Raw genomic sequence first — 144,179 nt, 5'->3', positions numbered from 1 at the left:
AGCAGGCGCTGTTGTCTTCTGAGGAGACGGGCTGTGCTAAGCTGCTAGCTGACATGACTTCAGTTTCAGCTGCGACAATGTTGTTTTTGCCTTTGTCATCTTCGGTAAATTTCGATTTAGATTTTTTGGAAGTATTGCCAGTGAAAAAATCCGATATTCTCTTCTGCTTGCTGTCTTCCATCGTTGTTGTTTGATTGCAAAGAAGCTGCTTCCGGGTGAGGGAGGAGTCTCCTCAACAAACAAGTTCAATTTCTTTTAAAATACATTTTTCCACGTATCCCCACATCTCTGTGTAAATCAATTCCACACATACCTTTTAAGATTTTTATTTTATCGTTTTTTTGTTTGTTTGGTTTTTTTAAATTAAGTTTTCAGTCAACGCTAATGTAAGGTGCTACAGCTTTCAGCTGCCACCCGGGAGGGGCTGCAGCCCCGGCAGGACCCCACTTCCCGTGCTAGTGTTCCAATTGATCTGATTTAAAGAACCTGAACCAAATGTTCTGGATTAGATGCTCATGTGAAGGATTCTGCTTCTGGTTTGTGTGTTTTGCAGATGCAAACAAGGGTTTAAATGACTATAGCTTGATATTAACTGACTAGTAATCCTAACAGCATGATGTTTCTGCAGTTTAAGATCAAATAATTAACAAGAAAAACCCTGTCTTATAATTATTCAGTTGATGGATGTTTAAGGCTTCTATGTTTGCTTCACATTGAGACTTTGATATATGTCATTAAAGCCAGTTTTCAAGCTTCACTACGAAGATTTGAACTTGATTCACTATCAGAACGTGACAACTAATGCTACCCGATCAGTCGACTGATGATTTTCATTTGTCGTTCCAGCCCTGGAAAAATCCCACGGATTTTTGAAAGAGCAGATGGAGTTCTGAACACCAATGAAAATGTGATAAAAGTGGACGTATTCGGTTATCAAATGCTTCATTTCAGGGTTACAACTGATGAATCCAGATTTGGAGTGGGCTGCAGTGCACTCTGGGTAATGTAGGGCACTGAGTTTCAAAAGACAAACAACACCACATGAAACCAAATCCCCACCGGGGAGCCAGTTAGAGAAACAAAGTTACCAATGTGAAAATGTGGTGGAATAACCTTCAAACAGCAGCAACGAGTTCTTCAACGCGACCAATTATCTGGCCGCAATCAGGACACAAACACAAATCTAACAACTCTTTCCTCTTCGTTCCTTTAGTTTTATCACTTTTCTTTCTCTCGAGGAGGAAATGCGGCTTTGCAGCGTCTGGATTCCCCCGTGGTTCTGGACGTTTCCTCCACTCTCTTCACTTTATTCCACTGCTGACTGGCAGAGCAGACCTCTTCCTGTTGGCCCGGCGTTGTTTTGTTGTTTTACTTGTTTCTTGTTGTGTTTTCTCTGATGGAAGGAGCGCCGGAGTTCCTCCTGTCGAGCAGCGATACGTCATGGCTCCGTGAGCGTCTTTCAACAGCTAATCAAACTCCCACATAGTTACAGCTGAAAATCCTGACACCTTCCCACAACGCGTATCCACGGTGCCCTTCTACACACACACACACACACACACACACACACACACACACCCTCCTCGCAACACTTTCCACGCTTAATCTCGCAAATCAATGTCAATTACATCCTGATTATGTTTAGTGCGCCGAACCATTTGTCTTGATTTGGGAGCCGTGTAAGTGTGGAAATCAGCAATCCGTGGACGTGCTGGTGGATGTTGGGGGCGCGGGCGGGGGCGTCGCGGTGCCACAGTACAGTATTGTAACTTTAAAGGTCATGTTTGACTGTTTCTGCATCATTAGATATGAAGAGTAGTCCTGATTTACCGGGAAACACAGAAAGGTCAAGCGTGACCGCTGCCGCCGCCCCCCCTTCACCCCCCCTCCCTGCTCAGGTTTGGTTCTGTGTCACACCGCCAAGACAAAATGGCAGCAGCCACGAGGCCGCGGTACACACACACACACACACGCGCGCGCTCAGCAGGTAGCACACTTCACCGCTCCTTCGCTTTGCCATTTCACGTGGCGTCCGACTCCTCCCGGTCCGGCAGCTCCAGAAAAATAAAAAATAAAAAGCTCCCATCTTTCCCCCTGCCGCCGTATTAACTGAGCCCACAGCTCCAAAGTTTTTGCTAAGTGCACATTAAATGATGCCAAGCATGAAGCTAATGAATGTAATCTCAGGTAATACAGCCTGTAATCCGGCACGGCCCGCCACCGCGGTCACACCGGATGATCACAAATGGGGCATTAGCGGCACCGCTCTGTTTTCGTATCATCATTTGTCTGCCATGGTGTGATTTTAGACACAATTATTGAAAGTATAATTGTGCCTGGAGACAGAAGTGTTGAAAGAAGTTGATTCTCAGTGAGTTTGTCTCCTGCACCTGTGATTGAAGCGTTTTACAGTCTCTGCATGGATGAATTAGCAAAGAAGTAGCTGCTGAATGGAATGTGGATGCTTTATATATATACATTTACATAGTGTGGCTTTAAATTAATATTGTTCCAAGCAAAAACTAAGCAGGTGCCCACAAGAAGTACAGTAGAAGTTTTCTGTTTTCTGAATTTGAAGGCTTTTGTTTAGCCATGTGTAGCATGTAGCATGGCTAGTGTGTGAGCCCAGAGTTTGAGTCCAGTGTCAGACCTGAGTGAGGGGCTTACGCCGGGAACGCACTGGACGCGGAAGCGTAGCGGAGGCGCCGCGCGCGCCGCGCGCGTCTCAGCGCCGGCGCTTGGCTGTTCGCACTGGAGGCGCCTGCGCTCTCCGCGCAGGTCACACATCGGCTGCACTCGGCTCGCTCCGTCAGATCTCGGTTTTCACGTTTGTTCCCTGTTCCCTCCGTCTCGCTCTGCCAGTATGGATGTGTGTGTTTTGGTGACCTGTGGAGAGACTTTTTCTCCTCCTGTCCTCTTTTTTTCTGCATCACGTGAATGTCTGTCGCTGTGTGTGTGTGTGTGTGTGTGTGTGTGTGTGTGTGTGTGTGTGTGTGTGTGTGTGTGTGTGTGTGTGTGTGTGTGTGTGTGTGTGGGTGGGTGGGTGCGTACATGCGTATGTCTGTTTGTGTGTCCATCTGTCTTGTGATTAGACCCAAGTGACAAATTATAGACGGACGAGCAACACCGTCTGTAACTAATCGTTATTTAATTTGTTATATTTTGAAAATTGACCGGATTCTCTTACCTTTTCTGTTTCCGACTTCCTGTCTTGTCCGATCTGCTTGATCCAGCTTGACACATGGCGCTCCCGGCGCTCGCGGCTCGCGTGAAAAATAGAACGAAGCGGAGCGGGCGCGCTGCAGAGCTTCCGCGTCCAGTGCGTTACGGCCTGAACGCACTGGACGCGGAAGCGCCGCGCACTGCGCGTCTGATCGCCTCCCATGTTAACCTATCTGACCGGCCGCACCAAACGCGCAGTGGAGCGCCGCGGCTCGCGCTCTGCAGCGCGCCCGCTCCGCTTCGTTCTATTTTTCACGCGAGCCGCGAGCACCGGGAGCGCCATGTGTCAAGCTGGATCAAGCAGATCGGACCAGACAGGAAGTCGGAAACAGAAAAGGCAAGAGAATCCGGTCAATTTTCAAAATATAACAAATTAAATGACGATTAGTTACGGGCGGTGTTGCTCGTCTGTCTATAATTTGTCACTTGGGTCTAATCACAAGACAGATGGACACACAAACAGACATACGCATGTACGCACCCACACACACACACACACACACACACACACACACACACACACACACACACACACACACACAGCGACAGACATTCACGTGATGCAGAAAAAAAGAGGACAGGAGGAGAAAAAGTCTCTCCACAGGTCACCAAAACACACACATCCATACTGGCAGAGCGAGACGGAGGGAACAGGGAACAAACGTGAAAACCGAGAGCTGACGGAGCGAGCCGAGTGCAGCCGATGTGTGACCTGCGCGGAGAGCGCAGGCGCCTCCAGTGCGAACAGCCAAGCGCCGGCGCTGAGACGCGCGCGGCGCGCGCGTCCAGTGCGTTCCCGGCGTTATTCCCCAAAACCTCACAGCTGTAATCTGGATCAATACAGAAGATGGATGATTGGAAGTCAATAGGCGGGTCGGTATGCAGAACTCAGCCACTCTGTTCAATGAAACAGGTAGGAAAAAAAAAAAAAGAGTGTTGAAGTGGATTTTAATGAAAAGATATCTGCACTTACTTCAGTCCCATGGCAACTGAGCACATTTGGAAAGCAGCTGAAAGTGGAGCGGGCAATAAAAACTGTTCAAGCAAGGCATTAAGTATTTTTCAACCGGCTCTTGATGGAAGCTCTTTGGCTTTAATCACCATATTAGTCAAAGTAAATACAATCCAATAACCATTCCACTCGCCATTTTAAGTCCTAACAATATTTAGTTTGACATAAAAATGTCTTATGAGGTGTCTTTCTGTTTACAGATGACTGCTGGAGAAAGGTGGAGCGCGGTGGGAGGAGTGGGGGTCAAGCGATGGGCGGCAAATACGATGGACGTGTGATTGATGATGAAAACATTTGATCCAAATCGCCGAATTTCAAGTGTGTAATTCTCAGCACTTTCAGAAATTTATGCAAATCATCCAATTTTGGGAAACAACTCTGGAATAATAGATACAAAATGCCAAACCTGCACAGTTTTTGGCACCATTCAGGAGATTTATTTCTTACTTTTTTTTTTCTTTTTTTAAAGAATTTCTGGCAACAAAAAAGCCTCTGGATGTTTTGTGTAATCTGTGGAAGCTTCTGTCCAATTTACAAACAATTGAATGAATAAACAGAAGTTTGAATTGCAGCATAGCTTTCTTTTTAAAACAATCAGAAAAAAAACTCCTGGTTTTCTACTTCAGAGTCATCTTTATACACACATATATAGATATATTAAACTCAAAATAACCTCAAATAAAAACCAGAATGAGAGAGAGAACATCAGTTTCACTTTAATATCAGAGACTTTTCTCTGGCGTATTTGCTGGTAAATCAACGTTAGCGTGATATTAAATTTTCAGTCATGCAATTCAAGGTTAAGCCACCAGATGGTGTATGGAGTCACTGGAAGAAGCAAAACAACACCTGGCCGCAACAAAGTGGAGCTTTTTCAACATCAACTTTTATTACTAAAAGAGTCCAAATGTCAGCTTTCAATATTGTAGCTCTTTGAGTTCATGATTGAAAATTGAATTTGAGCTTTTTTTGCTTCCAGACGAGTATTCATGCTCGGGATTCATGCTCTTAAATGGCTGTTTTCTTTCATTCTTTTCTTTGTTCTTATTTTACGGCATAAAAAGTATCTTTAAAAGAGATAATTGACCTGCTGTACCGTTAAAATCATAGCTTTCTAAGGTTTTTAAAAACTCGATGGAACCAATAAAGCCCCAAAAAACAGGAATGGGAACAAATCATCAAATCAGCAAAGCGTGTTTGAAAACAGATGGATGTTTTCAGTGTTACTTTTTATTCATGAGTTTGATCATATTATCCTTTAAAATGACAATAAAGTCACGATAAGTGTGACGTAATTCTAATTCAAGCTGGAAAATGTATCTGCGCTCGAGTTTGGGTTCATTTGTTTCTACACGGTTGCGCTTGATGCGTTTCAAAGTGCGACTGCAGGCGTGCTCCTGAAAACCGTGACACGGCCATCCAAACAGTCAAACCTCCGTCCACAAAAAAACGTGATATTTCAGCCTCTTTAGCAGGCATGACGAAGAGGGGGAGAGCGAGCCAGAGGGCAAAGAACAGCGCAAATATTTACTTCTCCATTCAGTGGAGAAGGCTTGGATAATTAGAATGACATTTAGCACGGACAGCGGTTTCCGGCAGGGCTGTCCGGCGTCGGCGTCGAGCTTTTGTTTGGCAGCACATCATTAAATATCAACATGGCATCAATCTAGGGGCTGCGGCCGTGAACTCCGGGCCAAGCGCGCTCGTCAGCCGCACCGGGAGGAGGAGCTCCGGCTTTTCCCTCGGCTCTCAAATGAGGAGAGAAGCCGCGCTTTCCACTAATATGCAACTGACCCCGCTGACAAGCGCTTCTTCGGCGGCCGCAGGAATCCGGGAGGTCGCATTAGCGGGCTGGTTAGAACCCCGTGTCAAATGTCTGGAGCCGCACGACGAGACGCCGCCGATCTGGGCTTTAATAAGTGACACCGGACCACTCGTAATGTATGGGCAGCCATTAGCCGAGAGGGGGAAGCGGGGAACGTCCGCCATCCCATCGGTACGTCCCTCCTTTCATTCCTCCCCACACTTGAATTAATGACACGGCCACCCAGGAAAGGAGGCGATCCGCTGCTCTCTTCATGTTATTCAAACAAGCTCTAACCCCGCGAGGTGGGGGGGGGGGGGGGGGGGGGGGGGGGGAGGTCAAACGTGGCGCTGCAATAACGCCGATACATGCAGGAAGGCGGGTTTTAACATAAAGGGGCCGTGTATGTTCCCGCATTAATGCAGATGGGCGTATTGATCTCGGATGCTGACTCCGGAATGAAGCCGGTCTGAGCAAAGCTCATTAGGCCGTGCGCATCCCTCCGGCCGCCGCCAGGAACAGAAGCCCACGGAGAGAGAAAAAGAAAAAAAAAAAGGAAAAGACAAAAGCAGAGAACTCCAGTCACGTACATGTATGTCTCAAAACTATGGAAATCCTGATGTAAAAGCCGAGCCGAGCCGACACCTCCAGCCCCTCCGGAGGCCCCTCCGCTGGAGAGGTGGATTAAAATGAGAGAAGCGGGTCGACGGCGATTCGGATGAAGGCTGACCGCTGGATCCACATTTACACTTTACCCCCCTTTAGAGTCTGGGAGGTGTTAAAGAATGAAACGCTCAAACTAACGTCATCCAGATAGACTCAGGCTATCAATACATACACCAATGCCACTTTTTTTTCAAAGTATTAACATTTTTACCAATATGAGCTCTTATTAAATACCATCAATCCCAATTCAGATATGAGAAGTGAAGCATTGATCCGCTTTCCAGTCTACAGTACAGCCAAGACGCTGTAGCATCGCAAATTGGAGGGCTTCAATTTGGGTTACAGAGTCTGCTTCTTCGAGTAACTGCACCTGTTCCAGGAATCTCCTGTTGTGAAGCTGGAAATGTTCAACACGGTGCGATCCTGTCACTCTTCTTTTAATTCGGCGATTAAAGTGGCAAAAACCTCCAAATACATGAAGTCTTTAAATAACGTTTGAGGCATCCGTGGAAGTGACGGGAGTAACGAGTGTCCCATAAAGAGTGAAAGCAGCTGTAAAACCAGCGCATGGCGGCGGCGGCGGCGGCGGCGGATTTTCACTCTCATTACGGGGGAGATTTGTGCGCCGCCGACTCCGCCGCCCGGTTTGAAAAGAGCACATCAATGGACGCTGTTGTCATGGTTTCCCTTTGTTCCAGGAGTCGCTCTGGATCGCCGCAAAGTTGCGTCTGCGAGCGACGGCTGCCGTCCGGCAGAGGATCCGCCGCTGGACTCCAACCTTTTAGACACGGGGACGGCGGGAAAACACGGCGCGTTTGAAGTTCTGTCCGGCTGCTACCGAATCTCACCCGGCCTCCTTTTATTCCCCTGTTGCCATGGAAACACGTTTCTTTAATTGTGTAAAGTGTCTCAATTCACCCCGGTGGCTCGTACATCGGCGAGCGAGTGAACAGAGCCGGCGTTCAGCAAATTCAATGTCAGCTTTGTTTTTTTTTTTTTTTTTTTTTATATCAAGGCAATTATTTCATTTCAGGCTTCAAAAGCAAAACGCCAAAACGGCGAAGGAGCGGATTAGCCGGGTTTGAAGTGACGGCGCCCGGGTTTCAGTCCCGCCGCGCCGACGACAACCAGACAAAACGCCAAACTCTCGCTGCGTTGTTGGTCCATTTACACAACGGTTACTGAAAACACAACTATTTCAGGGTTTGACCTGTTTTCCATGATTATTTGCTTTTATCTCTTCTGTCTGTTCAGGTTGTTTATGATCCGTTTTGACCTCTAGCGTCTCATTCTGTTGGTTTCTGCCTTGTTCTAAATGTTATATGACAGATAAATGGTATTTTATGTTCATTTCTGACTGAATCCACAGCAAGAGTCCGTTCAATTTGTCAGTGAAAAGCTTGTCTATAAATTAAAGGTACATTACATACATTCACATCTCTGCAGTCACGCGAGAGTTTCTGATTCACTGTGGGTGTAATTTTCAAGGAATGCAAAAACAAACCTTTACAGGACGGTAATTATTACTTATTGAATATCGTATCTAAAAATTGCCATAAAAAATTGAATCTTAGCGAACTTGACGGATTTCGAGCCCAGCTATTCATAATTTTTGGTTCAAACTGTGTGAATTGTGAAGAATGAGTCAGAAAAATGAAAACCTGGGAGGAAACGAAGAGCTGGAGGATCTGAAAAGTGACCCGAGAGAGAAGAGCGGGATCCAAACAGCAGACATATTGTTTTGGGCGGTGAAGAGGCAGCGTGATGGAGTCCAGCCTCCTCCAGCGGCTCGCCGTGTCAGGCAACATTTTACATTCTGGACAGTGACATTTAAAATAATTTCATCTCAAACACTCAGACTGAGTTTAGTGCTTCCATGAAAGATTCATTGGCTGAAAGTTTTGGTCCTGTCATCTTTAGAATTCAGGCTGGAAGTCTGTCACAGCGGAGAGAAAACAACAGGAGCGGCTGACAGTGTGGAGAATGATGGAAACTTTGTGTGCTGATGGCTGGCGGTGGCAGGAGGGACTGGAAACTATCTGCTGAAACTATCTGAGCCCGGCAGCCATTTATCAGGTGCACTGTAATGAACAAAAGCACTACCTCCCAACTTTTTGTCCGTCGTTCAATACCATATCTGTCCTCTGTCGCTATCTAGTTAGTGCTGCTCTGAGGGATCGCCCGGCCTGACATTTGGGACTTGTCAGACAGCGTGATGGATGATTGAGGGGGCTGCGGTAACACGTCCACCTAAATGCTCTCTCTGTTGAGGGATTCTGGGCTTTTTTCGCTCCGGAACAGACTCGTTTATACGCGGCGGCCGGCTTTTCCCAGCAAGCTGCCAGTTTCCCGGCACTCCTGCAGAGTCCACATCCTGCCCTGTTTTCATGGAGGATTGAAGTTTGTTTACAAGCAGGAGAGACGGTGGAGGATGCTTCAGCTTCGTCAAATATAGACCTCTGTATTAACCCTCAGCCCTGGCTTTGATAGGATTTTTATTGAATTGTTTTGAATATTTTAACTCTTTAAAGTAGGGATGAACTGATACCACTTTTTAAAATTGTAAGTAGAAGCACAAGTAGTTACATCTAAATGTTTACTGATACCAAGACTCTTATCAGATACACACAGGATGAACAAAATCAGATATGAGATTCGAGTCTTTGGATCCATCATCCATCCATCCATTACTACTGGATGGATTTTGGAGAGGAAAGAGAGGTAGAACATGTAAATGCTTCACAGTAAGACCTTTTTTCACTGAGGCTTGGATGGGAGCCTTCATCATCGTCGTCATCATACTTTCCAATGAACCACAAAGACACAGCAAAACGATCGAGCAGTCTTTATGTCGTCCATCATCATTCCGTCTGCAGTGCAGTAGTGAAGTTGGTGATAAACACACACACACACACACACACACACACACACACACACACACACACACACACACTGGCAGGGCCACATGTGAGCTGGTGTAATAGCAAAGCAGGTCCAGTGAGAAGAGCTTTACCGTGCATGGATGATGGGCTCAGTTCTCCCTTTTACATCCACAAAGCCAATTCCCCATCCTCCATATCTCTGAGCCACACACACACACACACACACACACACACATACACACACACACACACACACACATGCACAGAGCTCTCTCTGCTTCCCTAGCTTTCCCTCTCTGATTGCAATTAGTGAATTATGCACTTGGACTTTGGCCAGCTATGCAGGATTAAATTATTCATAAATGTTAATAGGCACTGCCTCTCTCTCTCTCTCTCTCTCTCTCTCCCCTCTCTCTCTCTCTCTCTCCCCCTCTCTCTCTCTCTCTCTCCCTCTCTCTCCCTCCCTCCCTCTCTCTCTCCTCCGCTCCTCCTCCTGGGCCCTGGCTCATATAGCCCATGCCGGAGAGATAATATTGACCTTTTCATTGAGGCATGTTATTAGGAGCTGCTCTCTATTAAAACAAATGATGACATTGTCTGTAAAGCACAATACAATAAGTCATTTCAAAAGGATTACTTTAGCTTCCGCCCGGCGAGAGCACGAGTAAACTCAATACAGCTCTGGAAAGTCAAACTGAAATGAACAATGATGAATGGAGTAAACAGAGGCCGGGAGTCGAAAAAAACAGAGAGGAAATACAGTCCAGCGTTTAGCAGCACGCAGGCAACGTGATGCAGGCTTGTTGTTGACGATATTCAACACTTAGAGCTGCAACAGATCCACAGTCATTCATTACTGTCAATGAAAATCAGGGTTTTTTTTAATCTCCAATTTTGTTTCAAAGGTGCAACACCAGGCACTTTGCAAACAGCCGAATGTTTTCGGTAAATTAATTGTTGCGTCTGGGTGCAGGGTAATTACTTCAAACAAGCCCGGGCTCCTCTCCTCACACCGGTAACAGTCTGCCGGTTCAAGTCAGGACTGCGTTTCTCATCCGGGGTCCCTGCAGGACACCTCTGACAGGAAAAACGTCTCCACGCGCCGCTGAACCTGTAAAATGACCCGTTTGTCCACCCGTGTCCTCATTAACCTGCTTCCAGCTGACATTATCATCCCGCCGCCCTCCTTCAGGAGGGCCAGGGGAATTTCACTGATACAGTAATCCACATCTTTACTTCTGACGTCCAATGTCACGCCTTCAACTGATCAAAACTACAGAATGTTAAAGATATATTTAAACCAAATTTCAATTTCAATTCAATTTCAATTCAATTTTCAATTTATTTATTTATTTAATAGGGACAGTGCATATTAATGAACAACATGTGTAAATATGCCGGAATGTAGCCATGGGCTAATTTCCATCCGTAGTCCCTAGACGGGTGAATGTGACAATTGTCACGTAAACAAAGAAAACGACAGGGAATCAGTAACAGGGCAGAATACAGGGGTCACAATACACCACAATAAACAATCATAGAGGTAGACAAAAAACAAGAACACCACACAAAAACAATTCACAACCACACACCCGGACGAGAGGACCTGAACAAAGATTGCCAAACCAGTAAATTCATCAAACTTACATTAAATAAAATTATAGTTACAATAATGACAGTGGAGAGTCTCTGATAGGAGGGAACAGATCCAACCCTTTTCAAAGGGGTCCGACATTCAGAGCTTTTTGTTCCGCCACATGAGTCTTTGGATTTCTTGTTGGCAGAGGGTTGGACAGGGCGTCTGTCAGTGTATTCAGAGCAAATGAACAAAAGGGGGAAAAAAAACAATATTAATGTCAACTTCAAGCAATTCATGCATTAGAATTTGGCAAGAAATTTTCATTTGGCAAGAATTTGACAAGAACCATGTTGTGAAGGTTCGATAGTTTGGTAATACGTTCCTCAACTAGTGGGTTTTGTCCATCATAAGTGGTTCAAGGAAAGAAAATACCGTAGCTGAAATTGCACCAGAGTCCTGGTCAAACTGCTGCACATGGTGCCGACGAAGCTCCAGCTCACAGCACCTCAGAGCCAGAAGTTAGCTGATATCAGTTTCTTCACATCTCATTTCACTGCCATATGAAGGACTAACCCATCCAGAACATTCTCTTTCTTCTTCTGTCCAGCGGAATGAAAACATTCCGTTGGTTTCATATTTACATTCTGCCCCACATTGTGACGGTTTAGTGAGGTTTCAGTGGTATTATGAAAATCACCCAGACCTTTCTCCTCTCTTCGCCGCTGCTTTGTCAAACACGGAGCGAACCGGCCGAGCCGCCGCTGTTCATTATGTATGTTGAAAGACTAAACATCTTCACAGCTCAGTCCATCTGAAGGCCTGTCAATCACTCTTAAGTCCAACATCCAATAACAGAGGGCGGCGGGAGGCAGGGCCAGACTGACGGATGAAAAGCGAGAGGCAAGATTAAAGCAGGATTCCCTGTCTAGCTGTCCATCCTCCTGCCTTCCTCAAATCCTCTGTCCAGGAGCAGCTTATGGTCTGAAATGGTTGGCCCTCGCCGCCGTTGTGTTGTTTCATTTCTCAGAAACGCTGCCCTGCAGCTCTTTGAGTGGAAGCGTTGATGTTAGCTGACAGAATGAAAGGACGCAGGTGGTGTGTTCGAGGAGCAACGCCGCCCTAAAAACATCACAGGCAGTGGGGTCGGATCCGTGTTTCCTGGGTTTACGAGTCCGGGAGATTCTACCTCAGTGGAAATGGACGACTGGCAAACAAGTGACGCAAACACAGTCATGGGATCACTGGAGGAGACGACCGACTGTTCAGGATGGAGGATGCAGAGTATTAATGTTTTTATAGACTTTTATGAAAAAAATAATTACTGTGTAATAACATCTGAAGGAAAGAAAAAATATATACACATACATCTTGACTATTTTAGCCTCTTTAGCTATTTAGCTGTTTGTTGCTGCTGTATGTTTCCCAGTGGTCAAGACAGCTATTTTCACTTTTGGTGTCTTTTTTTTCTTCCTTTCTTAATTACATTTGTCCCCTTTTTCTTTTTTTTTTGCCTTTTATATTTTTAATAATTTTTCTTTCCTTTTACCCCTCTTCCCTTTTTTCTCCATTTTTTTTTCTTTTCATCTTTGTTTTCTTTTCTTCAAAGCTGTAACTAACTTTGCTGTTTTATTTAATTTAGCCATTTTTAACCTGGGGATATAAAATTAAATTTTAGGAATCATTGTGAAATACAACTCTAATAAATGAACAAAATGAAAACAGATGTTTATTTTCATTACATTTTCTGGAAACTTGATGGAGTCAGTTTGAGCCGCTGCAGAGGAGCTGAAGAGCCACATAATGGACCCAGAACCGCGGGTTTAACACCGCGGGTTTAGTTCAAATCATACTTATTTCGACGAATCCATTAGGAGACGGCGAATTCACAGATATAAAACACACATGCTGCTAATGTTGTGGTGATGGAGGAGCGAATCTGTCTGGGGTTCACTCAGCAGACAGCGTGAACCTCAGGCTGGTTCAGATCTGGACCGTAAAGAATGTCTTGATTAGGCACCGAAACCCCAATCAAACACTAAACCCGCTTGATTGGGTTTCTGATTTTGACAGAAACGCGTCTCCCGAGGTCATCTCTCCGGTAAAATACAGCTTCAGATTGCCTTTCTGACTTGACGGGTGCTTCCACTCGCCGTAATCATCCCAGCTGTTCCTGCCCTCTGATGTGGACTTTGTGTTCTCTATTATTTTGTTACCAATTTTCTCTCCTGGCTCTATTGGAATTACTGAAGCCACTAAAAGCTGACTTTTGCTCCACTCTTTCAATCAGAGAAGTAACAGCTCCAAAGTGTTGCCGGTCAGTGTGAGTCATGTTCAACAGAGACGTCTCTCCTCGTAATGCGGTTTATCTGAAAGGTGACTTTTCATTCAGGTTTGGTGGCGACGCTTCGCGTCTCATGCCGACACATCTGGAAACCCCCAATCCTGACACTTTCTATCTCATATTTTCTTTCTTTTCTGTCAAGTTTACCTTCAGATAACGTTATCTGCTTTCTCCTGTCAGATCTGAAAAAGTGGGTGAAAAAGATCAGTTGTGACGGGAGGCGAGGACAGGTCCTTGTTTTCATCCACATGACGCACGCTTCTCCTGTCAGCGAGTGTGTCTTTAACCCCCATTGTCTCTGCATGTCTTTATGTTCCATTTGTCTTCCATTCAAGCCAAACACTACTCTGTCAAACAATGCCAATCATCCTTGAACCATTTGCTGTTAGTAGCACTGACTGACTCCTCAGCCGTCACAAAAGACCTCACGTATACAATAGCCGGTACAAAATGTAACACGGTCGGCTCCGTCGGCTTGGAATTATTCCAGCAGCTTTGAGTTTTGACATTTAAAGAGAGAGGGGGGTGAGAAAAATCACAGAGCGAGCTGCTATTGTGCGAGTATCCTTGCAGTGAAGTAGCCAAACTTTAACATAGTGCCTTTATTATGAATGTGCGGCGAGAGACCGCGGGCCCAGGCTGACATTTTGATGGAGATGTCGTGCATGTGATAACATGCAAATTCAAATGATGCTGCCGAGGCTGCGGCGCAGCTCATATAATGTGTTTCTCTCTCTCTCTCTCTCTCTCTCTCTCTCTCTCTTCGGGGCAATGATGCATGATGCTATCTATTACACTGCTATGCGTATTTGCATTCCTGGTTGGTCGCCAGTGTTTTTAATAATGTCACAACAGATGATGTTCTGATAGGGTGGAGGGGGGGAGGGTGGAGACGGGGGGGGGGGAGCAGCAACACCATCAGAATTTCACTGAACACTTGAAATGAGAACTGCTGCCATCAGAAGGGGACAGTAGGAGGTGGGAGGGGGGCAGGGGTGTGAAGGAGCTTTCACACCAGGATAGTCTGATTCGGTTGGGAAAAAAATGTTTTCACAGCGTCGTTTGGTTTGGTTTACACCGCGACAACATCTCACCATTACAACAGTTGCTTGTTTGGGGATTATTTTCAGTCACTGTGACTCCGACAGAGCTGGACCAGATCACGACTGGAAGAATACAGCAAAACCAGGAACTAAGAGACGAATTCAGATGAAAAACTGATGTTTCTTTAACTCTCTCATCCTGATGCTTCCACTGTCTGATCTCTCTTCTCCAGACCTGCAGCCTTCATTCATCAGGTGGTGTGTTGTGGTGGATTCTGGGAATCGTAGTTTCTAAATTTGTGGAAACTTTGTGACTTGGCAGCTTGAAACTGACAGCTGTGATGCTGAATCACAAGATTCAATATGTCCTACTTTGGCTTGGGAGAGGTGGACTCAAGATGCCAGATGCCACCATCGTTGACTGATAAACTGATTTCCAAACGGAAGAACCAAAATAAATTGAGAGGGCTAAAAAAAATGTCCATGAGTTCAAGTAAGTATCATCTAAAAGAGACACTGCGACTATGAAGCGCTGAAGCAATTCAGTTCAATTTACACAGCACCAAATCCAACACTTTTATTTCAAGGTACTTTTACAGTGAAAACCCAACAAGCACAGGAGAACAGCCACGCAGAAACACAGAAAGATCAACAAAAGAACACAGCCGACGTCCTGTAGAAAGCACAGGCACCAGGTGACGACAATCACACACTCAGGCACGGGTGAAAGACATCAGGAGGGAATCAGCGAAGGAGGGGACGTCAAGGAGTCTGGAACTAGACAGTTAGGCCAATTTTACATAGCCAGGTATTTACAAAAAACAATATTTCCCCCTCTATGTTTTCAAAAGTATCTTCATTTACACAAACTGTGAGCCTCCTGAGCCATAAAGTCATGCTGACCAATCAGAGTCCTGGAGGTTTGGACGTAGTTTTGTCTCTCACACTTCAATAATGACCCTGCATTGTGAGGCCTGTTTAACGGCACTCCGTCACTTGACTCACGGTGTCCAGTGCTTGTGATTTGACACCAGCTTCACTGGCTTGCCAGCTGCTGCATGGCTGGAATGTGCTGCAGCAGGTATTTGATTAAACAGCACCTGTATGGTATTTTCTCAGCAAAGAAACTGAAAATATGAAGCACATTCGAACACCTAGCTGTTCTCGCGCCATCTGTTTTTTTCAGATCCAGGTCATGTTCTGTCCCCCTGCTGTACTAATTTGTTGCATATTCTTAGATTCTCGTCATCAAATCCTTGCTGTTTTGTCATGTTAATTTGGAATAAATAGCGTATTGTTATGCACTTCCATTTTCTCATTGAAATGTTATTTGCCTTGAACATGGTACATCTGTAAGAGCTGCACCTGTTTCACACTCCGATGAAGCTTTGAAATAAATTCAAGGATTCCTATTTAAGCTGTGAAAACCTTGGGCTCAGAGTCACACAGAAAAAAAAACACACACACACACACACACACACACACTCACAGCAAAGCCCTGTTTCACACACTTCTATTGAGGACTAAACGCCAAGACACAGTAATCACGGAGGTAGATTAGCATAACGATACAAAGCAATGGGCCACAGCTTGGCTGCCAGTCAATATGAAACCATGACCTCCTATAATTACAACAGGCAGGAGGGTTTCTACGCCGTGTGTTTGTGCGAGAGTGCATCTGTGTGTGCGCCCTTCACACGGAGGCATAAATGAAATGTGAAATAACACGGCGTTATCGTGCTCTGAGAATGTGATGAGTTTGTTTGATGACCGCGGCCTGACTAAACATCACAGGAGTGAAGGAGGCCTGGCTGCCGGAGAGCCGATTGACCGCGCAATTAAATGAGTCAACGGGCTGAATGCAGGGATTCTGTCACCTCGTGTAAATGTATATGGACGTAAAATAATGTCTCGGCTTATTTGCACATGGGGTTCATTTTTTAATGGTCAGTCTTGAGATTTTTCACATGATTCTTGACAATGCATACACACCGACGACGAAAGCTGTAATGTGTTTACATAAATTGAAGCCCGGTTTCTCGTCAACACTTACACACAAAAAGAGGCGCAGAAAGTGGGATTGAATCAACAACCTCTGGATTAGGATAATCAAATGAGCCCCAGCTGTTTTTACTGATAACTGATGAATTAGCAGGGTTTTGAGAAACATTTCATTGGAATATATGTTCATTTATCCAGTAGAGTTAAAGTCATCACATCAAATTAAAATAATCTTAAATATGGTTGTTGACACTGAAGGACTTGAATCTCTTTGCGACCTTCCACCTTTGAGTATCAAAGAGAAAATGTGGCTTTAATGCCTTTGGTTCCTCTGTTATATCGCAGCCCGTGCTTCTTGTTCGTCTCTCCAGTGCTGACGTTACCCTGCCAGTGGGTGGACTCCCTTTGTTGTGCATTCAAGGATAATAGCAGATTATTAACAATAGAAACCAATTAAAGCCTGACATGATGGCCAGAATTTTCCAAAATGGTGTGTGCTTGCCTCACTCGATGTTCTTGACGTCATCTGGATTCCTGAGTCGGTCGGATTAGAGGTGAGGGGTGATGCAGTACAACCCCTTCCATCAGTGTAATTGCTCCGGGCACAGGAAGCTATTTTCAGTCAGCGGGAAGAAGAAAGAGAGAAAAAAAAAAAAAAAAAATCAGGTAGGTGTCTTTGTTGGTGGTCCAAATCCAGTGTGGCCCCTCAGACCAGCTGAAGGCCCTTTGAAGCCTCCGGCCACAGAGAGTGACGCCGTCACCGCCTTTGATCACCGGTCCACAGAGTCACCATGTTGATGTCAATCACTGTGTGTGTGTGCGAGTGTGTGTGTTGGAGTGTATGCTTCATTCATGAAAGCGTTGATCTTCATTGGCCAGTGCTGGTGAAGTTATAAAAAAATCTTCAAATCACTGACCAGTAAAATAATAACTATCTTGTTAATTTATCTAGTTTAAACACTTACTGTTTGACTGCTACGTCTGTAACTTGCCATGGTTACAGTCGTTTTCATGAAAAAAAAAAGCAGCAAAGTCACTGAAACTAAAGCAATTATACCTGTGTTGCTAATTTCATAAAAATAATGAGGTGCCAGCACTTTAGCGCTGCACCACCGCTTTAACGTGTTATTACCAGCAGTGATAATGATATAGCTGGAGAGTTTGGCCCAGTTTACCCAAGTGAAAATTCTAAACTTTCATTGCATTATGGCTCAGAGACATTGCAAGTTTCTGAAAACATCCCTTTAAAAAACACTTCAGATTCCGGTGTTTTTGAAATGCGCTCGTCTCTACCTCTGTCTGAACAACTGTAACTTCTCACATGTACAATTTCACAGGGTTTGCGCTGTTCACTCTTTAGCTCGTCTCCAACAAAGACAACATTTCCAGCTATTTAGAACACCATCATCTGCATACATGGAGACACATTTCTACCGCAGATACTGAGTGAACCGATACCATGAAGATGGAAAGCTAAAAGGAGATTATTGTCGTTGTCATTGTTGCCAAAGATCTTCTCAATATTAAGGAGTCAGTGTTGAGAGCCACAGTCTGGCTCTTTGAACACTCGGCCACTGAGACCACAGAGTTCAGGAAGAGACTGCTGACACACCATTTACTCAAGATTTGCTCAGCAGACAAAACACGGATCTTGTTCGAGTTCTTTTGGTAATGCATTGCTGATCAACTGAAGGGGAAAAGAGGGGAAAAGTCTGGTGAGCTGTAGCTCTGGAAGAAACTTTATTTCTCCATATATTTGAAGGTACTGATGGATTATGAGGCTCCTGGTGGTTTGAAGGAAGATGATGGAAGGATTCTCCAGAGTCTCCTTCTTGATTGTAAAAGTGCAAAGAGGTGGCAAGTTGAGTCAATTGGGATGAGCCATGACGCTGAAGGAGTTACAGTTCATTGGATGTCACAATCTGCCCCGCTGCTCTCCTGCTGGTGTGGAAAATTGTCGTCTTCCTACCAGGATTCCTCTCTGTCACCACCTCGCCACAGCTCATCAGCCTCCATCATTCCCACCTGTTGCTACCAGCTGTGGCTCATCGCCAAGTCGGTTCATCACCATCCCGGTTCACACAGTTTGGGCCACATTGTTCTTCATTCTTATCCAGGATTTTAAAGCATTCTGTTTTCAGTCATTCACCCGTAACATTAAACAGGTGTTAAGTGGCCAAGCCTTAAATGTGCTTTTACTCAAGCCACTTCCCGGGGTGGTCCTATAGCAGCCTCGCCCATAGCATCACCCAAAACAACATTAATTCCAAGTGTGAGCAGGCATTTTGCCCATTGACGTGTCTGTGACCCTGCCTGATTCCTTCCCCATCATTCTCTTCACTTCCTGTCAGTGGCGATGCTCCTCAATAACCACTTCCTGGACCTTGTTCGCCGCCTCTCAGAGCTGCTGACTCCAGAGGCTGTGTGCAGTCCCTCCTCATCTTCACCCTGGAAAGAAGTCTTTTCTTCAGCTGGGACCCTTCCCTTTGTGGACCACCTCTCCTGTCTGGCCCTCCATCGTACCATTGAACATCAAGAACAGTTGGCTGAAGGAACAAGCTTCACCAAGTTTCCAGGATTATGTTGACCTACAATGAAGGTGATCACCAATCCAGTGTGTGTTACTCCGGGGTCTTAATACCCATCCTCTCTTCCAGGAATAGCTCGTATCTTGGACTTTTGAGGTTCTTGATGTTATTTATTCTAAGATAATGCTACAGGTAGTGCTGTGTTCCAGAAAGCAGGGTTCCTTTGAAGACATATTGTCCTCATCAGCTCACACTTTCAGTCGTTTGATGTGTGACTGTTGGCAATAGCTTGGCAAAACTGTCGGGGCATCAGAATGGATGTATTGATCAATTAGACATTAGATTTGTAATTGGAAACTCTTAAATTCCAGTCGTCCAAAATTCATGAAGCACAAGGTTCTTAGCCATGAGGTTAACACCAGATTGAAAACTTCATTAGATGTACTCAGGGTGACGTTCTGAGAGAAGTGGAGACAGAGTAGATACTATAATGACACTTTAGAAATAATCTCCTGATTGTTTACAATAAACATACACCTTATTAAAATCATGTTGTGAGTAAAATAAATGTAAATATCATTGCACTGTAGGACAAATGACCATTTGGTGTCTCTGAAAGAAGGCCAACAATAGCATTAATAGTTTTCAATTTCCAATCGAAATAGCTCTAAATCAGACTCATTGTTTTAACTGTCCATCAACCACACATAGTTTAATGGCTTTCAACAAAATACAGTTCAAATAAAAAATTGACATGGAAATAATGAGAGAGAGGAGGTTGTACAGTGGTGAGTTATCAACATTAATACTTCATGAAAAAGCAGGAGTCCAGCAGAGGAAATGAGATGTTTATTTGTTCTGAATGAAAAACTTCATCTGTTCCTCAAAAAAAGAAAACCTTCATAAACTCCATTGGCCAACATTTTTCTGTCATTGAGAAAGGAAGCATTCACATCATTATTATCATTATTATAAGTATCATCTTCATCATCATCATCATCATCATCACCGTCATTATCATGATCACCAATTTTACCTCCATCATCAATATCACCTTTATCCTCTTCATCCTCCCGTCTCCATCATTACAATTATGAACCTTCATCACCGTTGTCATTATCATCATGTGTGTCAAAGACAAAAAATATCACATGAACTGCTCGTCATCAGGAGGCTTTTAAATACCAACCTCATTGAATTTGAATCTATGATAAAACCTCAGAAATAAATATCTGTATGAAAACACGCAGTTTAGAAGCCACAGGAATGAATTCGATCATGATCAAAACCTTTCAATCCCTCTTCTAACCCTCAGTCCCTCCATCTACCATCATCATCATCATCATCATCATCATCATCATCATCCCACTACTGTCCCTCCTCAGAAATTACCCCTGCTGGTTGAGGACATGTGGCTCAGCCAGTTAGGCTAAATCCAAATCAATTCCTCTCCAATGGCCACAGAAAAGCACCAAATCGAGTTTATGCTCTGCTAATACAATCAGCCTGTGGGTGGGGAGAGGATGACTGTGCCATCATGTCTTCCCTAATTTCATTTCTCCAGGCAGGCAGGCAGGCGGACGGGCAGGCCGGCAGACGGGCAGGCCCTCTCCGTGGGGCCGGCGCTGGAGAGGAGCCCACTGCCACCGGGCACGGCTGGATGAGATCAGCTCCAAATACCGGGGTTGTCAAAGGTTTCGCTGGAGGAAAGGCTGTGCCAGAGCGCCACACTGGAGGACACTGAGAGCAAGAAATGAGCTGAGACCGAGGAAAAACAGGGCCGAACACTGCTGTGCCAACATGGAGCTGATGTGATGTGCTCCCAAACCCACAGTCACATCCAGGCTGAAGATTTCTCTTTATTATTATTAAGTATATATCGAAAAAAGAATGTAATCAGTAGCTCTTATTACTTTTGTCCCTTTCATTCTGTCTTGAACTATCTTTGAATCCTTTAACGCACCTTGCAGTTTCATGAAAATCGTCCCTCGTGATAAACTAACGTTACAAATTGAATGTGGACGGAAGCAAAACGCCTCGCTGTGACATTTCAGGCATTGCAGGAGAAACCTTTTATCCCCTGATCACCTGATGTGGCCCAAAAAGACATGAAACGGTACTGGTGGAGCCGCAGCGCCGGCAGGACGTCTCCCCGTCCTCCTCTCTGCAGGAACATGTTCCCTCTTAGCGTGTGGACGGCGGCAGAAAGCAGATGTCGGTAAAGTGGTCCCTCGGCCCGCCGGGCCGATGAACACTAATGGAAGCGGTTACCTCTCCAGGAAAATGGACCTCTCGGTGATGGGACTGGCACGGTCCATTTGAGCGAGCGAAGGAGGGAACCGGTGGATCGCCCCGACTCGGGGAGGTGAGTATTTACCCCCTTCGGCCCGATCGCGTGGAGCCGAAGCAGCAGGAGAGAAGTTAACATGTTATTCATGAGGACTCACAATGAGACTTTTCAACAGTTGTCGTTTTCACTTTGAACAATTCGGTTTTAAAAAAAGTGCTGGTCCAGCTGAGCCCCACTAATTTTAAGGGGTATAACTTTTTTTTCTGTCTTAAAAATAGGTGAGCCAGAATTTCATACATTAATGTAACAAAACAAATTGAACCATTTACACTAAAAGTGAAACGTAAACATTTTGCATTCATGCATCTATTTTGTAAACAGCAGGAGAAAGAAATGGTGGCACACTCAAGCTAAAGAGGAAGGCAGAAACGCAGTGGATCAAGAGAGTTAAGCAGAATATAGATTCAGTAAAACAATAAAATCTGATCTGAATTCATGTTCAAGTTTGAAACTTCAAGCTGAAGAAGCAGCAGGGACGGTGTGTGAACCCCGGAGAAGTTTACACCTGCTACGTAACCTGAGTAAATTGTCCAATAAGAAGCACATTAATCTTTTCTTCTGTAAAAACATTGTATTTGCAAGATTAATAGACGCTGGTTTGAAAACCAGAACGTGCTCCTGGACTGGATCGACGGTTCTGCTCAGGAACTCTGAAGAACTAAAAGAACAAACATCTCCGTCCTGCTTTGCAGCATGCGTGTGTAACTGTCTTGTTTTTCTCCGCCTCTGGCTGTTTTTATTTCCCTTTCTTTATGTCCACAGCTTGGTTTGTCAGCGCCACACGGAGAGCGGCGGCGGGCGGAGAGCGGCGGGCCCAGTGGAGTGGAGCTGACCAATGTGGTGTGGAAAGAGCTGCAGTCAACGCTGTGGAGTCAATGAGCCCCGAGCCGCCGGGAAGCCCTGCAGAGGAGAACTCCACCAGGACACCAGCAGCCTCCATCAGCAGCCGCTGATGGAGGCTGTGCCTCCCCACTTCCACCCCCACTCCAGCTCATCACATTGCTTCCATCCTTCAGTTTCTACATTTTATTTTAAATAATTTTAATATTTATTGTTTTTCACACTCTTGGATCAATCAAGAAAAAAAAAACACATTGGTTTGAAAATTACTATTACTAATTAATTCCTGCAGAAGAGAACAGTTCAGAGAGAAGAGGAACTTCTGCTGATTCTAATTTCAGCTCCGAAAAGGGCAAATAAAAAAAAAGAAAAGAAAAGACAAAATGTTGCTCCAAACAGCTTGTGTGAAACGTTCTCCTAAAGTGTTGTGGAGCCAATTAAAACATTTCCAGTCCTAAAGATCATTTTATACCACGAGTCCAAAAAATCTCTGCTTTTCTTACACTTGTCGCGTAAACAGACAGAATGACACCAAAGTTTTGCGTTTACAGTTGGAAAAAGTTGTTAAAAAAGGGTTTAAAGAGTTTCTCTGATTTTGTTGTTCACTATAAATAATTCACCTTTGAGTCCTCGCTGGCCCTTCTCAGGGTTTGCATGGTGTCCCTGTGCGTGAGTTTTCTCAAAGTTTGAATTCATCTGTCTTTTCTGTCTTGGATCCTGTCTTCACTGTTGGCTATGATCTCTTTTGATGTATTTATGATAAATTAATCTTTTAATCCCATTGATTTGCTGAAGCTCTTAAAAACCCAACCACACCGTCCCTTTAAGTTGATTTGAATATTTCCGCCTCCATCTGAAGATGATGAGGAATGATTGAAGAGCTGCAGAACAGCCAATAAATCACCAGGAAGAAAACAGTGTTTCCAATATCAAGAGTGAAACTCGAGACTCGAGTGTATATCACATCTAAGAATTTGCATAATACGCCAAGCGATGTTTCCATTTTTCCGGAACACAGAACGGCCGGCGGAGCGTGCGGGAAGCGGCGATTCGTTCTCCTCTCCGCTGGAGACGAGGAGGCGATCGGACATGGCGGCTGATGGGAGAGGAAGACGGAAAGGCGGCGCCGGAGATGATGTGAGTCACGCTGGTTGATCCACGCGTCCCTGCAGGCGAGCGGAGAACCGCGGGGATTTACCCGGCGCCTCTTCCCTCGCGAACACACACTCGCCGTGTCTGAGGGGTCTCACGCAGCGGCGGAGGAAAACAACACACACACAAGAAAGAAGGACGAGGCAGCTCAGGTCCGTCCTCCAGGACGGAGCAGCGGCGGCTGAGCGGTGTATTGATCCGGTCGGTTATAGCAACGCACCGATACCGGTATCAGGTCTGATTCTGCACAGATTCAACGTCATCAGAAGACTAATTTAACTGATTAGTGCGTAACTCTGAGCGGTGCTACATGCTACATGCTAAAGAGTTTCAGGGCTCAGACACCAGCGATGCTACATGCTAAACATGGTGAAAGTATACGCTAACACGCAGCGAGTTCGAGGATCAGTGCGGCTCATAGCCTGAATTTACGCATCGTTTGTGCATAAAGTATGAATTATGCACAAACGTATTGTATTGTATTATTCTTTACTAGCATCTGTCCTCAGTGTCAGCTAAAAGTCGATACAGATCAGTGCTTCTGTATTGATAATGATAAATTATTTTCAGATGTATGAATCAACGACTCCTCATGTCCATCACCAGGAGAACTGCCTCGCTCGCTCTTAGTTTCTGATGATTGATTCAAACATGGATCTGAATCATTTGTGGAAGGAGGCGCATTACAGTGGAGCTCCAGGTGAAGCGGCTCCCCTCTCCTCCCTCCTCTGAGGATCTGCTCGCCTCGTGCCATTCAGGATGCATCAGGGAATCGCTCCCTTCCTTCAGTAACCTCCTCGCACCCTCCTCCGATCGTCCTCTGCTCGTGAAAGGAAAAGACCGTCCTCTAACAGCTGTGGGACTTCGCATCGAGTTCTGTCTTCCCTCCCTCTCCGCAGATCAATCCATCTGCCCTCCGTCTGTAGAACAAAGGTGCCGCATCAGAAAGACAGATAAAACAAACAGAAGAAATGCGCTACCTCCGGAGCGCGGCGTCACGCACGTCGGTAAAGCCCTGATAAAATCACAGAAGGAATTCCTCTCCCTTGAAGACCCGGAGAAACGCTCCCCTCCTCTCAATCTGTCAGCCTGAGAACACAGATTTCTGTTGTCATCTACAGGAATCATCATTCTTGACCTAGAATGTCATTAATATTGATCAATTTGTAACCAAACCCAATGAAACAGACTTTAATCAGCAGGTCAGTCGTTACTTCATCCACATTTAAGTCAACTGACATGACAGACAGTTTGATGTCATCTAGAATATCGACACTGCATGATTATAATTCTGTGTATATCTATGAATGCAGTCAAAGATTCTCTGTCTGTACTTGAACATTCATGTCTTCAGTCAAATGGAAACCAGATAATAAAACCTGTGTTGTGGCTGATCTGACCAGAGAGACTCCCGTTTGAACGAATCGGTGGATCTTCAGTGAAAGCGGCGGCGGCGGCGGGGAAACTCCACAGATCGCCGCTGTAATTGAGACTGATGAGCAGGAGCCGGGCCAAACATTTAGTCTGCGGCGAGCTGCAGTCGCTCTCCCTCCTCTGGCTTCTGGGAACTTATTGCATTCAGGATGTCACATTCCATTCCAAAGAGCCGCGCTCAAATAAAGTGAAGCAGAAGATTTGCATCCAGCACAAACCGCTTGTGTTTGACAAGTCCTCATTTTCATTTACGAGTTGGGATGGAGTGTGTGACGGCGGCATCATTTCTACCCTCCGTACGAGTGTTTAACGCTTCACTTCAGGCTTCTTCCTGGACGGCCTCGCTGCTCTCGGGTGGACTTCAGAACTCAATGCAACAGAAACATGACGGCAAATTGGAATTTCATGAACCTGAGGAGACGCCGCTGATGAAACAAGAGTTCAAAACTCTTTTGTTCCCTAATGAGAAGACGAACCCGTGTTGCCTGGACCGAGCCGCAGGTCAGAGGTCACGAGCATCACGTGGGACGATTAATGCAGCCGAGAGAATTAATTGAGTCTCTCTTTCTGTTGACGCCTCCTTAAAAAGTGATGCAAACGGGCGCTGGTTCGCTTCGGCGCGGTGAGGAAGACACCGGTTAATTGTGAAGTCGTCTCGTTTGCCGGAGCCCCGCTGCTAAAGGTCTCCCAGACTCACCTTCCTCCCCGTCAAACACCTCCACCGGTAATTATCAGCTAATTACACACATCCACACGTGCACGTGGAGAATCTGGTCGTCTCTGAGATTTGTTCGGATCCCTGTGCCTTCTTTGTAATTACAGTTGTTAAATGTAATTTTTTAATTCAAATATTGTAAAAAATATTTTACTTTTTTTCCCCTTTGATTTAAAGCACAATGGAGCAGCGTTGAGATCCATTATACTCTAATTTTTTTCCTGAGTTTAACACTTAACTCTCCTGTTGTAATCTTAAAGAACTATGTATCCGATACTGTTCTACACCAAAGAGCACCTTTAAAGACAATACTGGAAAACTGGAATCATTAAAAGGATAAAACCCGGTCTCTCTCGGCACTTCCTGCCTCAGTTCATCTTCTCTTCTCTCTCCTGGCTCAATGTGGATTAGCACATTTTAACACCCGTCAACCTCACTCCAGTGACACGTTCAGTCACAACCAACAGCAGGCCGGATAAAAACACAGCTCACTTCAAACTAATAGGACTAAATCCTTATTGTTCCCACTGAAAATGCGTATTAGAGCTTTCACACGTCCGGGCTGTGACACGTCCTCCCCTCGCTCAGAGAAACCTGACAGTATTTTGAACCTTGACTAATTAGAGCGAGCGCAGCTGTCGGCGTTTCACACGCCGGCTTCTGTTGTTTCCCATCCAGCCGTGTCCTCGCCGCCGCTTCCTGTTTTCTCCGTTCAGGGTTCGGCCGAGACAATAGATGCTTTGATTCTTCTTCTCTTGCTTGAAAAGTTTCTCTCCTGCGTCAGGCGGTTGGATTCCTCTCCCAGCTTCCTGGTTTTCCTAAATGCTGCCGGCGTCCGAGCCAACCTCGCCGTTCGGCGCCGTTCCTCCAGCAGCATGGAGCCGCTCCAGACGCTTAATGCAAATGACGGATGTCGTGCTCTGCTGAGAGAAATACCACCAATGTTTAGCTCAACACGGCGAGGTGTCGCGCCAAGATCACTCTCAAGGTCGATGCACGGCGCCGTCGAGAGCCCGTCGCCCATATGGAGAGAGAGGAGCGCCGGAGACTTCCTGGCCGGTGCCTCCAGCTCTGCTGGGCGTGAGCGGCGGTGGCATCCGGTCCCATCAACAGGTGACGGATCAGCAGCTCAGCTGCAGCGCCGAGGCTGCAGAAAGAGGGAAAAACACCGGATTGTCCTGTTTGGTTGGAGTTTTATGACATCGTTTCAGTGTTTTCGTTTCAGAGACGTTCACACAGCAGCGGATGCTGTTGTTGATACCTCATGAATACAATAATGATCTAGGCTCTGTTCCACAACAACGGAAATGCCAAACCCTCGTTGCATCTTGGGTATCTCTTCACACGACAACGGTGGTCGATGTCGCTGAAAATGCAACTTTCTGATGAGACACTTTTACCGTTCAACCGCATGATTCTTCTGCCAACATGTCGCTTCCTGTTACTGTTTATTCTAACCTGAAAATATGAATAAAACGCTTTTTTGATATTCTAATTTCAGTTGAAAGAAAACATAATAAAATATGGTCTTTGTGAAGCTGTTTCAGAGTTCCTTCTTCTTCTTCTTCTTCTTCTCCTTCTTCTTCTTCTTCTGCCTGAATGATCCTGAGAAGTCGTCAGATGGCGATGTGAACTGATGTGATGGCGCCCCGCTCCTTTCAAGCAACACTTCCGTAACCTCGCGATGGCCACGTGTTATTTTTAGAGCTCTGACGGATGATAATGAGCATGTAAATGTTTGGTTTCCTTCCAGCGCCGCGCCCCCACCCCCACCCCCACCACACACTGATTTTTCTCTGGTTAAATCGTCCCAATTAGCCAACAAACCCAGACGGCGTCCCGTGGGAACGCGCTCCCTGCAGGAGGGCCACATTAAATGAATCGGTGCGGCAAAGCTTGTTTTCCCTCACCAAAAAAAAAAAAAGGAAAAAAAAAAAAGACGTTTCTTCTTCTTTTCAGGCTCTTTGATTCCAAACCAAATGGATTTCTGACAGATACATGTTTAATGAAAGCGCCACGCACACCTTGGTGACTCCGCACGAGGGTTTAAATTTCCAACATTTCCGCTCGTCTGAAGTCCAAGCCCTCGTTTAATAAGGACGTCCTCACAAAGCTCACAATCACACGCCATTAAAGTCGCCGCACCGAGCCGGAAACCCGTCTCCTCGCCGCTAAGTACTGTTTTAATATCTTACTTTATGTGCCGGAGTTTTAATAATTTGAGCTTTTGTTCCACTTGACTGTGAGTGAATGTCATCAGAGTCAACCTCCAGAGACTCCCACATCAAATCCTCCTGTCGGCGTTCGGCGCTTCCTCCCGGTTCCCTCCAACATTTAATGTTTCGTTTTAATGTCTTTCATCGCAGCGCTGTTTTCTATTAAAGCGTGTCACATGGAGTGTAGGGAAAGTTCAATCAGCGGGAACCGCAGCCTCTTCCCTCTCTGTCAGCCCCGAGCCGAGCCCCGTCTCCAGGTTCATTTCATCAAACGGGAGCGCCGACATTTCCCACAATGCCGCCTGCACGCGCCCATCCTCCACCGCAGTTCCCTCTCTCAGGATTTTCTGAGCTGTTCGTCGCTTTTCAGTACATTTGGTTGAAAAATGGGTCTTAAACACAAGATTCTCCCTTATTTTCTGTGATATGTGAATCCATTATAAAGAAGTGGTATCCATTCCTCATTTTTTTTTCCCGCTAAAATGTAAATAATTGAGAATTTATCGCTCCAAAATGTTCCCATCTGATCTGAGTGCGGTGGAGAAACATCCAGAGATCCTGTATTTATTTCTGGAGATGAGATTGCTCTCTGACAGCGGAGATATGAGCTGTCAAAGCTTCTTTTCAAAGGCGTCTTCATGTGGAATAAGATTGATGAGAACGTGAGCAAACAGCTGGAAATGTAAACCTTTTCTCCCACCGTGCAATCAACGGCTAAACACGCAGCGCGCTATATTAAAGCTCGTATCCTCCGTGTCGTGTAAAATACAGGCTGTGGTGTCAATCATTAACAAAGATTAAAGGAGAAGAATATAGTATAGGAGGAAAGAAACGCCTACACTCCTGCGCTCTATTTATGCTATCGGGTTTATTGTTGGACTCGCAATGAGAAGTAGAAATGAAGGCAAACTTTGAAAACGATGACCCTGACTGAAGTTTTCTTTTGTAAGAAGAGATTTATGAGGTGATTTTATAACCGTAACTTGCCTGCAGTAAAGTGTTCAGTGAGAAAGTCCTGTTCGAGCTCCACAGCTGTTCATTTCATCATGTCCGTTGTCTTATAACTGCTTATTTAGAAACAAAATTTCTCTGATCAATTTCTTCTAATTCATCTTGTCTGATCTTGTCGTGCTTTAGGAATAAACTCACTGGCTGATTTATGAGGTACACCTGGTGAATATCAGGTTTGACGTCCTTCTTATAACTGTTGGTCTTGCAGATTGAAGAAGGAAACATTCTGAAACATCGAGACCAGGCAGGACAGATTCAAGGTGTTTAAACCAAATTCTACACAAATGGAGGCTCTTCAGACCTTCTCTGGTCCAGCTCTGGTGGTTCTGTTTGAACTCCAGCCTCGGTTTCCTGCAGGGACTCTGTTCTTCATCAGCTCGTCTTCATCATGTCTCCATGCAGAAACATCAGACTCATGATGAGGGATGTGTTCTGACGGGTCGTTAGCAGGTCTGCCTCATGGTGAGAGTCTGAGTCCGCTGGAGCCGACCGTCGCTTTAACCGGAGGTAAACAGAAAGACACACGAAGAACAGGGGATCTTTGCACAATTCCTAATCCAGTTACTGGTGTTGGGAGGGTTTCTTTTAAAATGTAATCCCCTACAGATTACTGATTACATGTCCTAATGTGTATTATCCCTCATATCATGTAAAATATCTGTAAATTTGTATCTTATTTACTAATGCGAAATTTAAAAAAATGTATCAAAGACAATCATTTTACTCATGAAATATTTATTAGTGAAATATTACCAAAATGAATTTAAAGCTTCATCAAATTAGGCTCCATGAGAGCACGAAGCCGCAGCGCAGCATTGAAACCAGACAGGTCACAAAATTACAAACGAGTCAAAGAAAACTGCAGAAATTAAACACAAAGAACCGTCAATGGAACGAATGGGCACTGTCCATGGTCCTGAACTACAAATGATAAATGGAACATTTTGCATCATCATTGAAACTTGTGCTTTTGTAAATATCTTGTTCTAAAACATTTTTCCATCAAAAATAATTATTGTTCTGTGAATGTAGGCCTATAGAGTAAACCCTCTAATAAGGGGACATCCTAAAATTCCAGTGGTAGTACACGTAATCCTGCCAGTTATGCAGAAAGCCTCAACACTCGTGGAAACACCTCTGAAGTCTGTCCTCATATCTTTATAATGATGAAATCTGTCGATTCAGATCTCCACTGGTGTTTTTATTTTTATTTAGGAGTTTTAACTGTTTTATGAGTTTTTAGCAATTTCCGCTGTTCAGATTAGACATTTTTAAAGAGAATGTGGCATACATATTAAAAAAGTCGCTTTATTCTGCAGTTTTTCTGAAGTGATTTCCATCCATCTGATCATAGCTCCAGCTTTTCCCACATTCCTCACACAGAAGATCACACAGATAAACGGGAGCCTCCATCAGAGAGCAAAACCTGTTGATTTTGAAATTGAAAATCGAGTCACACCATCAAGCTAAGTAACCTTTAAAACGACAGAATCTCCCTTTGATCAATCTCTTTCCCTAATATTCCCTTTGCAGCTTCATTAGCACGCTGCATTCTTCATTTAATTTCTCACAAAAGCCCACAGAGAATACACGACAACCCCTCTGAGCTCTAATAAAGGAGCCCGAGCATGTGCCTGAAATAAACTTATTAACCAGTGCCAATTAGGCCAACATTTTGTTTTGGATTCTATCGCCGAGGAGACCTTGTTAAGGCATCGCCAAACGAAGGAGGAAACAGAAGGCCGCTGGTACGTGGCGGGCGGCAATCACGGCTCCAAGAGTTAAGCAAGTGTGAACTCAGCTTCCACCAAAATATTTACTGGCTCTTTATTACATCTTTACTGTTGCTATGGTAAAGGGACCCCTGAACGCCAGCCATAAACAGACTCCACTCCTTCATTATCGTGTACATTCAAGTGTTTAGTAGCACCTAGTGGAACACGGAGACAACTGCAGCCGCCTGCCAGTCCGCAGATCTCACCTGATTCCCTCCGGAGATATGAGCCCAGGCTGAGAACGTCTCAGGCTTCCAGAGGAGCCGCTTCATGCTCTCAGGTTCTAAAGGAGGTCCAGACGATCAGGAAAAAGAACCTCCTTTATAGACGCCGCTTACGCACAAAGCCCGGGCCTGAAAGATGCGTACGCAACTTCTTACGCATAGGTTATGATTTATAGTAATGAATCTGATCTTGGTGAAGCAGATGGTGAAAGACAGTGAGACTTTAGGCCAAATAATGAATTTGCAGCACAAGTGATGAGATGTGGAACAATCAGTCTGATTGCTGAGTAAGCGTATCAATACTGCAGGTGAGAGTCGAGTTCAACGTTGCAAATCACTTCAGTGGGATATCAGGATGGAGAGAGGACTCAGAGATCAGAACTGAGTTGGATTAACAGACATTTGAAGTTGGCCGCCGTCAAGCCGACAGCGGCGGGTTTAAAGTGACGTTCTTGCAGCCCGTGGGTGTTTTTATAGTCTTCGGTTCTGCAGACTCTGGTCAGAGTTAAGGCCGCAGAGTCAATCAGTTAAAATGAGAAGTAACTGTTTATCCGAGTTGAATCACGGACTTGAAATGTTTAATTGCGGCATTAAATGCGGCGGCACTCGCCCGAAGCTTCAACAGCTTTAATGAATCTGTGTGTTTGGAACGGGTCGGACAGAAGGCCGCCTGACAATGTGTGATTCCTTTTTCAAATTAATGGTATCAGTCTTCCAAAAGTCCGAGCCCTGGTGTGAAATAACCCTGTCAGCTGACCTATTTTAAACCGAATCTAAAGCCTACAGCATACGGTTTTAATGAGGACAGTGCCGGCAAAGTTTCACTCTTAACTAATGGTCAGACGTATGCGGGGAACGGCTGTTTTCGAGCCGGCTGCTGTGGAAACGGCAGGAAAATCACATCTTTGTTTGTCCCGCGCTTGCAGGCGTGCAGATATGAGGCTGAAGCACACCGCCGCTCGTCTGATGCTCCACAGATAGAAAATAAAGCGCCGGGATCCTCCGCCTTGTATATGGCTATGGATCCAATTAGAAGAGCGCCGCAGTTAGATGGAGAGAAATATTAAAATATGATAATATCAGCCACGTCTGCCTGTGTGGCTGCTGCTGTGTCTTTTTTCCCTTCCTCACGGCCTCAGTAACACCTCGCTGCAGAAAGGTACATATCCTGGCTCTAAGACACAGGAAATTAAACTTGTTTTCGTTCCCCTGATAGTTCCTGCCAGGAGATTAGATCACCATGGTGAACTCACCTCACGCACTGATGTAAACCCCTCCGGTGTCAGACTGTCCCTCAGAGGCCACCGTAGGGGCCCCTCAGCCGCATGTCTTTCCTGCCAATAATCACCCCATTAAAATGAATGATTCTGCCCAGACCGCGTACTGTACATAATCGTCAATTAGCCGGTGGCGTCGAGATGGCACCTCGGCTAACCTCGGAGAGTCTGCCGCCGCCTCATTACAGCGAGTGTGACTCACTCACGATCACAGCCGGTCTCCGGGCAATAATGGGAATTGAAACATCAGCTTCACGTTCGCCGGAGTCACACACAGCGCCGCCAAATGAACTGTGCGCCGCATCCCCGCGACGCTTGATCATCTAAATGAGACCGGGCTTTGTTAGAGTCGGTTTGTTTTTTAATGACGCAATTAGAAAATTATGAAGATGGAACAAAGGGGCAGGAGGTTAGCAGACAGACAGACAGACAGACAGACGGGCAGGAGCGGGATGTCTGCATTAAAACCTTTCACTCCCTCTGAACTCCGTTCACTCCACTTTCCCCTGAAACGCTCTTTGATTTGTGTGGAAATGAAATCTGATGGAGGGAGTTTGTCCTTGTCACCACATTTAGCTGCTTTTAAGTACCTGTGTTCGACAGAAAGGGGGGGTGGGGGGGGGGGGGGGGGGCGTCTTTCTCTCTGCGCTCGACTGGCCTTTGTTTTTTTTTTAAGATCTTATTTATGCACTTGTTTTTTTTCTGAAAGAAGTGTGTGTTTCGGATGGGGTGCGACGGCTCAAACGTTATCAAATGTTGTCGGTCAGTGCGGATTATGACTTGTCACATCTTGAAGAATGCTCCTCCTGCGTGTGTGCTCACAGTTTAATGTCCAGGAGACGACAGACGGATGGATGGACGCCTCAAAAACACACTTGCTCTAAATTATCTACACTTTAATCCCTTTTTAATTTCTCTAAAAATCTGAGCTTCTGTGGGCAGAGTAGATTCAGTCCTGTGTAACAAACCAAAAAACATCTGAAAGTTCACATTAAAACAGAAACTCCACAGAGAAAGCAACATTTTGTGGTTAGCATGTGGCGAGGGGTCAATCTCCAGTTTCCTCCCACTCAGTCCAAAATCAAGCATGGCAGGGATTCAGTCCTGCAACCGTGAACCGGATAGAGCCGTGCAAAACATCAATGGACAATGCCGAGGACGATGGCTGTATTCCAAATATTGTTATTCACAAGACAATGTTTAAAAGAGAAAAGCTGCAAATGGCTCCAGTTTGGTCCATCAGTCCATCTCCTGTAGTTTTTGTCCAACTTCAAGTCTCAGCTGATTATCGACACTGGACTTCCCGTCAGGTCAGCGTCAGAAGGAACACCGTGGAATCCTTGATGAATTAAAAGGATAAAGGAAACCAGTCAGAAATCAGGTGATCTCAGATCTCTGAGCTTTTACTGTCTGTAACTATTAAACATTTAAAGGTGCATTAAGGAGTTTTACAACCTTAAAAATACTTATTTTCCACCAATAAATATGCTACACATTTTTAATGATGTGTACAATGTGCCCTGACACATTCATTACAAGTACCTCTAACAGCGCGAAATTGTCACTTGAAAGTTGCAGTGCCGGTCCAGCACCAGCATTTTTTTGGGGAGAATTTGAAAGGAATGACGTAATGCGCGCTCCGGCTGGCCTGATTTAGTTAAGTTTCGTTTTGTCTGCCATTACTCCGCCAGATGCTTAGTGAGCAACAACTGAGCAGGATCTTCCAGAAAGTAAGAAAAGACTGGCTTCTAGCACTGCCACAGCTCCGCACAGACTCCACCAGGTAGAAGAAACTTAAATCTTACTTGACCGCTACTAAACGAGCGAGGAAGGAGTTCCTCTCTTCCGTGCACGCGAGCCACAGGGACGAGTTTTTCATTAAGCTGCATTACGCCTGCAGGGGGCGCTGTTTCGCATAAAACGTGCAAACTCCTTAATGCACCTTTAAAGTTCAGCTAATTGCTGCAGCGGAGGAACTTTATTGGAAACATTAAAATCCCCGATGAGAGGATTCCATTTTACAGTTACATGCAGGTAAGCAGAAAAACACATGTTGCTTTTCTGAGAGTGTGCAGCAGCAGCAGCAGCAGCAGATCTCCATCCAGCCTCAGGTCTTCAGTTGGACCTGAAAGAACAAAGAACTAGACTCTCCTCTTCAAATGTCTTTTTTTTCTGATTGCTGAGTTGAATTTACTGTTTTCTTGTCCTGACTTAGTCTCAGGTCAGCACTGTGGGTCCAGAAGGGTGACATTTGACCCCCACCTGCTCTATGAACGCTACACTGTTTCAGCAAACTCCTCCCAGAAAAAACATGATTTAAAATCAGCGAGTTGGTTGATTGATTGATGGGTGAGTTGGTTAGTTGGTTCATTGGCTGAATGATGAGTAGGATGAGTTGGATCATATCTTTCATCAAGGTGGATCAGTTGATAGGTTGGTGGTTGTTTGAGTTGGTTAACTGACAGGTAGTGGTTGGGCGAGTGGGCGGCTGGCCAGCTGCCTGACTGGTTGGTTGGTTAGTTGGTCCGTACATTTGTAGCAAAGCTTGTTCGATGTCTAATAAATTATGACATTAAAAGGTTTTTGTGATCACAGTCAGATGTGATAATAAATGAGTGCAGAGTAAAATTTGTACTCAATTACAACAACAGTTACACCACAGCACTCAAAAGTAACTCTTCCTAAAAATACTTAATTATGGTCAAAACTTGTATTTCTTAAAATTACTCAAGGAATTCATTTCTTTTTCACCACTTTGTCAAAGGCGCTGAATTAATTGTAGCCTTAAAATACATTGATCAGAGAATCGGAGTCTATTAAAAGATTCAGCTCAGTGATAACACATGGTTACAAAGCCAGATTATGTTGTGAGTTGGTGGCATGAATAAACGAGTATCTTTAAAAAGATCTAATAAATACGTATTAAAATTGTCAAACAATACTCATTGATGGATGCATGCATTTATGAACATCTTTGAAATAAAAACACATTGGTTTAAAAAAAAAACTCCTTATTAGTTTATTATAAAGAGGTTTTTTAGAATAAATTCTGAGAAAAAAACAAAAATTAACCCACTGGCGCCCTGGACAGCAGGAAAGAAGAGAAATGTCCTTCAGCTGAAGCCGCTCAGCTGTTTTCTCTCCTCCACCTGAAGGAAAGGCGACGCGAGGAATGAAGGAAATCAAGTGAAATGGAAGATGAAGGCAGAGAGTTAATAGTCTCCTTTATAGCATAACTGGGTTATTTTATATGGGTTGGAAAAGTCACTCTCCACACTTCCACCCCCCTTCTTCCTTAAAAAAAAAAAAAAAAAAACCTTCACATGAATTATTCCAATAGTTGGTGGGAGGCTGAGCCATTTGCATATAGATAAAAGTCAGTTTAATATTGTAAATTACCTTTTTATATGGCAATCTGGAAGATTTGGTTTTAATCTCTCAATAAATGTCTGGCTGTGTGTTTTCTGTGCTACCTGGAGAGTGTGAGTGGGTGAGGTGTGTGTGTGTGTGTGTGTGTGTGTGTGTGTGTGTGTGTGTGTGGAGGAGGTATTGCAGAGGGAGTGAGTGGGGAATTAAAAGGTTTCCGTCCGCTGTGCAGCCTCGTCTTTAATTAATAGATTATGTACACATGCACACTCCTGTCCGTCTCTCTCAGCTCCCCATTACACCACTGACCTCTGTTTCTGCTCCCAGCACACACTCTCTCTCTCACACACACACACACACACGGGTTTGTGGGGTTGATGAATGAGCTTGGAGAAAGACGGATGAAGCGTCTCGATGAAACGCTGCCGTCGCTCACAGGTTCACGGTTCCTGTTTCCACATCTTATATTCACACCGTGGTTTCAGATCTCCCACACGCTCGCTTTAACCGTCCTGCGAGGCGCTACACTGAGCCGTGTGGATTTTCGAAACGCGACTCCACGCAAAGGGAGGCGGCATCGGCTGTGACGTAGAGAACAGCATCATCCAGGTACAGCTTTACCTCAGGACACCAGGCTTTGTTTTAACAGCTTCACTTCAGGGTTTCGCCTGCAGATATTGACTGGATCTCATTGTGTTTTTGCTCATGATGTCTGTGTTTTCTATATACATACAAGGCTTCTTCTCACAATCTAAAGAGATCTATATTAGGTTGATTGGCTGATTGAGGAGGATGCTGTATAGAGTTACATTAAATTGCCAAGTCACACATTTTGCCCTTGTTTTTTGTCTTGTTTCGAGGATCCAGGCACTTCTAGAGTTACCAACAAAAACCAAGATTTTATTTTCTATAAAGCAAAAGCAGAAGTCAAAAAACCAAAAATCCAAAAGTTCTCAAACAAAGGGCGGATTCCTCTACTGACTCGGGACCAAAATCTACAAGGTGCTGAACTGCAGCAGCAGAGGCCAGAGGCACAGACTGAACCCAGACCAGAGCTCACACAGACACACAACTCCTGGACTGGCATACAGGAGCACCACAGACATGGACTGAGGAGCAGACAGACTGATAAACCAGAACACAGACAGCTCCTTACAAGCCCAGAGCACCAGGTGGCTGCAATCACACAATCAGGCACAGGTGATCAACATCAGGGCCGGGAGCAGCAGCAGTGGGGTTTCCATCCACATATTCTTATTCCAATGTTGGAAAATAAACAATGGAAATGCTAGAAAGGAAAAAAGGCGGGCTGGAAATGTACACACAAAAAAAAAAAAAAATTAGGATTTTATGCTGGGAGGGTGTGGATTTGTCTGCTTATCGCTAAAAAAAGAAAATTTCACCACAATGAGACAAATTTTTTCTGGAGTTAATAAAAGAAGCAAACAGTGTTGTGTTTTTGTGGCAAAGAGACGCTCTCTGATGACATATATTTCATGGCTTCTCCTTCCGCAAAATAGTAAATGGAAATGGGCATAAAGGCACATTTTGTTTTTGGGCATTTTCATTAAATTCACTGAAAATTTTCAAAACATTCAACTGGACATCTGACTAGTCAGATATGAGGAGAGGAGTTACAGAGAACGAAACCAGAGATGCAGTTAGAAACACCACTAACAGACAGGACAAAACATGACTGTGACAGTTTTTTTAAGTGATCAGTTCAGAAAATGACCTTGTGAAATGAAGGCTATTGCTTGTATTCGCCATCGACTGACCTGATAGTGTTGAACTAACAAGTACAAAATGAGAAGTGGAGCAATGCAGTCAGATGTGTTTCAAATGTTACAAAAAAAAAAAAAAATACAACCAGCATGAAGACATAAAGACAAATGCAAACAATGAGAGATCTGTTATGAAGATTATAAAGGAGCAGCTGAGAGTGCTCTGATGTACTCGCTCTGGCAGTCGGGACGTTTGACCAGGAGATTCCCAGAGTGTTACGAACTTCACAGACAGGAAGTGAAACATTATTTTTCCATTTCATTCTCCAGCTCATTCACAGCCGGACACAACTCTTTCACGTGGAAACGGCAAACTTTCATGGCGTTTTGATTGTCTATTGAGCACTGGCGCTCGGAGCCACTGAAAATGTAACGACTCACTGGGTGGAACTTTTCGAAAGCGCCTGGTCTCTGTCCTGAATCGACAGCGGAGGAACCGTGCCTGAACACCACCGCCGTGGACCGTAACAAACATGGCGGCCTCCAATGCATCAGGTTTGGATGAAGCTCATGTCAAAGTGAAACGGATCAAATTTGGATTGATAACCTTCCGCACTGCGCCTTTAAGAGAATCTATGTACGTATCCTGGTTCCCACTGAGCTTCAAATGAGACTTGATTATACTGAGATAAAAATAGAGTCTTGCTGGAATTCTAAATGATGCTCCAAGTCCTTTCTGTTTCTCACACAGCCAGTATCTGAATTTAAATTTCCACCCATCAGAGGTCCAGAGAAGAGCCTCCCACACGGAGCCGAGCGGCGAGCGGCGAGCCTGTGAGGGGGCGGAGGTGGACGGAGCAGGAGGTGCCGCCTGCTTGGGGGCGGACTTGAACGAAGACGAGAACGAACCGTCGTCCCGACGCCGGCCGCCATCATCGCGGCGCCGACCAGAAAGTGCTCCTCAAATTGCTGTGATTTTGTCACACTCACCGGTGGAGATTTCACTGTTCCCACTCACCCCCATCCCCGTGAAGCACAGCGGGAATCAAATTTGTCACTCATCTGTCCTAATGAGAAAATTGCTCTTGATTAGTGAATCGAGAAATCAGTCACTCAGCTGCACTCTTCAAACTTTACACTGAGGGTTGTTTGGTGGATCCACTTTTTGGTCCTTTTCTTGTGTTTTGAGTGTTTCCTCTCCATTTCCGCAGCGTGACGCGTCAAATCCACAGATTTCACAAAAAATCGAGGCTCTTTTCCACTGTGGAGGCTGAAGAATACATCCAATGATGTGACGGAAATCTGTGTATTTTAACATTTTACAGCATTCAAATCTAAGGCTACACTGATATCAGGATTAGAAAAAGATTTCTGTGAGTGCTACGTTACAATGCTACATGCTACACGCTAACTAGTTTTGGGGGCTCACCTGCTAAAAATGGCTAAAGCATGACTGATACACTTATTAAAAATTAAGAGACATTATATTCCCCTCTGTTCTATCCAACTCCACCTTATTCCACTGTGTTCTATTCTTGACAGGGTTTTAGACCTCAGCTTCCTGCTGTCGTCTGACGATCAGGCTGAAAACCCCGATGCGTGAGTTTTACCTCCGTAATGAGCATCTTTTAGCAGGACGTCTTGATGCAGCTGAACTCAGACGGAGATGCGACTCCGACGCTCCCTGTCCGTGCTGCGTGGCGGCGGGGTGGAGGAGGTGGAGGAGGTGGCGGAGGTGGAGGCGGGCGGGGGTGAAAAGTGTCCTGACGATAATGTACTTTGCTGGATGGCAGTTGTACACCTTGATGATCAATGTAAGTCATAAAAAGCTCGGTGAAACAGAGAAGTGATAAATCTCCCGGGTCCTCAGTGAAGCAAGACACATAAAAAGCAGACGGCTGTGGGTTTTCATGGCTATTGCCGGATTCCTCTCCTCACCTCGGGGGCGAAAAATGCAAATAAAATACAGATTATAAAAAAGGATAATGTGTGGGCTTTTGAAGATGAGGAATGAAAATATCAGCGGGCCTCTGTTTGATTTGTATGTCCAGCGGCGACACTTGAGATGAACGAACCATGTCTTAAATTACCATGTAATAAAATTTTTACCTCAGAAGGTGGGGTGTCTCACACAGAAAAATAGCATTGGCAGCTTAATGGTGCCAGAATAGGGAGAAGAGAGAAAAAAAAAAGCCACCATTATATTCCTCCATCTGTGACAAATCCTATTAGTAATGTGGCATGTAAAGATGGAAGAGCGCGCATGTTCTGTCTGGTGGACATCCGCTTCTGTTGATTTGATGATGGAGATCGATGGGAACATAAAAGACAGTCGGCATTAGGTCGAGCTCATTCCTCCGCTGCGAGTTCAGCCGACCGACTTCATCCCAGCCGCCCTGAAACACAAAACCAAAAAAACATGACAGAGAAATCTCTCACTGACTGTCGTGTTTCCGGAATAATAATCTGTGTTTGTCTGCAGTTTTCAATCCGTCTGCTTGGAGAAGGTCTCTGCAGAGGTGTAAAAATGATCTTTTGGATATTGAGTCGATCCAATCAGCAGACTCCTGAGGTGAAACCCCCACCCTCCCCCACCTTCCTCCACTCCATGGTATTTAAAGAGACTGACGGCTGCCTGAGCGCCGGCGTCGGACCAGGAATCAAAACTAATCATAAGAAGCCGGCTCTGTAAATGGCAGGACATGTGATTCTCTCATTTTGGAGGAAGAGGGATTCGTACGCTGGAGGAGGATGAGAACGATGCAGTGTGTGCTCAGTCACAGAAGTGCATTAAACGATGGTTTTAATTGGCTCGAATGTGAGATCTTTGGCGTTAGCTCTAAACTGTTGGTCCGATGACACATTCTCAGACAAGTTCCCGTTTGTTCTGGACCATCTCCGTCTCCGAAGAGCCTTATATAACCCACAAAGTGCTCAATCCTGCACAAATAAAGACTTCAAAATCCTCACCAGTTCCACTTTCTCCACCTTGCTCCCTGAAGGCCGAGGACCCGATCCACTGGAGGCTGGTCTCGATCCGACACAAACAGGCTTTACGTGGACACACATGGAAGCTGATCAGCTAACTTAGGTCTCAAACTAACACACACACTCTCCATTTACAAACTAATATCCTGTGTGCATTCCAGATTAAAGCACAAGGGATTATGGGATGTTATTTCCCGGGACTCTCAAAGTGCATTGTAATTATAGCAGTTGGCGGCTGGTCACACCTCATGATCTATTAATAGCCCGGCGTTTCTGCGCTACGGCAGTTTATTGGGTTGGTCGGCGCTTGTCTCAGGAGTCGCCTGCAGTTTTTAAAAGTTACACAGTGTTCAATGTTTCTGATGTTGTTGGCAAGCTTTATTGCGAGAATTAGATAAAATACATGTAAATGTCTTACTGCTGGATGGACGACAAACCGTTTAGCGTTCGATATTTTGGAATTATTTCACATAAAGTCACGTGAAAGAGACTGACTTCACCCAGCGTGAACTTTACGATGAAAAAGAGAAGATAGATGTTTTCACATAAAGATCTAATGAAGAAACCTGGTTGGGAATGAATTAGCAGCCAGTGGCCTCACCATGCTAATAACTCCCAGCCAAAGCTGAGTGTTTCTATTAAATAGGGCTGCAATAAATCCTCCCTCATTGATTATTCAGTGTGCTGGAACTCTTGATTTACCTGCGCGGAGATGGGAGATCATTGATTATGTAGTTCTTCTCAGGCTGTAGATCATGACACTTACATGTATGCTTCGTGTCTGAATGTGGAGCCATCAGGAGTGAGAGATGAAAAGTTCGGTCCACCTGTTGAGGTTGGACGTGGAGACAGACGAAGGTGGGGTGGAATCGGTCGCCGTCTGGCGCCGGGGATGCGAACGAGGCCATGAGGGGAGTCTGGCTGAGCACAGACGGAAAGACCGCAAAAAGAGGACAAATGCCAAATCAATACTGCCATTATCAGCAGCGTGTACGACTGAATTAGATGTCATCCAGCCGCAGGGTTCGAGAGGAGGCTTGACGTATCTGAGCATTAGCAGCGCCGCATGATGGAAGCAGCGCTGTGTCTCCGTGTGAGATGGCAGCAGTGGATCTGAGAGTCTGGCGACAAACAGACCGCTGTCTTCCTGTTCTGGAGGAAGGAGTTTGAACATGACTTGTGTCAAATGTGCTTTTTGAGTTAGCCGTTAGCTTAAAGTGACCACGTTATTACAATGTAAGGAAAAATTGTCTTCTTTCATGAATGCTGCAAGACTAGATTAAGAACAGACTATGTTGAAACACTTGTCTTTTGCTTCCTTGTCACTCATTGGAGGTAAGTACATCTGTGTGGTTTTGGTGGCGCTGCAGTGAATGAATGAGAATTTTGCAGTTCTCAGACTGTCTGACGTACATTTAAGAACCCTGGGTCACATGAGTTTATAGGTTAAAACGAGTAAATGGTGACGGAGTAACATAAGCAGTACATACAGAAGACCTTTCAAGAAAAACATAATCTGTTATTACATCTATTTAAATTGGTATTTTCTGAGAACATAAAAAGAAAAATGAGTAAAGCTGAAGATTCATGAGGTGCAGACACCCAAACTGAAGCAGTTCTGTTTCCCAACTCTGATCATTTATGAATGAATTATTACTCGGACATTTTCCATTTGATTAAAATGAGATCGCTGAACAGGGTATGAGCTGCTGCACGGAAGGTTTTACATTTGAAGACAGTGAGCATGCTTCCTTTTAGCCCCGAGGAGCTTTTCATCTGCACCTCCTGAAAATGAAATCTCTACATGTTAACACAGAACCACTTTAAAGAAGGGAGCTAAGAAAAAAAAAAAAAACCCTACATTTTCAATGTTTGCTTTAATATTTCAGGATGTCAGACGCAGACAAGAAACCGTTGGCTGGTTGGATTCCTTCTCCGAGGGAAGCGGCAGACGATTTCCTTTTATGAGTGGAAAGTGGAGGGAAAGTAAAATCCCCTCAGCGTCGTGTAGCATGAAGCCCACGAGGCCGAATGTACCGACTGCATTCAGACGTGTTAACATTTGGTGGAATGCCGTTTGAATGTTTGAATGTTTGAATGTCAATTTGAGGAATGCCTTGAGGGAGCGCCGGCACACTGTATCTTCACCACTCCTGTTTGTTTTCACTGAGTACACTTCACCGCGCCGCTCTTCCTTTAACCGAGGCTCCTAAACGGATCCGGAGCAGCCGCTTTGCTGGGATGTAGCTTCAATGGGAGGAATCCATCCCGCCGCTCCTCACCTGCCTGTCTTGATGTGCTGCCGACGGCCGACCTCTAACCTGCCGTCGCCCCATTCTTATCTGGGACTGACTCCAACAACCCGAAAGTGGATGAAAACCAACAGAAGCTTGATTTTTTTCCCTTTAAAACCATCACTCATTGTGCTGCTTTGTTCAAAAGAATATCCCACAAAGGTACGGTCTATTGTGAGGAAGCAGGAGAAGTGGAATATTTGTCGAGTTAAATTTTATGTTCTTATTTTTTGGAAAAACGTCTTGCTGACTTCAGGTAGAGAGTGAAATGTGGAGTGAGTGATTTGGCAGTCATTATTATGTTCGAGAGGAACAAGAAATGTGTCAGGAATAGCTTGAGGACTGTAGTTATCTACTTAAATGCTTCGAAGCATTAGAGTTGGAGGTGAATACAGCGAAGCTAAAAGCGCTGCTGTGTGAAACAAAGACACAGCCGAGGTCTTCAAATCCTGAGGTTGATAAGATACTCAAGCCCACTCCTGCTACGTCCAATTTTTTTCCACTGTGTGTGCAGACGAAGTCAAGTTCTCTGGTTCCCAGGTTTTGGGAATTGAGATAACGCTGTGATTCACATGTCAGTCAAAACTGCAGCAGTTGACAACAGCCGACTGAACCGGACCATAGAGTCAGAACTGCAGGAAGCAGAAGTGTTGCTTCATCAGTTTGGTTTAACAATCTCAGTCAAAGATGCATCAGTCAGGCCTTTCGCCAAGCATTTGTGCAAACACTTGAGAGGTTTTTGAGCGTGACAAAGCAGAGAGGGAAGGTACAGTTATTCCCATGAGGCCCCACAGTTCCAGGGACCGCTCTCATTTCGTCATGTCCTGCGTCTCCCTTTGCCATCTTGGTTAGTGAATCTGAAGGGGTGTCTGAAGGTTCACTAACCCTCACCCATCTCACACTGGCATTTCCTCGGCCCCGTCTGTCTCTTCACACTTCAGCATTTTAAAAAGAAAAAATCATATTAAGGAACTGAAGTGTCAAAATCAAAAGAAATGAAATCCCTGGTCAGAAAAAAAAACTCTGAATGTTTAGGGATCAACGTGTCCCTTATACTTTATTAACTGGGTCCTAGAGCCAATCGTGAGGCAGAATACACCTATCAAATGTCCATCAAATGGCAAATGCAGGCACTCACACTGGTTTGAAAAGTACTCGGAATTTGGATTTTCTACATATCCAAATTTATTTTATTCAGTGTGGCTCCTAGCTCTGTTCTAAGGCAGGGTCCACCTAGACAGACCACCAGTCCAAGGCAGGACAGACAACAATGAGCAAATAAAGCAATGGACAATTTAGGGCCTCCACTTGACCTCGCAGGCATGTTTTTGGACTGTGGGAATACATCCAGGCATACACAGGAAGAACAGGCAAACTCCACATACACGCCTTGATTTGAACCTTTTCCACACCACAAAAGCTGCAACAATAACATTTATGGTCATGGCAGTAACCGAACGAGTAAGAAAATAAAGATGTAAGCTGTGGAGGAATCCTTCTGAATACAAACCGTTTGCACTCCATCACGTTAAAAGTTGTTTGGACAGTGAGGAAACCCATGGGGGAGTCGTTCTCGTGAGACAGAAGCCTTTGTCCGGCTGTCCACGATCCCAGAGATGGAGAGTGGGATCACAGCGTCCTGCCCTGGTGATGCATTGACCAGACAAGCTATTGATTGGCTCTGCCGGTTGGCTCTGATACATCATGTCATCTTTGTCCTGAGAGCAGGATCCAGGACACAAGCACTTCCAGAGAAAGCTTGCAAAATAAAAGTCCACTTGCATCGGTGGTACGCAACGGCGTGTCTGCGCGATGATGGATCAGTTCATCTGCCGGGTCCCAGGGCCTGACTGTGGAGCATCATCTTCATCAAACAGTGCGTGACAGGGCGTCCATCATCACAAAGTCACGCCGACGGGCCCGGTCCCCTGATGGAGCTACGCCTGCTTACATCAACACACGGGCGGCAGCTTTATCATTTCCAGTCATTTATGGCTGGACATAAATTGAAGCTCAGTGGCTGAACACAATCATCAGGGGCTCCAGCCTCCGGGGGTCAACTTTGGTGTATATCTTCCTATTGTGATTGTTAGATTCCACATGCTGAGAGCCACACAGTGACAGGAGGGAAGGAATGACGAGATTAAACCTCACACAGGCTGAAAAGACACTCCTCAGCAAAAACACACCGAATGACTGAAAAGATCTTACTTTGTAGAACAGCTTCCTACACGTAGGACTATTCCTGGTAATTTAGATTACTGCAGTACAATTAATTCTAATCACTGATCATTATATCCAATGTTCTCAGTCGTGAAGACTGCTAGGACTTCCTCTGGTCCAGTTCTGATGGAGACTCCTGGTCCTGTGTGAACTGTAGCTTCAGTTTCCTGCAGGGACCCCTGATGTGGCCTCCATCAGCTGATGGACAAGCTCTCAGACGCTCTTCTGCTCACCAGAGGTTCTTTGAATTCCTGTTGCCTTTCTATCATCTCCGATCAGTCCGTCCATTCTCCTCTGATCTCTTATAGTCCCAGGGCAATGTTGCTCACTGGAAATCCTGGAGATTTTTGATGAAATTCCAGCGGATCAAATATTCAGACCAAAAACCACGAAGGGTCCATCATCTTCCTTCACCCTCCTCATGCTGCTTGACCTTCCTCAGGTCTCCATGCAGCAACATACCGAGTTACTCAAAGACTGGAGAAGATTGGTTGAGCAGATGTATCTCCATGTGGCAGGTGAGTATCTGATTATGAGAATATGTAGGTTTGTGTGTGTGGAACCGTTTTTGTAACTGGGGCAGCTTCTAATATCAGGACTTGAAGACGATCGAAGTGAACGCTGGATCCAAGGAACCCGATGGAGCTCGTCACCGTAACTTGAAAAGCGTGAAGGTCCTTGATGCACTGTGCGATGTTGGATTTCTCCCAAATCTCCAGCTTAACCAGACTGAAGCACTCATTCAGAAAGCTTTTGCTTGTGAGAATGGAGCGAAGGCTGAAGTGATTACTTTTTCCAGCAGAGCCGCGTTCAGACTCTCCTAAAAGCAGTCATCATCGACGCCCGTGCTGTGTGGAGATTTGCTTTCGGAGCCATCGGCGGCGCAAAACGCGGAGAGCGTGGACGGAAAGTGACAACTGAGGCCATTTATGCAATTGATAAAAGGCGTGAGAGCGAGTAGATGGATCAGACAAATTGTCAGGAGAGCGCAGGCCCTTAGAGGCTGATTAGAAAATAGGCAACTACCAGAGGAGAGAAGAGCAAGACATCAGAGGAATAGATTGTGTCAGTTGGCAGGGTGGGAAAAGCATCAAGAAAATGTACTTCTTGTCCTGTGAATTAGTACCATCACAGAGCTCAATCTGGCTTATTAGAGCTTGTTTTCAAGTGGCTCCAAAATGGATTTTGGCTTCCTTCCCACCCTGGGACTGAGGATGCTTTCAGAAGTGAGCGGAGGAGAGAGACAGAGGAGGTGAATGCAAAGCGCTACAGAAGAGATTTTATTAGGCATGCCACAGACGTAATGCAGAATACACCAGAGAGACCACGAGAGAGGGGGGGGGGGAACTCAAAAAGCAGGAACACCAAGTTGCACCTCCCTTGTTAGAAAATACTTCATGCTTTAATTGCGCCTCTTCAGAACCACACCAAATCCTTACAATTGGAGCTGTAGAAAACTGGAATTGGAAAGAAAAAAAATATACATAGCTATCGTTGTCTGAGCAAGTGTTGGGTAGTTAAAAAATAAAACAAAGAGAAGTAACACTTAAAATCTGGGCACTCTTCCCCAAAGTGTTTGAAATGCAGTATTTTTTTTTTTCCTTTTTCTTGTTATGAGTCAAATGAAACACTAAAGGCACAGAAACTTTGGTCCAACTGAGTAGCCCTCTCAAGTAAACTGTCACATGACAATGAAATCACAGTGGACTCATCTTCTAACTGCTTCCACAGCATGCAACACTTTATGCGAGATTCAACCATCACTCTGCATGCTTCAAAAAGTCACGGACAATTACACCTCACTGCTATGGAAACTAACGGAAAGAAAAGAGGACGACGGTGGAGGGAAGGGAAAGGCGAGCCACGTTTATCTTCAGCGTGGAGAAGCTGAGAAAAACTGGAAGGGAGAGGGATCGGGGGAGGAGAACACCTCTGTGGAATCAAAACTTTAAACTGCCTGTCGTTTCAAAAGAGAGAGAGACGGACTGGTACATGTAGCCTCGGGAATACGCTGCTCTCCTGCTGGCAGCTGAAAGGAAAACTCAAGATTCTAAACACCGCAGAACTAAAGAAATCGAAGCTACGCCCGGCTACGTCTCCGTCGCGGCGGATCGGACGTCCGAGAGCAACGTGCCTGGTTGGGAGTGTCCAGCTGTAGAAACAGTTGATATTGTCAAGTAAGGCACGTATGTACTGTTATCTCTTCAACTAAATCACAGAATTAAAACACTGACCTACATCAAACTATCAAACAGGAGGAACAATCCAGCGTGTCGATACTCTGCCTGACAGAAAAATACAAAGGTACGATTATCTGGGAGGATCCCGTATTGTTCTGCTTCAAAAGGACGCAGGTCAGAAGGTTTAAGTCTGAAGGAATGACAGAATTAACCAAACTCCAACAACAAAGCCGACTGGATCTGGGAGACCCCCTCAGTGTCCGTCCTCCCTCAACAGTGACACCATCGCGCTGCCAGGAGTGGGTGGGGGGGCACATTCTTAGATGGTGGACTTGGAGAAGGAGACTCTCAAGTGCTGGTTGGCTCCCATGTTGTAGTTGTGCAGGTCGATCAGGGCCTGGATGGCCTCCTCCACGGTGGACATCTGGATCAGAGCCATCTTACGATCCCTGCAGAAGACACAACAGCTGGTTGAAGAGGAGACAGGAGGCTTTCCTGGAGTCAGGAAACACACCGAGCTGCCAGAACATGACGGACACCTCAGTAGCATGGTCCACGGGATCCAGGGATGGATAAACGCTCAAAGACTGAAGGTCTGACGAAGGTTTGAGGTGGAACTCGTATGCTCCACTGAGCTGAGGCTTCTCAGGACTGAACGCTACGGGTAAGACATGGCTCGATCTGAACCTCGGGTTTGGGCCATGGTTTCGGTTGGTGTTTCCAGTGTAAGTAAAATATGTTCTTGGCACTATAGAACTGTTGATGAGCATTCTGGACTGCTTTTTTTTGTCTGGTGTTACCTTCTTGGTGTTAAATTCTCGTCTGTTAGAAAGCATTAGGCTTACGCTGAAGACCGGAGGTCCAATGCATCACTAAACTTTCAGAAAATGTCTAAACTGGCACACAACCTCATTTATTGACTCTGCATTAACTATTTATGCAACAAAAAAAGCTTGATGGTCACAGATTTGTTGACAACAGAGATACAATGTTAAGAAAATCTGATCAGCTCAGTCACAGCGGTTGCATTTGCACATCAGATTTATTTTCACATATGAATATTGCCTGTATCCAATCTTCAAACTATCTGAATGCATGTGACTTTCACATTTGCTGCCTATTTGCTTTTCTCACAACTTTGAGGGCAAAAGGTTAATTTGCTGCTTAGTGCAGCACCGATTGGCTAGAGAAAGAGCACTGTTATTTTGAAGAACAGATCTTCCCGCTGTAACATATTACATTATTGCAAGTTAAACCACAGCATGTCTGACAGTCCATGCTCTCTTCTTCACGTCTCGCGGGCTAACGGTGGTACGTACTGGAAAAACTTGAAGGCCTTCACCGTGCCGCCAGCGTTGGAGAAAAGCAGCCGCAGGTCGTCCTCCGTCACGTCTTGTCTGTTTCAGTGAAACACAGATGACAGTCGGTCAACTTTCAGTTCTACGTCTCTACGCTCGATCTCTAAATGAGATTTCACGGTCGAAGGAAAGCTGACAGAAATAAAGGACCACAGATCTGCTACGCACGGGATGTTGGAGAGGTGGAGGGTGGCGGAAGGAGGGAAGATGTTCTGGAAGTTCTTGGAGCCGGGCTTCTTGAAGCGGTGCAGCGGCGAGTTGGCGTAGTCCTTGGTCAGGCCCTGGTCGTCCAGGCCGTCGCGAGGCAGCGCCACCGTCTGGTGCTTGGACAGCGTCACCCGGATGATCTTCCCGTACATCTTCTGACCGTTCAGATGGCTCATGGCTGCGAGACGTGATGGAGGAGAAGGTGATGCAGACTTCCCTCATGCAGCCAGACGCCGGGTCAGTGGAGGGAACAGAACGCTGCTTTATGTTCGTGAAACTCACCCAGCTGGGCCTGGTTGGAGTCGGACATCTGAATGAGAGCGCTGTCCTTCTTATTGTACAGGATTTTCACCCTCTGGACATCGCCGTACACCCCTGGGTTTAAAGCCACAGGCGGGCAGAGGAGGAGAGGAGGGTGAGGTGGAGAGAAAGCAGACAGTTAGGAGAGTCTGGAGTGAGCACCGGGAGACAACAAAAGGAAAATTCAAAAGAGACGAGAGAGAGAGAGAGAGAGGAGAGAACACACAAGAATAAAGTTACAGTAGACTTCAGGAGAGAGAGAGAGAGAGAACGAGAGAGGAGAGAGAGAGAGAGAGAGAGAGAGAGAGAGAGAGAGAGGAACCCTCTAAACAGATAAGTTATCAAGCTGTGTCAGGTGGCTACAAATTAAAAATATGCATGCACAAATAATGTATTAATTAACACTTTACTCCGTACTGACATTTAAGGATCAAGAAATAAACAAAAACCAATAAACTGGAGGGCAACACGTTGTACTAATTAGCGACTGGGCGCAAACAAATCAACAAAAGCCCATTATATTATTTTTAATAATATTAATAATAATAATCACAAATGTGTCAGAGATAGAATGGAAATAGAACAAAAACAGGAGAGAAGAAAGAGAGAATGAGAGAGAGAATAAGAGAGAGAGGAGGGAGAGAGAGAGAGAGAGAGAGAGAGAGAGAGAGAGAGCTAACGATAACATACCGAAGAGGGTAAACAGACTTTGGGGCGTAACCATCTTTAGAGGGAGAGAAGAGCAACAAGCAGCGTGAGACAGGTAGAGAGGTAGAAGAGTCGGAGCGGAGCGGAGGTAGAGATGGACAGATCGATCCAGAACGGAGGTAGGTAGGAGGAATGGTTGGTTTTTGTTTCCCCCCGGAGAGTGATGGAGGTGGTGGGTTCATGGAGGACGAGGAGGAGGAGGAGGAGGAGGAGGAAGAGGAGGAGGGGGAGGAAGAGGAGGAGGGGGAGCAGGCGGCAGAAGAGCGGTGGGGGAGGAGAGGAGGAGCGATTGAGAATTCAAAACCGCCCCCCAACAGCGATTGGGAGACGGCACAAATGGAAGGACCAGGGAAAGAAAGAGGTGGGCAGAAGAGATAGGGAGCGAGTTTAGAGTGAGAGCGACAGAGAGAGAGTTAGAGAATGAGAGAGAGAGAGAGAGAGAGAAAGAGGTTAGAGAGCAAGTTTAGAGTTAGAGAGCGAAAGAGAGAGGTTAGAGAGCGAGTTAGTCGGAGAACAAAAGAGCGAGCAAAGCAAGGTTAGAGAGTGATTGAGTTTCAGAGTTAGAGAGGGAGAGCAAGCGAGTTTAGAGTTAGAGAGCAAGCAAGTAGAGTTAGAGAGAGAGAGTTTAGAGTCAGAGAGCGTAGGCGATTTTTGAGTGATAGAAAGAAAGAGTTTCGAGTTAGAGAGAGGGGAGAGAGTGCGGGGCATGAAAAGGGAGGCAAATGCAAATTGGGGAGGAAATAAATAAAAGGTGAGGAGGGGGGAGGGACAAAAAATAAAATATAGGTCAGTACACTGGATAATGCAGGTAGTTTGGTCAGAGATTATGGCTTGGATCAATGTTCTCTTTAGTCAAAAATACAGCAAATAACTGGAGCCAAAATGTCTTTCACCCTAAACAAGCATGGGGTAAAGGCACATTCACGTCAAAATCATAATCAAACCAGCAATATAAAGTCAGAACCATGGGAGGAAAGAAAACCTGGAGGTCTACAGGCTCAGCGAGGGAGGATGGCACTACGAGAGCAGGGACAGTTCAGAGAGCATGCAGTTAGAAGTCATTCGATGTGAAACCAGCCGGGGTTATTAACCTGACCGCCTGTAATCCCAGATTACATGATCAATGTCAATGCACCCAACAACTCGTGTGCAAGAGCTTTAGATTCATGTCTATTTCACCAGCGTTCGACGCTATTCGGCACATTTCCACCTCGATGACACATCCCACAACCGCACAGGTTTTCCACACTGTTCTCCATCTTCAAACGAAATCAGGTCAGAGCTGTGAACACTCGATGTGAGGACATGGAAAGCTTTCCACGTCTGAAAACAAACTCTTTTTCTAATAAAAAAAAGACTGATTATGGCTTTCAGAATAGAGAAAGCTGTGAAATTCTCCCTGAAACACTTCAAACCATTTTACTGGAGAAAGCTGCTGCTCCTGTATATTGCTGGGATCGGGTGTGTTCTTCACTCTAATGTTTTACAAAAAACAAACAAACAAACAAAAAAAGGCCCAAAAGTATCTGACGCATTCTGGGGGTTCTGAAGAAAACCGCTGGGAAGCAGCGATCTAAATAAGCCCGAGCCTTCACAGACTTCTGCAGCTGGTAAAACATTCAGCAGAAGTGAACGATGAGAACATCGTGTTACTTCCGAGTGAAAATACAAACCTTTCCTGGAGCACACACACACACACACACACACACCACACACACACACACACACACACATACACACTACATAGTGGATCCACCTCTGTGGGTCCAGGCAGTTCAGAAGTAACAACCTGTGGATGTGCGACGCCGTGCAGCAGCACTCTGCTGGTTATGACCCCCTTTTAAAGCTGGAAGTGTTCCACACTAGCTGCTGGGTGCATTGACATCTTTTTATTGAAATGGGCTGATTTGACATGGCATGATCCAGCTTTTTTTTTTTTTTAATGTTTCTTTTTTTTCTCTTCTTAACAGTACAATTTCGCATGCAGGAGTTGATGTGAAGGCCACCGCAGTGAAACGTGGCATTCACACAAGTCTGACAGAAGCTGAGCACAGAGAGCTGAGCACAGTATCTTCACAGCGGGGGCTGGGTTGGAGGGTTCAGATACTGTGACTCATTCATTCAGTCAGAGATGAGAGAGAGACAGACACATTAGGTGAGAGCATTTAAGTCACAGTTTAAAAAAAAAAAAAAAAAAAGAGGAGAAAAAAGGAGAGAAGACAGCGAGGCAGATGTTTTGCTTCCGGGACTGAGACGACAGGTTAGGAGACCACAGAATGATTTCATATGAGCTTTTTCATATGAGCTGAGGAGGAGGAGTGAGCAGAGCTTAGAGAGAAAACAGAAGAGAGACAGTTAGCCCAGTTAGATACAGTTCAGACCAGAGGAGGTAAGGAAGGAGGGAGGGAGGGAGTGAGGGAGGGGGCTGTGGGAGAGGACAGAGGGGAGGGCTGTGGCAAAAACAAGCAAACACTCCCCGCCTCCCCAACTCCCTCTGATGAGGTGGAATGGTCCAAAGGAAAAAAAACAAAAAAACAAAACGTGACAGCAGCGGCAGCAGGATGGCCGAACCGCATTCAAGCATCCGACAACCTGATGCTGAAAGTTTTTAAGCAACTTCGACTCATTTTAAAGCCATTTTAGCTGCATTTTGTACAAGATCAACATAATAAGAAGACCTGGAGGAATGAAAATCAACTAACCGTCTGATATCTGCATAGAAGAATTACTCCGACGAGCCAAGAGTGTTAATGAAATCCTGAAAGACTAAAAGCTCCACAGACGCTTCGCGTTTCTTGACAAACTGTCCAAGAATCTAACTGATCTCGTCGATCATTTTCCTAATTTCAACTCTCACTGATTTTTCGGTGTCGACGTTCCTGCAACATTTGTTCTTAACATCTTTGTCATTTTTCCTGTTGTCACAGAATTAATGTTGAATCGAGTGCAGTGAGGCTTCACCCGATTGGCCAGATGTTTCAGTAGAAAAGTGTCTAATCTATTCACTTGTACTCAGCATTAAAAACACACACACAAAAAAAAAAAAAAAAAAGAAAAAAAAAGAAACAGATGCTGAAAATAAATAAATAAATAATACAAAAGACACAAACAGACATTGTTAAGTTGGTGTTGGCTGAGCACATTCTTAACAGATCTACTGAAATGTCCCCGGAAAGGCTTTGTTGACCTGAGCCTGGACCTGTGGACGGATCCTGAACGGCAATAAAATGAAGCACAAAGAAGACGACTGACCAGGATCAGCAACAGAAAAAAGGAGAGCAGATGGATGGAGGCGGTGGGTGGGGGTGGTGGGCGGTCCATCTGACTGCAGGTCGGGGTGGGGGCTACTCACCTCCTCGTTGAGGTTGCTGACCAGCAGGACCCCGCTGGATCCCGCCTGTCCAGCAAGGGCCACCCGCCCCGCAGCGGCAGCGGCAGCCGCCGCCGCGCTCAGGGGGTTCAGGGCTCCTGGGGGGGCAGAGAGACCGTGATGGGATGGAGTGCGGCGCATTAACCCGACCGGCAGGCGACACAGCGGACCAACAGAGAGGAGGAATGGCGGCGGGATGTACCTGGGATCTTACCGAGGAGGGAGTTGGAGTCCTTGCTGAAGGCGGCCACCGTGGGGTCCAGCGCCGGCTGGCCGTCCCCGGCCGGCAGCTCGGGTCTCGTGTAGTCGCGGCTCTTGTCGTTGTTGTATTTGACGTTGAGGTTGACCAGCTTGGAGAAGTCGATTCGCAGCGTGCAGCAGGAGTTGTAGATGTTCTGACCGTCCAGAGCCTGTCGGGGAGGAAGAAAGAGGCTCGGAGCCGCAGACGGAAAACCACGGAGCAGCCAGGAGTGGACTTCCTCTCACCAGCTTGGCCTGATGTGCGTTGGTCGGATCGCTGAACTGCAGCAGCGCCTGGAACTGATTGTTCTTGGTGAATGTGATTATCTTCATGACCGTGCCGAACTTGGAGAAAATCTGTAGGCACCGCAGAGGAAGGAGACGTTAGCGCTCGGTTGAGTGGCGCACAGGAGAGGCGGCGCGGCACTGGCGGCTCCCCACCTGCTGCAGCACGTCCAGAGTGACAGGGTAGAACATGTTGTCGATGATGATCCTCAGCACGGGGCTGGACACCGCCGCCAGCACGTCCTGCACGTCCGAGGAGGGCGACTGGACGGCCGACACGGCCTGCAGCACGGCCTGCGTCCGCTGGGGGACGACAGCCAGAAGTTCAGCTCCGCACAGAGAAACAGCTGCAGGCCTCCAACCTCGGCCCGACGTCAGAGTTCTACTGGCGTCCTGCCGCTTCTTCACAAGCTTTAAGAATTCACACACCTGCAGCACACTCACTCACACAGCTCTCTTTATATTATATGTATCCTTCTGTTGATTCCGCCATTCAGGAAAAATCACCGAGATTTCCGAGGAGAAGAAAAAACTGAAACGTATCATACTTTGGCTCGAGTGTCGGTAATTTTCTCACGATAACCGTGAAGGTCATGGTCGCCACGGCTGCTTACAGAAGACAAAAGCTAAGCGGACTCAAGCGTCAACTTCCACCAGATCTACGGGAAAACTGACCGTGAGAGACGTGACGAGTTCTCCCATCAACTGTCTCACACACACACACTCATCCAGCCTCCACTTCACTCAATGTGACGCAACACACACGCAAGTCTGTTCAGCGGAGACGGGGCTAACGCTGCCCGACTCATTATTATCTGCCATTTTCGGATTGATTGGTTGAAGCCGTTATGCTCCGCCTACTATAGACTTGAGTCCTTCACGTGCAGACGCAACTCACAAGTGTCGGCGGTGTTTATGCATAGTTTAGAGAGATGAATCGTACCAGCGTCTTTTAATGTCAAAGTGCAAAACACACGCAGGCCAGCAGTTGGCAGGGGATCTTCAGGGGACTCACCTGATTGGTGGCGTCGGTTTTGAGTTCTTTGTGATTAGAATACTGGATGAAGACGGGGGCGTTTCGTATATGAGGAGTCACTGTGGTGTAGTAATTAACCATGGTGATGGCTGCCTCCTCCGTTCCCATCTCCAAGAAGGCCTGCAGACAGACGGACAAAAACTCCAACTCATCGTCTACAGAAATATAGAAATCCAGGTGAAAACATAAAAAAAAAAACTTCACACTGAACCGTGGAGGGTTTTCTGTGTGCAATACAATTTCACATTTTCATTTTTCTTGTTTAGCAGCAAACTATAACATGATTTGAAACAAAATGCGGAGAAATCTGTGAAAGTTTCTGAGTGTGGAGAGCGATCTCTGCCTTCTGAACGGTTTGGAGTTCAGAGGAGTGTAATCCACAGAACACACTGAGCGCGGCAGAGATGAAGCCGTGTTCTCACTCGCGGTGGGGCAGCTGCCGATCGATGGCGGCCAGCCGGCACGCCGGCGCCACCGGGGGAACAAAGCAGCTGCACTTGACAGGAATCTGAGGGGACAAATGCCAAGAATCTCCTCCAGCCGCCCTCGGCGGGCAGAGAGACAGAGAGAGAGTGTGGAGCTGTGGGCACGTTTCAGATGCCTTGCTCGATAACGAGGCTGATAACGGCTTCCTGTCCTCGCGACCCGCTCACCTGGTTCTTCCCCTTCAGCGTGAGGATGTTGGTGACTTTGCCGAACGGCAGGCCCAGAGCGATGACTTCGGTCTCGGAGGCCTCGTTGGGAAGCTTCCGGATGTGGATGACGCGGGACGGCGGCGCCTCCTCCACCCGCAGCTTCTTGCTGTCGCTGCCGTTAGAAGCCCCGTCTGAAAACAACACAGCAGGAGATCAACGTGGAGAGGAGGGTGGTGGCGCTCTGTATTTACCACACGGGTGGAATGGAAAAAAAAAAATCCCCAATTTGGACCGAAACAAAGCTTTCATGATTTCCTCTGCACTTTGACCACGTTCACAAGTTTTGAAAAGCAGATCGGCTCAGTGCCTCGCAGAGTTGGGTCACACGACACTGCCCGAGTGAATAAGACCCTCATCAGCAGGTCTCGGCCCCGAGCCCCGGGGAGCCGGCCCAGGTAATGCCTCCTCAAGAAGATTCAGCAGCTCCAGCTTCTGCTTAACAACAAACATGGTGCCGTGGAGACGGATTACTTAATCTGTGTGTGTTGGAGGAAAGTCTGGCCCCCTGATCTCTTTCTCCTCGCCACAGACAGTCCGTGTACTCGGGTACTTTCAAGAGGTTTTGCTGACAGGTAGAAAATAATGCGTCTTCATGATCTCAGCCATCTGCTGCAGGTCAACATGTCTGACCAATCGGGTGAAGCCTTGTGTCCACCGGCTGGATGAGTGTGTGTTTAGATCTGAGGCAGTGTTAAACACACAAACGCGAAGGACGGAAACTGTCTCAGCTCAAACGTTCAGCTCGTTGTTCACCACACTGTAAGTTAGCACACAAAGCATCAAGAATCCGCTGCTTTTCAAAATAAAACACTGAAAACAGATCACAGCTGGCGTTATTACTTCTGTGTCAAAGGGCACAAACAAACCTCAGCTGGACTGAAGCAGGACAGACAAAGAGCAGAAAGTCTCAAGTGTTCCTCATCTCTACAGTGAAGAACATTATGGGATGTTTCCCGCCACGGCGCAGCTGGACTGAACAGCTTCACTTTGTGAATGAGTGGTTTGGATGACGGCCACCTCCTTTTACTGGACGTGTCTCGTCGCAGCTCCTCCAGCATTCCTCGAGAGAGGCGGCGGCGGCGAAGGCCGGGCTGAGCCTCGTCTCTCCGGATCACGAGCTCTCCCTGTGAGGCTGAACACCTACTGAGGAGTGTGACGCTACCCCGACACTGAGCAGCTCCCAGGAGAAAACAGCCTCTCTCTGATTCTCAAACACACCTAATAATGCGCTCGTTCTTTTCTTTTAAACGCCGTCCGCCGCTTCATTTCCCCCCCCACCCGTCCCCGTTCAGGGGCGGTCGGAACGAACTCACCGCTCAGACCGCTCATGCCAGTGTTGGGACTGTTGTACATACTCAGCTCGTCTGATCCTCTCTGCCGGAGAAAGAGAAAGACAGACAGAGAGACAGTCAGACAGGTTCCTTAAAGACAACAGAAAGCAGGGCTCTCTGTAGACAGTTTAAGGGAACAAAGGGAGGGGGAGGTGGACCGGCTGTAGGTTTAATCTTGCTGAATTTAAGATGTCAAGATGTGTCATTTCATCCTGAGCTATACGGGGTCCCAGAAGGCTCGCTGGAGCTGCCGGGCGCCCCGTGCTCTTAAAGCTGACTGATGGGATGACGAGGAGCGCGGCCAGGGACCCATTACCCACACAACTTTATAATAGCTTCATACGCCCCCTCCTTGTTTCTGTCTGACTGAATTTGAACCAATTGTTCTTCTGTCACCGGCATTCTTTATGGTTACCATAAACTCTGTGTTGCAGGCCCCTGCTGCAGCAACATGACACAAATAAATTGAAGGGGTAATAAACTTGTCCGACTCGGGCCAAAATGTGAGCACACGGTGCGCGCCAGATCCAAGGAGCCCACAAACCATTCCTCCCGCAACAGCTGGAGACGCTCTGTGAGTTTCTGAGCCTGACGCTGACATATTGATGAAATAAACGAGGCGGCGGCGGCGGCCAGCAATATCACTGGAGCTGCCGGTTTACGGGACGTCACTTTATCTGGGGTGGAACCAAATCAGAGATCTAAAGACAAGAAACCCTGACAGAAACAGGAGGATCCGCAGGGGGTCGGTGGGTCTGACAGCTGGGATGCCTCTCCTCCTTCAGATCCACTTCCTGAACGGGTTTGGTGTTCTCAGATTAAAATAATCCTCAGGTGTGCAGAATAGACCGATTCTCGAAGATGAAATGTGTCCTGCAGCCTCAGTGACCAGAAGAGCTATTTTTTTGCAATTTCGAAACAAATCAAATCAATCAGGAGGAACAAAACGTGTTTAACTTTTAAAATGAGGCAAAAGCAGCTCATAAAGCTTCATCTAAGGTTTCAATGCAGGCACAAAAACTCTAAGTTGCACATACAATTCAGGATGGTAAACAATTTTCAGCTGCTTCTGTAGCTCATTCTAGCAGTTTTAGCAGATTTTTTTTAATAGATAATTTCGACATTTTACCTGTTCTAACCGTTTTGACTCCCTTGTTACGCAGTCCTGCATGTTTTTCTACCATTTTTTTTGCCTTTTAATGTCAAAAGCGCAAATCATTTTAGTTTTTTTAGGGCTGAACGATATGGGGAAAATATTGAATTGCGATATTTCCCTTCAATATTGCGATTGCGATGTAGAATGCAATATTTAATTGAGTCTATTTTTTTTATTATTTGTTTCATTATTTGTTTCAAAGTTTAAACATTTCCTTCCCATAGGTTAGTTCTATTTGTTTAAACTTGTAACAAAGTGAACTTTATTAGAACACTCATTAAAAAAACAGAACAAAATCTGTAAATTCAAAATGTAAAAGTCACTAAAAAAACAACTTAAAACACGAGGAATGAAGCACCTGCGAAATGGCTTTGGCCTGTTCCAGCACTCTAGCGATCATTTTTTTCTTTTGATCCCATCTTGTTGGGCTCTCTGTAACGAGGTTCTGCTCAGGGATGCTGGTCCCTCTGCGCCTCAGTCAGAGCTGTCTTCTTTTTCCAGCTGTGGGACAAGTGTCCCACCAGCTTCCTGCACATCCTGTTGCCCCTGAGACTCTTTCATCTTTAAGTACATTTTCTTAAATATAAATCTGAATGATCACATTTTTGTCATAGGAGGCTACATCAACATAACCCTCACATTTTGTCCTGACCACACTCACTACGTTAACATGCAGTCAATATTGGGGTTCAGGTCAATATTCCGGTTTCTGAAACATTTGGAATACCCCGTTTACCTGCTGAAACAGACATGATCAGGGATCTCCCCATTCAAACCACGGTGCACAGACGACGCCATGACTGCATTTGCACTTCATGCCACTAGGTGTGCTGTTTGCATGTTCAACCTTATTTTACACAGACACCACAGAGGAAGAAGGCCTGCAGGCTCTCTCTGCATGTTAGAAAAAAAAAAGTAAGCCGACAAGACGTGGTGCGATGCACCTTTTTTCAGTAAGAGAGAAGAACTGAACGATCGTTTCCGCACATTTTATTTACTGAGTAGCAGCTAAACTGGATCACGAGCAGTTCCTGTACTCAAAACACCAGGATTCCTTGCGGATAGGACATGCGCAGAGCAGTATTTCATGTCCCTTTCAACCGGGATATTCCTCTCCCTCTCTCACACACACGCGCACACGGAGCACGGCATTCCTTGCAGAGGACGTGTTGCTGTTCCACATTTTCTTTTTTAAATCCGCTGCCATTGTGCAAAACTAGGTTCGGTGATCACGCTGTTCCAGTCAGCGCACCTTGTTAAACCAGCAGTCTGCACGGCGCCCTCCGATGTAAATTTGCGTCACGTGACTGTCCTATCGCGTACCTTGCGATGCGCAAATCGCGTTTTGTAATATCGCAAATGCAATATATCGTTCAGCCCTAAATTTTTTTCTCAAATGTTTTTGAATTTTCTTGTGGATTTAGCTAGTTTTTCCGTTTCAGACGTGCCTTTTTTCCAAACCCTTCATAGCCGACAGGTAAGAGTCATTTTAACGAAATTCAAGTAAACCACACTGTTTTCCTTCTAATTTTCTGAGTGCGTTGAGGAGCTACTTTTGAGGCGCTGATTTACCTGTTGTGTAAATCACTGAGACACACTTAAGTTCACTACTGAAGAAAAAAAACTTCCTCCACAGAGCCTCAAAAACAAAATTTAAACGGTTTTCATTACATAAAAACACAAGCAGGACTCCTCCGTCCAGAGAAGCTGATTCTGTGAGACTGTTTCAGATGTCATGCCTTACATGTCAGGATATATAAGGATCACTGAAATGCTACAAGTTGTGAAACCAGAAATAAAGAGGAGTTTCGATTGTCTGCAGCACCATTAAGGCTGTCACAGTCATGAAACTGGGGCTGATGAATAATTGACACACGAGTAATTGCCACTGACGGTTTGAGTGCCTTTTTTCCTTCATTTTATGCTCCTGTAATTGTAAAAATGCTGCAAATCTAACAAATGGCATTCTTCAAGTTACTGGTCTCTTCCTTTTTTTTTTTTTTGGTTTGGAAATTCTCACAGCAGAGAAGATCTCCAACAATAGCACACAGGGAAGAAGCACTTCACAGAATAATTCACTCTTAAATCCGGAGTGAGAAAGACAAAAGCTGCGATCTGGAATCAGTTGTCAAACTGTTCAAATGAAAGAAACTTAAATTCTCACAATAATTAATAAATATCCACCAATCCAAATAAATAGAATACACGCATGAAAATCTAATATCCTCAAAATAAGTACAAATTTAATTTTTGCATCCTGGTGCATAATACAGTGAAGCGTCTCTTTCAGTGCCGCTCCAACTCAACATGCAACAATGACTCAACTATGTGGTTGAGTCAACAATGGCTCAGCTGTGTGGACAGTCATTTCACAGGCTGGCCTGCACCCGGTGGCATCCTGGGTTTGGCTCACGGACCATATGTCTGACAGCGCTGAAAACATGGAGGGAAGGCTCGCTCCAGTTAGAGCAGCACAGCTCCCGACGGGGTGCAACTTTCGGTTAAAACATGCTTTTTGCTTTTTCCTGCTCAACATCCACAGGTGAATCAGCTGTTCCTCTCTAAAGCGCCTTTGGATAGAAAAATAAAATGCCGGTGCTACATCAGGATCTGGATCCGAACCAGTTTGGTGGAAAAAGAGCAAAACTGTTGCTTTAATCTGGAAAAATTAGATTATCTCTTCTCAAGCTGCCTGACAGCGAGCATAAGCAGCAAGCATGTGCCTACGGTTTCATAATACAAGAAAAACCAGGGTCCACCTCCGCTGTGATCTGTGTGGAGAACACAGAATAAGAAAGAAGAAACTCACCTTCACTCCAACTGCAACGTCACTGATGCTGAAAAACAAGATGTTCACACAGTCAGAACGGAGGCACTTCAAATCCAACAGCTGTGTGACAGCAGGACCTGTTTCAATCCGAATCTGTCCTTTAACGGGTGAAAGATGCTCACATCCAGCCACAACACACCAAGACTTTAAATTTACCGTCATGTTTTCCCTGCAACGTCTCCAGGTTAAACTTATACAGAACGCTGAAGGCCGAATGTGACGTTATCTGTCATTACGCGGAAAGACCAAACATTTCTAACAAACGGTGACGGTTTTTAACTGTAATGACGATGTGATTACACTGTAGCTGCTTCTCTTGTCTACATCACTCAGGAATATTGGCGGTGGATCACCCGTTCATCGTCACACTCCTCTGGTTAATTTCCACCCTGCAGTCTAATGACGACGCTGCACTGTATGTCTAATCCAGCCTGCAGGATTCTCAACATGCAAAGTGGGATATATGCAAACTAAACATTCAGATTCCAACAAAACAGGCTGCTCCTCACAAGTCCTTCACTGTAGCTTGAACTTTTTTTTTGTAAGATTAGAATACAGAATACCAGATGATGAACCCAGTGAAGCAGAACATCGATCCAGCTGCCTTACTATTGCATTAAGGAGGAATGCACGAATACCAGTATTATGCCAAAAAGTACACATATCACTGCATTAAAGCCATATTATCAGGGTGCACTCGCGAAAATGAAACTGTGCTTTGAATGGCAACATTAAAGGATGAGAAAGATTTACCAAGAATTTTACATCTCTAAACAGACCTGGAGAGCGAAACAGCTGGAGTTACTGGATGCATCAAAAACAAAGAAAAAAAATATCAGCATCAAATGCAAAATGGCCTATTTTGCCTTTAGATGGGAGAGTGTTCAATTTGCTCACATTTTTTGCAAAAAAGTTTTTGGTGGAATGAAGAACTGCAGCACCTGAACGCCTCTGCTGTAGTCTATAGTTAAGCAAACAAATGTGCTGTGATCTGTAACGAAGACTGTGGAGACCACTGCAGTAATCTGTAGTAAACTGAACACCTGTGTTGTAATCTGTCAAACCCATGAGAGCTGAACTCCAACAGGAGATATCGTGAACACCGTTTGACCTGTTGGAGCCGTCTTGGATTAAACACGGCCAAACTCCTGACACATTCCACGTGTGTCACAGCATCAGACTTTATGCAACAACAACGTTTAACTTTAATCTCCACCCGACTGCGCGGCTAAAGCTAGTTAGCTGCTACACAAAGGATCAATGGGACTACACAGCTAGCATTTACTGCTAATAAACTTTCAGCACGCCGCTGTAAAAATACACACGCGGAACGGTGGGTGGGGGGAATCTAAGGGCTCGAGTCTGTATGGAGACACTGAGCATGCAGAGCTTCTTACTGAAAGAAATAAGACAAAACAGACAGCCGTGTGCTAACTTGTAGCACCATGCTAACGGGCAACCGCTCACGCGGAGAAGTCACAAAACGAACATTTCCACACACCTCACCCTCTGCTGCACGTAATGTCAGACATATCAACCGTTTCGAGCATATACGGCGCATATTACCCGTCCATTTCTGTCGCGGTTTCTCCGGTTCTGCTCCTCTTTTCTCTCCAGTTTACACACTGAAACACACGCACGCAGGCAAAATGGAGGCAACGTGAAGACTCGACGACTGCTTCCGGAAAGAGCCGAGCGGTCCGGAATGACCCGAGTGGGTCCCGACGACTGTTTCCGGAATAAGCCGAATGATTCCGAAGGCGCTCTGAGCGGAAAACGTAAATTTTAATTTAGCAGCAGTGGAATGGATTAACAACCTACAGAACGAATCCCTGACATCAGAATGTGCTGGGGAAGTTTTATTTAACTAATCTTCACATTTTGACACAAAACATTAAGAAAAGATACTTTAAAACAAGCTCATCATGTGCTTTGACATAAAGTTATGCACTACAGATCAAGAGAGAAAATACTGCAAAGAAAACAGTAATCTATACAATCAGAGTTGGTCAAGATGTTCATCTTAACATATACAATCACTCACATGGTTTTTAAATGCACATGGACAAACACGAAAACACACACACTCAAGCACACATTGTTTTATAACACACATAAACACTTTTATAACAAATAAACGCAAACATACACACAAACAAACACAAAGCATTCATGAAGATGCAATACGATCAAACATAGGAACACATTTTCAAAACAAAACAAATTTATGATTACTTTATTTCACTTCAATTTAAAAAGAAAAAATTAATAAGGACATCAAGAACTCTGTCACAACATATATGCAGAGCAAAAGTCAATGTCACACAGTCATGCCAGATATTAGGAACTATTCAGGAAAGTCACCGAGGAAGACTTGCAGAAGAGATAAATATGATACATAACCAAAGTGACAGAAAGGCATCAATCTATAAAACAAAAGCCACCATCACAGAATCTCTGTGGGATCAGTCGGGCTCTCTGGGCCAGTGATGGCTCTGCTGCTGTAGAGCGGCAGGTTGGGACTCCACCAACCAATGAGAGGAAGAAGGAAATAAAGCAGGGCATTTTTTGCATAATGATTAATGTTGACAGACATACGTCATGCTCCTGGGCTCCTGACAACGTCACGCCCCGGGTGAAATGAACGCCTAACTGCTTATCTTAAAGGACCTGGGATTTAATTAAAAATGACATTTCCCCAAAGAGCGGCACTTCTGAGGCTGCCATGTTGAAATTAGCTGATGAGGGTCCCTCTGAGGGAGAGGGAAATAAGCAAACTGTCAAATCACTGCCGTTTATCAGCGCCGCTCACTGCTCAGGAAATAACACCGGACTCACATCCTGCACCGCGGATACAAGTCATATTGTTATTAACGGGGGGGGGGGGGGGGGGGGGGGGGATAGACAACAGGCCTGTCAAATGTGATACGAAGACAAACAATGCGGTCGGGTTAAGTGGGCGGTCGCCTCTGAAAGGAGCTCTGACGGAGATTTTCACCAGTTAAAATGTGGTTTTATTTGTGGCACTCATGTGCCGAACCGACAAACATGGCGACCTCCAGGGTGTCAGGACCGCCAGTCCACACTACCAGTTCAGGAGAGGGTGGAGAGCTGCTAAACTGGCAAGGACGAGTGAGCTGTGTCTCTCCATTCTTCTGGGGTTTTGATGAAAATATTTCTTCTCTATTATTTCTTCCTCACTTCCAGGCTGCTGCTCTTTTACGGCCATAAAATACCAAATGCCATGTTCCTTGTTTGGTAACCTCAGGAACTCACATCTGATTGGCCCAAGAACCAGGAAGTAGTGACGGTTTAGTTCCACCCACTGAAGCTGTTCCACTCTGTAAACCTCAGTTTGCAAAGGCAAAACTTGACCACAATATTGTTTATGGAGAAGACAGGTTGTTGAAAGGGAATGCTCCTTCTACACTGGGCGACCCATGGGAACATTTTGAATTATTTTTACTGTAAATTTTATCCTTATTTTGCCATTAGTGAAGAAATCATTTTTCATGGTGCAAACAAAAAATATTAAATTTGGGAGGAAAGTCTTGAAATCACTTCCAAATCAACCACCAGAAGAATGCCATATTTCCCAGACTCGTCGCTAAACCAAAAAGGTGCGTCACAAACAGGAAAAAGAAGAAAAAAAACATTTACAAAGGCATTTACAGTCCAAGTTCAGATGTAACTGTTGATAATCTGGGTCCACCAGCTGCTCCTCTAGAAAACTCTGAGAGTTTGTGCCTCAATTTTTAGTTTCATGCATCACAGTAACAGTTTCTTTTGTCCCTTTTACAAATTTCTCACTCAGAACTCTTTGTGCTTTCTATTTTTACTGTCCATTCTGCTGTGGACAGTTATCTTAGCTTAGCTTATATTAGTTTAACTTAGCTTAGTTTAGCAGGTGGAGGATTTTCTGTGGCTGTAGCAGCTTTCTGTTGCAATACAGTGGCATCTAGTGGTCACTGAAGGTATGTACCAGTGTATTTTGATGTATGTCATATGACCAACTGAATACCAACTAATAAATGTGTGACCCCCCCAACACACACACACACACACACACACACACAGTGCTGCAAGTGGTAATTAGGCCTCTCGTGCCTGAAATTGAAACATTTAAACAGAGAACAGTAATGTCATCAAATGTCATTTCTGTCATGGTTACCGGCAGGAAGATAAAATGTCATCTTGTCTGAGAATGAATATTTCTGCAGGTCAGAGAACCCATTTATTAAAATCACGGCGCCGGCGCCCCTCGGTGCTAAAGACACAGTCTTCTCTGTCATGTTTCACACTGACCCTCCAGCCTGACATTTGGATTCCTTCATTTTGTCCTTTCCAGCTTTCTGTCACAGTGATGTGTGTGTGTGTGTGTGTGTGTGTGTGTGTGTGTGTGTGTGTGTGTGTGTGTGTGTGTGTGTGTGTGTGTGTGTGTGTGTGTGTGTGGACAGGAAGTGAATGTCAGAGACGTCAGGTGACATGAAGGTTTGGAAGAACATGAAAACCAGCTGCAGAAGTTTGAAGGCTTGAAGTTTGTCGGATAAAGAGAAGTTCGACTCCAGATTGTTGGTTTTGAAGCACATTTCTCTTCACGTGTTTGAATCTTCTGTTTGAAAAGGAGAACACATTCATACTGTTTTTCACTTTTCTTTAATTAACTTATATTTGCTGAGATAAATGTTGAAAAAACACAGTTTATTTATCTTTGAATGAAAAACAGCTGCATCGCATCTGTGATGTACTTTAATTTTCTTTTAATAATTAGCCCTTAATTTCTCATTAACTCTTTGTGTGTATGGGACAAGTAAAGGAAGATTCCACACGTATGATTGATTTACTCTTTATTTGAAAAACAATCAGCTTTTTTATGATTTATTCTTGAGAAAATAAGATAAAGAAGTGTAAATAATCCATATATGTCCACCATGAAAGCCAGTGGGATTGTTGCAAGTGTAGATCTCCAGTGTGTAAAATCTCCAGTCTTATGTCTTACAGTGAGAGGGACTAAAAGATGGCTGTTGTCTGAGATCACCTGATCATGATTTCAGAAACTTTCAGACATTTCTAATATGGAAAAGTAACAATCATAAAATTTCAATATTTTAAGTGTTGTTGTGTTATTTTCAAATGTTATTTAGTCTGTGTATTAAATATGCACTTTGTGTCAAAAATTTAATTAAAAACAAAAAGATGAGTTTGAGTGTAAAATTAGTGTAAAATGAGAGAAATGATTTTGCAAGTGGGCCTGGAAACGTTGCCATTTCTAGGCAGGATGGCTGCTGGAGAAAGTTTACTAGTTTACTAACCACTGAACCAGTCCACAGTGAACTGTTTCCCCTCCACACAACAGAAGGTTGAAGCTCGTTATCTGAGACACGCGGAGGCGACGCTCATCAGACGCTCGGCGCCGTGATTCTCACATGTTACACATGGAGACGCCGTTCAGATGTCACTTTAATGAGTGGGCGATTTACATGTAACCTGAGGTTAGACGCCACTGTGGGAGCCTGCTCAGAAGACACACACACACACACACACACACACACACACACACACACACACACACACACGATAAAAGCTTGCTACTCTTTCTTTGGCGGAAAATGACGACTGTAGCTCCTTTTGAACTTTAAACCTGAATCATACATTGAGCAGAAGCGACGTTCTGGAGTCAAACTCAGGGTTTTGTTCCCACGTGAACAAATCCAGTGTCGGAGGTCATGACCTTACATGAGACGTGGTTCACGCTACATCATTTTCCAGTGAAAATGCAAAGCTTTCACTGCATTTTGGGCATCTTTTTACAAGAGAACAGTGCTCGGAGCTGCTGAAAAAACTGGAACATTTTGAATTTGCTCGACATCCGTTGTGTTGCAGATGAGAGAAAATGAGCCTTTCTGTAAACACTTGGGTCAAATTCCTCGTAACATTTTGACTTTTTAACTTTTTTCGTGTGGTCCGTTGGCGCTGTGTTGCTTTTAGATTCATATTTTCCCCAAGGTACTCTGCCAAAGAGATCTATAAATCACCATCTATCTATCTATCTATCTATCTATCTATCTATCTATCTATCTATCTATCTATACATGGCAGTAAAAGTTTACTTGTGACCCAGCATTCTAAACACTTTGTTTTCAATATTTTTGCTATTTCTGTGTAAATGGACATAGTTTTCAGAATGTTGAAGTGAACTTTTTGTGAGATAGAAATTCCAAACTGGTTCGTTTGAGGTCCTAAAATCACAGTTTGCTCGTAGCTTCAAACTCTCACCTCAGGATCTCGACGAGCTTGATTCATCCGAGTCCAGAGAGCAGCGATAAGTGACGAAGACTCAGCGGACTTGGTTCAACCTGAGCCGTCCTGAAACTCATCTGAAAAAGAGCGACAGTTCAGATCAAGCCGTCAAACTGAAATCTGCATCACTGTACTCAGAGTGGCGCTCGTAAAGCATTACACGGCATAATGAACGCATAACGATAATTACTACAATAAGATATAATAAGCGTGAAGTGCAAAAAGTGCAAGGAGCTTAATAGTTTATGGGAAAGCTGTTTAGTTAATGGCACAGTATTAAAGTGAGTGTGATTGTCTGATGTCGCTGCTGATGCTCTCCCTGATGTGTGATGAAAGCTGATATTTGTTGCTAATGCTGTTATAATTTGCTCGTAAGGCATCGCGGTGCACTTCTCCTGCCTCTCTAAAAAAACAAAAAGCCTAATACCCAGCGGAGAGCCCGGTATGTCAGGATCGACTGGCGCCAGTCACTGAGCTTCATTTCAACCGTCTCCGTGCAGCAGATCTCTCCTTCACCGTCCTGCATGCACTTCACTGTGCAGATTTTTCCATCTCTCTTTCATTTTAAGAGTCTTTGTAGGATTGAAATGATTTAAACACAAAGGGACATGAAAACAAATCGTTTTTTGTGACTTTTTCATGTCATGAGACGAGAAAGAATTACAGTATATTAAAAGCAGTTGATCATACAAATGGTGTTCAGCTTACAAGGAGGATCAAGCATTATTTCAACAGAAACAAACAACAAAATAAGCCGGATTATTCAAATGATTGTGTCCTAAATGCAAGTTGCTTGAATGTAAACAGTGGTTTAATCTCAGCGAGCTGATCTCGTGGGTCAGAGTGAGGAATCGAGATGAGGCAGCAGCCTCCGCTCCCGCCGCTTGTTTCCAGCGTTCAGTGATGAATGCGCCTGGCTGTTGAACATGTGTCTGTGCAGAGGGCTGCTGCATTTCATATTCCTGCCGTCTCTGCCTTCTTTTTTTTTTTTTTATTAGCTTGTTTACCAATGGAGCAGAATACCGAGCGGTCGGGGGTACTGAATGAAATGTGAGGGAGGGTGAGTCGGGGTTGCGCAGCGTTCGAATCGAGAGCCATTTTTCAAAATTTGATCCAATTTCCGTAATTCTCAAGCCTCCTGTTTTCAAAGGTCCCTCCACTCTCCTTTCCAGTGTGTGACAGGCACCGAGGCTTACCAGGCAATATAATCGCCCACCCACCGCCCGGCCCACCCGGCTGCACGCTGACGTGGGGCCCATTCGCTGAATATTGGCACAGCTGCAGCACCCGGGGTGCCTTATGATTATGAAGATGAGGGGAAAACAAAGAGCTGCAAGCTGTCTGCTGTCTCCTGGGCTGCTTCGTCTCTTCCAGCTCCCTCCCCGACCTGCAGGTGGATCTCAACCCTTTCACCTGACGCACAATACTTGTTGTTTTTTCAATACCAAATGGTGTATATTTAGTTCATATCCATGTTGTTTTCACCTGATGTTGCGGTAGAAGTTTTGATCTGACCCTGAGGATCATACAAGAGTGTGAAAATAGCAAAGAAAATGTTCAATTTTTCAATTAGAACATCTGTTTGAGAGTGTTTGCATTGTTTCAGTCAGGGCAACAGACGTAAGTCAAAGAGATCGGCCATGCTGCAGTGGAGAATTAGCGTTAGCATTAGCATCGGAGTTACACTGTGGGGCAAATCTTGTGAAAACATGCTGTATCCTGCAGAAGCTAAAGGCCCTGTTCTCACATCTCAGGTGCATTGTTTTTGCATTTTTGTTTTGGTTTTATACAACAATGTTTCAAGTGAAAACCAGGCTGTCTGAAGATTCATTTTCTTCATCGAAATTAATCGTAGAATTTCCATTGTGAATCATGAGTAGTCACGTCTTAAATTGTATGTTCGATATTCTGTTGTTTTGCATTTAAAGGCAGTTTCAAGCCCATAGGATGTTTCAACAATTCATTTAAATTCAGCTAAACTCCATGAATTCTGTGTGGCCTTTGAATTTTGTCAAATAAACGCAATTCGACATGAATAAATACTCACATATCTTTACATCAACACGAATGGATGCAAATGGAGATTTTTTTTGTTTTGTTTTGTTTTGCTGGCGTGGACCATCTCAGGTGCCGTACATCATGTTTCTGTTGAATGGGATGAGCAGCCAAAACAGCAGTCCACTTTCGTGTTGTTCTGTTGGCGTAAACAGGGTCTGATGGTGTGTAACAGGGTCTGATGTTGCGGTCAGACACTCAGACGTGCACTGCAGCGAGAGGCATGAAAGCAGGAGTGCAGATCAGTATAGATAAAGCCCAGCAGGCGTTTTGTGAGTAAGATTGTTGACGACACAAAAGAGATTTCAGAGCACTGAACCCACTGATGCAAGCTTCTGTACACACACACACTCACGCAGCTCTGTGACAGGTGAGCTCCAGGTGTGCTGTTCACGGAGTGTGAGCGTCCCGCTGAGACTCCCCAGGTTGTCCGTGATAGCCTCCAGGACAGAGCGGGCTGCAGCACACAGGCTTTTGCAGGGGCTGTTACAGCAGTCAGGGTAAATTGAATGTGCCTGATGAAGGCACAGGATGTGATGTAACAGTGCAGGCACCCTGGGGTTTCACCGCGTTTCCACCACACAGGATAATGTTGTATAAGGCAGGAGTCTGTGTCTCAGTACTTCCTCTGTTCTGAAGCTCTCTATTTTCTCTACAGTTGAGTTTCAGTTTTATGTGAAGCAACAAATCAAACCGAACTCACATCCAGATAACCCGTCCAGGAGTCTTTTCCGTTTGGAGTTTCTAAAAACTGTAGACGTCCAGATGCTCTTCTGGTTCAGTCAAATCCTTTAAGTCCTTTAAGGTCATTGATTTCTTGTCATTCCACGGCTGTGATTGCTCGTCATCTCTGGACACATTCAGATTGTGGCCTGAAAATGTTCCACCCTTCAGCAGTAGGGGGTAGACGCTGCCAGAGGTCCACCAGCTCCACAGGGCTTCTTGTTTCTCACAATGTTTTATATGCTGTACTGTTAGGAAGAAAAAAAAACAGCCATAAGATAATTGAATCAGCCAATCTGTCTCCATAAAGCTTGTTGATAATTTGTCCAGAGTAATCACAATGTTTCCCTTTTTACTTATAAGGGAACAAAGTAGGACAGAAAGACCCTCGTACCCAGAAGTGAACAACAGCTAGCAACTATGCAGAGAGATAATTCAGAAAGCCGTACAACCTCACTGCCTTATCGTTGATTAAATTAAATTAAATTAAATTAGGCTTGTACCTCCAGTATGATGCTGAGTTTGTGAAAACATGCACGCTGAATGCTGAAGAAACTTTTTTGTACTGAGAGTCTTCTGTTCATATTTGGCCATTTAGGACCCATGCGATTTTAACAACTTTATAGATGTTAGCCACGGTGAGCCATGATGTACAACATGAATGTAAGAAACTTTGGGCACCATGAAGTTATGTGCTATGTGCTGACTGCACAACGAAAACTCAAGATGAATCACAGCCTGCCGTGTAGGTCCACTCAGTATGGAAGACATGCTCTCCCTGTATGCAGATGACGGTGTAGTGTTCCACCATCATCTGCATATAGGAAGAACATTTATTACAGCAGTAAATGGTTGGAAATGTTTCCTCTGTTGGAGAAAACTGCTAAATTCTAAAGAAACACTCAGTAGCCTCCATTATTGTTGTTGTTCTACTCACATGCGATGAATAACTAATAATAAAGTGCACATGAGTAGTCCTCTTATTTAAGTTGCCTCAAGCTCTATTAGAAGATTTTGATTGGATGAAGCACTCTATTTCAGTCTATGGAAACCTGAACAGAGCACAGCACCAACATGTTAAAGAGTTCCTAAAATATTTTAGAAAAAAGTCTGGAAACGCCAGACAAGCCTCATGGTCCGCTTCTTGCACTGAACAAGACACTTGCTGTGAGAATTTATGCACATTTCAGCACAGTTCATGTTTTGAGCACGATTTAAACGTTTGAGTTTGCATCAGATTCCAACTTTTCTTTACCCCTGTGTGGGTTCAATCAATATTTAGAAGTACAACACCAGTTAGTAATGACTGACCCACCAGCAGGAGCCTGCTTTTCATGAGCTCCCTCTCAGACTGACGACTGAAACACATCCAGGACTTTTACAGAATACATGTGCTATTTTAAATAACCAAAGCCGCATCTCCATGTCTCTGTGTTCAACTGGTATCGATATCTGTGCGTCCCTACAAAATGAGTGCCTCTCACTGAGCTCATATGATATTCCTAAAAGGTCCTGGAATGCTGCTTAATGAATAATAATAATGAATCTGGAATCACAGGTGCTTTTTCAAAGTGAAACTTGAAAAAATACAAAATGACTTTTCATTTGCATAATGCTCACAGTGGCTGCGCCAGCACATAAATATCAATAAAAAAACAGGGGGCAACTTAATTTTGCTTCATTACTGCATCCTTTAAATGAGATACTATAATGTAATACTGATGAATTCCAGAGTAAATATAGAGGATTATCAAACAAAGGTCACCATATCCATCATATTAGAGGTGAATGTCACTGAATCTTTCATATGGCTTTTATTATTAGCAGGGCTTATTGACAATCCAATATTTAATCTGCGTCTCACTGACTTAGCTTCGCTCACTCCCACAAAGGAAGTGTGCTGTTTGACTTGACACGCCATCACAGGAAAAGGCCCGATAATGGCATTTTTTTTTTTTTTTTTCCTGTGTGTTTTAGCTTATGATGTGCTCTGAGTGGGGTTTTCATCTCCGGCGCTCTGCCTCGGTGTCGGCACACCTCGACACATTCCTCATTATTTGATTACTTGTTACAGTGATAAAAGGGAGACTTGGCTGTACGGTCAGATAGCCAATATACCGCCTTAATTCAATTTGATCGGGTTACACTCTCCTCCACCCAATCCCAGCGGAACCTGCACTTCTTCAGTGACACACACACACACTCAAACACTCACACACACACACACACACACACACACGTTAATAATCATTAGGCTTATTTCCGCGTCTCTTTTCTGTGCAGGTGTTTCCAGATGTTGACTGAAAAATCATCAATGCGACTGCAAATTAGGGATTTGAATTTCTGAATGTATGGACATTAACCAGAGGTGAAAGGTAAAATTGAATAATGCCAGATAGGATTCCGCACACAGCGAGCAGAGGGGGGTTGGGGGTGGGGGGGGATGTTCATGCATAAACATTTCTCTGGGCGCTGGAAATCATCCTGAGCACCCTCGGTACAATTGGCCCCTCTTTGGACGTAATATATTCTAATAGAGAACACAGTGTGCGGGCGATGGCTCCTCACGCTGCCAGAGAGCTCTCTGCTATTGTTTTTCCATAAAGAAAATTAAGGATACAGAGACAATCTGTTAAGAAGCAAGTGAGCCTGCACAGTATAAGCTTTCTAAATGCAATTTGCATCTCTACCCAAGGGTGATTTTTCTGGGTTTTTTTTTTTTTTCCGTTTGCTTCTCCGGTATTGTGCTGTCAGGGATGCTTGGTCTGGATTTGAAGGAAGCGCGTTTTAAATCCCCGGCACGGCGATGTGAAGCACTCTTGTGGCAAGGTGCCACTAGCACTGTTTGTGTTCCTCTCGCTCGTGCCATTAAGCGCTCTTAGCAAAACAAATCTTTCCTTGTACTTGCGAATGCTCTGGCTTCCATTTGTGGCACGCTGAACACCTGCAGCCCATTACGCCGGCCCGGGTGCAAATCCCAACGCCGAGCGCTGCCCCGGAGCTCGTGGCTCTGACACTAAAAGCTGCATCTCTGATCACGGCGCGCATCGGATGTATCGGAACACGCAGAGTTTAATCAGTAAATGACACGAACAGACAATCAGCGCTCTGGAAGACACCATGAAAGTTGACTTTCTAGTTTCAGTCTTGTTTTTTTGGGAGCAGGTTTGTGTTTTTGCAGTTTTTTTTTTGTTTGTTGTTTTTTTTTTACAGTCAGGAGTCAGCAGCAACCTGTCCAGAGCCACATGTGGCCACAAGAGGCACTTTATGTCCTCGGTATTGATTCTTTGAAACTTTCTGAAAATTGTGTAGAATAATTTTCATCCTATTATTTATTGATTGACTTACTTTCATTATTCTCTTTTCTTATTTATTACCTTATCTCATGATAAAAATTGTAATGCATATTTAGCTTATTTTTGAAAAGACTCTCCTGAAATGGTTGAAAAGTGTTTAAAATTACAAAAGAAAAAAACCTTAATATGTTAAAATTTCTAAACAAAAAAAACGAGGAAAAAAGTATGTTTGGCTTATAAGTAAAACAAAGAAAAAAGCCAAAATGTTTGACGTTTGACATCAAGAGTGGAGCAAAAACAGGTCTGATGATCATGACTCGAAAACAATGGCCAAAGTTGAAAATGGCTAAAATAACCAAACGAGCTGAACGAGGTTAAAACTGTATGTGGTGGCGGGGCGGAGCTTGGATGCACAGGAGGAGGACAGGGAGACTCACAGGGAAGAACCCACAAGAGAAAGAGTTCCCACCGGGCGAAATATTTATTTTGGTATAATCTATTGAAAGCGTCATGGGGCCAAAGAAGGGAATGGGTGAATGTGTGAATATCTCTCTGTGAAGCACGTGTTGCATTTTATTATACAAAGAGCACTTTTATCCATCTATCTTTTGATTGATTGAGTGAAACCTGGTGTTTTTAATTTCACTTGGATGCTAAAGAGAAAAAAGCAGTGTCCTTTTAGAGAGTCGTCATCTTCTTCCAAACATTGCAGGCTGACTCTATAAATACAATAATTAACCTTCGCAGTGATTATAAATGAGAAGGAATCCAACTTTATGGAGGGTTTCTGTGTAAACAAGCTTCTGTTCTGTCTTTAACTGGAGCAACAGTCGGTTTCCAAGGATACCAAATAACTTTAATTACCATAAAAAAAACCTCTCTGGAATTGAATTTGGGTTTTTCATGCCTGTGCTTCCATGTGATTCTGCTTTCCGTACCTTTACAGGCAGCTTTAGAAAGTCTCTTTATTTGCCTGTGTAGGTTTGGAAAGCTTTCTGATGGACTGTAAATGTAAAGCTGAATAAATCTTCACTGACAGCAATGACACTCAGATTATTTACAGCTCAGGCTGTTTATCCGGTCAACAACACACCATTTTTCTCATCGTGACATTTCCTTTATTGATAATTTATGCGAGAGGGGAAAAAGGCATTGTGCTCAGATTAGCAGAGCGAGAAGTTTTCACAATTTACAGCCTAGAAGGGCAGAAAGACTGATACCCGCAGGACAAGGAGCGTCTTCAGAAGGAATAAAATGACTGTTGAAACCACTTTTCTACTCTAATTCACTGTTATTGATGAGATCATGAACTTACAGCGACGAGTTACATCCACTCAATTTCCAGCACCTTAATCAGAATCAGACACAGTAATGGCCTTTTTAACTCAAATTGGGACTGCAGACGGAGCTGCTGGCTCTGGATGTGTTTTCCTGATGCAGCTGGGATAGCTGCAACCGCCAGCAAATGATACCGACGGGGGTGATTGATGAGACAATAATACACAGAAACGTCCAACCACATGCACCAACGGCTTTTTTTCAAACATCAGCCGGGTAGTTCAGACTTTCCGGAAACCAATGGAAACAGTGAATGGACGAGGACACGGCTCGATCGGGATGGTTCATGTGGAAAAGGTATGCAGTCGTACAATCCACAGATCAGGAAATGAAGAAACGAGTGATGCTGTTAATGAAGAGAGAGAAGCTGTGCTCGTGACAAGGTGGAGCAAAACAAATCCTGGAGCAAGAAGGACATGATCCTGTGGAACTGATGGACCGGACTCCAACCATGAAGACAAACAAAACTAATGCAGAGTGTAAAGCAGAACACCCGAGTCTCATTGGGGAAACATTTCCCTCCTCTGGGTAGTAAGGGGTTAAAAGAGAGAGCCCACTGCAGGAGGGACGGTGGAAAGGAAAGGGTGTTTTTGGGTGAATAAAGGGTTTAACGGTGAAGCTGACTCTTCCACAGATTGAGGTAACTTTAACAACTGGACAAAGTTTCATTTGATCTGTCAGGGTTCGATCCTGAATCAGTTTGTAGCCACTTGCTAAGAAGCTAACAGCTATAAATGGTCTTCATCTGACTGGAAACAGGCTCTAACAGAAGTTATTTTTATGGCACAACTTCCCACTTTCAACAACACAACCCGTGCATTTACATGGGAAATTTTTTCCCTCTATAAATATAAATAAAGCCTAATTCTGCTCTAAAATCACCTGAAAACTTTATTTAAAATTAAGTTGAAATCCGAACAGGCCGGCCGGTTTATTCTCCTTGGGAAGAGGAATTATATGCTAAGTAGGTGATTTCATTCTGGTGGTTCTGTTCCGTCATGATGACACAAATTTCCAAGATGGCGGCCCGCAGTCCGCGTTTCGACTCGTATGGAGACGATTTATTTAACGAAAGTTTTACAAGAATTTGATATAATGAAACGAGCAGATCGACGGGCGCTTAACAAGGCGGACATTTTTAAAGTTCTAGGGTCAAAGTTAATCAAGAAAGAAAGACGAGCAAAACATTGTTGACTTTCTGGAGATGTCAGTACGTCACGGGCCGCCCCGTCCAATCAGAACGCTTCACAGACCCTGGCGTGAGAGAGGAGTTAATTTTTCATTTATCTCACGTAAACACGACAACCATGAGTATAATTCTGAATGACTTAATTCAGAAAAAACAAATTCCGAATCAAAAACACCCCATGACGACCCTCAACGAGAAGCACCTGTGATCGATCAGTCCTGGATCCAGATGAGTCGATCGTCCTCGAGTCCGGCGACGCCTGCAGCTCCAGGCTTTTATCAAGCTAGCTCGGTTTGTTTTGCATGAATCTAATGATCCGTTTCAAGGAGTTTTTCTTTTAAATCTCCATGTAAGATTGAGTTAGACGCGTATATAAAAAGCAGCTGAACGTCACGTCGCAGTTCTCACCTGTAATTAAACGGTGAATGTATTTTCCTTTGAGCCGAGTTTTGACTTCTGTGAAAACTCCCGATGAAAGAGAGAAAGGCAGAGGAGTGGCTGCAGTGTGGCGGGATGGCGTGGATGATATTAAAATTGCAACAGTGTTCACAAACACTCAGCACTTGTCCATCCAGCTGTCCACCTACTGTACTCTGTTTTCATTGAAACTCCGGGAGAGACCGGGAGTATTCAGCCTTTTCTACATCTCAGCCTGCCGCTGTGTGCAGGGTAATAAATCATGTCTCCATCTCCTCTTAGAAGGGCCCAGACACTTTAATCATCCTGTATTCTTGTGTGTTTAGCCATAATAATTTGGCTCTATCATGCAAGGACAGTCCTGCCTGTGATTTATGTGTGTGAGTGGGAGAGGCAGCAGAGGAAGCTGAGCCGGAACACAGCCAGGCCGCCGCCGCCGCCACCGCCGCCGCCACCGCCGCCGCTCGGCTCCTGTTTTCCACTTCCTGCCATCGTTCATCCCGGTGTCTGGGTTATATCTGTTCATTTCCTCGTCCGCTTTCCCTCCCGGTCTCTGGCAAAGCAGCCGGCCGTACGCTGCTCTTTATTAAGGCTGGGGGGAAAGCTGAGGAAGACATGAGTTGAACAAATCAGTCCTCGGTGTGTGAGCGCATGACACAGGTAAACACAGCCACACCCGGTCAGACTGACTCACAGTCGCCACACAGTCTCCAAACTCCAACAAGGCTACAAATCACACTCCTATTCAATGCTATGCTCCATATGCCGGTCTGTAGTACACTGCACTATAATATACTGCACTGCTTTATGCTGTGGTGTCATGTTCTGTAGTGTTCTATAGTAAAATGTTCTATACTGTGCTCTATACAGCAGTGCTCCCCAGCAGTTTTGCACCATGTATCAGTTTGAAGCAACATAATTGCAACATAATTTTTCCTCGGATCAGCGGGACAGTGTATTAAAAGGCCCTAATGAAGTACTGTATGAAAAAAAAAATAAACTGTCAGAGTTTAGCGCAGGTTAGAGGAGGCACTGATGGAAGTGAAATGTTTTTCCAAAATAAAACTCAGTTCAAAATGACAGAAATTTAAATGTGCATTCACAAAATAAAACTTTTTAGTCTCTCTTTGCGGCCCGGTATCAAAACATCCATGGACTGATGTTGCAGATCTCTGCCATACAGTGTTCTGAACAGTTGTGTTCTATGTAACGTAATGTTTGACACAATAGATTTATAATGCTGTAGTGTTCTTCATGACAGTGTTTTACACTCCAGTGTTCTATATTGAAGTGTTATATACTGCACTATTCTATATTGTAGTGTTCTATACTGGAGTGTTCTATATTGATGTGTTATATACCATAGTGTTTTATACTGCAGTGTTCTATACTATATTGTTCTATACTATCATGAAGTGAAGATATATTTTATTTATGTTTTTCCAAAGGCCTCAGGAGAGAAGATTGTGAAAGGACTTATTTTATTTTAAGGAATGTTTTACTGATCTCACAATCTGCCATGTGTTCTTGTCGGACAGTTTATTTCATTATATGTTAAACACAAACCGAACCAAACCCTGAATGTGGTGGTTCCTGTACCTGATTCCCGGCGTCCCCTCAGCCTCCTGCTGAGCGTCTCCTGAAGCACGGCGGCGTCCTGCACGGGAGCGCCGCGGCGCTCTGAGGAGGCGTCTGTGCTCCGTCCAGCCAAGTTCAGCCCAGTCAAGTAATAAAGAGTCAGGTGAGACGGGGAAGGCGGCCAATCGGGCTCCTTCCTCCGCCAGCTGATTAGGTGTTGCTGCCTCATTAATCACAAACAACAGCTTTGGCGCCCGGTAATTAATTCATCAATTTTAATCAAATCAAAACAAGATGGTGCTATTGTTTGGAGAGGAGTGAGGCTGCTGCTGGCGATGGCAGAAATTACAGGGCTCTGGGTGTGAGACCTGTCTGGGAAAGCTCTAATTGAGATATTGGCTGCGTTGGACCGAGGCAGATGGGTTGAGAGATCGGAGAGATGACTGGCGCCAGACGGAGCGGGCCGACCGACTCGCCATCAATACACTTCCACTAACAGGGACAGCAAGTTAGGCCTGAGTGCCGCTGCTTACCACCGACTACTAATGTGCTCTAATCCAAGTCCTCTCTCCCCGCTGGCAGCGCGAGACGCGCTCCGGTCCAGGAAATCTCCGCTTCCTGGGTTCATCTAGTGGAAATGACTTGGCGAGCTCCGGCAATACTCCGAGGTTTTCAGCCTGTGCAGAGTCCATACAGGACAACACCGGGGCTAACCCAGTGTGTGTGTGTGTGTGTGTGTGTGTGTTGTATTTAAAAAGTCCGTCTCCTTTTAGTTTTCACGAGTGGGAGTGATACGGTTCCCTCCCCTCTAATATAACCTTTATCTTCTCCTTAAAATTGCACATAAACAGCGCGCTCTCTGAAAAGCTGCGGAAATTTCTCTCAAAATGCAAAACTGTGTTCACAGGCTGCTTTACGGCCGTCCTCTGATGTATTTTTGAGATATGCAAATATGACATTTCTCTGGTGTGATTGCTCTTCAGTCCCTTCCTTCTCTCTCTCTCTAATGTCTCCTCCTCCAGGGAGACGTGAGGATCAGCCGTTCACTCCTGAAACATCCGACACCCTGCAGCTCCTCCACTGTCCTGTTTGTTATTGGCTACTGTCTTTGAAGGCTCTGTAAAAAAAAAAAAAAACACAACCCTTTTAATTCAAAATCAGTGGCTTTGTCCTTTTTTTTTCCTCTGGAAAGGCACCGACTGCCTTTGATTTATGATTTAACCACACAGTGCAGCATGCAAACTGAAACACACTCCTCTGACAGTGTGTCTTCCATATTTTTACACTCTGGTTGCAGTGTGTTGACGGTGTGTGTACACTGTGTTTTGAACTCTCTTAGGAGCCTTTGAAGCTCTCATCAATTGTCTGTAAAGGTTTGAAACAGTAAATTCTGACCTTCACTCAGCTGTTTACAACCAGAAACACACTGTAAACATGTTTACAGTGAGTTAGTTTGCAATCACATTGTAAATACACTGTAATCCAGAAGTGACATGTTTATGCCGACCTGAAGTAAATAAACTGCAGTGTTTGTGTTTTTTCTCTTACTTTCTTTATTGGTTAACTTTGATGCTACAGCTTTAAAAAGGTCCATATCTTCATATTTCCGTCCATCCACCCTTTATAGTCATTTATTTCTGAGGCTCCCATTAAATAAAACGTCTCCGTTCGAGTCAAGCGATTGCTCAGGGCGGCCATCTTGGAATATCTGTGTCGTCTTGAATGAGCAAAAGGAATTAACTTAAATCTGAATAAAGGAGTAATATATTTCCACCTTAAAATCGGAATAAACCAGACACTTTATTTGGAATAACGTTGAATTTGGATGTTTCATGTAGGACTATATTGTTCCGTGTGTGTGTGTTAGCTCGTGAATGTGTGTTTACTCGGGTCATCAGGGGAACCTGATAGTCGTCAATATTGGGACGGAGGCGTTCGTGGTCGGTCGGGTCTCTCCAGCGTTCTGTATGTGGGAATATTTCAGAGCTAACAGAAGTGAAATTGTGTGAACAGTGCACTGTGTGCAGTGTGTTGAGTGTGTTTATAGTGTCTTTTTACAGTGTGTTCACAGTTTGTTCAGTTTGTTCACAGTGTGCTCAGTGTGTGTACAGCGTGTTGAGTGTGTTTATAGTGTGTTTACAGTGTGTTCAGTACCGTCTGCGTCTCCCCTCCTCTGGACGTCTTCCAGAACTGTCATTAATTCCCCGTAAAGCTCTGGAACACGACACACACTGACCTGACAGGAACACAAACAGGGTTCCATAAACAAATGCTCAGTTTACCAGAGTGGCCTTTTACAGGGGGGCTCCGTGCCCTTATTTATTTATTTATTTATTTATTTATTTGTCTTTACAGTTTTGTCCGTTTTGTGAAATGTCAGCCCTCCTCTGCTCGGCGTTCGTCTCGCCGTCTGATTCCTGCGGCAGGCGGAGAGCCGGAGGAGGGCCGGCGGGTTGCCCGCCCGTTTGCTCTTTATGGAGCCGTTCCGGAGAGGTTGGCCTTTTTGGGGGGTTTGAACAATGTTCCGGGAGCACTCTGTCATTTCTCACTCTGTGACTTTTAGGAGCGAATGACGGATGGCCGGCCCGGCCCCGCCCCCCTCCCCCCTCCCCCCTCCCCCCTCCGCCTCTCCTCCATATTAAACCCAGTGGTATCGCTCACTCACAGCGGGCCTGTAATGCACAAATAACCAGCAGCCGTTTCAGAATAAATGCATGGCGGTGGCAGCGGGATGCGGCAGACCTCTGGTTGAACCCCAGACGAAGCCTCCTGTCTGGTATTTAGCGGACGCCTGTGATCTGTCACATGCACACGCATCCCGGCTGCTCTCCATCCGCTCGGCAGCCAGTCGCTCGTCTGCAGCACGGAGATCTCGTTTTGTTGAGGTATCGGGGACGAAACAGGCCTGTTTAATGAAGCCTTGACAGGCTGTCCCATGTCCCATTGAGAACTCTTTTAAAATACCAATTTTTTGTCCAATCTCCACCTCTGAGTCGGGTTCTGCAGGCTTCTTCCTGCTCAAAGGAAGTTTTAAACCCTGTAATTCTCCAGAAACAGGAACAGTTTGGTTCTTTCTCAACAAACTTGGCCTCCATGAATGTTTGCGTGACTTCAGAGGCAGAGAAAATGGAAAACACACAGAGATCCTGGTGAGTCTTCAGCTGAGAAGTACCCATCAGTCAAGCCAAATGTGCAAAAATAAACCAAATTTCCCTCTAAAGATTCACTTTCACAACAGCAGCAGCAGGCTGAGAAGGCATCGGGGGATGCAGGGCTCCATAAATACAACCAGGGAGGGAGTCTTTAACATATCATTTACTGGAGATGAGTGGAAATACATTCTGTATTTGCCTCAGAGCGGCACCGTCTTCCCCTCCGCCGCTGTTTGAGACGCATTCATCCTGGAAACTGCGAGCATCGCTGCAGGCTCGGCCTGGAAGTTCACACGTGACCTTAAACAAAGCCGGAGGAGCGTCTGGCTTCGTGTGTGATCAGAAAATGTTCTCCGGGACGAGGAGGGTCCCGGTGGGCTTGTGCTGCTTCAGAGCTTTTTCTTTCTGAATGAAACATTAAACAGCGGAGAGAGAAAGATATTCACAGGGAAAATCTTTACTTTTGTCAAAGCAGCAGTTTCATTGTGTTTGAGTAAACTGGATCTATTATTCTTCAAGTACAAACTCTTTAAAAACTCACTTCTTTAGCTGCTAACTTCCATAAAAAGTTGTGAATAAATAAAAATATATATGTTCAATAAGTAAGAAGCTGGACTTGGATCTTAAACTGTAACAACCTTTTTTTCAGCCTTTAGAAAGTGTAAAACAAGGCTCTGCAACCAGTATGACCAAAAGAACTGTTTTCCTGATTTTCCACCAAATAAAATTATTCGAGAGAAATAGTCTGAAATATAGAAAAAACATATTTAAAAGAAAGAAACGCAGTTTGAGTTGGAATTCATGAAATGTCATTGCTGCAATTTAGATAGACTTTATCATATTTTTATCTCTTGTAGCCATTTTTGCTAAATGTATTTTTGTTTATGATTTTCACTGGTGAAGTCATTTTAAGCATCTTAGCTATTTTAGCTGTTTCTATTTACTGTTTTTCCTGATTGTGAGAGCAGTTTTGGCTTCCAGAAGAGATTTTTTTTCTCTTTCTGCCTTTATTTCTTCTGTATTTCCTTCATCTTTCAGATCTTGTAGACAGATGCCGTCACAGTGCTGCCGCCGCTCTGTGTTTGTGGCGTTTCTACCTTTGTCTCTTGTTTCGGGCACCCTCCTCCTCAGGTGTTATCGCTGCTCCCTGACGTTGCTCACCTGTGCCTGATTGTGTAATTGCCTGGCTCCAGAGTCTGTGCTGCACTCCTGCTTTGGTTCTTTGGACACTGATTGGTTCTTCCATTTCTGGGTCCTCCTCCCTCTTGGGTCCCATGCATGGTGACGGAGCTTTGGCAGCAAAAGGCCCAAAATTATGGAGCTTATGGCTTTTTGGTATTTTTTCCTTTTCCCTTTTTTTTTTTTTTTTTTTTTGTTCTCTCATTTGTCATTTCCTTTTTGTCTTTTCCTGAAAACAAAACTCATGAGTTTAGTCATTTTAGTTTGTATTTCCTATTGTTGAAATTTGGTCTTTTTTCCTGAATTTTCAGCTATTCTGGCTTTTTCCTTTTTTTTCTTTTTGTGCTTTTGCCTTATTTAATCTATTTTTATCCTGGATTTTAAACCAGCTCTGAAAATCAGCGTGGCATGCAAATAAGATAAAAATGAAAAGAAAATGTTATTTGCTAAGAAAGCCGCTCCGGCTGCAGGTTACACACTCCTGCTCCATGCAGTTGTGAATTTGATGCAGTAAACGAAGGCTTTTGTTTTTTTTAGTTCCTTTGTTTTGTTGTTACTTTAGAGCGAAGTCTTATTCTGCTCATTTTGAAACAGACATGACAACTTTATGAATAAAACAAAACCCCAGTAAGAGTCGGTATTAAAATCCCCTCCTTTAGTGCACATGGTGTTGAAACGTCCTTCACTGTATGTGGGAAATGAAAAGCTGCAGACGACTGCTGGCTTTTACCTGCATCCGGCATGGCAACATCAAGTGCCCCCCTCCCCACCCCCTCTCCCCTCTCCCGCCCCCCGTCTCCTCCAGCCATCAGATGGATCAATGAGTGCAAATGAGATGGACAACAGCAATTTCCTTTTCTCCAGCCTGGATAACGCGTATCAATCACCCAGCAGGCGGCTTCACTTCAGAGCTCGTCACGTTGCATCCTCGGCACGGCCCACCGAGGGCCGCGGCCAATCAGAGCGCCTCCCGTCTGCTGATGGTCACCGGGACAAAACCCCCATCTGATCCACGTCCGGCGCTTTGAAAACCTGCATGTTTTCCCCAAAGCAAAAGCTTGATGTGAACAGCAGAGGCCAGGAAAGACACAGAGAGAGAAGATGTCTCATTCAAAACAGCGAAAGAAGAGGGAATTCTGACTAAAATGGTGCAAGATTTTGTAGAAAAAACTAGATTAGATCAGCAGCAGGTGACTCTGCTTGTACCCAAAGAGATGAGAAAGATGAAAACAAAGTGTTATAACGGACAAATCTAAGACCTAAGGTACTGGTACCGGTATCATTGAATCGTAAAGTAAATCTTTAGCGTGATCAGGCCCAAAGCAGTTGATTTGCACATGAAGAAATCCAGCAGCAGCAGATGAACCTGTTGACTCTGCGCCACTCGCGCGGCTCCATTTGTCTCCACCGTCTCAGAGCCGGTGAACTCGCAGCGACCCTCGCCTCGCTGGCGGAATCACTCCTTCTGTAGCTGCAGGACGTTGTTTCCCATCATATCACAGGAAACATAATTGCCAGTTTCCCCACTTGTAAACAACATCCCAGACATAATTATGTCAGCGAAAGTGGCTTTTTTCAGAAAGCTCTGATAGAGTCATGCAAAAAAAGAAAAAAAAACAAGTTTCAAGACTGAAATTGTTGCCTTGTTTGACATATCTGAAGCAAAACTCATGACCTGTAATAAAAACTATGCCTCCAGATAAAAACCGACTTCAGCAACCACGGAGGAGGTTTCATTCTCCTCCAGCTGAGCACATTTCTGACCATTACAAACTGTTTTAGATTTGATTTCCTACTGTTTTTTTCTCCCTGGGTCTTTTCAAAAACCTCCAACTCCTGGTTGTGAGCCGGGCAGGCCGAGGATCATTACCCCGTCCGTCTACATCTGTCCGAGAGCGCATTATTCCGAAAGGCCTGCTCGCTGCCGATACGGCCATCAGGCCCGGCTTTGAAGGTGACTGACGGCTGAGGTGGATTACATTGATTATCCTGTTACAATGGCAGCTGTCAGCCGATGGAATGTATTAGGCAGCAGGAAGTCAGATCATGAAGTCGACGCGTCGGAGGCAGCAGGAACGGCGGCGGGTGCAGCGGAACGCGCTGGTATCAATGGAGTCGGATCATTTCAGGAAGGTCAGCTCTGCTCCGCAGCGGCGTGTAAATATCTGACTGCAGACAGTAAACGTTCAGACGGATTCAGGCTACGTTCGTTCTATTCAATCATTGCTAAAGCAGGTTTGTGAGAGTTTATTATTAAAATAAGTATGTAACCTGCTGGGGGACGCCCGGGCTCTTTCCCCCATACGATGCATTTAGTTTAAGTTCTGGAAGTACAGGGTTGTCAAACATATGGCCCGTGGGCCAAAACAACATAGCTGAAACCCGAGCTGAGATATCGGAGATGTTGTCATGAAAGCTAGCTCACTCGCATGAGCCTCAAAGCCGTGCTGTCAGGGACAGTTTGTAAAAATATGGACAATGCAACAGCTTTTATTTATTTATTTATTTATTTATTTATTTATTTATTTATTTATTTATTTTTTGGCCATTTCACTGTGTTTTTCACCAGAGATCATTTTTTTGTACAAATTCTTTAGTGAAAACAGATAAAGAACTTAAATTCCAGTCTTTGAGAGCCTGTATGCTGCAGGTTCTAGGTCTCTCCCTGCTTCAGCACTCCTCCGTCTGATGTTGGCGTCTTCATCAAGCTTGAAATGTCCAGTAAGACGTCTTCACCGTAGTCAAAGCTGAGCTAACATTAGCAGCTATAGAACTCGAGAATGAAGGTTCACATGTAGCTCCCCCCGTGATTTTATCCCAATATAACGCCATTAATAAAATATATATTGAATCAACATGAGTCCTTTCACTCATCAACTAAAATGAGTTTGAATTGAAAAATGTTACATTTTGTTTTTTGCATGAAATACTCAGACACAATTGAAAAACTATTGATACCAAAATATGTTTACATGAATTCTTTTAATCCATTCCCTCTTCTACTTATTCGTGAAGCCATCTGTTGAGCCTCATTCTTTCACTGTTGACGGGGTGTCTGGGTTCATTCTGGCTGATCTGTTCAGAAGAGGCTCTTGATGAATCTTCAGTCTTGTGAAGATTTTTTTTTCCCTTTTCTTAAGGGATTTATTCAGAAATAATATTTAACTCTACAGACACTTCGGTGTAATGATCAACCCTATGAGGTTTATTACAAAGAAAAAAAAAAAGAGCCTTCCATGATTTTCCAGTCATTTGATCCATCGGCGGGATAAAAAGTATTGATCGCAGCCTCTTTAAAGACAGAAGTGCCCTCCTTGAAGCCTGGCAGCAGGCAGCGCTCGCCGAAGACCCGGCTAAGCTGTGCCGAGCCGCCGCCCGTCGCTCATTGGTCCGGGAGGAAACCGGGAGCCTCGGAGGGAGACCGAGACTCAAATCCTCGCCCCACCTCATCACTCTGCACCCGCACGCTCTCCCTAAAGCCCCCCTGGTAGAACGGCGGAGGCAATATTTTGTGACAGAATCTCTCAGACTATTAGGCACCCGGAGGCACCTCGGGGAACCGTCCCTCTCTCGCTCCGACTCTCCTCCCCTCAATCCCGCTCTCTCTCTCTCCAGGCAGCCCAGCTGTTATCTCCGGGAGATGAACACTTACATGCCCTCCTCCCTCCCTTCACACACACACACACACACACACACACACACACACCAAATCATTCACCCCCACCTACACTCACACACACACACACACACACACACACACACACACACACTGCTCTCGGCGACAGTAAGCTCCTTTTTATTCAGTAATGTCTCTCTGCAGGAGTGCTGACAGAGGAATCAGAGCGACGTTCAGGAATAATACTGAAGCGTGAAGAAAGAAAACAGAAAAAAAAAAAAGGAAGAAGAAGAAAATCATATTCGGTGATGAGAAGAGCCTCATGCTGCAAAACTGATGAACTGAGACTAATGACAACATGAGGAACGATGGCTCCCTGATGATGGACAGACGTCCTGATTTTTAGACGTGACGAGACATTTTTCTACCTTCAGACCTGAAGCAGTGAACATCATGCAGCCTCCACAGGCTCAGCAGGTGGTGCATGTTGGAGGTTCTCGCTCTGAAATGTATAAAAATCCACTGTATGGACAAAAGAAGGCACCTGATGAATGAGCTCAGCTGTTTCAGTCAGACATGATTCTGACTTTGTGTCAACAGCTGTAGGAAGGCCAACATGACTGAGTCCTTGGACACAAAGAAAAGTCCATAAGGGTTTGTTTTGTTTGATTTTCTAGTTAAGTAACTCAGCAGAATGTCCACAAATTACCCCATAAACAATGCAAAGTGATCAAAGCCTATTTCCATTTTACTTCTACATCTGTATGAAAGAAAGTTAAGTTAAGAAGTTAAGAAAAAAATAAAGTTTATTTTATTGAACCTATTGGGGAAATGGCTCCTCTGCATGTGTTCATCCTATTCATGTGAAGTGGGAATTGAACCCGCAAACCTTCAAACACAAGATCGCCTCTCGAACTACTATACCACCTGTTTAACTCAGTTCAGTTCAGTTTAATTCCTGTTCTGTCAAACACAACAGTTGCCAAAACTTGATTTTCAGCGTTTCAACAACAGAAGAAAACTGATTGATCTGGCTTTTATTTTGAAATCAAGGGATTTGACTGTTGTTGAGAGCAGGTGAGTGATATTGTAAAGACATTTACAGTGGGCATCAGGAGAAAGCTTAACCCATAAATAAAAAGGTATTCTGCTGACGTCTCCATTGTGGCTCGGTTCTGTCAGACAATGATGAATCCCTGCGATCAGCAGAAGAACCACTGCTCAGGCTCCTGTAGTTCAGTGGCAGTTTTCATGTGTTCACAGAGAAATGGTGTTCATCAGCAGCTGGAAGTTTCTCCAACTGAGTGCCAAGACTCTCCTGAAGAGCGTCTGACTTCCAGGCTGGAAATCTGATTTGGAAAACTACTTGAGAAGTAAATGCTGTGTTGCCGAGGCAAAGAGATCCGAGAGAACCTTCTTCAGTCCTTCGATGAGAAGCGCCGCGAACTGAACACATTTTGACCTGTTGTGAAGTTTACAGTTCTGTGTTTGGCAAACTCAGCGATGTTCTCCTCATGTATTGTCAGTGGTTTCATCCATTAATCCACTTCTGATTCAACGATCAAGGTACAAACTTTCGGTGTGTTTTAGGCATCGGTTTACGTGACAACAGTGCTTGGAGTCAATGAAAACGCAACTTTTTGAACACACCACTGCTGCACAGCGCTGATACGTTAACGGGATCAAGATGTTTTGGTAAAATTAAAACTAATTTCAAACAGGTTTTCATCCAGATGGTTTTGGATGAGATCAGATTATTTTCAGACTTATCAGCCAGGTTTAGTTATGTGACAGCTGAACAGACATATTCGACACCAAACCTTCCCTCTGCCATTCCTGTAACCCTAAACCCTACCTCTAACCCTAACCCTTCCATAACCCTCGCCCTAACCCATGAATCGGAAAACCAAGTTTAAGTTGATGAGATGAGATGACACAGACCTATTTATCCCACAATGGGGAAACCCCAGAGTTACCAAAGTGATAGAAAACTGTGACGACCAGCAACGGGACCCAAAAGCAGACTGCCGGGCAGGTGTCGAGTCTGAAGGGTTTATTCTAACAAGTCCAGAGCTGAGGAAACAGAAGGGCAAATCCAAGGCAGAGTCACGAGCAGAAGAAAGGATCGGTAAACCAGGATGTGGGAAAGAACCAAAACAATGATGGCGACACAATACGATACGGGATACATTGACAGTCTGGGAATGACGCAAAAATGACACAAAAAAGACCGGCAGGACAAGTGAAAAGACATGCAGAACAGACAAATAAAATAAAGACCAAATGAGACAGTTCAGGGACACAAACTACCAGGATACAGAACAATTAATGGGACCTGCATTATGAAGTGAAAAAAAAAAAACCAACAACAACACAAGAATACTCAAAAATAAGTCATGTAATTCTGTGGTCACCACATATACTGTATGTTCACAATTTATATATTATATGTAAACACAAACATGCTATATAAATTAAAACATCTCAATTGTAAAGGCAATGTTCATAGGAGTTTTTCAGAAAGCAACACACTTTGCCTCAAAGTTGGAGGTTGAGTGTTTCTCTGGACGACAGACTGTAGTGAGTCTGACAGACACTGGAGACGGAGGTCCTGCAGGACAGACGGGAGTCTGGCGGAGCCCAGAAAGCACATTTTGCAGCCACTGTTTGGCTGCATGTGCTGCAGAAGACGAAGCAGCTCCTCGACAAAAGGCTGGCGTGTCCGATGTGTCACCGCGTAGCTGCGACTCTGTTGTTTTGTGACAGTTCGTCGCTGACGATCGTCGGCACCAAACATGGAGTCATAGCGCCGGGCCAACAGTTTATTCGCTGCTCCATGTGTTCCTCTTTTGTTTACTGCCACTGAATTCATTTCTCTACGCCACGTCATTCTTCCACCGGCCTGTTTTCACCCACACAAATTATTGTTCTTCATTTTTCGACGAGCCGCAGAATGTGATGGATTTCTGGAGTCCGAACAGGATCTGCAGAGCGGTGACGTTAAACCAGAGGGGAGGGACTCTCAGGCTCTCACTCTGAACCAATCAGATGGTTTAAAAACGCTTTGAAATTTCACAGAGGTCATCCATCTTGCTTTTCCTAATTCAGAAGGAACTGAAACCCAAACCAATGCATGCAGTTTATTTCTATTGCGTCGTTCATACATAAGGCAAAAAGAGCTTCCTGAAGATGAAGAAATACAGAGAATTACAATAAAATCACAGAAACAGAACAAGACGAGAGCTTGAAAAATAAATCGATTATTAATTTCAAGGAGCAAATTTCAACACAGTCACAGCTCCGAATGTGAGTTAAAGGGATTAAAAACAGAGCAGTTTTACTTTGTGTGTTTCCCGTATCGGTATTTGGCATCCTGAACTGTGCGGAGGTGGATTATGCTCATTGTTCTGCAAGTAGCTTAAGATTTGAACTCTAAAAACAAAACGGCGATATTGGTGCATCTCCAAATAAATTTGTCTCTAGTTTTATCCTCGTTTTCTTCTCATCCATTAGAATTTCTTCAGAACTCAAAGAAATCCTGAGCGAATCCAAAGTGAACGTGTTTGTCAGAAAGAAAAAAAACCGCCGAATGATTTCATCCGAACTCTTTGTTCTGCCTTGATAAAACCTTTTCCCCTGGTTTTTTTTTTTTCGTTCCTTTTTTCTCCTCTGAGCCGTTCTAACGAGATGCTTGTTATGAGCGCCGAACACGCCGAACACACTTCCAAACAGACTCACACACACCGGAGTCGCTGACCTCCAATCATATCCTCACACCTTCTGGGAGCAGAACTTGATAAACTGATGGAGGAGACGCCCGGATTGCTTTCCTCCCTCTCTCCTCCTCGCCTCCCTTTTTGGCTGCCTGGAGTGTTTATCAGCCCGTTTCCCTTCTTTACGTCTCGCTACGCGAGTTTATTCGCGCCGACGCCGGCTCGGCGTTGCGGGCAGAAAACGACTGTATGCTTTATTAATCGGTGGTCGTTAGCAGACGACGGCTGGATGCTTCCAGGTCATTTTCAGAGTGGGAGGCTAAATGTGCAGCAGCAGTCAATCACTTTTATTGCGCGGCATTATTTTGGGTTCGGCTTTATCGCGCTGTTGTCTTATATTTCCGTCTCTTATTGAATTCTCAGATCTTCCCGCTCGCAGACGCTGGAGATCAGCAGAGATCCGCCGCCCGACTGAAAGGTTAGCCGCCGCCGCGTTCAGAGGGGATTGCTGGAGATTAATTATTTGTAATTACTATTTCCTAATTTGAATCCAGTCGGCTGATGGTGTCGGTGATTCTGGGGTTTTAATTTCAGCCCCGCGCGCCCGCCTGTTATTCAGCCGGCTCGGAGGTGGTCTGATAACCGCTCGGAGAAGCTCCTCTGGGCTTCGGCTCATTTCCACATGCTTTACTCACCAATTGTTCCGCCTCCCCGGCGGCTCTCGCGGCACTCTTTAATTTCTCTGTGTGGAAGTGAGGACGGTTGACACGGCGGCCATTTAAAGAGTAATTATGGCCGTTTTCGCCCTTTTCTCTCTTCTGTCTTTGTGATTTTTGATTGTTTTGGAAAATGACGTCACGCTACAGTTAAAACAAGTAATTATCCTCCAACGCCGAGTAAAAGTCTTTTATTTTTTCAAAGCAATGCTGTCAATGCGCAGCTATCATCATTAAAACACAGACCTTAATATTTTTGGGGAATTTTTTTTAACAGACCTGAAATGAAACTGAGTCTTCTTCATGGAAGAGCCTTGATACATCTCCTCCATGTGAGGACAGAAAGAGGTGGAGTCGTTCAGGTTGGAGGGTTAGCCTCTGCACTCGTCTCTTTACTCCAGGTTTAATTCAGTCGTTCTCTGAGTGAGCCTGTGATGTTCAACCACAGCAGCACAATCCCACCAATCACTGTGTGCATGTCTGGTATTCATTTATCTTACTAATAAAGCAGCTGACTCAATTTATTATCAATGTTAAAGCTTTATTTTTTCTTTTTTGAAGGATGTCAACAATACTTTAATTTGATCTCTGCCACCTCGTCTGACTGGATGTTTCCCCTCTTCACGCCGTCTCCATCCTCTCTGTGAACCACTGATGCTTGGATTGGAACCAACAACCTTTTTTACTCTGTCTGCTTTGAACTTCAGGAGGTTTTCTATGACTAAGAGCCAGTGAGCTGTGTTGTGTGTCCAGCTCATTGGATTTGTGCTAATAGAGTGTCAGTTAGAGCTTTTGCTACCTTACTGGTTCCTCCCCATATTTTAGTAATTAAAGCAAAATTCCAAGTATGAATAAGTTAATTAAAACAATAAAACAATGGATCTCGTCTTACTAATATATGATCTGTATTGGGGTGGAGCCGCCATCGGGAGTCGTTTTCCATTTTCTCAAAATACTCCTAATTGTTGAACTAACATGTTGACACATTCAGTAAGATCTCAAGTTGTCATTTCAGTGGAAGTGTGTCAGTGGGGCAGTGTCTGTGCACATGCACTCGTGTGTGTGTGTGTGTGTGTGTGTGTGTGTGTGTGTGTGTGTGTGTGTGTGTGTGTGTGTGTGTGTGGGAGAAAGTGGGTATGCAGCACAGGCCTTGTGCTTTTTTCCGACGCCCCTGACACTGTTCAGCGAGATGTCAGAGATAGTATGAGCAGAGAGTGTTTGGGAGACGGGAACAGTGTGAGCACACAGTGACATATTGGCTTCTCTTAATAGAGTTTTATTGATTTTTGCATTTTCAAACAAAGGAAAGAACATAAACTTGCACATCGTGTCGTTGCATCATACCGTACAGCCATGAACGGAGGAAGAAACCAACAGTCCTCGTCGTTACTGATACTCCATAAAACAGCCGCTCTACCAGCTCGGTTCTGTCCGGGATTCGTGTTTCTGCATGTGGAACAAACACAAATGGAAACAATCTGGCTTTTTTCAAGATTTATTGCCAGTAGAAATGGTCAAAATGATCAGAAATCCCCCGAATTCCCATGAAACAAGCAAATGTTTCAAAATCAGTTTTGAAGTTTGAGCATTTCAGCAGTTCCACCTTGCCAGCTTGTACTTTAAGTGAATAAAGCACACTTTTTCAGAAATACAAGTCAAATTCAACACACGCCCAGTTTTAGTGCACAGCCAGCCAGTAAAACCCCAAATCTACTTTTGATTTATGGATCAACTTCAACAACAGCGTGGAAGAGAGGACTGGCTCCGCCGCTGTGTAACGGCAGCGACGCGCTGTGCTCAACAGAGTTGGACGAAACATTCAAAGGCAAGATTTACAGTTTATTGTAGGCAATTTCCAACATGATGTTTCACTTTAGTATCATAAAAAGCCATAAATGTGTAATTTGATTTGGCACATTTAAGCTGGATAAACATCCTCCTCACCAGCGAAGGCTGTGTTATCTCCTCAGAGTGAGGAAGCCCCCCCCCCAAAACAAAAAGCAAAACAACAAGCAGCAGTGTGTTTATACGACGCAGGTATCAGAGCCAACGAGCTCTGTGGGACACGCGCTGAATCCGTTATCGCCGTCCTCAAAGAGAACATAATCAAACACAGAGGCGGGATTGTTTCTTTAAATTTGGACTGGAAACAGGAAACAAAATCACACGGCGCTCCCCTGTGAACGCTGCGAAACAGCAACTCCAACGCCGCGCCAGACAACAAGCGGAAACAGGAACTACAGCTCAGTCCGTCTCGATTCCAGGCTGCGGACGACGACTTTAAGAAAGCATTAATATGATTCCACCACCTCCGGCTGCTGCTGAGGGAGAGGGAGAGAGAGAGAGGGAAGGGTGGTGGGGGAGGAGGGGCGGGGGGATGCTCGCGTCTCCTGGAGTGGAGCAGACTCTGGAGGTTTAAATGATTGTCGTGGGGCCGACGTCTGCTGCAGCCATATTAAACAACAGCTTGTCTGCAGAAATAAGCTGCAGGGCTATTGGTTTACTCTCCATCTCCTGACTCCCCCCAGTGCGTGTGTGTGTGTGTGTGTGTGTGTGTGTGTGTGTGTGTGTGTGTGTGTGTGTGTGTGTGTGTGTGTGTGAATGAATAGTGGGTGCACAAAGAAATGCAGAATTTGTGAGTGTATGCATTTATGTGCATGTATGCACAGCACACGCCTGCATGTTTGTGCTGCATGCTTTTGTGTGTGTGTGTGTGTGTGTGAGAGAGAGAGAGAGAGGAGAGAGAGAGAGAGAGAGTGAGTGTGTGTGTGTGCATGTGGTATGAGTTCCGAGTTCTTTCCAAACACACACAGTGACTCCCTGGTGCCTGACTATTGATTTAGAAATGACCGGGTTGCTCCCTCACACCATCTGCTTCACTGACGAAGAACGACAGAGAGACAGAGATAGAGATAGAGAGAGAGAGAGAGAGAGAGAGAGAGAGAGAGAGAGAGAGAGAGAGAGAGAGAGAGAGACAGACAGACAGAGAGAGAGAGAAAGAGAGAGACTCCTTTTCTTCTCACTGCTGCACAACTTTAGTTGAAATTTAGGAAATGCTTGAAAACGAAGAGAACAGGAGGAACGAGGTGTGAACGATGTATCGTCTGCTTCTTTTGGAGCTTCTAAAGCAGAATAACTGCATGACACTGTGAAGTTCATGTCTCTGTGTCTGAATCTCACACAGAATGCAATAAATATACATTTTAATAACACATTTTTATTACAAACTATTCACTGATGGTGGAAATGTGGACCGTCAAAGCCATGAACGGGTTCTCCTTGGACCAGAGAGCAGCAGGTTCTATTTGAACCGGTCCCCAGTAATTCATAAACACTGTAGGAGGAATCAGGAGTATACCCACACTGGCGCAGGAAGAACATGCAAACACCTCATGGAACTGCTCAAAATCAAACAGCAATCCCTGGAAAGCCCTCATCTGAACCCTCCTGACGCCCTACTTTCCATGCGGCTGAGCTGTGACTCTGACCCTGGACGTCCTGCTGCGCTCCGCCGCTCTCTGCGAACCTGAACTGCAGCAGCAGCTCCGTCGACATCTCCTCCGGCGCCGGCCGTGTAAAATAAACGCGTCAGTCGGCGAAGCAGACAGACTGATTTCTGGCTCTCAGCATGTTCTCCACTTTCTTCGGGAGCTCGTGATGACATTCGGTGGCGGCTGTAATTCTTTGGCTGCTTGACAGGTGATTAGTTCACAATTCCACTTCTGCAGAAAAGACGCTGTGAGAAGATTTCCAGCCGTTCTCACCCATCAGGAGTTCATTTTCTCGGTGGGAGCAAATCCTGGGCTATCACACAGTCCTGCAGGTGAAAAGAGGCAAACAGAAGACTTCAGGACTCGGTGTTTCAGCCTCTTTAATCCAAGCTGAAGATACGATGATGAAGATTGATCCTGTTGGATTCAGAGTTCAGATTCTGTTCTTTTATGAGGCTCTTGCATTCATGAGACGTTTCTTACAAAACAAACAGTAGAAGAAATGACGAAACAACCACCATTAAAGAGCTAAAGAATCAGTTTTGCGAATTTGTGATAAAACTACTGAGGATTGTTTATTTTTTTATTTCTTTGACTCAGCAGGTTGTACAGACGTGGTGGGAAAACTGACTTTATGAAGCGTTGATCCATTTTCTAGACTGACCCGTGATGCTGACGCAATAATTCACTATTAAAAAGACCTGACAAATACAGGGCACAGAATCAGTGGAAATGATCGGTTTTATTGACTTCAGGATCAAATCTGGCACAAAGGAGATATTTTCTGTCTTTTGCTCGGTGTGACTTTCACTGTCCCTCTGAACCTGAAACAGAACAGGAATGCTGTGTGGAACAGGTGTGAACATGCTGGCTGCCACAGAGCTTCCTGTCTGAACCGCCATGAAAGGAGTCGTATGAGAAGATCAAGAACTTTTAGTCACGTTCATAACTGAAATTCAGTGCCAGAACGTTTGAGGTCAACACAGCAAACTTCAAGACAAAGCATCACAAAACTCATGTTACAGTTTAGTCTCCTCTGTTCAGCTGGAGTGCTTGTTTATGAACCTACACACAGATGGAACATGCAAACTGCACAGAAAACCCATGAATGTACCAGCCAAGGATAAGTTATCTCATCATTTAGCCGTAAAAATAAATGTTTGCCAAGTATTTACTTGGGTATTTTTGGTGAATGAACAAAATACTGAAAATGCAAAAAAACATACAAATTTAGAATAAAACAAAGAAATGAACAGACACAAGGACATAAGATGGAGCATGAGTTGTAAGACACCCCTTCAAAGAACAAAGATGCTGGCTGAGTGTCCTCTTCACAGCACCACACAAGACGTGTTTTCATCACATTCATAGGAACAACATACAGGAACTTGTTAAACTGAAATTAGATTAAACCATTAAACATTAATCGCAGTTGACAATAAGTATCAATGATCTTCTGTTTCATTAAAATACAAGTTAATAATGAGAATCAGGACTAATTTGGAAATTGGTGGACATGAAGCAAAACTTTATTAATAACTGATGATATAAATATTGAAATGCCATCAAAGATAATTAAAAGAAAACATATTGTTTTAAATATGTTGTGTACAGGGTTTTTTTTTTTGCGATGGGCAAAGTGGGTAAGTGGTCATAACTAAGGGGGGGCACCTGCGCTCCATAGGGGTGCATGTACAGCGTGCACGATCAGCCTAACAGTTAGGTTCACTCTAAGGACTCCTGTGGTTTCTCTCACCCTCTTGTAGGCACAGGGAGGAAAACGTGCTAGAAATTAAATTGAAGAATGGAACATGAGGCACGTCAATACCAGCAACAACTCTGACACCCCCACCCCCCTTGTTTCATTCATCTTTGATCCTTTTTTCTTCTTCCCCATGTTTGATGGACAAGTGTTCACCAGTTTTTCTGCTGATGTGTCCCTGTAGATTTCTGGTAAACCGTCGTCACACATCGTGTTGCACACTGAATTCGCTGTTCTTCCATGAACCCACAAGGGGGCGCAGGACGACGACGATCCACCTGTCAAATAAACATATTTTGTGGTCAGCAAGTCAGCACTCATCACGTACATAGCACCCGACCCACACACACACTCAGTGACTTCCTGTTTAAACTTGGGGTGAAAACCGCTGAACCAGTTGAACTTCTCCCTCAGAGCAGCAGGACACACTCAGGGTGAGTACACTTCTCCTAAAGACGCTTTATTTCAACATCGCCACTCAAACAGATATTCATCTCAGAGCTTTGGTTCTACGGGAAAACATTGAAGACATAACATCAGGACAGTTTTTTGTCGAATCGATTTTCATGTTCAGTTGCCAACACACACACAGACACCACAAACTGACTTCCTGAAGCCATTTTGTTCCTTTCCTTTACGTGCGCTGAGTCTGAAAACGATTCTCATGTCTGTTGAGAGGGAGGGGTTTTTTTTTTTTTTCATGGTAGTCTGTCTTGTACAAATCATCAAGGTTGTTGAGTGAATGAAATTTGAGTGTGAGCTGCAAAAAGCAGGAGTAAAAGTCAAAAGTCCGGGAGTTAAAATTGAACAGTTTTCTAAGTTAAAAAGAAAAAAAACTGAAGATTACTTTCCTGAAACAAGCAGCACTGCACATAAGAGTTACAGACACAGTAAATGCTGCACATGAGCACTCAGGAAATGGGTGGTTTGATCTTTAGGAACACATTTTTTTATTCCTGGTTTGACGATCAACAAGAGTCCCTTACAGAATGTGACAGAACATGAGCTGAGTCTGTTTCTCGTTCTTCTCTCAGAATGACTGAAGATGTTGACTGACAAGGAAGAGGAGGACAGAGAAGACTCTCTGTCGATGAAGAATGACCGGTCTAAAGGTCTTTCTTTAGTCTTCAGTACTGAACCCGGAGCCTCGGACTCACAGTAAGAGAGACTTTCTGGTGAAAACTGAGTCACAGATCAACAGACTTTCAGTTTCTTTCAAACTTTCACACTGACTGTCATGCTAAGCTTTTGAATCCAAGTTGCAGAGCTGATCAGCTGTTAAGCATAAAAGATTAAAACATCACACAGTCTGGAGGAGCCTTTAGACAGTAGTTTCTGTTTGCAGAGATCAGAAGTTCAGACACACAGCGCAGTCTTCATGATCCAGCAGGTTGTCTCTGAAGAGAGTGACCGGTCCAAAGGTTTTCCACTAAACTTCAGTGGTGAACGTGGACCTTCAGACACAGAGTAAGAAACTCTTTGTGTGCTTGTATTTCCTCATAAACCAGAGTAACTGGTGTTGTGCTCTCTGTCAGACTCAGTTCCTGTATTTTGAGGCCGTGTGAGAGTTGAAGCTGGATCTTTGTGTCTCTGCTGTGTGTCGTGTTGCTCAGAGTAAATGTTTCTTGGTGTCCACAGAGAGAAGAAGAGCAGTGATGTCTGTGAGGAGCAGCAGGACCAGGGTTCTTCATCAGGACTGCAGCAGCTTCTAGAAGAACATAAGAAGAGTCTGAGGAGGAGATGTGAACGTGTGACTGAAGGAAGTGATGAAGCAGGAGGAGGAAGCCTCCTCAACAGGATCTACACTGAGCTCCACATCACAGAGGGACTCAGTGAGGAGCTTCAGAGGGAACCTGAGCTGAAGCAGCTGGAGACAGCTTCCAGGAAGGAGAGCCTCCATCACACTGCCATCAGGGTTCAGGACATCTTCAAAGCCTCGGCCCAGCAGCTCAGACACATCCGAGTGGTTGTGACCAGCGGCGTGGCCGGCAGCGGAAAAACCTTCTCGGTGCACAAGTTCAGTCTGGACTGGGCCGAGGGCCTGGAGAACCAGGATGTCAGTGTGCTGGTTGTTCTCTCTTTCAGGGAGCTGAACCTGATCAGAGAGCGGCCGTACAGTCTTCTCACGCTGCTCCATGTTTTCCATCCGGCGCTCCAAAAGGTGACGGCAGAGGAGCTGGCTGTCTGCAAGCTGCTGTTCATCTTTGACGGTCTGGATGAAAGCAGACTTTCTCTGGACTTCAGCAGCAAACGGCGGCTGGTTGACGTCTCCCAGCAGTCTTCAGTCAGCGTGCTGCTCACTAACCTCATCCGGGGGGATCTGCTGTCCTCGGCTCGGGTCTGGATCACTTCCAGACCTGCAGCGGCCAATCAGATCCCTCCATCATGTGTGGACAGACTGACAGAAGTGCGAGGCTTCACTGACGCCCAGAAGGAGGAGTACTTCAGGAGGAGGCTGAGTGATGAGGAGCTGAGCAGCAGAATCATCTCCCACATCCAGACCTCCAGGAGCCTCCACATCATGTGTGGAATCCCAGTCTTCTGCTGGATCACTGCTACAGTTCTGGAGCACATGTTGAGCAGCGAGCAGAGAGGAGAGCTGCCCCAGACCCTGACTGACATGTACTCCCACTTTGTGCTGGTTCAGACACACAGGAAGAAGCTCAAGTACCATGAAGGACCTGAGACGGGTCCACAGGAGCTGACGAAGGCTGACAGGGAGCTTCTTCTGAAGCTGGGCAGGATGGCCTTTGAACATCTGGAGAAAGGAAACATCCTGTTCTACCAAGAAGACCTGGAGCAGTGCGGTCTGGATGTGACTGAGGCCTCGCTGTTCTCTGGAGTTTGTACTCAGATCTTCAAAAGAGAGTCTGTGATCTTCCAGAAAGCCGTCTACAGCTTCGTCCATCTGAGTGTTCAGGAGTTTCTGGCTGCAGTCTTCATGTTCCACTGTTTCACCAACAGGAAGACAGACGAGCTGAAGACCTTCCTCAGAGAGGACCGGAAACAAATGGGAAAGAAGAAAAATACATTTTTTGATAAAGTGTTGAAGTTATTCAGAAAGAATGACGGTGGTGGTGAAGATGATCATGATGATCGTGATGGTGATGATGCTCTCTCATCTCTGGATGAGTTCCTGAAGAAAGTCCTGCAGAAATCCCTCAGAAGTCAGAACGGCCACCTGGACCTGTTTGTCCGCTTCCTTCATGGCCTCTCTCTGAAATCCAACCAGAGACTCTTAGAAGGTCTGCTGGGTCGGACAAAGATCAGTCCAGAAACCATCCAGAGAGTCATCCAGAACCTGAAGGAGATCAACAGTGATGAAATGTCTCCTGACAGAAGCATCAACATCTTCCACTGTCTGATGGAGATGAAGGACCTCTCAGTACATCAGGACATCCAGAAGTTCCTGAAGTCAAAGAACAGATCAGAGAAACTCTCTGAGATCCACTGCTCAGCTCTGGCCTACATGCTGCAGATGTCAGACCAGGTCCTGGAGGAGTTTCACCTGAAGGAGTACAAGACATCAGCGGAGGGACGACGGAGACTGATCCCAGCTGTGAGGAACTGCAGGAAGGCTCGGTGAGTCCACATGTCGTCATGATCAATGTCTCAGTGATGCTTTTAGAAAGTAGTTTCTGTTGTTCCTCTGTGCTTCCGACGTGTAGTTCATTTGGAGTTTGTCCTGCTGGCCTACAGGGTGGTTTAGAGGGTGGCTTTAAGGTGGCTGGGAGGAAAACTGAAAGATCTGAAGCTCTGATGTCAAACAGTCCAACAAAGTGTCCTCTCTCATAACGTCCTGTCCTCTCTGTCTCATTACAGACTTGCAGGCTATGGACTCTCTGATTCTCACTGTGAAGTGATCTCCTCAGCTCTGAAGTCTGACCCCTCCCATCTGAAACATCTGGACCTGAGTTTCAACAAGCTGCAGGAATCATCAGTGAAGATTCTGTGTTCTGGACTGGAGAGTCCAAACTGTAACCTGGAGACTCTGAGGTCAGTTCACTGTCTGAAGTTAGAATCTGTTGAAGTCAAATGACTGAGAGGAGTTTAGGAGGATTCCAGATGTTGGAGGGACAGAGAGTGGACTGAGCTCTGCAGCATGTTAGTGATCAGCATGTTGATGAGAGCTCTTCTCCACCTGGTGGCTTCAGCTGTTTGGACTTTACATTTCTAAACTCTTCCAGTCTGAACCTTCTTCAGCTCTCAATGACTTCAACATCAGACTTTGTCCTCTAATCTCACTTCTTTCTCTCTTTGTTCAGGTTGATTCACTGCAGTTTGTCCGACATCAGTATTTCTCCCCTGGCCTCAGCTCTGAAGTCCAACCCCTCCCTCCTGAAACATCTGAAACTTCTGAACCTGAGTGGGAACCGTCTGCAGGATTCAGGAGTTGAGCAGCTGTCTGGTTTTCTGGAGAGTCCACTCTGCAGTCTGGAGGATCTGAGGTCAGTTCACTGTTTGTTATACTGTTGTAGAAGGAGAAATGTTTGTCAGCAGCTGTGATCTGAGACTCTGATCCTGCAGTGAGAGAGTGGACTGAGCTCTGCAGCATGTTAGTGATCAGCATGTTGATGAGAGCTCTTCTCCTCCTGGTGGCTTCAGCTGTTTGGATTTTACATTTCTAAACTCTTCCAGTCTGAACCGTCTTCAGCTCTCAATGACTTCAACATCAATCTTTGTAATCTAATCTCACTTCTTTCTCTCTTTATTCAGGTTGTTTTACTGCAGTTTGTCAAAGATCAGCTGCTCTTCTCTGGTCTCAGCTCTGAAGTCCAACCCGTCCCTCCTGAAACATCTGAAACATCTGGACCTGAGTGTGAACCAGCTGCAGGATCCAGATGTGCAGCAGCTGGTTGATCTCCAGCAGAGTCCAGACTGCAGCCTGCAGACTCTGAGGTCAGTAGATGGTTGGAGTGAGTCCATGCTGCTTTCAGCAGGTTTGTACTAAACACAGTCAGTGTGAGAACAAAGATCCAGTGTTTGACTCTCAGTGAGGCTGTGAGAGGAGAACGCTGAGCAGCTTCAGGATTGGACAGCAGAGGACACACAGTCAGCCAATCAGAGGAGCCACAGGCTTGTTGTGTTGGTGTGACAGTGGTGGTCCTTCATGAGCTCTGAGCTGCTGACTGCTGCTCTGAACAGGACTGAAGTCCTCGCTGCTTCACAGAGACTCTGATCATCTCCTCTCATCTCTCTGCAGCTGGAAGAACTGAGAGCAGAGAGGAAGCTGTGTGTCCTGAAGATCTACTGAGGAGAGCAGAGCTTCATCCAGAGTGTCGGTGGAGTAGTGTTATTAAGACCTGTGAGAGTCCAGCATCAAGTCAGGGTTCCTCTAGATGTGACACAGAACAATCACTGTGTGGACTGAACCTCCTCATCCTCCTGCTTTTCTCCATCTTCATGTGATTGGATCACTGGACTTTGTTGAGATTTTTTTTTTTTTTTCCTAAATCCAATGTTCAGTTTTGAATGATTTTCATTCATTTTGGACCTTAACAAGTCACCTTCAGAAGACAATGAGACTCTGTAACCTTCAGAGAGTGAACTGGTCTGTGTGGAGTTTCTCAGCTTCTGTAAAGTGGACCAGGAGCTGCTCAACACTCCATCAGGCTGTTCACCACCTTCACCTCCATCAGCTGAGGATTTGTCCACAGCACAGAGAGTGAGCTGCATGAACAGAGACACTTCCTGTTCCAGTCGGCTCTGATCGTGTCTTGAAAGTGAACTTTGACATTGAAATCACATCTATCATCTGTTAAAGAAAAGCTGAGGACTTTTTTTTTTTTTGTTTTGAACAAAGTTAATATGTTTTTCATTTCAACTTGAGAACATGGTATTGCCTTGAGGTACTGAGCAGAAGTGTGACGTCATCAACGTATGAGCAATTTAATGCCTTTTTCCTGATGCAGAAATGAGCAGCCTGATGTCGATATTCCTTCCTCTCTTTCTCCCACCTGAACTCCCTACTTGTTTTCACGCTTCCCTGCTTCCTGTGTCCACGCCTCACTTTCCAGTTTTCCAATTAACCTATCGTGTCTCATCTCCTCCCCCTCCACAGTGTTTTTAGCCTTTCCTGGTCTTTCTCCAGATGTTTGTGCTCTCATGTCTTCATCCCATAATTCCTTGTGTGCATGGTCTTGTCTGTTTTACGACCCCGGTTTCTGATTTCTCACCTAACTTTTCGACTCTGCTCCTGCTCACTCCTCAATTGATAATGCTGATTTGAATTACTAAAATAAAATCTTTATATCCACCTGAACTGTCTGGGTCTGCTTTTGAGTTCTCCACAGAGGTCAATCTGGAGAACATACCAATAGCGTATTTGTTAAAACATTGTAAGAAAAACTTCCAAAGATATTAGCTCTACACATTTTGACAATTACTTTATGTTCAACTCCAGTAGCAGTTTTACAGAAAACCTGAAAAAGTTTCTGTGCTTACTTCAGAAGATCAAATTCATAGGAGAATATGTGATTTCATTTTATGCACCATATTGCTCTGCCTACTTTGAAACAAATGTGTTGTTGGTGTAAAAATAAGGATTTCCAAACTGCAGCAGGCACAAGCCAGGGAGGGAACATTGGTTAGTGAGGACAGCTGTGTGTGGTCTGGATGTACAGCAGCTACTGTCGTAGGTGGGGGGTTTGTGTGTTGGAGGAGGGGTTATTGAGCAAGTCCAGTAGACCACCAATGGTCCGAAGAAAGTCCTGCCCAAGGAAGCACCAGTCTTGAAACTCAGCCACCACACAGCAGAAGACACAGAGAGGCTACTCAGGCCCTTGGTCATTTCCCCGCACTGGTGTGAACTTGGGGCACTACCTGAGGAGGTGACCCGGCTGGCTACATCCTGAAAAAAGCTTGGAGTGGACTCGGAATCTGAGCGCATGTACAAACACACACACACACAAAATCAGTATTCAACCCAAATTGTATAAACTGTAACCATATCTGTGACGGCTGCTGCCCTATTTCTTTAAAGGGGTCATATTATGCAAAATTCACTTTAAAAATGTGTCTTTACAGTCATACTGCCTCCCAGAGCCTCTGTATGATCCCCCAGAAGTGAAAAATTCAGTCACCTCCCTCAATTGTGCACTCCACTTTTCAGAAAATATACACTCAAACACGCGGTTCTGAAATCATCCTCTTCTTGACGTCATGAAGAGGAACGCCACTCCCCCCCCCCCGGAAGAGAATCCAGTCTTGTCCGTTGTTACTGCTAGCAACAGCAGATGCGGAAAGAGCCGACTGAAGCCTATAGCTGTCCTGGTGAACGCCTTTCCACAAAATGTACAATGATTTCAGAATTCAGAATTCAGAATTGTCTTTATTGTCATCGCAACAAGTTACCGAAGTTACAAGTGCAACGAAATTGCATGGGTTTTTAAGACGCCCAGGCAGCCAATTACGGCGCTCCGTCTTGAAAAGGAAACAGAGTTAAAGAAACTCAGACAGAAATTAGGGGAGGGGGGGAGGGGGGGTGGTAAAAAAAGATACATCAGTTCAGATCACGGTTCCGAAGGGAGTCGTGATTAGAAGTGAGAGACCAAAAAAAGCCAACCTGCGCACATACATAGCAAAAAAAAAAACACGAGACAAGTTGCTATCAGACTAACGGATCAGTGGTTGCAGCTATACATCAGCGCAACACGTCATCACCACTAGTCGTCAGCAGAAAGGTGTGGTGGAGACGTTGAAAATGGGGGAGGGGGTGTGTGTGGCATGTATGTGGCATTTCAGTTCATCAGTCCGTGTACGCGTGTGTGTGGTTTGGCCCGCCTCCCCTTTGCGCTCCAACTCAGATGGTAGTTGACGGGACGGCCTTGAATGAAGCAGTCCAAAGTGAACTTGAGTTGCAGCTGAGTGAGAGAGGGAAAATAGACAAAGCAATCAGTCTTGTCTTGAATCTTCAGGGAGATTTGTTTAGTCTTCCAGGGGCGCCAAACACAATCAGAAGTTATCTTGTTTCGGTGTGGAAGGAGCCGTTTGACCTTCCTTTGCTCGGTTTCTCCACATTTCAGACAGAAGCTGGCTTAACCCTCTCGGCGATGGTGACATCCAACTTGCGTCTCAATCGTCCATAACCCAAAATGTCCACCTTTCGAAAGAGTTCGCACAAACGGTCAGTCTCAGCTTTTGCCCGTTGATTTGAAAAGACCGTCCTCCCTTGGACGTCTTTTGTGGTGGCGGTCTTCTTAATCCTCCAGAGGATCAGGTCGCAGCAGCGGCCAATCAGCAGCAGACCGATCATCATAAATCCGAAAATGTAATCATCCACAATGACCTCGACGGACAGGGGTGCCAGGCATGTGACACCCCTCCACTTCTCCCGGGCGTCCATCACATACCCAGCATGCCGAGTCCCGTCCGGACAGGCAGGATCCCCCGCTCCTGTGCTCTTTGTTGAAAGACTCGTATCAATTGCGTAGAGAGACCAGCTGATCAATTCCATAGTTGATATTTGGTTTGTTCGAAAAACCAAGTCAAGTGATTCCTCCAGTAAAACAGACGAGACAGAGAGCAGCAAGCTGAGACGATAGGGAGGGAGAAGCAAAATAGGGAGCGATAGAAAAAGCGTCCGCCTCCTCCGAGAGCCAGCAAGAAGTTCCAAAGCGTGTTACCTTTTGTGACTGTTGATCCTTGTTTGATGAACTTGTTTCAGGTTGTGACCAGGGGTGAAAGTAAGATAAGATTCTTGCAGGAACTGTGCAACTCAAAAAAATGTTTTAGTTTGCGCGCAAAGCGTGCGAGCATCGTACAAAACAGATATTGATAAAGCCTGCTTTTTTGACATCCTTGAAAGCATAATGTCTTCTTTTTAACTGTTTTAATTTTATTTTGAATGTGTAAATATAATACATATTGTGACGGCGGCCTCTTCATGATGGAGGCAACAGTTGACGAGGACTGTTGACCTGCTGCTCAACCAAGGCTTTTGTTATTGTAACAACAAATATATACATGGAGCATGCTGCTCACACCAAATAATGTCTGCACAGAGGCCAGGTCACTCTCACACCGACACTCACTGTTGGTCCAACATAACGTAAATGAAACTTAACATAAAAAGACCGGAAAAACTGCATCAACACATAGAAAAACAATAACTTAACACACCTATATATATATATATATATATATATATATATATATATATATATATATATATATATATATATATATATATATATATAAATACATGTTGTTTTTAGTTAAAAATTTTTTCTTTGCATTTTTGACCTGTCCTGGTTGTATCTTGAGACGGGGACGGGGACGGGGGGGAGTGTCCTTACATCACCTAGGCAACCAGCCATCCAATGAAAAGAACACATTGAGTTTACCTCACTTCCACGTGTGCTTGTTTGCGGAAGGAGTGATGCTGCTCCATGACAGAGAGACGGAGAATATTTTACGATGCGTGAATCCTACTTATTACTTGTGGATTTATATTTTTTTTATTTTGCAAAAATGACTACCCTGTTGTCTGCAAAAAACACACAACAGTGGACATTGGATTAACGTTACGCTACGGCGAGAGACTGCTGCTACAAGCTGCAACCTGTCACGGTAAGCGAGTGCTCCACTGCTCGTTAGGCGCATTAACCTTGTTCAACACGTCACAGAAGATGTAGTCTGGAGATGAGTTTTATGTATTCATCAATTTTACACTTATTTCGGTAAAATTTGCTTGGAAAAAAAAGGGCTCGCTTTGTATGCATGAGGGAAAGTTGCTTTTCAGAGGCGTTCCGGGGCGTTCCTGTAGAAGAGGCCAGTATATTTCTTACCGGCACGGCGTTCCTGTGTGTTCCGGCTTACTTTCACCTATGGTTGTGACTGTCACCCAGCTGCTTCTGCTGCTGCGTGCGCTCATATTAGCATGAGTGAAACGGTAGCATCGGGGTCCTGACACGTCACCGAGGGGGCGGGGCCACACCTCGGTCACATCTTGACATGGAGTGTGCAGACAGTCACATCTGCCCTGAAGCTGGATCCAAGCTGGAACCAAAGGAATGACAATGGATATGAGTCACAGTGATGTTTATTGAAAGAATCACTCCGTACATGAGTGCTGTTGAAATGCCAGGCCAATAATACCAGCTTATAAAGGCTTGTGACCGTCTGCCTGCACTCCATGTCAAGATGTGACCGAGGTGTGGCCCCGCCCCTTCGGTGACGTCACGGGATCCTGAAGCTAGCTAGCTTCGCAGCTAAAAAGAATGCTCACACTGCTCAGTAATCAAGCGACTGCCAATAGATATGAGTCACAGTGATGTTTATTGAAAGAGGCAGTGTGTACATGAGTGCTGCAGCCATGCCAGGCCAATAATACCAGCTTATAATGGCTTGTGACCGTCTGTCTGCCCTCTTCATGTCAAGATGTGACCGAGGTGTGGCCCCGCCCCCTCGGTGACGTGTCAGGACTCCGATGCTACCATTTCACTCATGCTAATATGAGCGCACGCAGCAGCAGACGCAGCTGGGTGACAGTCACAACCTGAAACAAGTTCATCAAACAAGGATAAACAGTCACAAAAGGTAACACGCTTTGGAACTTCATTGTACATTTTGTGGAAAGGCGTTCACCAGGACAGCTATAGGCTTCAGTCGGCTCTTTCCGCATCTGCTGTTGCTAGCAGTAACAACGGACGCTAGAGGCGTTCGGTCACCAGTTAAAATGGTCACAGGTTGATATGGAACACCGGCCCCCGGACAGGTCGCTCATTTCGGCTGTATTTTCTCATCCATCGCCAGTGTTTAAATAAAGTCAGCTCCTCCACCGTCTTCGGGTGGGTCAGCTGACGAGCTGACAGTTTTTGCTAACTTAGCCACAATTAGCTCGGATGGGAGCGTAGCGGAGCTCCTCTCCCCAGCAGAGAGGCACCTTGAGTCGCCCAGGCGTCTGACTTCCAGGAGCCGAGTTGGGGCCGATTGGGTAAACGGCCCGGAGCTGCTCCACGGAAGCTGGTCTCGAAGCCGGCGGAGATGCACAGCTCGCGCGCGGCCGCTGGGCCGCTCCTCTCCTCGCCGGGAGGCTGCCAAGCTCCGGAGCCCGGCGGAGGCGCACTGCACGCGGGGCGCAAAGTCAACACACACCAGCAGCGCCGTCCGGATGAAGAGGGCTGCTCCTCTGGAGGCTGTCGTGCTCTCGATGTCACACGAACAACACATGATATAAACAGAAAATTAAAAAAAAACACACCTCATTTCACTTCTTCAAGGTCGCTCTGCTCGTCCAGCCACATTGATCTGTAATTTATAGACTTCCAGCAAGGATGAGTACATGGTTTATGTTTCGATCTCAAATGAGTGCTTTTCTTTATCCAATAGTTCCTTGTATGGTTCATTCTACATAAAAAAAACGGTAATTCCCGCGTTTGCTGTTGTCTGGGACCCTGTTCAGCTGATTCTCGTGCCTCCCGAGGCGGCGGAATAACAACATATAGGAAAAAGTTTCTGTCCGTGAGGTCGTGCGTTGTGTTTTATTTTGAAACTTCAGGTGTAACTTCCTGTAAGGTGCTTTCTTAACGACAGTGAATTTACAAGGTGGGCATGGCCAGATGCGTTCAAGTTCATCACAGAAAATAGGCTGTCAAAAACAGGCTGTTCTGAAGAAGGCTCCACAGAGCCACTTTTTAGAACGCTCAAACTCCAAACATAGGACGAATTTGGGGCAAACAAACTTATATACTATGTTTTTGGGTGTCCGTGACCTATATGACGTGACTGAAAAATAGCATAATATGACTCCTTTAAATTTTAAATCATTGATCAATCATCCTTCATTTTATGTGTTGTTGTTGTTGTTGTTGTCAAATCAATTTATCATAACCTTCAGAAATCTAATTAAAACATTTGAAAAGGTCGCATCTTTGTTTTGTGATATAAATGCAGACAGACAGATAGAATGATTGAAGAAGTTGTTATTTCATCCACAGAAGAGTATTTGTGGACAAATATCATTAGTTAAACAGCAAAAACTGCCTTCGTTAAAGAAAAAGAAAAAAAAAATCAGTCCGTGACGCACATTAACTTTCTTCTAGGTCGTGGGTCAGAGTCCTCAGCAACCAGCACAGCAATCAGCACAGTGACAGCTCTGCAGGGAAAAATCCGTGGAAGGCACATGGAAATAAAAAAAAACCTTACATCACATCCATAAGCCAAGTGGAAATTTTGAAGATAAAGTGTATGGTAGTTTCTGGAGAAGCACTGTGAAAATTACAATACAGAGATTTCTCCATTCGATAGATTTTAATGTGGTACGTCGTCTGATCTGTTTCAGAAACTATTTCAAAGATATTGTTGTGTTTTGAAAATCAAATTGAAGTTATTACTCAATGCAGAGACTCAAATGTAAGTCTTAAGTGCAACTTGCTCCACAAAAAAAAAAAAAAAACACTCCGCCAGTCCATGGTGTCCGTGACATTATTTACATGGCCACTAGGAGGCCACTTGATGGTAGCCCCCAATGCACACTGGATGCGGTCCGGCTGTGTTCCGGCTGCGGTCCGTCTCCGGTCCGGTACACCGCAGCACTGTGATTCACACCGCCTGCGGTGTCTCTGCAGTCCGTTGGAGAAGGTTGCCAGATCTGTCCCTATCCCCCGTAAACAATATGAAACCCGTTTAACTCAACAGAAAGCAGCCCAAACCGCCATCTCGGTTGAAAATGCAAGTTAAAACCGTATTTTTATAATAACAAACACGTCATAAACACATAATCACTTCATCAACCCGTCCAACGTGTTGAAAAAGAAGCTTGATTTGGCAGAAACCCGCCCAATCTGGCAACACAGAGCTGCTCCAGTCACAGAGCTGTTTTGTGCCATTTTGGTGTCATTTGATTTCCTGAGTGACGATTTACAAAACCATTCATTCTTCTAATACGTATAATGACTACGTGACGTTGTTTGTTCTGTATTCTATCAGAAGAAGTTAAAAATAGAATATTAAGGCAAAAACACGACACAGATTTCATTTTGAAGTGACTTATTTTGGAAGTTTATCTCGCGTATCGCGTTTCCTTCTGGCAACCGACTTGCTTGTGGCTGGATTGATGCGGTAGGGCTGCAGCATGCTGAAAAATAGGATCCTTGCGGAAAGAGACCGGCGCTCCGCAAGGGCTCTGGAGCCGGACCGCAGCCGGACTGCGGCCAGTGTGCATCACAGCATTGATTTTAATGACAACGGATAAGCTGCGGTGTCCGTTCCGCAGCCGTTCCGCAGCCGGACCGCATCCAGTGTGCATCGGGGGTATTTTTCCGCATGTCACAGCCTTGCCGCGTCAATTCCGACAGAGGCAAGTCGGATGCCGGAAGGAAACACAATGCGTGTACCAAAATAACCCAATGCGCAAAGACACGTTGAAACAACGTCTTTTTAGGGTAATTTTTGTACGTCCAGTCTTGGTCCACTGAAGGTGCAGACTGTAACGCCCGATGACGTCTTTTTCCCAATGTCTTCGGGTTGTACTTTTTTTTAAACGTCCAGTTTTGGTCCACTGAAGGTGCAGACTGTAACGCCAGATGACGTCTTTTTTTAATGTAATTTTGACGTCGGGTATCAACGTCACCAGGACCTCCAGACAAGGGCCAATTCTAGTCCAAATAAGGTCATTAGGGACGTCTTCCCAACGTCTTTTTCGAAATTGGAATGGACCTCTCTTCCCCCTCCTTCCCACTGCGCAAAGACACGTTGAAACAACGTCTTTTTAGGGTCAAATTTGTACGTCCAATCTTGGTCTGCTGAAGGTGCACACTGTGACGCCAGATGACCTCTACCGAATGTCGAATTTTAGATCTGGTTTTTTCTAATCATAATGAATGATCTTGCTTGCATTTGGTGATCAGGTACTTATCTCACCACAGCTATCCATTAGCCCCTGGAACCACAACCTACACACATTCCACCCAGGTTTCCTGATGTTCTTTTACAGTCTCCCATCCAGGTTCTGACCAGGACCAAACCTCCTTAGCTTCTGAGATATGAAGAGTATAGGTAAATTCAAGGCATCTCTTAGCCAGAGTGAAACAGCAAAGTAAGTAACCATAACACACACATATACATATATATTTTAGAGCTGGGCAACAATTAAATTTTTTAATCACGATTAATCGCACCCCAATCCAGGAGTTAATCGCGAGTGATCGCGATTAAAATGGCTCATATGAAGTCTGAAGATCCCATTCAAAATGTGTGTGTTACATAAATAATTTTACAATTCATCAAATATGATTTTTAACCCGTTTTGCCTCACTGGCAACAATTGTTGCCAAAGTTTATCACTGTTATTTTTGACTCACAATAAAAAAAATCTCAAAGTTACTAATGCAACTTTTCACACTGAAATGCTAGTAGACCACTCAGACAAAGGTTTAGACACTTAGACAAAGACACAGCGAACCTCAAAACAACACATCACAAAACTCATGTTACAGTTTAGTCTCCTCTGTTCAGCTGGAGTGCTTGTTTATGAACCTACACACAGACAGAACATGCAAACTGCACAGAAAACCCATGAATGTGCCAGTCAAGGATACGTTATATCATTTAGCTGTAAAAATAAATGTTTGCCAAGTATTTATTTGTGTATTTTTGGTGAATGAACAAAATACTGAAAATGCAAAAAAACATACAAATTTAGGATAAAACAAAGAAATGAACAGACACAAGGACATAAGATGGAGCATGAGTTGTAAGACACCCCTTCAAAGAACAAAGATGCTGGCTGAGTGTCCTCTTCACAGCACCACATAAGACGTGTTTTCATCACATTCATAGGAACAACATAAAGGAACTTGTTAAATTGAAATTAGATGAAACCATTAAACATTAATCGCAGTTGACAATAAGTATCAATGATCTTATGTTTCATTAAAATGCATGTTAATAATGAGAATCAGGACTAATTTGGAAATTGGTGGACATCAAGCAAAACTTTATTAATAACTTATGATATAAATATTGAAGTGCCATCAAAGATAATTAAAAGAAAACATATTGTTTTAAATATGTTGTGTACAGGGGTTTTTTTGGGGTTTTTTTTGCGATGGGCAAAGTGGGTAAGTGGTTATAACTAAGGGGGGCACCTGCGCTCCATAGGGGTGCATGTACAGCCTGCACAATCAGCTGGACAGTTCGGTTCACTCTAAGGACTCCTGTGGTTTCTTTCACCCTCTTGTAGGCACAGGGAGGAAAACATGCTAGAAATTCAATTGAAGAATGGAACATGAGGCGCGTCAATACCAGCAACAACTCTGACACCCCCACCCCCCTTGTTTCATTCGTCTTTGATCCTTTTTTCTTCTTCCCCATCTTTGATGGACAAGTGTTCACCAGTTTTTCTGCTGATGTGTCCCTGCAGATTTCTGGTAAACCGTCGCACATCGTGTTGCATACTGAATTCGCTGTTCTTCCATGAACCCACAAGGGGGCGCAGGACGACGACGATCCACCTGTCAAATAAACATATTTTGTGGTCAGCAAGTCAGCACTCATCACGTACATGGCACCCAACCCACACACACACTCAGTGACTTCCTGTTTAAACTTGGGGGAAAACCGCTGAACGAGTTGAACTTCTCCCTCAGAGCAGCAGGACACACTCAGGGTGAGTACACTTCTCCTAAAGACACTTTATTTCAACATTGCTGCTCAAACAGATATTCATCTCAGAGCTTTGGTTCCACATGAACACATTGAAGACACAACATCAGGACAGTTTTTTGTCGAATCGATTTTCATGTTCAGTTGCCAGCACACACACACACACACCACAAACTGACTTCCTGAAGCCATTTTGTTCCTTTCCTTTACGTGCGCTGAGTCTGAAAACGGTTCTCATGTCTGTTGAGAGGAAGGGGTTTTTTTTTCATGGTAGTCTGTCTTGTACATATCATCAAGGTTGTTGAGCGAATGAAATTTGAGTGTGAGCTGCAAAAAGCAGAAGTAAAAGTCAAAAGTCTCAGAAAATATTGATCTACCAGCAGTTGAAATTGAACAGTTTTCTAAGTTAAAAAGAAAAACAAACAGAAGATTACTTTCCTGAAACAAGCAGCACTGCACATAAGAGTTACAGACAGTAAATACTGCACATGAGCACGAAGGAAATGAGTGGTTTGATCTTTAGGCACCAAACAAAAAGTAACACATTTTTTTATTCCTGGTTTGACGATCAACAAGAGTCCCTGAGAGAATATGACAGAACATGAGCTGAGTCTGTTTCTCGTTCTTCTCTCAGAATGACTGAAGATGTTGACTGACAAGGAAGAGGAGGACGGAGAAGACTCTCTGTCTCTGAGGAGTGACTGGTCCAAAGACTTTCCACCATACTTCAGCAGTGAACCTGGACCTTCAGACACAAAGTAAGAAACTCTTTGTGTGCTTGTATTTACTCAAAACTAGAAAGACTGGTGTTGTGCTCTCTGTCATATTGAGTTCCTGTATTTTGAGGCCGCGTGAGAGTTGAAACAGGAACTTTGTCTCGTTGCTGTGTGATGTGTTGCTCAGAGTAAATGTTTCTTGGTGTCCACAGAGAGAAGAAGAGCAGTGATGTCTGTGAGGAGCAGCAGGACCAGGGTTCTTCATCAGGACTGCAGCAGCTTCTAGAAGAACATAAGAAGAGTCTGAGGAGGAGATGTAAACGTGTGACTGAAGGAAGTGATGAAGCAGGAGGAGGAAGCCTCCTCAACAGGATCTACACTGAGCTCCACATCACAGAGGGACTCAGTGAGGAGCTTCAGAGGGAACCTGAGCTGAAGCAGCTGGAGACAGCTTCCAGGAAGGAGAGCCTCCATCACACTGCCATCAGGGTTCAGGACATCTTCAAAGCCTCGGCCCAGCAGCTCAGACACATCCGAGTGGTTGTGACCAGCGGCGTGGCCGGCAGCGGAAAAACCTTCTCGGTGCACAAGTTCACTCTGGACTGGGCCGAGGGCCTGGAGAACCAGGATGTCAGTGTGCTGGTTGTTCTCTCCTTCAGGGAGCTGAACCTGATCAGAGAGCGGCCGTACAGTCTTCTCACGCTGCTCCATGTTTTCCATCCGGCGCTCCAGAAGGTGACGGCAGAGGAGCTGGCTGTCTGCAAGCTGCTGTTCATCTTTGACGGTCTGGATGAAAGCAGACTTTCTCTGGACTTCAGCAGCAAACGGCGGATGGTTGACGTCTCCCAGCAGTCTTCAGTCAGCGAGCTGCTCACTAACCTCATCCGGGGGGATCTGCTGCCCTCGGCTCGGGTCTGGATCACTTCCAGACCTGCAGCGGCCAATCAGATCCCTCCATCATGTGTGGACAGACTGACAGAAGTGCGAGGCTTCACTGACGCCCAGAAGGAGGAGTACTTCAGGAGGAGGCTGAGTGATGAGGAGCTGAGCAGCAGAATCATTTCCCACATCCAGACATCCAGGAGCCTCCACATCATGTGTGGAATCCCAGTCTTCTGCTGGATCACTGCTACAGTTCTGGAGCACATGTTGAGCAGCGAGCAGAGAGGAGAGCTGCCCCAGACCCTGACTGACATGTACTCCCACTTTGTGCTGGTTCAGACACACAGGAAGAAGCTCAAGTACCATGAAGGACCTGAGACGGGTCCACAGGAGCTGACGGAGGCTGACAGGGAGCTTCTTCTGAAGCTGGGCAGGATGGCCTTTGAACATCTGGAGAAAGGAAACATCCTGTTCTACCAAGAAGACCTGGAGCAGTGTGGTCTGGATGTGACTGAGGCCTCGCTGTTCTCTGGAGTTTGTACTCAGATCTTCAAAAGAGAGTCTGTGATCTTCCAGAAAGCCGTCTACAGCTTCGTCCATCTGAGTGTTCAGGAGTTTCTGGCTGCAGTCTTCATGTTCCACTGTTTCACCAACTGGAAGACAGACAGACTGAAGACCTTCCTCGGAGAGGACTGGGAACCAAAGAATTGTTCTGGAAAAGTGTTCAAGGTCTTTGGATTTGATGATGCTCTCTCATCTCTGGACGAGTTCCTGAAGAAAGTCCTGCAGAAATCCCTCAGAAGTCAGAACGGCCACCTGGACCTGTTTGTCCGCTTCCTTCATGGCCTCTCTCTGAAATCCAACCAGAGACTCTTAGAAGGTCTGCTGGGTCGGACAGAGATCAGTCCAGAAACCATCCAGAGAGTCATCCAGAACCTGAAGGAGATCAACAGTGATGAAACGTCTCCTGACAGAAGCATCAACATCTTCCACTGTCTGATGGAGATGAAGGACCTCTCAGTACATCAGGACATCCAGAAGTTCCTGAAGTCAGAGAACAGATCAGAGAAACTCTCTGAGATCCACTGCTCAGCTCTGGCCTACATGCTGCAGATGTCAGACCAGGTCCTGGAGGAGTTGGACCTGAAGAAGTACAAGACATCAAAGGAGGGACGACGGAGACTGATCCCAGCTGTGAGGAACTGCAGGAAGGCTGTGTGAGTCCACATGTCCTCATGATCAATGTCTCAGTGATGCTTGTGGAAAGTAGTTTCTGGAGTTCCTCTGTTCTTCCTACGTGTAGTTCATTTGGAGTTTGTCCTGCTGGCCGACAGGGTGGTTTAGAGAGTGGCTTTAAGGTGGCTGGGAGGAAAACTGAAAGATGTCAAGCTCTGATGTCAAACAGTCCAACAAAGTGTCCTCTCTCATAACGTCCTGTCCTCTCTGTGTCTCATTACAGACTTGCTGACTGTGGACTCTCTGATTCTCACTGTGAAGTGATCTCCTCAGCTCTGAAGTCTGACCCCTCCCATCTGAAACATCTGGACCTGAGTTTCAACAAGCTGCAGGATTCATCAGTGAAGATTCTGTGTTCTGGACTGGAGAGTCCAAACTGTAACCTGGAGACTCTGGGGTCAGTTCACTGTCTGAAGTTAGAATCTGTTGAAGTCAAATGACTGAGAGGAGTTTAGGAGGATTCCAGATGTTGGAGGGACAGAGAGTGGACTGAGCTCTGCAGCATGTTAGTGATCAGCATGTTGATGAGAGCTCTTCTCCTCCTGGTGGCTTCAGCTGTTTGGACTTTACATTTCTAAACTCTTCCAGTCTGAACCTTCTTCAGCTCTCAATGACTTCAACATCAGACTTTGTCCTCTAATCTCACTTCTTTCTCTCTTTATTCAGGTTGTGGGGCTGCAGTTTGTCAGAGATCAGCTGTTCTTCTCTGGCCTCAGCTCTGAAGTTCAACCCCTCCCTCCTGAAACATCTGAAACATCTGGACCTGAGTGAGAACCAGCTGCAGGATTCAGGAGTTGAGCAGCTGTGTGGTTTTCTGGAGAGTCCACTCTGCAGTCTGGAGTATCTGTGGTCAGTTGACTGTCTGTTACTGTTGTAGAAGGAGAAATGTTTGTCAGCAGCTGTGATCTGAGACTCTGATCCTACAGTGAGAGAGTGGACTGAGCTCTGCAGCATGTTAGTGATCAGCATGTTGATGAGAGCTCTTCTCCTCCTGGTGGCTTCAGCTGTTTGGACTTTACATTTCAAAACTCTTCCAGTCTGAACCTTCTTCAGCTCTCAATGACTTCAACATCAAAGTCTGCCTTCTAATCTCACTAATTTCTCTCTTTATTCAGGTTGTGGGACTGTGGTTTATCAGAGATCAGCTGTTCTTCTCTGGTCTCAGCTTTGAAGTCCAACCCGTCCCTCCTGAAACATCTGGACCTGAGTGTGAACCAGCTGAAGAATTCAGATGTGCAGCAGCTGGTTGATCTTCAGCAGAGTCCAGACTGCAGCCTGCAGACTCTGAGGTCAGTAGATGGTTGGAGTGAGTCCATGCTGCTTTCAGCAGGTTTGTACTAAACACAGTCAGTGTGAGAACAAAGATCCAGTGTTTGACTCTCAGTGAGGCTGTGAGAGGAGAACGCTGAGCAGCTTCAGGATTGGACAGCAGAGGACACACAGTCAGCCAATCAGAGGAGCCACAGGCTTGTTGTGTTGGTGTGACAGTGGTGGTCCTTCATGAGCTCTGAGCTGCTGACTGCTGCTCTGAACAGGACTGAAGTCCTCGCTGCTTCACAGAGAGTCTGATCATCTCCTCTCATCTCTCTGCAGGTGGAGGAACTGAGAGCAGAGAGGAAGCTGTGTGTCCTGAAGATCTACTGAGGAGAGCAGAGCTTCATCCAGACTGAGTGACAGAAGAACCACCAGAAGATCTGCTGAGTGTCAGTGGAGCAGTGTGAAGAGCTGAGAGAGTCCAGCATCGAGCCAGGGTTCCTTTGGATGTGACGCAGAACCATCACTGTGTGGATGGAACCTCCTCATCCTCCTGCTTTTCTCCATCTTCATGTGATTGGATCACTCGATTTTGTTGAGATTTTTTTTTTCTCCCTAAATCCAATGTTCAGTTTTGAATATTTTCCTTCATTCTGGACCTTAAAGGAATACTCCACCCAAAAAACGATTTGGCCTCATTTTCTACTCACCCTCATGCTGAGAAACACTCTGGAGCACTTTTTTGATGTTTCAAATGCAGTTGGAGATGTTTGGGGACTTTCGTTGTCAACAAACAGGGACCGACAGAGCCCGACAGAAAAAATGGTCCATAAAGTCCACAAAATGTGCCGATTTTCCTTCATACTGCTCGTCCGCTGTAATCCAAGAGTCCTGAGCGCGTAACGTCCATAATTAATTCTTAACGAGGTAATTTAGTATATTTTAAGAGCCTCAACAGTGCGCATTCATACTGCTTCAGTGTATGTCTGCGCGCGCACCCTGAACTACGGAAGCCGCGGCAGACCAAGCAACACGCTTGCGCGCTTTCAGCGACTACTTTTCTAAATAGCAAGCGTAGAAGAAGTTCCACTGTTTATATTCTGCTGCGAGTGACCGAGCTGTGGACAATCACAAAAGTGATTGGCTACTGTTTTAAAGCTTTGAATTCGGTGTCCTGCTGAAAGGGCACAAGCGTGTTGCTTGGTCTGCCGCGGCTTCCGTAGTTCAGGGTGCAGACATGCACTGGAGCAGTATGAAAGCGCACTTTTTAGGCTCTTAAAATATACTAAATTACCTCGTTAAGAATTAATTATGGACGTTACGTGCTCAGGACTCTTGGATTACAGCTGACGAGCAGTATGAAGGAAAATGGGCACGTTTTGCAGACTTTATGGACCGTTTTTTCTGTCGGGCTCTGTCGGCCCCTGTTTGTTGACTACGAAAGTCCCCAAACATCTCCAGCTGCATTTGAAACATCAAAAAAGTGCTCCAGAGTGTTTCTCAGCATGAGGGTGAGTAGAAAATGAGGCCAAATCGTTTTTTGGGTGGAGTATTCCTTTAACAAGTCACCTTCAGAGGACAATGAGGCTCTGTAACCTTCAGAGAGTGAACTGGTCTGTGTGGAGTTTCTCAGCTTCTGTAAAGTGGACCAGGAGCTGCTCAACACTCCATCAGGCTGTTCACCACCTTCACCTCCATCAGCTGAGGATTTGTCCACAGCACAGAGAGTGAGCTGCATGAACAGAGACACTTCCTGTTCCAGTGCTCTGATTGTGTCTTGAAAGTGAACTTTGACATTGAAATCACATCTATCATCTGTTGAATAAAAACCTGAGGACTTTTTTTTGTGTAACAAAGTTAATATTGTGGCGAATCTCGACGAGCGGCGGAAACAGCGAAGGAGACTGAGTCTGCTCTTCAGTTTTCACAAGCATCAGAGTTTATGAAGTTTGAAGTTTGAAGTTTTATTAATGGAATGCCCCTTGAGATGTAGCATCTCGTTTTCGAGGGGGTCCATAAAGACATACATATCTAACACAATTTACAATAACATACATAAATGCACACACATAAACATGAACAGACACACACACACACACACACACACGCACAGGACAGACATGCTCCTTCGTTCCCTCACCCCCCAATCCTCCATTATTGTGACAATAACTTAACCCTATGCACACCAATGCACTGGCGCATGCCAGCGCACACCAGTGGCTCGCCATCAACCTGGCCATCCCATCAGATTGACCGAGCCCCCTCGTGCTCACCAGTGCACACCAGCACACTGGCCCAGTGCGCCACAGGTCACAAGGGCTATGCGCGTCAGTGCAGTGCAATAACCCTTGCGCACCAGGGCCCTCCCCGGTGATGCGCAGTCCAGGTCCCTCCCCCAGAGGTTCCCCTGACCCACACATAAAGAAAATAAAAGAACACAAAACAGGTGGTAAACGGCGCACAAACAATAAACCAAACACACACTTAATAAATGAACACAAACACCCCCCCAAAACACACACAAAACGGTCCGAAATGGCCCAAACAGTCCTGCTACCCATAATGCCTTTCGGCGCAACACTCAGTCTGCAGGGCAGCGGCCACCGGGGCTCTTCGGTCAGCCATCCTGACCCGGTAGACCACGTCTGAAAGTCTCTCCAGCACCACGACTGGTCCGCGCCAGTGGGTGGAGAGTTTTGGCGAGAGTCCCTTTTTGCGAGTGGGGCAGTACACCCACACCCGTTGTCCCTGGGTGAGGGGCTGCCCCCGACAGTGGGTGTCGTACGCACGCTTCTGCCGGAGCCCCGCATCTTCCTGGGCTTGCCGGGCAAAAGCGTGCGCCACACGCAGGCGCTCTTTCAGGCACTGGAAGTAGTCCAGCTCGGGACCTGCAGCAAGCTCTGGTTCCGGTGGTGGCCCAAAGGCTAAGTCCACGGGGGTACGCAGTTCCCGGCCAAAAAGCAGGGCGGCCGGCGTGCACTTGGAGGAGTCCTGTACCGCGGATCGGTACAACCACAGGACCAGGGGCAGATGGCGGTCCCAGTCTTGTTGGTGGCGGCTGGTGAGCATGGCGAGTTTTCTTCACTCCCAGCCACCTGCAGACCTCCGCCATCACCTGGCTCTCGAAGTTCCACCCCTGGTCGCTGTGGAGCTCCTCCGGCACGCCAAACCTGCAAAACATCTCCTCCACCAGCCGCTCGGCGGTTGTGGAGGCACTCTGGTCAGGAACTGCGTACGCCTCGGGCCACTTGGTGAAGTAGTCCATGGCGACCAACACATACCGGTTTCCAGACTCGGCGATGGGGAATGAACCCAGGATGTCCACCCCGACGCGCTCCATGGGGGCCCCCACAGATGTCGCTGCAGCGGCGCTTGGGAGCGTTGACTTGGTCCTTTCTGAGCAGTGCAGGTGTTGCAGCAGTGGACGTGGAGCTCGACGTCCCGCCGGCAGCCCGACCAGTAGAATCGAGCCCGCAGCCAGTGCAGCGTCTTGGCGATGCCGTAGTGTCCGGTCCCCACCGCACCGTGGACGACACCCTGGACCGTGGAGCGGAGCGTTCTTGGAACCAGCATCTGGAGTAGGTCGTGCCCTCAACCCGGCGCCTTCCAGCGGCGGTACAGCAGTCCATCATGACTCTCGAAGCAGCCCCACTACGAGTAGTACGCTTTCTGGCGCCCCCTATCGACCCCCCGCGGTTGCTACAATATGTTTTTGATTTCAACTTGAAAACATTGTATTGTACACTTATATTTCCTTGAGGCATTGGGCAGAAGTTTGAGGTAATCAACGTATGAGCAATTTAATGCCTTTTTTCTGATTCAGAAATGAGCAACCCGATGTTATATTTGTTATATTCCTTCCTCTCCTTTTGTTCCCACCTGAACTCCCCACTTTTTTTCACTTTTCCCTGCTTCCTGTGTCCACGCCTCACTTTCCAGTTTTCCAGTTAACCTATTGTGTCTCATCTCCTCCCCCTCCCCAGTGTTTTTAGCCTTTCCCGGTCTTTCTCCAGATGTGTGTACTCTCATGTCTTCATCCCATAATTCCTTGTGTGCATGGTCTTGTGTGTTTGTGACCCCGGTTTCTGATTTCTCACCTTTTGAAACTCTGCTTCTGCTCACTCCTCAATTGATAATGCTGATTTTATTCACTGAAATAAAATCTTTAAATCCACCTGAACTGTTTGGGTCTGCTTTTCAGTTCTCCACAGAGTTCAATTTAGAAAACATCCCAATAGTTTCTTTGTTAAATCAGGGTGATAAAAACTTCCAAAGATATTAGCTCTACACATTTTGATAATTATATTCTAATTCAGAAGCAGTTTTACAGAAAACCTGTAAAAGTTTGTGTGTATACTTTAGAAGACATAGGAAAATATGGGATTTAATTTCATGCACCATATTGCTCTGCCTACTTTGAAACAAGTGTGTTGTTGGTGTAAAAATAAGGAATTTCCTTTGAAATTTTGCAAAACATTTACCTGGAAAAGCATTTTTTGAAAAAGGTTTGAGACAATACTGTCATCAATTCATCTTGAAACAGTTTCCATCTTTTCTGGCGTTCTAGTCTCACCACTTAATACTTGTGAAAACTGACATTTTGAGAAGTGAGAACTTTTTTGACTGTGTGAAATATGTTTTACGTTGTGTGTGTTAGTATGAATTTTTTTCACCTCCTTTCTTGTCTTTTTCTAAGACAAATATAAGAAAAATCCCCCCCCCCACACACACACACAGTCACTTCTTCTTTCCACAGTGAGCACAACGCTTAACCCTCATCAAACTTCCTCCACAGAGCAGCAGGATGCACACAGGGTGAGTTCGTCTCATTTCACTGCATCACACTTTTCACGAAAAAACTTTTTTTCTCAACAAATCAATTGATGCGTTCACATCAATATAGCAGCTCAAACAGATATTTATCTCAAAGAGAAACTTGAAAACGGAGGTAATTTTGTTCTCTGTCGGATTGTTGGTTTACATGACTCCTGCATTGCGAGTCTCTAAAAATGGTTCTTGTATCTGTTGGGAGGGACGTATGTAGCTAGACAATTACCTGAGGATTCTTTTTTGCCCTGAAAATCATATTTTACAAATCATCAAAGTTGTTGAGTCTGAATTTCAACTACAATCAGCCATCAATGAGATGTTATCAGCCACACCCAAGAGTACACACACACACACACACACACACACACACACACACACACACACACACACACACACACACACATACACGTGTGTGCATACACACCACAAACTGACTTCCTGAGGCCATTTTATTCTTTTTTGTTTGTTAGTTTATGTAACTACTGTGCTGTGAGTCTCTTAAAATGGCTGTTTCATCTGTTGCGAGGGAGATTTTTCTTCTTCTTTTTTTTTTTTCTATTGAGGATTTCGTCTTGCACAAATTATTTAGGTTGTTGCATGTACTTTTTTGTGCAGTTTGAGTGTAAGATATCAAAAGCAAAAGTAAAGGTGAAACTAAGGAGATGTTCAATAAAGCAATAATAAAACATTCTCAAAAAATTTGATCAATGGGGTTGGCATGGCGCTCAAAGAAAACAACTGCTTTGAAACAAACAGCACTGCACATAAGAGTTACAGACACAGGAAATACTGCACATGAGCACCACAGACAGTCAATGCTGCATATGGGACTGGATCAGTGCCAGTAACGATAGTAGATCAGAGTAATATTTTGCTGATCACTGATGAGTTCACTGTTTAATTATTTATATTCACTACACCATCATCTGCATACATTGGTTTAAAAACTGTTTCGTTAATTTGTTATGATCCATTTTCTGTAAACACGCTATGTTGACATGTATCTCTCTGTTTGCTCTCAGACTCTGAGCTCCTTCAGTTTCAAACAATCGGCTGTTTCACCTCAAATCAGATCTCTGATTTTCCTGGATCCAAGAAAAAAAGACTTGTCAGAATGTGAGGACACAAAACAGTTTGGGGGTTAATCTTGAGGAGCCAACCAGCAACCGACGCTGATTTTTCAGGAGACTGACTGTGAGAATAAAACAGTATGTGACCTGACAGTCTGTTTCTGGTTTTTCTCTCTCAGACTGACTGAAGATGATGACTGAGATTCAAGAGGACGACAGAGCAGACTGTCTGTCGGTTCAGAGTGACCAGTCCAATGATATTCCACCAAACTTCAGGGCTGAACCTGGACCTTCAACCACAAAGTAAAAAACTCTTTGTTTCCTTTTATTTTCTCTAAATCAGACTGACGTTGAGCTCACTTTCAGATTTAGTTCCTGTATTTTGAAGCGGTGTAGGAGTTGAAGCTGGATCTTTACAGAGTGTTACAGAGCTAAATGTAAATGTTGCTTGGTGTCCACAGGGAGAAGAAGAGCAGTGCAGGACTGTCCTGCTGTGCCTCGTGTCAGAACGTCCTGAAGGATCCAGTCTCTTGGAACTGTGGACACCAGGTCTGCAGACAGCGCAGCAGCTCACACTGGAACCAGGGTTCTTCATCAGGAGCCTCCTGCTGTCGTCAGTGTGCAGAAAGATCCAGACGCAGAGCAGCACCAAGTAAGAGTGAACATGTGTCTGCTGAGGGACCGGGTTGTCTTCACTGGACTTGTTGTTTTGTTGTAGAGACATGGAAGTTGTTGTTGTCTTGACCAGGTGTTGGTCTGCAGCGGGACCCACAGGACTGTCTTGGTACTAGTCTTCTTACAAGCAGCTTTGTGCTATGGAATATTTTATCATGACCACAATGCAGGAGGTTCATATAGGGACAAATGCACACATATACACACACATTATTATTGTATTATAATATAGTGTATATTTTTATATTTAAGCATTTTGTAAATTACATTAAAGGGATTTCTTCTTTCTATAGGTGAGAGAACCCGGACCCAGTGGGGGCAAGCGGTTTCCTTAACCCCAGGCTCCTACCATCTGGAAGCAGCTCCCAGTTCTGCTTCACTTCTCTCCTTTCTTTTCTGCAGTGTTTTATAACTGCGTGTCATTGACCATTGTTTCTCGTGTAGCCTATGTACTCGCTGTTATACATGAAATGCATGTCGAGACGATACATGAAATGCATCTATCCCATTTCTTTCTCTTTCTGTCTCCTCACCCCAACTGCAACAGCAGAAAGCCGCCACCTCTGAGCCTGGTTCTGCAGGTTTCTTTCTTTTAAAAGGGAGTTTTTGTTTTCCACAGTCTCTCATGCTTGCTCATGTGGATCTGTTGGGTTTTCTCTGTAAAAGTGTCTCGACATGACTGTGTCTCTGGCACTTAATAAATAAAGCTGAATTGAATTGAAAGCTATAGTTTTTATTGTGGTTCTTCCTTTGATCTGTTTCAGAAACTATTTCAAAGATTGGACCACTGTGGTCGTTGGAGTTGAGGAATTGTTTCTGTACAGTCTGGAGGAGGATTACTCGATAACGTCACCTCACTGAGTGTGACTCTGCGATTTGCGCTCTTGCTTCACATTTCCAATCTTCCTATTAACCTATGGCGGCTCGTCTCCGCCCCCTTCCTGTGTATTTAGTCTCCTCCTCTGTCTGCCTCCTGCTGGATGACTGCTCGTGCCTGCATGTGTGTGACTGAGGTGGTGAAGTGATTGATACTCTTTCCTCACAGCAAGAAGGTGGTGGTTTCTGTGTGGAATTTGCACATTGTTCCTTGTGTGTGTGGCGTTCCTTCTTGGCACTCTGGTTTCCTCCCAGACCAGGAGAACCGACAAACTCACACTGAGGAGAAATAAACACCATCCTGCATCCTGTGGACCTCGAGAGTCCAGAACATTCATGTGAAACACATCAAGAAGTCAAAAATGATATTTCGTGTGTGTCACAGCCAGCGTTTGGTGCGGATCTCGTCCTCAAACACTCAAAGATAAAAAATCAGTTTTACATGAAATGAAAAACGAATGCAAAAGAAAAAAAAAAAGAAGCTGCCAAACTGATAAAACAGCATCATAAAAGGAGGAGAGGGAGAGTTACAGGCCTGTCTGTGCTAAGCGCCTCCCTCGTATAAAGCCCGACTCCTCTGTTGTTGCGCTGTTGTTTTTAGAGCTCCCCGCAGACAGCCGAGTCGGCTGCACAGCGCCGGCTGTAATCCGGCTGTAAACTGGAGGACTGCTGTATTCATGTCAGGCGCTGCTGTGGCCCCTGTGGTCCGTATTAGAGACAGCTCCACATCTGGCAACACTATTATTTAGATGATAAAAGAGGCAGCGAGTGGCTGGGCTGTGTGCTCACTGTGTGTGGAGACATCCCTCGTGCCTGCATCTGTGTGTGTGTGCGTGTGTGTGTGTGTGTGTGATGAAGTATCAATAGAGATGCTACAAACAGGTTGGCAAAGGGTGTTTAATCCCCTCCGACAGGCCGGCCTGAATATTACATGCATCCCTCGGTGGTGGCTGTTAGAAAGTGAAGGTATGTTGGATGTAATATTCATTGAGGCAGGATCAGCCGCACACACACACACACACACACACACACACACACACACACACACGGCGGGCGGAGGGCCCCGGCCTCTCCTCCACCCACCGCACCGTCACAATCCAACCAGCAATAAGCAAGGCGCCATGAAAGATGCACTGGAGGTACGAGGCGCCGCGCCGCATGCTGATGCCCCGACGTGCACGACGGTTCGCGGAAGCAGGAAGCTGCACATGAAGAGCTGCTGTTTGTTTCTCCCCCCTCCTCCCTCCTCCCCCCTCCCTCCCTCTCTCCCCCAGCGGATGCCTGTCTGCAGCTTGTTATCCGCTGGCGTGAGGCGGAGTGTGACAGTGTGATAATCCATGCCGATGTGTGCCACTGACCCTGTGATGTGCTGCAAGACCTGCCTCTGTGTGTGTGTGTGTGTGTGTGTGTGTGTGTGTGTGTGTGTGTGTGTGTGTGTGTGTGTGTGTGTGGCAGCGTCCTCCGCCTCCTCCTGGTTTATCAGGCGCGAGCGGGGAAGCATACGCGGCTTCAATCACCCTGCATGTGCGGAGTCTCTGTTTGATATCCAGCTATAAACGGCGGGTCGGACTTTGCGTTCGGCTCGGCGGGGAAGGAGAGACGTGGAAACACAGCGCTCAGTCCCGCCTGAGGAGGAGGAGGGGGAGGATGAGGAGGGTGACGCTCAGTTTCTGCGTCTGCAAGGCATCGTTGTGAAAACCATGGCAGAAGTCATGGGGTTCGCCTGCCAGGCCGAGAAGTTAGTGTGTGATGAAGAATGTGATGTTTGGTGCTCATCGCAATAAAACCTGAGCAGCTGAGGTCAAATTTCTTTCTTTCATTTCTAAAAATAGAAGATGAGGGATTAAGGTAGTGTCCTTCGTCCATGATAATTATTACCTGTGACGATGTATAGATTTCACCATGTCCGTCCGTCCGGATGTTAAAAGCCTCGTCTGCAGCATTATTTTGGGTGAAACCTGCTTCAGAACCCTGCCTGGACTCGGTCCCCAGCTCGGTCGATGGGTTTCCTTCAGCCGCCGTCTGTCCATCTGACGCCTCGGCAGTCAGAGTGTGTATCTGCCCGGCGGCGGCCTGTGATCCCCTCACATGACGGCTTTTAGTCCCCCAGCAGAGTCTGGAAAGAGTCGGGAAAAGAACTCAACAGACTGAACTTTATTCTGTTTCCAAAACAAAAAAAGAGTGGTCCAGATTGAAATGTTTTATTCAGAGATGTGTTGATAAAACTCAGAATGGTTTCAAATTTTAAAAAGACAATTTTATAATTAAATGGAATTTTGTCTTTTTTTTAAATCACTTTTGAGCAGTGTAACTATCTGTTCTGTTCACGCAGAGAAACTTCTCAATCCATTGAATAAAAAGATGTTTTGAATGAAAAAAACAGGAAAAAATCTGCTTTTTGTTAGATATTATATCATTTATATCACATATAAAACTCTGACAAAACTAATTAAGGATTTAGAGACACTGGGAAGGTGTCCATTACTCTTATTTTGAAGGTTTCACTGTGGTGTTTTGACATATTAGAGATCAGAAGGACATGGATTATCTCGGAGTGATCTGGGGTTAAAAAGAAAAAAAGACACAACGTTCTCAGTCCAGGAAATAAATCAGAGACATTTGTTTTCCAGAAAATCTGAAGATTTCAGACACATCGTCTGAAAGATTTTCACAAATAAAAGACTTTCGCCTTGTAAAAGTCTTTCTGGTGAGTTTTTTTTTTTCCACTCCCACATTTTCCATACCAGGAGCGATATTTCATCCGAGAGGAGGAACGATGAGGAGAAATGAAAGTCCCATTTAGAAACTCCTCTTTTAATTATGCAGATTGTATTATTAGAAACTTCCAGCAACACAGGATTTGAATTGTGTCTGTGATTTTCTGAGCGGCTGTGCAAACTGCAGCTGATTGGATTTCTTTCTTATTATTACCTTTTAACATTTCTCCTCATCACTGGAACATTATTCCCCAAAAACCAAAACCAAAAAAACTTTTCTCACATTTGTTGCTGTGTGAGAGAACGCTTCTCTGGTCCATCGTCAGCTTTTAATGACACCGTTTCCTAAACGAAGTGGTTTCGGTGTTTATTCGGGTTTTCAGGAAACCTCTGGGAAGAACAGCGAGTCGTCAGATTTTTCCACTGCTGTGGAAAATCGACTCAAACGCTGCTGCTGGAGGTGACGAGTAACCTGCACCACTCCTAATGTCAGAATTAGACGACAGAAAAATTGGTCTTCAAGTTCAGCGGGAGGTTAAATGATTGGATGTGTGTTCATGCCGCGGCTAATTTAGCACAAAATTACATAAATGTCACTTCAAATAGTTCCAACAAAAACGGGAGCCTCCAAGAAATCCGATTCATGTTTTGTGAATTTATTTAGCGTTTTGTTTTCCACAAACCCCCGAAAATGTGATACTGTTCAGATTTTAAATCAGTTTGAACTTAAAGAATAGAATGAAGTCCATTACATACACACACATACACACACACACATGAATATGCAGATTAGAGGCACTAATCATCCTCATCTCAGCTGAATCATGAATCCTGGTATCAAACCATGGATCCATCCCTCTGTGAGGTGAGAGTGCGAACCACTGCTCAGCCATACAGCCTCAGTACATATGACACTGCTTTGCACATACAGATGTGAAATATAACGATTCCCTCTTTCATTTTTTCATTCTCAAGTCCTTGAATCTGCAGTGAATAAATAAATCCTCATATCAAAGATTCATTCTCAGATTAGAGCTGCTCAGGGGTTAAAGTCACTCCTTACACCACAGAGCACAAGACGGCAGGTATAGAGCACACGGTGTGTGTGTGTGTGTGTGTGTGTGTGTGTGTGTGTGTGCAGTCACACTCCTGTCACTGTCTTCATCTCCTCAAACTTCTCACTTCCTTTATTTAATGTTTTTCCTGTTTTTATTGGAAATGTTCCTCCAGCTTCACACACTTCGCTCTGATCACTAATTTAAATCATTCCAGCTTTGCACTCGAGCTAATGAAGACAACCTGGACACACACACACACACACACACACACACACACACACACACGGAGCAAGCTAAACAGAAATAGAAATCTGGTTATGGTTATTATCGTCATGGAAACCAGCTGACGGCGAGCATAAAGCAGCCCGTCTTCCTTTTCTCTCTCCGGGCTGCAGCCAGAATCAGCCCAAAGTAAAGGTATTACTGTGTTGGACTGCTTCCAAACACACACACACACACACACACACACACACACACACACACACACACACAGTGTTTGGCTCTGACACAAATAGATGCATATGCAAACACACACACACACACACACACACACACACACACACACACACACTCTCGCAGGCCTCACCACTGAGTGTAAAGTCACAGCGCTCTCTGCTGGCCGGGAGCGTCTCTGCAGCTTCGCCTCGGCTTCACTCCGACTCACCAGAATCATGACGAATGCGGCTGTGAGATCCTGCGATGCTGCAACCTTCAAAGACACAAACAATTCACTTTCTTTAGTTTTTAGATGCCTTCATAATTACAAAAAAAACCCCAAAAAACATCTGTACACGGTGCCGGTTGCAGCAGACCCTGGTGGAGAAGCGCTTGTGCCTTTTATGGCCTTTCCTGGTTTTCCTGGTTACATCAGGTGACAGCAGGGCGGTGCGTTGTCTCTGTGCATCTTCCTGCATTTCCCTGTATCTTGTTGCATCTCCATGCAGCATAGTGCGTCTTGCAGTTCTTTTGCAGCTCCATGCAACTACATGCATTGTCCTGCAGCTTCACGTATCTTTCCACAGCTTCCTGCATTTTTCTGCATCTTCCTGCAGCTACATTTATCTTCCTGCACCTCAGAAGCAGGAGGAGGAGGCGTCTCAGCAGTGTGATCGCTGGTGGCAGCAGCCCGGCCGGCCGGCCGGCCGCTTGTTTTAGAATCTGCTGATCTCCTGGATTTTTACCTCCACAGTTTTGCCAAGATGGTGAAAAACAAAACGAATCCACTGTGCAGCAAAGCTGCAGGAAAAACCGCCCTCTTGATGAAAAAGGGAGGCAGAACCAAAGCTGGGGATCTGTGGAGGATCCCGGGGAACGGCTGAAGAAAATACTGACTTTTTAATATCATTTCATGGTCAATTGACACTAAAGAGAACTCACACCACTAAACAACAAGCAAAGTTAAAATAAAGACAAATCCTGTTTTGTCTGATTTAGGGGATCAAAAGAATCATGTTTAAACCATGTTGGAACTTTCAGAAACTACTGATGATGCAGGGTTTTTTGTTTTGTTTTGTTTTGTTTTTTGAGAAGGTTTGAAAGGTTTTGGACATGGTTGCTCCACCTTGGGGAATTAAACATGGTTTAAGAATTTAGATGTGAGATGAGTCTTCCATCCTGATCCAGAAGTAGACTCAGGTTTATTGTTTTAGTCAGATTAAACTGCTGTGTTGAGCTCAGCTTATGTCCTCAGTTTTTGTTCGCCATCTTCACTCTCGAGCCAGTCTTTGGAAGACACATCCATTCTCGTCAACATCTTCAAAATAAAAGCAGTGAGCTGATGTCGATAAAGATTGTTCTGATTTTCTCCCAAGGATCTCAAACCCCAGGTTTAATCAGTGACATTCATGATGTTCTCATGTTCTCTCTGGATTCGTTCAGAACATTCACTGAAACTGTGAAACTCTCAGTTCCAGACTGATGAGTCTCATCGTCTTACCTGACAGTGAGAAGGCCTCCACCTGCATGACCTGCCATCCGGTTTGCTGTTACGGAATCACGAGTGAAAGATGGAAAGCAGCACAGTGTGAGTCTCCTGGTGCAGAAGCTGTAACTGTGATCTCTGCAGCTTTCACTTTCAGACGCTGCTGCAGCTTCATGATGAAGGTTTTTTAGTCTTCCTCAGGATTTCTGAAGTCGTTCATGTTCATCTCCAGCAGGGCGTTGATGCAAAAGTAAAGTGTAGCAGCTGATGTTTTAAAGGTACCGTAACGCCGTTGTTGTGCATTCGGTGTCAGTAGTGAGTTAGTGGGTATTGTATTTTGGTTTTAGCTGGTTTTTAGCTGGTTCACATGATTTCCAGCTCTTCTTCGTGTTCACTGTTCAGTCTGACAGGATGCTGGACTCACTGAGGCTTTTCGTTGTTTTCCTTCATGAGCTTTCAAATGAATCTTGATTTAGAATCACTTAAAGGTTCCTGACTGTGCTTAATGTAGCAACTATTATTATTATCATTATTATCATTATTATTATTATTATTATTATTATTATTATTATTATTATTGACAACTTCAGACCATTCAGTCTTTGAAGTTTTCATGGAACTAAATTCTTCTTTATTGAACAAGTCGTCTGACTTTCTCTTCGAAAGACATTTGGACATTTCCACCACTGAGAATGAACAGAATAGAAAAAAAATCAAATCTGAAAGCTGACATGGAAAAACTGTAGCTACACATATTAAAGTATCTGTGAAGCTGTTGCTCCACAGTTTCCTCCTGTTGTCAGAGGTAAACTTTAATCACACTCTGAACCTTTGTTTTAATTTGGGAAATGATCGGAACATGATTTTGGCTGCAGTCACTCCAGCTCTGACCTTTCCCCATATTGATCTTCAGTCATAACTTAATGGCTGTAATTAGCCCATTTGTTGCCTCGGCAAAGGTTCAGTGGTCCAGACCGACTGCTGCGAGGTGTTCGGTGGTGTTTTTACTTCAGTCTGAAGACGTTAACACGAAGACGTTAACTGCCGAGTGATCTGAACCCTGACGCGTCGCTGAGGCGTTGACTTGAATTTCCCTCGAACTGCGAGAGCAACAAGTCCACCCTCGGCGCCGAATCGGCGAACACACCTGGCAGAGGCAGCGTGTCCTGCTTCGCGTCGGCGTCTGGTCAGTAATCGGGCCCAGATGAGCGAGCTGTTAATTAAACGGCCTCCACAGCCACCTCTCATCCCGCACTGTTGTCAAACAACACCAAACACATGGCCAAACCCCGAGCGCCGGCACACACACTTCATTCTGAGCCCCCGGTTTGGGATTTCAGACGTTCCGGCAGATGCTCCCTGATCCAGGCGGGCTTACATTAAAGAGATTGGAAATTTTATTGCAAATGCCTGCTGAGGAGGAATCACAGACGAGGATTTGACGTTGTGCCGAGACAAGACGGGCTGAAAGCGAGCGCGTCGAGCTCGGGAAGTGAGAACGAGGACGCGATGTGAGAAACCTGCCGTCCTCGTCAGGCTCAGAACTTTTCTTTACATGTTACGAGGAAGGAGGAGGAGAAGCAGTTAGCATGCTAGGAAATGTAACTGCACACACGCAGAGAACGATACCTTATAATCATTAACAATGGGAGTAAAAGACCTTATTATGATGGTCAGACGATGAATTATTTGCTTTAAGGGTGATTGTCAACCCTGAAACTCTAAAACTACCAATATGAAAACAAACAGGAAGCCATGATTCTCTGGAGGCCGCAAGGTTTGTTATTGTTTATCTACTGAGCAGCATCAGCACGTCCACCGTCCACTCAGCATGGAGCCTGAACATTTTCGTAAAGTTCTACCTTTCCACTGACAAACAAAACACATCAAACATTTTCTCTTGAACTGAAGCCCGACTTGCAGCGCGGCCGCCAGGTGCAGACAATCACATGATCACTGCCAGGAGAAACACATCAGGTGATCAGACACGGGGAGGGGAAGTGATGGAGGCCGGAACCAGAGTCAGACGTCAAAATAAAACAGGAAACAGGACAGACAGCGTGCTCTGTGACGAGCAAAACTGCAGTGATGGACTGTCTGAACCACTTAGAAGAGTAAAGTAAAAATGTAATTTAATACGTAGGAATCTTTTTTTCCCAGTGGATGAAAAATAAATGATATATAAAACCTTTCAAAACTGAAATGCAATAATTAATGCAAAAAAATTTAAGCATTGATTCCCTGACAGAAGACGTCTTTTCTCCTTTATTCCTCAGTCTGTTGACAGCTAAATGTTAACAGTTACTGATGAACTAAACTCTTGTTTCTGCTTTCCTTTACACGATAATCTTTTGGCACTGTGATTCTACAACATGTATGATTATTTAGACTGAGAACTTAAAATAGAAGCAGAATTAAAATGAAGCTGATCGCTTCCTGATGGTCCTTCTCTCATCGTTAACGCGCCGTTACTCGAAGCTTCAGAGAGCTGCAGTGATAAATTTAACGGGAGCCTTTTACTTTGAGTCGCACAATAAAAGCCTTTGAATTTCAGCACAAATCTTCTCTCTTTACCCACAAAACCTCTTTGTTCTGACAGCCCGGATGAAGCAGCGGAGACTGACCCCGATCGGCCGCTAAATGAGGTTTTAACTCCTCAAACGAGTCGGAAACGCCGGTTTTCCTGCAAACAGGTGACACCGAGAGCCGCCAGTCACGCGGCCTGAAAGGGACATTGTTTCCGGGGGAAATAACAATTATTTTCTTCATGTCATTTTCAATGCTGTAAAACACAAATTACATTTCCTTCACCTCGTTCTCGCCGCGGCAGATTTACTGAAGCTTCAAATTGTGTTTGACCTCAGGTGAGTTTGCTCTACAAACAGCGCTATTCAAGTTTTTATACGTGCAGAAATCCACACACAGACTCAAGAATGTCAGTATCAAAGCCAAATTTATTTTCCTCCAAAGTGAAAAGGGAACGTTACAAAAAGCTTTTTTCAGTTCAGCAAATATTTTAGTGAAAACCTGACAAAATGTGCCGCATATCTGTTTTGGTCGGTTTGGATTAAGGTCAAATCATTGACAGTAATTGAAGTCAGAAAGCTGCCAGGAGATAGAAATGTGTGATAAAAAAAAAAAAAAAAAAAGAAAAGTTTTCCAGGACTTTTGAACTGAACATGAAAAAGCTGCCTGCAGCAGAAGCTAAAGGATCGTTCTGAAATCTGTCAGTCATCCCGTGATGAGTTGAAAATGGTGTAAGCTTTGTTTTTAAATGCTGCAGTTTGCTCCAGTTTCATGTTCTGTCAGGAGAGAAACCAAAGTTCTTAAACTCAGAATTCAAGAAGGTTCAGTCCAGACAAACATGTTAATGTCTTGATAAAGTTCATGAGGTACGGATAAAGTCTTTAAGGAAAAGTGCCTGGCTGTCAGCTAAAAATGAAGTATCATAAAATGTTTTGATGTATTTTATTGTGTTAATGGTGGAGAGCGAAAGGAAGTGGAACATGTATCATTCAGTAAATTCCCACAGTTTTGTCATTTAGCTGAGTTTCAAAGTGTGTGAGTAGAACACCGAGTGTGTTACTGTAATGTGGTACTTTAAAGCTGGAGTCCCCAAACCACTGTGTCGCGGATCATTTGTCACAGAAGAAAAATTTTCTTTTTAAAAGTGGACATTTAAATTTCTGCAAGTCGTCATTGAGTTTTATTTTGAAACATGCTTGGTCTTTCCTGTGCTTTGTCTATTTTTAATGCATGGTAAAGACCTCATTAAGGTGAATTTATACAATATCCTGCTGGTCAGTGGAAAAATAATGTTTAAAAACAGGCTGTGGTGCCAAAAAGGTTTCTTTAAAGAGTAAATTGGTCGTCAGGCAGTCAGCCGATCAGAGTGGTCGACCTTTACTACCTTTACCAGTCTTCAATACTACATAGAAGGACCTATAGGACACCCTTACCTGGCATGGTGGGGAAAGATGGACTACAAATGTATTTAAATAAGAAATAATGTTAAATTTATTGTATGAAACAGGCTCACTAAAAATGTACGTTTTATTGTGGCGATCTGATTCTCTTTGCACTATGGGTTGTTGAATGATCCACCTGATGGCCTCATCTGATCATCTGGCATCGATTGCTTTGGGCTCTGAAGGGGCAGCAGTCACCGCTGTGTGTTGAATGAATGTGGAATGAACAGTCGGAGGATGGCATGGCGCTCTGGTGTGGCTTTGTGTCACACACACCGCCTGCGGGGGTCAGAGCCCGCCCGGCCTTCTTCTGGGAAAAGAGGATTTATGTTCCTGGCCGGGGAGAGCGTGACGGGGGGAAGCCTTTCACGCTCCCAGAGGCGGCCGTCATGCATAACCGAAGCTGTGAAAGCACGTCCGCTGGAGGGAAGCGGAGTCCGAACGCCAGACAACATAATTAGACTCGTAATGGGAGGAGGAAGCATCCATGACTGAAAGGATGTTAGAAAATGAGTGGTAAACCTGGAGATGAGCAGAGCTCGTCACTCTGCAGCAGAACTCGGATCAGTTGGTCGTTCACTGAAAGTGCTGGACACACACTGAACTGCCAGGGTCAGTCGTTCTTCTGCGCATGTACAGGTAGATACACACCAACAAAGATGGCCGCCGCAGAGTGCCATGACTCCCAGTCCATATTCTAGCTTTATCGTCAATATTCAGATACCATCCAGTTCTGCCCATATAAATATCTGTTTACTCTCCACTGTTAATGTTTGTGGTGAATTCTTCAGCTGCAGTAACTCAGTAAAAGTCGGTGGACTTCAGGCGAACCTGGCTCTCCAGCTGCCAAGGACAGAGCGGCTGGTCTGTCTGACGGGACGCTCGCAGACGCACGGGATGAAAAATACAACAGCGTGCATTATTTATCTCCCATACCGGAGCCGGTCTCTTCGCTCACTGTGACAATTTAATTATAGAATCATCTAGACGGGTAAATCATACGCAAATTAAAGCAGGACGAACAAACAACCCCCGGCTAATAAATCCCAGCGTCCTAACTGGACGGGGCCGCGCGAAAGCGGCAAGTCATCCGCGCCCGTGTGCGCGCCCGCCACCGCCAGATGAATGAGTGAATTACTCCTGAACACCAGGTCGTTTTCACACGCGGTAAATGAGGCTGTGCAGCAGGGCGGCGGCGTGATTAACGGGCTAATAGAGAGAACATACCGGATCGTGTAGGTCGACAAAACATGAGCATTAGGTTCACTGGCATGTGTGTGTGTGTGTGTGTGTGTGTGTGTGTGTGTGTGTGTGTGTGTGTGTGTGTGTGAGTGAGCGTGTGTGTGTGTGTGAGAAATAATCTTGCTTTCTTTCTTCTTGTCTTCGTCTATCAAATCTCAGCTTAGCTAAACTACCTCTTCATTCAGAATCCAATATCTAAAGACGTTAACTGGTTTGTAAACATCATTTTCTTTTAATTCTTGACAGTAAACTGGAGTTTCTGCTTCATTTTCCTCCAGTGAAGAGTCTCAGGAACAGACCCACAGCTATAGATTTCGATTCTTTCTTCCTGTCTTTCGTCACCCAGATGAAAACCCGGCATTTCACTGCATTAGCCAACAAATAATTTGAAAAATGCAAATCGCTGGAGAGCAAAAGCGTCTGAATTCGGTTTACAGAGAAAACCTCCAGGATCAAACGCGTTAATAAAGAGGAATTTTCCACTTTGACCGCCGTTAATGAGGCGTGGAGCCATTTCGTCCTGCTCCCAGGTTTGTTCGCCTTCCTTCTGGGTGGCGACCGCGAACAGCTGAGGAATAAAGGTGAAGCTGGAAAAACTGAAGAGAATCCATCTCTGTATCCCTGTCAAAGTGCTGTATTCATCCAGTCATATGCCGAGATGGATGTTCATGAGTCTGACTGCTGGTTAGGATTCCTGTTTCATTAATCTGAATGTGAATTAATAGGAACCATTAAAAAACAGTTCTTTAATACGTCTACACACTCTTCAATCTGTGTTGATTTAGATTATAAATGCTTATATCAAGCTCTCTTTTTAAGTAAACTTCACTTGCTAGTTTTAAGAGTCATATTTTCTTTACTTTAGTGTTGATATCTTGTATTTGGGCGACCCTTTTTGAGTTCCCATCAGACATTCAGACTGTGACCGTAGCTCAAATTTCTCGTTTCTTTATAAACATAAAGCAAAGCAGTGGAGTAGAAGTGAGGAATCAGGCCCGGTCCTGCACGGTACTATTTCCAGACATGACCACCTGCTGTCCTGTTTCTTCACCTGTGGCTACAGACTTTCAGAAAACCTTCCAGACCCCCAGGTTTCTACCAGACCAGTCTCAGAAAACAAACTGCTCGTCGATCTTCATGATTGAAATCGTCTCACAGTGTTCATATCAACTCGCAGCTGTTTCCACGTGTCGGATTGGCCTTCATTTGATTTGGTGAAGGTAATCCTGCGTATTGACTCCGGTGCTCGGCGCCGATTGGAGTGTGGGTCCTGCAGAGGACATTCAGAGATCTGTAGATACATTACAGACAGACAATTCCCGGGAAACGCCGATATAAGGTTTATTAGATGATAACAGACACAATATTTCCTCCATGCTTCGTTTAACTTTGCTGCTGTGTCATGGAAGGTTTACAGAATGCGTCACTTTATCATTTCCAGATGAGGATGAGACGTCAAATCATGATAAACCATGTTTTCTGGACCGGACGGCAAAATTAAGGTTGAACTCCAAACTGGAATTTACTTCATTAAAAGACACGGCTTTCATTGTCCTGATCCGCTGCATAAAATGTGTGTGTGAGTGAAACAACTCTGTATCATTAACGTCTCAGTGTCGACCAGCTAATTGCGCTGGGAAGGCCTTTGTCTCCGGCGTGAGCCGGGGAGCAGATGGAGCCACGTAAAGAGAGGCGCAGCACTGTGAGGGGTGGAGGCGGAGGAGGAGGAGGAGGGGGCCGGCCAAAGGAGCCGTCAGATTTATGGCGGAGTGAAGGTGAGATAGATGGCTGTTTGACCAGTGGGCTGCTGAAAATGGCCGGCCAGTCCTTTATGGTCCGGGAGAGAAAATGAGGCCGCTCTCCCACACCGATCCATCAGAGCCATTTAGTGGGTCGTTGGGACCCATAAATGGTTCTGTGTGTGTGTGTGTGTGTGTGTGTGTGTGTGTGTGTGTGTGTGTGTGTGTGTGTGTGTGTGTGTGTATTACAGCCCCCCTCCCCGCCTCCGTTCGGCCTTAATGGGGGCAGACAAGCTCCGGCGTGGCGGCTGCGACTCTGAGAGGTGAAAGGTCAAGCTTCAGCACACAGGAGGAGCAGGAGCAAACGTCGGGATCTCGCTCCACCTTCCTGCAGGATCGGAGCCTCCGTCACGTCTGCAGCAGGTGGATTCATGTCTGCTTGCTTGTTGCTCTCCGTCTTTCTCCTTCCTTTCTTAAATCCAACAACTCGTTTTAATTCTGTTTAATTTCTGCTACAATTATTATTTTTAAGGTTTATAAAATATTATCTCACACAGTAGAAGACTGTGAAGATGATTAAATATAACTTAATTGCCTTATTGAGGACCCAAAACGATGTGATTGTGTTTGTGCCATTGGTGCATCTTAATGACCATTGAATGTGGATCCGTTCCATCAATACATGTTTGATTAAAGTCTTTTCCTGTCAAAGTCTCGTCCCGCTCCTCCCTCGACTGAATGCTGCTAATATTTCTTTATTTAATGATTCAAACTTCACTCCACTCGTCCACTAGTCTCAATTAAAATATCTGTTTTGTCCACAGATCTGAATCTGAATTCGATTTCCTCCGTGAAGCTGTTGCTTCTTTAAAAATAATAAAATCAGACTTTCAGTATTGAGCGCCGCCGTCAGGAGTTGAAGTAATGAAGCCAAGTCGGAGGAGGCGGCGGTTTCGCCGCGGCCTGGGAATCGAGCAGGAGGCGCCGGGGAGGCGGCTGGAGGGAGGCCGGGCCCGACTGGAGGAGTGTCAGCTTGATTGACCGGCCCAATTGATGCTCAGTCTGTTATTCTGCTGTGTCGGAGACCCTTGTTCCGCTAATAGCGCCATTTGTTCATGCAGGCTGTCGGCCGATCAATAGATGGAGAGAGATATCAGCAAACCCCTCCCCCCCCCCCCCCCCGATCGCCGCTGCCGGATTTCTCCGGAACTTCACAGGAGGGCCATTTCACCGTGTTCCAGAGAAAACAGACTCTGATCACTGTTCACAGAACGATCAGAGGAATGAAGCAGTGAAAAGGTGAGGGACTCCGACTCCTCCTGATCCTCCTGTTCCAGGGTTTCCTCTCCATGTTGGCGAACGCCGTGGGGACCCCTGAACATGAATATAATCCTCAGAACACAAACAAACCCCGCCACGTGGACGAAGCAGGATTTTGGAATGAAAACGTCAATAAGAAAAAGGTCAGATTTGAACAGCGTTGAAGTGCTGTGGGGGGATTTAAAAGAGGCAGAGCACAGAAAAAAGAAACCCTCGGGGTGGAAACATTTGCTCTCTTTTCAAAGGTAATGCTGCTGATGGGTGTTGTGCGCAGGCTTTTTGCTTCCATTGTGTTTTTGTTGTCAGGTGAGTGAGCCGGTGATCCAGTCCTGAGGAGAACCTCCGGCTTTAGTCGTTCATTTGGCTCCGGCCTCCAGCTGAGCTGGAAGATTCAAGAACTGAAGGAGAAACACGGGTGTGCAGCAGTCCTATTGCTTCTGCAGATGAATGCACAGGAAAAAAAAACAAAATTCACTCGACCTCAGGAGGAATTCATGTCTTCTAATATCGGTAGACTAAGAGCATGAAAAAGGCCCCGATCGCATCAATTTTTTTGCATATTCGTTTCAAAAAGTTTCCTGATTGCATGACAACATTCTGAAAACGAGGTAATTAGCATGGCAGGCCACAGGCTGGCACTATTGGTTACTTTTTGTAATAAAACTTCACACGAGTGTGCAGAGAACAAAATGCAAATAACTTTATCGATGCAGAGAACACATGAACCCTTCATCTCCTCTGCAGCAGCTCCTGAAGCTTTCAGAACATGTAAAGAAACTTCTATTTTCATTTGGATTTGGATTCAAAACTGATTTTCAAAAACGACTTAAAAGAGATGAATAAGGCAAAATAGCTCGAACAACAAGAACACGTTTGTGAAAAGGAAAAAAAAGGCAAAAATCTGATTGTTTAAACTGATCCAGAGCTAAAAAACAAACAAAAACAAAATGGCAAGAAAATCAAACAAAAAACTTTCCAGATGGTCATAAAAGCTAAAAATGCAATAAAAAAAATATGTGAATTGTAACTATGACACTTTCTGACCTTATTTTTCATACCCATAGCTTTTTTTAAGATGAGTTTTTTCTTCGTTTGAGATAATGAAGAAGTTTTGGGGCTCCAGACAAGTTTGGACGAAATCATGAAAATGGCTCTTTTGGTCTCGAAAGTTTCGGATCAGATGCCTGAAAAGAACAGATGACAAGTTGGAGCCCATTACGCCATTTTGACCCTCAACCATAAAACTGGAACCTGGACTGGGAGTGATGCGACTCCAGGGGCCGCCATGTTTGTTTTGGTCCATCCATGCTATGGTCTGTCTTTTTGTTTTCAGTGTTTTCACCGTGACTCAGCGCCATCCCAGTGGCTGGAGAGCTTGTTGAGCCAACAGATTAACGCCGCCGTTGTCTTAAAGACACAGCGCTCATACTCCTGCGATCACGAGTCAATTTTGTGATTAACTTGAGGAAATTGATCCCCTCAAGAAAACAAGCGCATGCTTTAACATTTTAACGAGCTGATTATCTTCACGGCGCAACACGCTGATGACTTTGGGAGGCAATCATCGCTGTTTCCACAAGTCTTTAGCTACAACTCGTTAATCCCGACTTTCTAATAGCAGGATTGTAACTCATCCATTTATTGACTCTCCTGCTCGTCCAGACGGGATTGAGGTGAATTCATGGAGATTAAAGAAGAGCCGCGCTTTACTGTTTCTCTGAAACTTCCTCCAAATCACCCGTTATTCCCAGACCGTCTCTGACCACGGTAGGCCGTGCCGTAAATCCAGAGAGAGCAGACGAACAGGCTGGTTGTTACAGGCTTTAGAAGCTGAAAGGGTTTTAAATTTGATCCTAGATTTAACTGGAAGCCAATGAAGAGAAGTTGCCACTGGGCTGATGTGATCTCTGATGTTAGTTCCTGTCAACACTCTCGTCCCACTGTGTAATGAATAACTGCACCGTATTAGTCGCATATGAAAACAATTTGAATCGGTGGGATTGTTTCTCCCGCGATGTGAAAAACCCAGAGAAGAGAAGAGATGAGGAGAGGAGAGGAAGCGCGGCACCTCCCCGCCGATTGTGTGGAGCTCAGTCGCTCTGCCCTTCTAAAGCTAATAACGCAATAAACCTAATCTATCCTTAATGCAATCACATCTATTCAAATCTAATCCCGTCCCATCCTCCTAATTGGATCTGGTGGATCATGTTGCAGCCTCCGGCTGCCTCGTTGTCATGGTGATGGGTGGGGATGCTTCCAGGGCCCGTGGGCAGCGGGAGGAGAAGACGCATTGCCTCCATTGGCTTTAAAGACAACATGTCCAACAAGCGCTGTTTAATCTGCCTGCAGACGCGTCGGCTGCTAAATGAAGGACACAGCAGGCTCTAATGATAATAAGAGGGAGAGAAAATGTGCAGCGAGTGTAAATCCAGCCAGACAGTTTAGGCTGACGCTCCAGAAAATCCCACCTTTACTGATTTCGCTCCGATAGTCATTAAGATATTTATTACATAACGCTGGGATTCGATTTTCTTTCAGCGTTGAGTCGGCTTAAAAGTGAGTAAGAATATTTCTAACGCCGGCAATTCAGATCACAGCAAATCGTTTTCATTACAACATGACATTTTACTGCCTGTTTCAAAGATACTTTTCAAGAACGACATGAATGTGTTGTTTCTTCGCAACTTTATTATTGGTTATTGACGAAAGTAACCCTAACTTTCTACATGTATTAGTCACACAACAATACACTAATTATAATATCGACCAATTCTGATATCATATTACCGCAATTTAAAATTGTGGCCCTCCACTGCATAATGCCAATCCAGTGGAATAAATTCATGCTCGCTCCAAAAGTTGCAGAACGCTGTTTTAAAGGTACGGTAAGTAAGAAATGTACCATAAAATTAATTAAAATTCTTCCCATTTTTCACCTGTCATTGAAGAAACAATCTGTCGTCTCCATCAATAAATGTCTTGGTGAAGTTTTTTACCTTCAAAATGAGAGTTCCGGGAAGGAACGATGTTGGTGGGCGGGGCTCGATGTCACACTTCCTGGTTCCAGAGCCAATCATGTGAGAGTTATTGAGGTTGCTAAACAAGCAGCACAGCAGCCGGGCGAAGTACGTTATGTGACGTAATGTTGCTTATTGCACCTTTAAACGTCACTTCTTGTCCAAATTAGAACAGCAACTAAAAGAGGGCGGAGCTTAGCCAATAGTCAAAACAACTTCGCCAGTCCACTCACACGCATGTAGAGTAGGAAATACTTTACGTTCCCAATAAGGAATCCTTCTGGTATTAACCTGTGAATATTCCATAGTAAAAACAGTCCCAGCTCTACCTTTTGACTACTGGAGTTGCAGTTGTGGACGTCTTATGTGACACACACACACACACACGTCTCTGTCACAGGATCAGGAAGTCAGGAAGTGTGTGTGATTGACAGGCTCTGACAAACCAGCGCTAAGCAGGCGGAACTGGCCTAACATGCACCATCGTGACCCGACCGTTTCAAACAACCTGGTCCAAATTAACGGCGCAGACCCGGGAACACATCCACGTTTTGTGTGAAATTAAATTCCCCATACATTTTGGACATTTATGGATTCCTCATTACAATTATTCATGTCTGAATTTCTCTGCAGGGCTGAGCAAAGTTCCCGATTACTGGCAATTCCGCACCATAACAGATTGATTTTAAAGCCGCAATGAAACAATTTTAGGTGAGATTTAAATCTGCCAGGGGTCACAATACGCGGCGCCGCCGCCTCACTCTCTTTCTCTTTCTCCTGCTCTCACGCCTTCTTCCTCCTCGTGCATCTCTTCCTCCCGCCCGCTCACTCTCTGCCCACGAAACTACATCTCCAGTCTTGTAAATAATTTAGCTTTCAATATGATGTATTTAATTCTACTCAGAAAAGGATATGAAAATGTAATAACATTTGCATAATTGTGCATTAATTATACATTCGGTAGTTTTTAATGAGTTAAGCAGACTTTTGGAGGCAGCACATCTCATCTGCGGTGCACGGCGAGGTCAGCTGCTAATAAATCAGACAGAGGCAGAGCTGTAATCTCAGGACGGGACCAGGGCGAATCAAGAGAGCTGCTGGAGGACCTCTCTTGATGGATGGAGGTGGATTCAGGAGAGGAATATCACACACTCCTGTTCCATATATGTGCAGGAAGGCTTTTACTATGAAAACAAAAGCAAAAACTAAAGGAGATTTTCAATCAGTACAGCGACATGCTAAAGAGTTCCAGAGCTCACACACCAGCGAAGCTACATGCTAAACATGAAGAAAGTGGAACCGCACTTGAATTATGGCTCCATCGGCCTCCAGAGATAATAAAACAAAGCAACAAGATTCAGTGTCAGAGGAAACACAGAGAGAAACATACTGATCCGAGTCCCTGTGGTTGATGCTGAAGCTTTTTGTGAGAAAGCTACGGTTTCGGTGAGGCGATGATTGATCAGCAAAGAGCTGGTTTCATGTCTGATCACCAGAGAAGTTCACGTTGAGTGAGTTGATCGACCAAAGTGGATAAAACACTTCAACAGATGATCTAGATCAGAGACTCAAGCAGACGGACACTTTATAACATTATATATCTGCATTGTATGCATAATAAATTCTATATGCTGCCCCGTCTAGAGTTCTGTGATGTGTGTGACCTGCCCTCACACATCCTCCTGTAGTTACAGGTTGGTGCCTGTACCGGTCCATCCCTTCACTTACATCCAGCCGTTTCACTTTCCATCTTCTGCCCTCATGAACACAGCAGTGCTAACAGAAAGAACACACACCGAAACATGTCTGAAGCTGCAGCTCCTTCACTGCTGGCTGGGATTTACCCAAACATAATCAGCTCTGCAGTTTCACCGAGTACCTTCCAAACCATTTACATGAGTTTGAGGGTTTTTTTAATTGCCTCAGTCCTCAGGTGGTGCAAGAAAAGCTTGAATCAGTGCATTTCCTCTGTAGCATGTTAACATGCTGTCAATGCTTACATTATGCTTCCTGTGTATATTGCATAGCACTCTTTGTAACAGCCTGTAAGTGTGCCAGCTTTCACTAAGTAGTAATGGATTTTAAAGAGCAGATCAGAACGGCGGGAACTAAGTCGGCAGAGTTGGGATTTTTATTGAAACAAGTCATTCTTAAACAAGACAGATTACTTTAAAATGGAGTACTTTTTTATGTTCCTAACGGGGTTGGGGTTGATCTTGCTTTCGTTTACTCGTTTACTGCATTTCTGCATCATGTGCTTCCTTCCTCACTGCACAAGCTTTTTGAGTCCCATCCTAAAAGTTTGTGACTCGACTTTTCGTTTGTTTCAGACTCTCCAGGAAAATGTTCTTGAACCCATTTGCTGGTGTTTGTGTAAATCACTGGAGATGGCATAAAGAGGCTGGGTTTGCTGGTGCCGTTCACCTTCTTACCAGGAAGAGACCTGAAACGGGCCTTCAGGGCTCAGTAAGTGTCAGCCCTAAGCACAAGCCATAATATGACATATGAACCAATATGTCTCTCGCTACAATTGCTCCTAAATTATTCAGCAGCCACAAACAAGTGTTCCACATTTGCTCGCATTTCAAGAGAAGAGGCAGAGTTTTACCGCTGCACATTATCCCGCTCGCCGTGTCTTTCCGCCGCCTCCGTCTCCTCCTGCTCCTCCACCCAGAGCTCCGGAAGAACAAAACAAAGCTGGCTGTGCTGTAAAGACTCCTGATAACAGATGGATAACTGCAGGAACATTAGCTTTAAAGATGCTCCCGACTTAAAGAGATAATCCCTTATTAAATCTCTTCAACTCTCCTTGGCACCACAGCGAGTTTCTCTAATCCAGGTGAATTTAGAGAAGAGAGTGTTTTATCTGTAGCTTGGCTGCTTTATCAGGCAAATGTGTGTGCAGGAAACGAGTTTGTTCCATTGGATAAGAGAGCAAGTGTCTCAGATATGTGAAGATAGTTCCACAGAAATGGTCTTCAACAAGCTCGAGAGACATCTTTGGCTTCCAGATTCCCAGATGTCAGTCTAATGGAACATCCGTGTGATTTTCTGGATGAAGTGAAATCCGTCATGTCTTAATTCCACAACTTCCAGGACTTTCTGGAGCCAGATGTTGCAGCACCCCTTCGAAGGTCCTGTAGGGTCTTCACGTCCTCCTCAGCACGAGGCTGGTGGTTAGAATACGATGGCTGGTAAATATATTTATCTTCTGCTGCTTTTGTCACAGTCCGTCCAGCTTCCAGTCAGTTAAACACTGTAATCTGAAAGCGCTGAGCGCCTCCTGACTCACCCACAGCCTCCACTGAGGGTTTACTGCTCCACTGAGTCAGGATTTCTGCCGTTAAATACAATTGGGGGAAGTATTTATGTTTCCGCTGTGAGGATAAAAGCTCCAAAGTATGGAGAAGGCAGGTTTAATTGGAAGGTCCTGTTGGGGAAGGACGGCTCCCGGCGATGACGCTCGTCCTGCCATTTCCCTCTCACACCTCTAATGACACCGGCCTCAATAGCAGCTTGTTTCAACCAGCCGCCGTTGGACTGAAATAGCCCGCTGTGCTTCCTGTGTGTCTGGATGCGTCAGTCACCTCCGCTCAGATCCAGACGAGGAAGGAAGACGTGGCTCACGGACGAATGCAGAAACTTTATCAGTCCATATTCCAGATTTTTATTCTTCATCCAACTCGTGCAAACACTGAAACAAGACTCGGAGCCTCTTTTGAAGGGATGAACGACAGAGAAGACAACAGGTATAGTCATCTGGTCAGATAACTGAAGGCATCTAGGTATGAAAACCATCCACATCATCTCATGTCACCCTCCAAGAGTTCACTCTATGTTAATCTCAATCCTCATGGGTGGTGGATTACCGATTTGGCCTCCTTCACCCCAATGACCCATGAGGCCCCGAGGCATCGGCCCCTGCATGGTAATATGATACCTGCCACTAGATTTGCATTTTTTTTACATTAATGAAAGCAGTTGGTAATTTCTGTCGATGCCAGAGAGCCAAACATATAAAGACAAGACATTTCACCTGCTTTCTTCTGCATGGATTCATTCCCATGATCCGGGGCAGGGGGTTCACACGCTGCTCGTTTTATAGGTTTATAACTCCATTCCTTAACTCCGCTCAGGCAGGTCAAACTGAAACAGCTCGAATGACTGAAAGAGCAGAAACATGAGAAACTGTTCAAATCGATCATGGTCGATAATGGTTAGAAGGAATCTGAAAGGGATTCCACTAAACTTTGATGAAGTCTGTTTACTGACAGTTACCAGCAAACTAGTTCTGCAAGAACTAGTTCTGCAAGAACTGCATGAAGACGTTTCCAATAAGGCAGAAACAATGCAGAGACTTGTGTTTTAAATTATTGGTTGTTACTGAGATCTATACATTTATCCACTTCCTTCCATTGCCTTCTGAAATGTTGCTGTGTCTGAGGAAACTGCTGGATGACAGGTGGATTTGATAATTTATTAAATAAGAAAAGTCATTGTTCATCATTTAATTTCGACTCGATATGAAACTGAGAACTGAAGAAAAAGACTTTAAATTGTTGGTTTCAGCTGCAGCACTTCTGTTTGGTTTTTTAAACAGGGAGACAGGATTTTAAATTAGGAATCCAAGTCAGCTGGATCGCTCTAGCACACTTTGACAGACCTTTAACTGTGAAATGTAAATATAACCTTATAACTGGACCAGGGCTTCGGGATTAGCTGTTGGGTGGAGATCATCGCCGATCCAGCTGGTCTGAAGAGCAGCTCCCGGTAAACGGAGCATCCAGCCGCTGTCTGCGGAGAGTTAATGTGTCGGAGACCCTGACGGGGCTGAGAGCCATCCTCCAACCTGTTTATCTGGCCCATCTCCATTTGGTGTATTACACTACTGTTCACTGATATTCACCTCGCCCTGGGCGGCAGCAGCAGCACCAATAACACCTCCACCATCCTTCAGACCCGCCGCAGAAACATCCCCCGAACCAGGAGACGTCAATGAATCAATGTCAGCCCCGAAGCACACGGCGATGCTCTGATTGTTTGAGTGGGATTAGGAGGCCAGGGGCTGTGTCTATGTGTGTGTGTGTGTGTGTGTGTGTGTGTGTGAGACAAAGAGAAGCAATCGGACTCGGCCTGGATGAGAACCGAGATTGTTGATTGACCG

The 144,179-nt window shown here is 45.1% G+C and overlaps 4 protein-coding genes and 2 long non-coding RNA genes across 7 annotated transcripts in view; 5 read left to right on the top strand and 1 right to left on the bottom strand.

Annotated features, from left to right (window-relative positions):
* Nucleotides 1-46,036: 46,036 nt before the first annotated feature.
* On the bottom strand, nucleotides 46,037-62,038 carry LOC115393930 (polypyrimidine tract-binding protein 2-like). 2 transcript variants are annotated; one of them, XM_030099040.1, is made up of 14 exons: nucleotides 61,930-62,038; nucleotides 60,343-60,370; nucleotides 56,360-56,420; nucleotides 55,005-55,177; nucleotides 54,331-54,471; nucleotides 53,472-53,618; nucleotides 53,277-53,387; nucleotides 52,993-53,200; nucleotides 52,773-52,888; nucleotides 49,403-49,436; nucleotides 48,695-48,787; nucleotides 48,374-48,590; nucleotides 48,167-48,244; nucleotides 46,037-47,296 (listed from the first exon to the last, which is right to left on the bottom strand). In XM_030099040.1, the coding sequence occupies exons 1-14, from the start codon at nucleotides 61,935-61,937 to the stop codon at nucleotides 47,167-47,169; spliced, it is 1,545 nt and encodes a 514-aa protein (XP_029954900.1). In that variant the 5' UTR covers nucleotides 61,938-62,038; the 3' UTR covers nucleotides 46,037-47,166. The 2 variants fall into 2 exon arrangements, with proteins under 2 accessions (XP_029954900.1, XP_029954901.1); XM_030099041.1 differs by having other exon boundaries at nucleotides 53,005-53,200.
* A 33,169-nt stretch (nucleotides 62,039-95,207) lies between these two features.
* Nucleotides 95,208-96,606, top strand: LOC115393988 (uncharacterized). Its single transcript, XR_003931984.1, has 4 exons — nucleotides 95,208-95,322; nucleotides 95,923-96,046; nucleotides 96,234-96,355; nucleotides 96,527-96,606. It is a non-coding gene; the product is annotated as an uncharacterized LOC115393988 (long non-coding RNA).
* Nucleotides 96,607-96,860: 254 nt separating this feature from the next.
* Nucleotides 96,861-98,028, top strand: LOC115394675 (NLR family CARD domain-containing protein 3-like; the record flags this gene model as incomplete). The annotated part of the gene is made up of 2 exons (XM_030100028.1): nucleotides 96,861-97,523; nucleotides 97,972-98,028. Coding segments are annotated over 2 exons (720 nt in total), but the record flags the coding sequence as incomplete, so codon positions are not given.
* Nucleotides 98,029-98,267: 239 nt separating this feature from the next.
* On the top strand, nucleotides 98,268-113,717 carry LOC115393957 (ribonuclease inhibitor-like; the record flags this gene model as incomplete). The annotated part of the gene is made up of 5 exons (XM_030099075.1): nucleotides 98,268-98,470; nucleotides 98,711-98,884; nucleotides 99,154-99,336; nucleotides 99,605-99,787; nucleotides 113,552-113,717. Coding segments are annotated over exons 1-5 (819 nt in total), but the record flags the coding sequence as incomplete, so codon positions are not given.
* Nucleotides 110,447-111,499, top strand: LOC115393991 (uncharacterized). Its single transcript, XR_003931987.1, has 3 exons — nucleotides 110,447-110,498; nucleotides 111,129-111,252; nucleotides 111,423-111,499. It is a non-coding gene; the product is annotated as an uncharacterized LOC115393991 (long non-coding RNA).
* Nucleotides 113,718-119,347: 5,630 nt separating the features above from the next.
* LOC115393914 (NLR family CARD domain-containing protein 3-like) overlaps nucleotides 119,348-144,179 on the top strand; it is a 167,707-nt gene continuing 142,875 nt past the window's right edge. The window contains exons 1-4 of the mRNA XM_030099020.1: nucleotides 119,348-119,397; nucleotides 120,435-120,528; nucleotides 120,662-120,785; nucleotides 120,944-121,095. Of these exons, the coding sequence (XP_029954880.1) occupies nucleotides 120,673-120,785; nucleotides 120,944-121,095 (265 nt within the window). The 5' untranslated portion in view covers nucleotides 119,348-119,397; nucleotides 120,435-120,528; nucleotides 120,662-120,672. The remainder of the gene's footprint in view (nucleotides 119,398-120,434; nucleotides 120,529-120,661; nucleotides 120,786-120,943; nucleotides 121,096-144,179) is intronic.

The sequence above is a fragment of the Salarias fasciatus genome, chromosome 9 (assembly GCF_902148845.1).
Source record: "Salarias fasciatus chromosome 9, fSalaFa1.1, whole genome shotgun sequence".
Lineage (NCBI taxonomy): Eukaryota > Metazoa > Chordata > Actinopteri > Blenniiformes > Blenniidae > Salarias > Salarias fasciatus.
This window is presented reverse-complemented; position numbering and strand designations above follow the sequence as displayed.

Coding starts and splice junctions, on each gene's coding strand:
- LOC115393930 (XM_030099040.1), bottom strand. Junction 52,889..52,992: donor CCTCCTCGGTAAGATCCCAG/GTACATCCCGCC, acceptor CTGCCCCCCCAG/GAGCCCTGAACCCCCTGAGC. Junction 47,297..48,166: donor AAGGCCTTCAAGTTTTTCCA/GTACGTACCACC, acceptor TGTCTTCTGCAG/GGATCGTAAGATGGCTCTGA.